Here is a 137,937-nt window from a genome sequence, read left to right as displayed (position 1 = left end):
ATTTTTCACCCCCAAAAACCCCCACATAACAAATTTCTGCGAAATCGTTAGAGCGGTTTCCGAGATCGTCAGTGTAAATAAATATATATATAAATAAATAAATAAATAAATAAATAAATATACAAGAATTGCTCGTTTAAAAGTATAAGATAAAGCGTAGATATTTGTCGTTTTGCGGGCAAATGAAGGATCTGTTACATTAGTAACTTATTAATAATCTGTGACGTTAGCGTCAACGTCAACGATTCTCACTTCGGCTAGGCCTGCAAATGGCAATCGTCGACGCTACACGCCGACAGAAATGCAGTCTGGCTCTGTCGCGCCGATACGCAAGAGCGATAGAGATAGATAGCTACGAAACAGATATCATCGTGAGCGTTTGTGCATTTGGCTACGTACCAATTCCCTACTCACTTACTCGTTGACAGCTCGATATAAAACATTCGCTTGAGTCCCAAGGAAAACCGGCCTTATTTCCACTGAGAGAAGGTATACGGAAGACAGACTTATTGCGTCGATGGGGGTACGTGCAAATTGTCGCATTTATCTTCTAGAAAATGATTATCATTTACTCTCCGGAAGGATTTACAGTTGAGTGGTTCGCTTGATATTCTGAGCACACGATTTTGTAGTAGAATTTGAGCTTCTATATAATAATTGAAGATGTTGTTTAGACATATTTTTTTAGGGTTCCGTAGTCAACTAGGAACCCTTATAGTTTCGCCATGTCTGTCTGTCTGTCCGTCCGTCCGTCCGTCCGCGGATAATCTCAGTAACCGTTAGCACTAGAAAGCTGAAATTTGGTACCAATATGTATATCAATCACGCCAACAAAGTGCAAAAATAAAAAATTGAAAATAATGTTTTATTAGGGTACCCCCCCTACATGTAAAGTGGGGGCTGATATTTTTTTTCATTCCAACCTCAACATGTGATATATTGTTGGATAGGTATGTATTTACAAATGAATAAGGGTTTACTAAGATCGTTTTTTGGTAATATTAATATTTTCGGAAATAATCGCTCCTAAAGGAAAAAAAAGTGCGTCCGGGGCCCCTCTAACTTTTGAACCATATGTTTAAAAAATATGAAAAAATCACAAAAGTAGAATTTTATAAAGACTTTCTAGGAAAATTGTTTTGAACTTGATAGGTTCAGTAGTTTTTGAGAAAAATACGGAAAACCACGGAACCCTACACTGAGCGTGGCCCGACACGCTCTTGACCGGTTTTTAAAAAAATTATAAATGGGCTTACTCTTGACCACAGACTAGCCAAAGGCAAAGACGTGGCCTACGATGGAGTGAGCTTGCCCAGAAGATGCCTGTTCACTCTTCATTAATCAAATAATTTAAATATAATTTCAGATAGGGGTATCTTGGACTCGATCTAGAGGTATATTTACGATATTTTTTTCATTCAGCAATATGAAAAACTAATCCACGAACGTAAACATAATGATTGTTTGTGTAACATAGTGTACCTAAGAAATATTATTACCAATTTTTTGTTTCGATTCGGTCAATTTCACAGAAAGGCAATTTTCTGTTTCTTACCGAGTCCCTGCATTTTAATGGCTGATAATCGAATTTTCAATAACCAAATGAAGAAATTGAGAAATTATTTACCGAAGCAAAATATACAAATTTAATAATCTTCGTAAATAGCCAAGAAAATTAAGACCAACGCAAATCCTTGCGTGTCTTTGAAATGGAAGAAATATTATTATTAATATTCGATAACACGCCTTTTTTATTTGAGTACAAAATAATACTGCCGATATGAAAGAATCTGTGGCTCAAATAGACTATCAAACCTAAGCAACAAAAGGGTTTAAACTGTAAAACTTTTCTTTGGAATGGCTTTGAATTGACACTCAATTACTACAAAACTTTGTAATAAAACCTGGCTAGACGGTATAAATTATGACTTTAAATGCCAATTTATTTCTTATTTCCCATTGTCTGAAACCCGTCTCATACAAGGTTGTTCAGTCGCCATCAGATATCGGAGCCGACGAGATGGTCACAAATATCTGAACGCATATCTTTTGTTGTAACAAAATGCTCAGTGTAGGAATATTCGCGGGAAATGAGGAGGCACACTGACATTTTATGCCGCCAGGCGGCGCCTGTGCAAGTGCCTAGGCATGTCACTGTCATTCATATATGTGAGACAGAGAAAAAAATATCATCTTCTCGCTCTCACGTATGAAATTCTTTATCTGTGCAATGGACTATTGAGGTGGCGCCATCTGTCATTACCTTTGAGTGTGCCTCCTCATCCGGGCGCTTCGATATATTATGTGATGGCGACAGCAAGCTATCATCCAAGTTTTTCTTTAATAAATGAAATGTTAAATAGGTATCTCATTTAAAACACTTTTATCGTTTTGTAGTTATCACTCATGGGCAATAAAATTGGACAAAGAGATCGAGCACAATCTTATTTATAGAGCCATAAGAGTGCGTCAGAAATGAAATGAAATGATTTATTTGCCATTAAATGTGGTGCCAGATATTTATGCAACCTTTTTATACAATGTTATGAATTATGATCGGTCACTACAGTCGCTTACGTTACTTACGTGTACACAACGTACTTATTGAATTAGCAATAGGCTAGTTTCCTACTAGTCAAATCAGCTTCTTTTTAAGAACTGTCAAAACGATTTGTTTATATGGAAATACTATGAAATACTGAGGAGTGACGTCACGGTCAATTCATCGACTTTATATCTTTCTCTTTGACTTATTAAATAGAAATTATGTTTAAACATAACTATTTTCCATGTTTTTCTTCTAATTATGTGGTGCTTTATTTCGTGCACGGCATAAAATATTTTATTTTAAGTATAGGAAACTAGCCTATTATAAGTAAAAGGTTTTAAAAATCTGGCAAAGCCAAAGATTCTTACGAAATATTAAATTAAACAAAATTTTAAAAGACCGCTGTTTAGCAGGCAGGCTTGCCCCAGTGTTTGTATTACTTAACTCATCTTTCTTTGTAGATATTATATATAATATAATTTTTAAGAAAAAAAAAACCGCCGCCTTTGGGGTTCTGGTGAAAGGTACTTGCGAATGTTGGATTATGTAGAAATGTGTAGGTAATTTTTCAAATTGCTTTTAATATAAATCTGTGATTGTTTGATGGAAACCCAAATTTAATGAACATACGTATGCCGTTAAGGTTTGAGGAGTTTCCTCAATTCCTCATGAATCCGATATCTGATTACATATAATAAATCGACCTTGACAGAATTTGACTTGAAAACTCAATAGGTAAGCATAACAAAGAGAACAAATCTCCTAACAATAAATGTCACTGTTCTAGACTGAAATGCATGCTGTTATTATAAAAATACGAAAGTCACTATAAGTGTGCCATTCAGATTTGAGAAGTTCCGTTCTGATCATCATCAGAAGTTCCACTGCACCGAATGTCACTGTTCTGAAAATAAACGCAAGCTGTTCTTATAAAAATACCAAAGTCATTATAAGCGTGCCGTTCAGATTTGAGGAGTTCCGTTCTGATCTTCATCAGCAGTTCCACTGCACCAAATGTCACTGTTTTGGACGTAAGTGCATGCTGTTCTTATAAAAATACCAAAGTCACTATAAGTGTGCCGTTCAAATTTGAGGAGTTCCGTTTTGACCATCATCAGAAGTTCACCTGCACCGAATGTCACTGTTCTCTTATAAAAATACCAAAGTCATTATCAGCGTGCCGTTCAGATTTGAGGATTTCGGTTCGGATCTTCATCAGCAGTTCCACTGCACCAAATGTCACTGTTCCGTACGTAAATGCATGCTATTCTTATAAAAACTTAAAAATCACCATATGTATGCCTTTCAGGTTTGAGGAGTTCCCTGGATTTCTCCAGGATCCCATCATCAGAACAGGGTTCTGATAAAAATGGGACCAATCTGTATGCATATACAGTCGATCAAAAAAAATAATTTCAAAATCGGTCCAGTAACGACGGAGATATCGTGGAAAAAACATTTTTTTTAATACAGACGAATTGAGAACCTTGAGATTTGGGCACCCATACAACCATTTCGGTCGCAAAATCTTCAAATCAGGGTGGCTAGCCGAATGGCACAATCGCTCACGAAACGCTCACGAAACGAAGCGCTAGTAGATATCTATCTCTATCGCGCTTGCGTATTGGCGCGACAGAGCCAGCGGCGTATCGCTTTCGTTTGGCGTCGGAGAAATGCCATTCGGCTACGGGGCCAGTAACTAACTGTCAAATGTGACATAACGCGTGGTAACGTCGTGCAAACAATGCGACCGTATTGATACTATAACAAAATGTAGTTGGCGTGTGCACTTGTTACGGTAACAAAATGTGTACGAATCTGTGGCTGTCAATGTCACTGTCAGAACGATTTTTAACGACACTTTATTAGTCGACGTTTGCACACATAACGGTAACAACATGTCTACGAATTTGTGGAGTGTGTGGCAGAACGGTTTCTGACAGTGACATTGACAGAATTTGTACACACATGTGTAGGTCTGATTACCGAACTGCTCCTAAACCACTGTATCCGCAAATGACAATCTGAAATACGAAGGTTTCTCAAACTGTCTTGTGAAGTTGTGGACTGGTTGCTTTGAATCATTTAAATATGAGCGAATTAAATAATAATAAACAACGACGACCATTTAAGCACTCTTCGACATTTTATAGAAATGTGGGAAAGTTAAGAAAAGTGCAGAATGATTATACAAATAGATAAGCACTTTATAGTTACTTAATGTATTAAAATATAATATTTAATTCTTATTGATAAAAATGATGTGTAGTGTTGTTTACACAATAAAAGTAGCTATCAAATGAAATAAATTATTTACTGTGATATTAATAGAATTTCTGTTGCGCAATGATAGTTTTTTTCAGTACAGATGCTGCTTTTTTTTAACGCAGTAGTGCGAGAAAATCAAACAATGATTCATTTCTTGTCTGGTCGAAACTCTTATCTTAGATTTAGGTACTGAAAATCGTCGTACGATACTCGTGCGAAAAGGACATTCACAACTCGTGTCGATTTAAATCACTCCCTTCGTTCGTGTATTAATTTATCGCTACTCGTATCGATTTTCCTCTTTTCCGCACTCGTATCTACAAGTATTTTGTTTGGGTTACAAAAAAAACACATTATTTACTCTACTACATTTTATTTATGTCTCTTTAACATTACAAATTTGTGGACACTTATCTCTACAAAAATCTTGACAAAAGAATTACAGATCGCTGAAATTAATGTTGATAGTAATATTAATGACGACTACTTCAACAAGTGTCAATTGTGAAATCCCGTAAAATACTAGTTGCTCTATAGAAGACCATAATAATATGATCCCCGATCCTTTACAACCCAGCAGCTCGGTACGCACGTTACAATTTTTTTTTAATCTTCTTTAGTGAGGACAACTGAGTACGACGGCATATTTAATTGTTTATAAAGTTTGAGGATACCTGAAAAAAATTAATACAAGAAGCCATTTTGTAAATCCAATAAATATTCACTGCTTTCGGTCACGCGTGTATGCTGCGACCATTTTGCGATCGTTTGTTGACCGTTTGGTGACCGTTTGGCGACTGTTTTTTACATGGAATATTACCCAGTCTTAATCCATATTTTAAAAACTTTATTGGTTTTCTAGGCATTATTTTTATTATTTCAGTATAGTATATGCACCGGAGCACTAAAACTTCACCAAACTACGCAAACACCGAGTAGTCAATAATATTAGTACTGGTTAAACTGAGGTAAATTGATGGCACGTTGATAAATTTAGACTTATTTTATGAAATCACTCGAGCAATTTAATTGGCCATGGTAATTAGCCCACATTATATTACAAATGCAAACAATAATTATCTTTAACAAATTCTTACGCCATTACATTTTAATGTCAAATGATTTTATTTCTTTTTTACTTTGACAGTCTCTGACAGTCGCCATTTGAAAAGAATGAAATGAACGAATGATTTTGGGAAAGTAGTCGCCAAACGGTAACAATGTGTGCACGCGTAGTGCACGTAAACTTCTGTGACCATTTGTGCCTGTTACCAATCGTCCCCATTTGGGTCGCCTCGACTAAACGTCGACCGTACTGCGACTAAGCATTGAGACCCGAAGACCTGTGTGTACACAAAATAGGACGATTTGCGTAGGAACGGCGACCGATTATGGTTATATGGGCAGTTAATTACAGATAAGTAATTAGTATTAATAGGTAATTATCTTTATGTAAACACGTTCAAAAATAGACATTATTTGCTTTCAGTAGCTGTTGTTGACAAACAAACCAATTCCAAAATTTAACCGTTAAGTGTAAATTAGGGTATGCAAACCGGTTAACCGGTTAACCGAAAAACCGGTTAACCGAGACTTTTTGGCCTCGGTTAAAAACCGGTTTTCAAAGTAGTCTAACTAAACGTGAAGATTAAACAATAGTCCCGAGTCCACTCAAATATACATTTTATACAGTAGAGTCCGGTTTGTATTACGACTCCGCATATATCTAACGTCCAACCGCTTACAATAACCGAATAACGGAAGCACAGGTATTTGTTTGGTTTTCATATATGAAAGTACATCAGTTTATTACGACTCCGGTTTTAACGACCAACCGTTTTTTACGACGTAATTTTACGCAAAATCCGTCCGCGAAGTCCGGTTACAACGACGAGCGACAACGTTTTTACTAGTAAATTGAGGAAACAAAGCTATTTCCGGCAAAGCACGGCCCCCTGTCTTGCCTACAAGTAGCAGGATGAGATTGTGGCCATGTGACTTTTTGGAGCATTGGTTTTAATAATTTTAACAATTGGTTTGCCTCTAATCTTATGAGCTAAATAGAACCCACTTTTTATTTTTCGATTGCGTATAAACTAGTTTTACTTAATAAAAAAATAGATTGTCATATTAATTACGTAAATCGAGGTTCAAGGAATGCGACTATTTATTATTACGAAATACGACAGTAATTTGCCGATGATGAGCAAGCACGCATACTAAAAAATTACATATCTTTAAACCGAAATGAAATTCGTTTTGTACGACGTCCAGTTAGTACGACGTAATATCAGCGGTCCCTTGGGCGTCGTTATAACCGGACTCTACTGTATATTTCAAATTATATTTTTAAAATAAAGGGAAAATGTAGATCTTGGTTTTCTTACGTTAATTCCTTGTATTATTACTAGTGTCTCTGGGAGCTGTAGACCTCCGCGACATGCTTAGAAAACGCACAACTGACAAATATTTAGTTCTTGAAGTGATTATCACAGTAAAGTCACGACAGTTTTAAGCGCCATATACGCTATGGGCACTCAAGTCCTTTATGGCAACTTCTGCATTTTACAAAATTTGCAAAAACTGGATAAAAATGATCTTCATCGTGCAAGTAATACCTGTTACTATATCATAAACAACAGAATTCTTGAAGGTAATGGTAATATTATTGCGTAGTACGGTAATTTACTAAAAATCCGCAAAACCGGTTAAAAACCGGTTAACCGGTTTTGAAGGTATAGGTTCGGTTATTAGCCGGTTTTTAAAGTTAACCGGTTTTTGCAAACCCTAGTGTAAATGGCATATTTGAAAACGTTTTCAACATAAGTCCACCTGTCAAAACAAGTTATTACAAATACATTTCTAAAAGTGTTTTTGAAAGTAAACAGGTATTCAACTATACATTTAGGACAAATTATAAGGATTTCACTAGCAGCATAGTTTTCTTTTTCTTTGTAGAAATCTAATCCCGTGTTGACGTTAAGAATTTCACCACCTCCTTTCTTCCTGTGGTCTAGAAGTCGACTGTGGGATATGGGTTCCACTGTGGTGTGAGCAATGGGCTTTCGACATATCACTGAGATATCATTTTTTTTCCGTCAACCCCTTAATTGCCAAGAGTGGCACTGAACTGGCAGTTTCATGTGGTCTGCCGGTAGGCTCAAAAACGGGGTACCTATACCATTTGGGAATATACAGACGTGAGTGTATATGGTATGTAAGTATAATATATTACGTGGGTAATAAGTATAACAACATCACCCTAGACACTATTAATATAATCAAGGCTACAAGAAGGGTGAAACCGTAGCATTAAATCGACCTTGTTGACAGCAATCTGAGGGACAAGTGTGTCGAGCACCACTTGATGTATTCAATTTACGCAATAATGTGTGATCGAATATAAATTACAATTGGTATTTAACCGCTTTGCTAATATTGGTACCCGAGTAAGCAAAGGATTCCAAATTGAATTTATTCTAAGCTTAATAACATAACAGTTGGTCCATTTTCTTCAAAGTTGTCCACACCACTTTTTTAGGGTTCCGTAGTCAACTAGGAACCCTTATAGTTTCGCCATGTCTGTCTGTCCGTCCGTCCGTCCGTCCGTCCGTCCGTCCGTCCGTCCGCGGATAATCTCAGTAACCGTTAGCACTAGAAAGCTGAAATTTGGTACCAATATGTATATCAATCACGCCAACAAAGTGCAAAAATAAAAAATGGAAAAAAATGTTTTATTAGGGTGCCCCCCCTACATGTAAAGTGGGGGCTGATTTTTTTTTTTCATTCCAACCCCAACGTGTGATATATTGTTGGATAGGTATTTAAAAATGAATGAGGGTTTAATAAAATCATTTTTTGATAATATTTATATTTTCGGAAATAATCGCTCCTAAAGGGGAAAAAAGTGCGTCCCCCCCCTCTAACTTTTGAACCATATGTTTAAAAAATATGAAAAAAATCACAAAAGTAGAACTTTATAAAGACTTTCTAGGAAAATTGTTTTGAACTTGACAGGTTTAGTAGTTTTTGAGAAAAATACGGAAAACTACGGAACCCTACACTGAGCGTGGCCCGACACGCTCTTGGCCGGTTTTTTGTAACATGGGTATTTTTTTACGCGATTCAGAATACTCAGAATCGTGAGATCTTTCGATCATATAGGAGAAAAAAATTGTCCTAATATTTCCATACATTTTTCAAACCTTCCATTCCGTTACCGCCATACAAAATGTATAAAAATATGGTAACGGAATTGGAAAAAAAAACCTTGGGACACTTTTTTTCTCCTATTAGGATTGAAAGAGCTCGCGATTCTGAGTGGAAGCCACATAAAAATTTCCAAAACCAAAAAGAAAAGTGGGGTGGACTTTGAAAAAAATGGCCCAGTTCCCGATGGGTCTAAGTGTGAGGCCTGAGTGGACGCTCGGAGCGGAGCGTTAAGCGGGGCGTGCAGCGGTGCGTTCACCCTATGCCAGGCCAACGTCACTCGCTCGCGGTCGCGCGTTAAGTACCTAACTATACCCACCCGCCGGCATTTGCCACGGGCCAACAAGTGGCCGAAAGGCGCCACGCGCCCGCCTGTGTAGTCGCGTGATCTACACAGGTTAAGTTACTTCGTAAAACTCAGAAGAATAGTAGGAACCTACGTGCCGCGCTACACAGGCCACTTGTTCATTCGACTGAACGGCTAGCGTGTAGGCACTTAACGCGCGACCGCGAGCGAGTGACGTATAATCAAGATTCCTCTTTCGAAATTATCCGAGCATTTCTGTCATTCGCAATTACCCTAATGCACCTTAATTAACAGCCACTATTTTAAAAGTAAAATGATGAATTTTGGTCGCATATAGTTGAAAAAAAGTCGCCAGCATCCTTGGTAGATAGAATGTTTCAAGAGCCTAATTTAGATATTAGCTAGGTAGCTTTTAAAGTGTCTTTTGTGTCAGCGGACACCCTTATTGTTTCAGGGGCGGGCGGATACAGTCTTCGTTTCTTATTAAACTGATACTATTTACTTAGGGCCGGTTGCATCAAACCGACTGTCACCGTTAAAGCGTTCGTTAAATTTTATTGCATGGGAAGTTCTATAGACGTCTGCTGCGTGACAATGATGTGTCTGTCAAATGTGGTTGATGCAACTGGCCCTTAATGGTGATATTTTTCACCAAACGCCCTCTTGATAATCCAAAAATAAATGAGAAAGAATATTTTATGCACATGTGTGGCAAAATAATCAAATGCATATTTTTGAGTTGTTTTATTTTCATTGTGCACCTAACCTATGCTAGTAGAATTGTACCTGTTTTCAATAATAACATTCATTGTCATTTGTTTGATATTCAACAGTAGGTAATTTTTCTGTGTGGTGGACTGTGGAAATTATCAGGACCTATAACGTTTTTATTTTTTTTAACGTAGGAATGATAAGAGACCTAATATTTGACCTAAGAATATTAAAATATTTCTAGAAAGCATTAGAGCAGGGTAGCTGATTGGCACAAACGCTCACGAAACGAAACGCTCGTAGATATCGCACCTTTAGAATGGTACAGACCTAATTCTCATACAAGTAGGTGCGATATCTGTCTCTATCGCTCTTGCGTATTGGCGCGACAGAGCCAGACTACCTTTCGCGGCGTTTCGTTTTCGTTTCGCGTCGCAGACAGACGTACTTTGTCAGCAGTCTATGTATTTTTAACCCTCTAACGCGCAAAACTTAATAAAATCTAGCCTCGTCACCATCCGATAGTCCTAAAAATTCTGTGGAAGAAAAAAATTCAAAAAGATAACCTTACAGGTGGTATTTGAAGCCTGTGGCATGAAGGGTTAAAACACCGGAATGAATAATGTTCTTCTCTGTAACCGACGTTACTGTTAAAAAAAAACCGGCCAAGAGCGTGTCGGGCTACGCTTAGTATAGGGTTCCGTAGTTTCCCGTATTTTTTAACCGTCGCCTCATATCTCAAGAAGGACGGTTATCAAGTCGTCTGTATGTTTTTTTTTTATTTTATTTTTTATGTTTGTTCCTCGATATCTCCGTCGTTCCTGGACCGATTTTGAAAATTTTTTTTTTGATTGAATGTATATACATACAGATTGGTCCCATTTTTCTCAGAACCCAGTTCTGATGATGGGATCCTGGAGAAATCGAGGGAACTCCTCAAATCTGAAAAGCATACATATGGTGATTTTTGTGTTAATAAAGGAACAGCATGCATTTAGGTACGGAACAGTGACATTTGGTGCAGTGGAACTGCTGATGATGGCCAGAACGGAACTCTTCAAATCTGAACGGCACGCTTATAGTGACTTGGGTATTTTTATACGAACAGCATGCACTTTCGTACAGAACAGTGACATTTAGTGCAGTGGAATTTCTGATGATGGTCAGAACCGAACTCCTCAAATCTGAACGGCACGCTTATAGTGACTTTGGTATTTTTATAAGAACAGCATGCACTTTCGTCCAGAACAGTGACATTTGGTGCAGTGGAACTGCTGATGATGGCCAGAACCAAACTCCTCAAATCTGAACGGCACGCTTATAGTGACTTTGCCATTTTTATAAGAACAGCATGCACTTTCGTCCAGAACAGTGACATTTGGTGCAGTGGAATTTCTGATGATGGTCAGAACCGAACTCCTCAAATCTGAACGGCACGCTTATAGTGACTTTGGTATTTTTATAAGAACATCATGCACTTTCGTTCAGAACAGTGACATTTGGTGCAGTGGAACTGCTGGTGATGGCCAGAACCAAACTCCTCAAATCTGAACGGCACGCTTATAGTGACTTTGCCATTTTTATAAGAACAGCATGCACTTTCATCCAGAACAGTGACATTTGGTGCAGTGGAATTTCTGATGATGGTCAGAACCGAACTCCTCAAATCTGAACGGCATACTTATAGTGACTTTGGTATTTTTATAAGAACAGCATGCACTTTCGTCCAGAACAGTGACATTTGGTGCAGTGGAACTGCTGATGATGGCCAGAACCAAACTCCTCAAACCTGAACGGCACACTCATAGTGACTTTGGTATTTTTGTAAGAAAAGCATGCATTTAAGTTCAGAACAGTGACATTTATTTAGTTATGTTTGTTAAGCATATGTTTTGAAGTCAAAGTTTGTCAAGCTTCGATTTCTTATAATATAATCGGATTCATGAGGAATTGAGGAAACTCCTCAAACCTTAACGTTATACGTATATTCATTTGTGTTTCCATCTAATAATTAAAGCATTAAAAGCAGTTTTAAAAAATACTTACACATTTCTACATAATCCAACATTCGCAAGTAGCTTTCACCAGAACCCGAAAGGCGACGGTTTTTTTTTTCTTAAAAATTATTTCAAAAACTGTTCAACCTATCAAGTTAAAAATAATTTTCCTGGAAAGTCTTTATAAAGTTCTACTTGTGTGATTTTTTCATATTTTTTAAACTTATGGTTCTAAAGTTAGAGGGGGAGACGCAATTTTTTTTACTTTTGGAGCGATTATTTCCGAAAATATTTACATTATAAAAAAATGATTTTCGTAAACCCCTATTCATTTTTTAATACCTATCCAACAATATATCACAGTATAGGTTGAAATAAAAAAAATCACTCTCCACTTTACGTGTAGGGGGGGTACCCTAATAAAACATTTTTTTCCACTTTTTATTTTTGCATTTTGTAGGCGTGATTGATATACATATTGGCACCAAATTTGAGCTTTCTAGTGCTAACGATCGCTGAGATTATCCGCGGACGGACGGACGGACAGACAAACACGGCAAAACTATATTTGACTACGGAACCCTAAAAATCTCCTAACCCTATCAAATTACTTAAAAGCCCATTTAATAACCCATTTAAACTTTCAGTATAACCCTTAGCAACAGTAATGATAGTATGAAATGAGGTTATAAAAACTAGGCAACGGAAAACATTTATGTTACTCTCAATACATCCTATCTTTTCTTAAATCTTCACCTCATTTTGCACCATAGTCATTTATGAATAGAATAGAATAAAGAACAAAGGGGGTGAGTGTGTGAGAGATAGTATATTTTACCTGTTAATTGAAGCAGTTTCAGTGTAACATTCTGCGCTGTAATGAACACAAGCCTGGTTCACGCACACTAGCGTACGCAACTTGGCTGCATGGGGATACCGGGTTAGAACGATAACGTGAGTTCACTTTTTTATCTTTGTGAGTGTGTTTCAGCAATAGGCTAGTTTCCTAATACTTAGAATAATAGTTATTTGTTATACAAGGGGGCAAAGTTGTATTTTAACGCCGAGTGTGGAATTGAAAAACGAGCAAGTGAAAGGATTCTATAGTTGAACCACGAGCGAAGCGAGTGGTTCGAGAATAGAATCCTGAACTTGCGAGTTTTTTAACACACGAGAAGTAAAATACATTTGCACCCGAGTGTAACACAAAACTTTTCCCCTCACTATAGCGAGGAAACTACAACGCAAAAAATGCGTTTATCACTGCTTCCAGTAGTTCCACAGGTGATAAATCATCTTTATTACTAGATTCACCTACTTTTATCAATTTTAAAGCAGTTAATTTGACTTTATTCAAGGTCAAATTACTTTACCCACTAGTGAATAAAATGCGTTTTTACCCGCTAGTATTAAAGGACAAAACACGTGTTTCCGAGCTAGTGAGGGGAAAAATATTTTATGCAGTGCACGAAATAAAGCATTACTTAATAAAAAAAAAATATGGACAGTAGTTATGCTTACACTTAATTTCTATTCAATACAGAGAAAGACATAAAGTAAATGAATTGACCGTGACGTCAGTCTTCACTATCCATACTAATCCATACTAATATTATAAATGGGAAAGTGTGTGTGTCTGTTTCTTTGTCCGTCTTTCAATGCAAAACGGAGCGACGGATTGACGTGATTTTTTAAGAGGAGATAGTTGAAGGGATGGAGAGTGACATAGGCTGTCTCATTCTAACGCAAGCGAAGCCGCGGGCAAAAGCTAGTTTCATAATAATTCCATATTAGCAAATCGTTTTGACAGTTCTTAAAAAGAAGCTGTTTTGACTAGTAGAAGCCTATTCTCAGAAAGTTTGTACATTTCGATCACGTCTTCGATTTTGATAAAAATTGGTAGGCTCATAGTCCATGATGCTGAGCAAGATCCACTAGGTTTCCCAAAATGGCCCAGTCCAGTTTGTATAAAACTTTCCTTCTTTGTTACAGAAAATGTATATAAATCTGGTAGTTTATAAACTCCATTAATAAATTACCGAAAATACCTGGTAGCCTAGCGGTAGTACATTCGACTTTCCTTCCGGAGGTCGCGGGTTCGAACCCCGGCTCGTACCAATGAGTTTTTCGGAATTTATGTGCTAAATGTCATTTGATATTTGCCAGTCGCGTTTCGGTGAAGGAAAACATAATGAGGAAACCGGATCTCATAAGGTCTAGTTTACCCTTCGGATTGAAAGGTCCGATGGCAGTTGTTTTCGTCAAAACTAAGGATTAGTTGTCAAAGCGGACCCTAGGCTCCCATGAGCCGTGGCGAATGCCGGAAAAACGCAAGGAGGGTGAGAATAAATTACCGAAAATCGTATGAATGTTTTTTTATCTGGGATTTTTCTTCAGTTTCTGTTGTTTTTGGTAGTTTTTGATGTTCCGTACTTTAAATGAAACAGCGATACGATACTGATAATAACTCCTTCTTCTTTCTATTAAGTTTCTAAAATTAATAAGTAGCTGTATTTGCAACTGATCTCATTTCCACTGTCCCGATTTTTCTTTACCATTACGCTTCAACCCCACCTGCACCAGACAAGCCGGCTCGCCAAACAAAAGAGACAAAGCATACCCCTTTCCTTTAGTTAGAGCAGTCCCACCAGGTGATATTGACCTTGCGCGGTATGACGTCATTCGCGACCTAGCTGCAGCTTCCCTACGCGTCTATGTGTGCGTGATCCAGACCCTGAAAGTTAAATTGTGTGCGTTTGCTTATTGCTGTGTGCTTGCAAAATTTGTAGGTGTGTGCGTGTCGTTTCCTTGCTGCGAGTTCTAATTGCTTAGCAAGAATTCGCCTAACTAATCGGAATAAAATGTACCACATTGTACTGGAGAAATTAGGCGTCAAATATTCCTCTTAAGGTGTTGCTAGCGATGTCGCGTGAAATAGTGCGACGTTACCTGACTTTGCTCGAAATTTCTGACAAGGTGTGTTGCTACCGTATGTACCTTGTTTTTTAATATGACAAAAGGGAGGGTATCTAAAAGATTAGGACATATATGCGGCCACTGTAGCCTCTGGAAGTCCGGAAGAATGGACTTATCATGTTTTGTCAAGTTAAAAAAAAATCGAAAACTATATGTGATTTGACAGTGACAGATATTGCAGAGCCATCTAGTGTCAAATGTCAGTTTTTCTTCTCGTTGCGTCCCTTCGCGTCTGCTCTTTAAGCACTAAGAATACTGACGGCTTTATGTGTGCGCACCTGTTGCGTGTGTTGGTGACATTGATTTTCCACAAGCAACAGGCGATTACTTTGTCACGGTATATTAACTTTTGTTAGTATGAAATATGGATGTTGTTTGTTTTGTTTGGCTTATTTGGCTGGTTGGCAAGTATAACTATTCGGGGTATTAAATATTAAATACCCAAAATCATTTTGGCTCACTATGTATGTTTATGCTTAGTTATTTTTGTGTAGGTTTTCTTTTAATTAACGTCCAATGTACCATGAAAATAATAATAGATATTTAAGTAGTACCTACTATCAAGATGATTTTGATACAGTTTAGTTTTTTGTGTTAATGTTATACAGTCAAATGGGGTGAATAGGGATGCCGGGGTGAATAGGGACGGGGGTTAAAATGTGATTTGCTCTCCAATTTCTTTAAAAAAATATTACAGAAATTTTTTCGTTCATTGTTATGATACACTTCGTGTAAGAGGATATTTAGTAAATGTCTGGTAAATCACATTTTAAGCCTCGCCCCTATTCACCTCGGTATTCCTATTCGCCCCATTTGACGTACACGATGGACCAAAATGTGTTGCTAATTAGGTTATTTTACTACATTATCGGTATATTTTTTTGTAAAATTATTGGCTATAAAACAAATGAAAGTGTGTATTTGAATATCAAAATACGTAAGAAATATTTTTAATTATTGAAAATTATATTATGTTTTATCATAGTTAAGTGATTATGAGAAAAAAAAATACTTTAAAATTAGGAACGTACTTCTTAGAAATTAAACAAAAAAAATATTATCCGCATCATTTATTAAAAAATAAAATTATTTACAAAATGCCCATTATAGCGGACAAACAGACAAACATTCATGCAAAATCATCTTGACTTATACATTTTTAATATTCTTTTAGTAGTTTGTTAATACAATAAAAATATCCTTGACCTGAAACTTTAATAGTTGTACACTATTAGATTTATTAAGTTTCTGTAAATTTATTAAACCGAAAATTAGATAAAATAAAAATAAAATTATTGCTATCAATTGTAATTTTGAATTCCGTAATATTTTTATGATTTTTGAGCTAAATATTTCAAGAGCTTTCTTTTATTATGCTATTATTTTAGATGCAAACATGCTTCGTTAAAGAGTGACGAAGAAAAATAAAAAAATAAATACATGCAAAAATTATATTTACCCTATTTGTTTCATAAGGATTCCTTAAAATACATAACATCCAATCATATAATCATATAAAGTTGTAACTAATTTATGGCATAATTATTAAAATTATTGCTTAAATTATTATTAAGTAAGTAGAGGTATCTATTCAAAAAATACAATTAATTTACAAACTTCTCCTCTTTTGAATTAGTATTAGTATTATTAATTAGTATGAACTTGAACCTTTTTAATTGTTATGTGTAAATGTATAAGTAAGTATACACATGCTTAATGCTTACTGAATTTTTGAAGATACGACGTAAAGGGAATAAAATTGTTTCTAAACAGTAAACACGTTTTTGAAAGAAATCTACGGCTACTAACAATCTTTTAGCAAAATTATCGAAAACCCTATAAAAAATAATAAAACGTGATTTCATCCAGTTTAGGCGCAAAATGAAAAACTAAATTATTTCTTTGAACAGTTTTGAACACATAAGCAGGTAGGTATATACCTAAATTATTGATTTCATAATTTTATTATTGTATTTAAAATATTTTCAATATCATAAAATATAAATATTACCTGTTATCGCTAAGAAAAGTGCAAAAACAGAAGTGAAGATACACAAAATAATAATTTTAGTTTCATTAAAAATTTAATGAAGTAGGTACACTTTTTAAGTCGTACAATTTTAATATTAAAAGAAGGTACTTATATTTCTTCATTTACCATTTAAGAACAAAATATAAATGATAAAAATATTAAAGTTAGTGCTGTACACTCTTGCAATTTATTATCAATTATAATATCATTTTAAAGATTATTATTATCACGAAATATTTACATGATAAATATTTTGTGATAAACTGATAAATGATATTATTAAAATCGTGTATCGAAATATTTGTAGCTCTAGTAAAAAAAAAATAAAGTACTTCCCACAACGTTTTCTCTCACAACGTAGGGAAAAAGGGTACCTATAAGTTTTAAGTAATTTTTACTACTATGTGAGACTTATATTAGCTATGTCCCTTTTCACTAGAGTCACGCCTTTGTCTTTTTACAACAGCTTAAATGATATAGCTTAGTTATAAACTATCACCGTTAATAATATTTATACAGTCAATTTAACACTACACTTACAATTTTAACACAACAATTGAAAACTTTTCCGCATCATACACAAAGCACTTTTCTCCTGACTATAAGTAACACTTGAATTGGCAGTTCCGTAGATAGCTCAATTCTGAATAGCTATGTTCGCGTTAGACGATACGAATTCCAGGTGCCGTAGCCGAATGGCATTTCTGCGACGCAAAACGAAAACGAAACGCCGCGAAAGGTAGTCTGGCTCTGTCGCGCCAATACGCAGTAGCGATAGAGATAGATATCTACGAGCGTTTCGTTTCGTGAGCGTTTGTGCCATTGGGCTAGTCCAAATTATTCAGTCTATGAACTGATTTCAATATATTATTCATGCAAACGTTTCCTGCATTCAATATATTTCAATCGTTTTAAGTCCGTCGATTTTGATTAGGTATACCACATTGTGATTTTGAAAGTGGTTCAAGAGCCCACCACTTGATTTCATTGTCTTATTCGTGCAAATGTTTCCAGAATTTTCGACATATTTCACTGTAAAAGTCCGCATATTCTGCTAACCGCATTGGGATCTTGAAAACTCAAGAGAACACCCCGTATAAGGCCGACTCCATAGCGGTTCATAAACATAAGTTTGTAGACAACGATTTCCAGATTATTCTGTCTCAACTGATTTCAGTGTCTTATTCATGTAGATAATCCTTCCGACACCTCTATATCATTTTCGACATATTTCACTAAAAAGTACGTCTATCCTTCTAACCACAATTTTTGTTTTTGAAAGCCCAAGAGCACACCTCACACCGTACGAAGCCAGTTGATACACATAAGTTCTGTAGATAACGATTTCTAGATTATTCTGTGACTGATTTCTGTCTTACTCATATAATTCTTTTCGATATTTTTCATTAAAAAGTCCGCGTATTTCGATAACCACATTTTGTATTTTTGAAAGCCCAAGAGCACAACTCACACCATACGATGCCAACTTCATCGCAGTTCAAATACTTAAGTTCTGTAGACAACGATTTCCAGATTCTTCTGTCTATACTGATTCCTGTGTCCGTTAAGAAAGAATTATCTGCATGTATACATTTGACTTTCAAAGTTATATTCGATATATTTCACTAAAAAGTCCGTCTATTCCTTTTTGGAAGGTTCAAGAGCACACCTCACACCGTACAAGGCCGACCTCATCGCAGTTCATACACTTGAGGGCGACGAATTCAGCAGTGAAGTGGTTGCGGTGTAAACTCTTCTTGGAGCCGTTGCAGATTCTGCAGGGGAGGAGGCGGAACCCGCCGCACATCTGGCAGGTGTTGCAGGCGTCTGGACTCTGGAAAGTAGAAAAAAAAATTGGTTACATATAGGTAATCTGTATTTGGGTGATGAGCACAAATATTTGTTCAATTTCGACCCCCCTGGGCTTCGCACGGGTATCAGTTATTATACATCTAAGACATTGCTCTTGAATCACTTAATCTATTTAAAAAATAGGACTAGAACTAAAATTAGGAACTAACCACAAAATTAAAAATTTGAAAAAAAACCTAGTAGACCGATTTTCATGAAACATGACTAAGAACACTCCCGATTACGAGTAACTCGGCTACAGACAAAAAAAACTAAATCTAAACCGGTTCATCCGTTCGGGAGCTACGATGCCACAGACAGACAGACAGACAGATAAACAGACAGACAGACAGACAGACACGTCAAACTTATAACACCCCGTCGTTTTTGCGTCGCGGGTTAAAAACCGCATCAACATCTGTTGCGTATTTTTAAAAATCTAAGTATGCATAGGGACAGACCGATAGACGGAGACAGCATGAAGCGATTTTGTTTTATACTATGTAGTTATTTGTTCATGTCATGGATGTTAAAGGTAGACGAAGATTATGTACCTAGTGGTGGTGCCAAATATTTTTAAAACCCCTTTGAAATTAAAACCATTAAAATTGCTACAAGAAAACTTTTCAAAAGCTTCAGAATGTATAGTGAATCTCAAGAAGCAAATCCAGATGGCATACAAAAGAATAAGGAAAAAAATTAAACAAGAAAATAATAATTTTGCTCACAAAAAGGTGTTTCTAACCTCTTTGATGTTATTTCATGAAGAGCGACGCTAATGAAATCAGGAATTTTATTTCGATTAATGAAATATTCTCAAACTTTGAAAAGAAGATATTATCATAAAAATCCCAATGCTTATGAAATAAATTCTACCTTGAGAGGTTAAGTGAAAACATTTTTTTAAAGAAGATTTTTGTCGCTCAGTTAGTAAGATTAGTATAGTACATTACATCAGAGGCCGGGAAAATGAGGATTTCCGGCCAAGTGGGTATATACGGCCGAGCGAGCGTGCGAGCGAGGCCGGATAGGGATACGAGGCCGGGAATCCGTTTTCACGCCGAGGCATGTATAGTGCTTTTCTCAAACATACAATGAAATAAAAAAAAATGATCTGAAGGACAATATTTTATTTATTAAGTGACAAAATACAAATACACTCAAACGTCAAGTGTGACAAGTATCCAGGTCACACAAAAATTTAAAAAAAAGTGACATGACAGTACTGACAGCTTACTTAAAAAAGTTACTTTGCAGGCCTAGGCCTAAAAAATAATATGAAATCCCTTTACAGTCCTCTCGAGTTGTTGCGCCCAAAAAGCGATACTTCCCAGCCCATTTTAAGGAACGTAAAGACAATATTTCATTGCATGTTTGAGAAAAGGTATTTTTCCTATCACGGAAACCTATAAATAAAAGGGTCCTATCCATTTCTCTTATATGTCTTTACTATCACGGAAACCATAGGGTATTCCGGTACTTTGGGAGGCGTGTGAGAAGCGGAAGTCAACACGTAGAGGCCCTTTTGACACTTTAATGAAATGTAAGCTTTGCCGAGCATATGCTGCCCTTTGCCAGGATGTGGACTATTTGAGAGTTAATGGAATCTAAAATGAATTAGGCTATTGAATGAAAGAGATGGACTAAATACTGGGATATGGAATATAAAACCTGGCCTGCCTAATAAAACGGTATTCAATTTAATTTCCGGCAGACGATGACTATTAATTATTATTATGTATTATATCATAATTTTTCAAAACATTGTAGCTACTATAACACTCGTTCGTAATTTGATAACGTAAGCTTCACGGAAAATAATATTAATTGTAAGGAGAAAGAGTTAAACAGCGCCATTAAACGGTTACCTACATACTGGATCAAAAAATATAAAGATACATTTTTTGTGAAATATTTCACAACGAGTGAAGAAAGAAACTTATGGTAGAAGGAGTACCGGATATCGTTATTGCACACCTCGGACATTGGCGATCAAATATATAAAAGAGGCGCGTTCCTAGCACACAGTCTAAGCTCGCGTAGGTGAACGCGTACTAAGCTCGTATGAGTTAAATATGACAGGTCGACTCATGGGTCGACTGTTCGCGTTTTTGACAGGCGGTAACTGTGAGGTAACCGAGGGGGTGGGCGGCACTTTCAGCGGAGAGCGGGAGTGGCCATACTATACGATAGTACTCTTTATTATACTGTGGTTATACACGTTTAGCTATGTCATTAGTGTCATTACAGAATGTAGTGCGAAAAGAGTTTCCGTATTGTTACGGAAACCTACGAACGTGACATGCTATTTCAGTCAGTCTCAGTACAAGATGTTTTGACATTGTTAGAACTAGCATGACAAATACGAACGTTTCCGGAAAAATACGAAGGAAACACTTTTCGCACTATATCTGTACTTCATATAACTTTGACCATCCATAGCCAAAACCAATCAATGTAAATCAAAACCTGCGTAGCAACAAAGAGGGAATCAATCCATTAAATGAGCACCATGTGCCAGTGTACACGTAAACATATCACTTTAAGTGATGGATTGCCAAACTGAACCCCGTACCATGAGTTTTCGACGGCAATAATATTCATTGGTGCCCAAAATTTGTAGAAAGTGAATTTTTGCTACAGTGCATAGAGGAATAAATAAGGGAAGAGTTGCAACTCCATACATCAGTAAATGCTGGCTATTTGTAGTGACATCTAGCGACAATCACGCGTCAGCTAGCGTAAATTATTAGTACTGCTACTTGTCAATAGATGTCGCGACGAACGAAAAGTGTAATGCTCACCAATTGTTAGCTAATATTACAATAGTACCTATTCATCAGTATTCAGTTTTCAATTCCTTCTGCTTGTAATATAAGTTGTAAACTGTTCTAATGTAAAATTTTTAGCATACGAGACACTTGGCACCTAGTATCGAGTAGTGGTACTGATAATTTACGCTATTTGATGCGTGATTGACGCGTGATTGTCGCTAGATGTCACTACAAATAACCCGCATTTACTGATAGACGAAAGAAAAGCGACCAAGTCCACTGGTGGCTGAGCTGGGAATCGAACCCGGGTCTCAGGGTCCTTCTTTAATGTATGGTATGTACGTCAGTATATGTACATATAACGATATTCAATAAAATATTGAATTTGTTCCCTACTTGGTTTAGTTGGTTACTCGATAGCGTAAATTTCACGTAAAAAGTAAGCCAAAAATTGGTTCTAGTACCTAAGTAACAGGGGGCGCTGTCTTGCTGCTTTCCATACAATGAATGTCATTTTCCGTGTCGTTTAACGAATTCTAAAACGACGAAAACTCATGGTATAGGGTCTGTTGCTAGCTGACTAAAGCCAGGAACACACGGTGCCGCTTAATGAGCTGTCGCGTTATTTTGCCGGTAGAGGCGTTAGTGTAGACTGTAGAAAAAGGGTTTTTAAATTGTAAAATGCATATTTTGGGGGGTGGCAAGCTTTTTAATTGCAAATTTTCACTCCTTACTCATAAAGAAAATTGTAGAAAATATACTACTTTTTTTTATATACCACGTCGGTGGCAAACAGGTATACGGCCCGCCTGATGGAAAGCGGTCACCATAACCTATGGACGCCTGCAACTCAAGGGGTGTCACATGCGCGTTGTCGACCCATTAGAAAGTTTCTCGGTAACTGTCGCATCATTGACGTAAAATGTTTAAACATTTTGGTATGAAAGCTGTTCTATTCTGTTTTATTTTTAACCCCCGACGCAAAAACGACGGGGTGTTATACGTTTGACGTGTCTGTCTGTCCGTCTGTTTGTCTGTCTGTCTGTCTGTCTGTATGTGTGTGTGTGTGTGTGTGTCTGTCTATGGCATCGTAGCTCCGGAACGGATGAACCAATTTAGATTTCGTTTTTTTTGTCTAAAAGCTGAGTTAGTCGGGAGTGTTCTTAACCATATTTCATGAAAATCGGTCTACTATGTCGCGGTCGGGGGTTTTTTCAAAATTTTAATTTTGTGGTTAGGTAAGTTACTATGTTATGTTGTAATGTAATTATAGAAAATATTTTCCCAACTTCAATTAATCATGGGCCCTCGTAACCTAACCATTAGATATAGTTACATACATTTTAGTGCTCGTGTAAACATAAACACGTGTTATGTGATAGATTGCCAAACTGTTGCTAGCCGACTTAAGCCGGGGACACACACGGGCCTTTTAATAAAGCTTTCTGATCAGTTTTGGCCGCCAGGGGCGCTAATGTGTACGAAGGGTTTTTTTTTAATGTAGAATGTGACTTGACAACTTGAGAATCAAAATAAATAATGTTTTAAAGAACCTTTTGTTAAACTAGTGGTTCTGTGAGCTGTAGAAAATGTAAAGCTCTTTTAAGAAAGAAGTCTAATAACTCACGTTGGTCTAGGTACATATATGTAATAATGCCTTGGCGCGTAGGTACGACCTTTTTTGGCAGTTTCCCACAAACAGAAACAACTTAGAAATTTGGTTTGATACTTAAAAGATATATTTGGTGTATTATATATTAGGTACCAAGAATTTTTTTTGACAACTGCGACTTGTATAGGAGAACAGCCGGGCCTACAAAAGCAATATCGAGAATTAAACCATAGACTTACGCTGTCGGTCAAAATATCGGTTAATAATTAATTAGTAACTTCTAAAGAAAAAAAACTAGAGTATGATTGACTAATCTTAGCTCTTTTCTGTTATTTTCTGGATTTAATCAATCAAGTTAAGTAAAAACAGGGTTCAAAGAGCTCAGTCTTGTCCTATTTATAAAAACACAAATTCTAGAAGCAAGAACATTAGAGATTTCCACAAAAAGAAACTTTATGTCTTATCAATATTACAGTTACACAACGCTACTAAACTTGATACATTGAACGTTACTCCAAACTTGATACTTTGATTGTAGCTATTGTGTCCCAAGTTTGTACATCTTCGAACTTTATTGATTTACAGGAGCTACAGTTTCGATTTTTCAAAGTAATAAAGAGAATGAAAATATGGAAACAACGTCCGCGAACAGATCAAGAAATTGGATAACTTGCAAAGGAAATTACTGGAAACTTTTGCAACAAAGGGGTTCTGAGCGAGACTGTTGTTGTTATTGAAGGTCATGATACAGTGGATATCTATACCTCCTAAATCCTGTGCTCGGTGTTTTCAGTCAAAGGAAATAGTAAGTTCAATGTACTTAGGATATCTTTAGGAAACTCAACGATAGAGGGCGTGAAAAACAATTATTTGCCGTAGTGCAAGTTGTTCACGTCAATAAAGCGAGTCATATCCATATTAGACGACGGTAGTGACCCTGCCTGCTACGCCGCGGTCCCGGGTTCGAATCCCGGTAAGGGCATTTATTTGTGTGATGAGCACAGATATTTGTTCCTGTGTCAAGGATGTTTTCTATGTATATGTCGCAGTAAGATAAATAAAGCCGTTATATAGTTATAACCCTAGGGATATAATTATATGTCGTAACATATGTAGTTAAACGAAAGCGATTAATTGCTATCTTACTAGGAATATAACTATAATACGTTACTAGTTTAGTCATATAATTATATGACTGGATTCAGTTTAGTAAAATGATTGTAGGCAGGAGTGCGGCGGTGCGGCGGAGGTATAGTTATAACCCTAGGGATATAATTATATGCCGTAACATAGCTAAATGAAAGCGATTCCTTACCATCTTACTAGGAATATAATTATAATACATTACTAGTTTAGTTATATAATTATATCACTGGATTAAACTTGGTCTAAGGATATAATTATAACACGTCTCTAGTTAAGTAATATAGTTATATTACTGGATTAAATTCAGTAGTATAATTGTAGCAGTGTAGTGCGGGGGTGCAGTGGAGACGGGGGCGGGGCATACCCGCTACCACAAGGCAGTCGTTCGGCATCAGTTGTCGTTCACGTCACGGTTGCGTTTTGGACATTATTATTTATTGAATTTTCGCCACTTTTTCTGTGATATCGTTATGTTACGGCATATAATTATATCCCTAGGGTTATAACTATACCTCCGCCGCACCGCGGCACTCCTGCCTACAATCATTTCACTAAACTGAATCCAGTCATATAACTATATGACTAAACTAGTAACGTATTATAGTTATATTCCTAGTAAGATAGCAATTAATCGCTTTCGTTTAACTATGTTACGACGTATAATTATATTCCTAGGGTTATAACTATATAACGGCTTTATCTATCTTACTGCAACATTAATAAGTTTTTATATATTATATATATCGTTATCTGAGTACCCACAAGACAAGCCTTCTTGAGCTTACCGTGGGCCTCAGTCAATCTGTGTAAGAATGTCCTATAATATTTATTTTATTTATTTATTTAATATTTTAATGGCTACCTGAAATCAGCTCTCTACTTATAAGGTGTAGGGAAAAGATTACCTTGTAAGGCTTAAGCATTTTCCTGAGTTCGCCACTCTCGTTAAGCTTCTCCACGGTGTCCGCATCCTGAAACAATAGGCAATCCAATTAAAACTTGCTAATTACCATTCCTCTTAAGAGGAAAAAGGAGATAGACGTCCATAATTGAAAGTAGCGATTTTCCAGCCGCGCTGTCAGGGACGTCCCAATAAAAATAAGTAACTCGGTTTAAAAATCTCTTCCTAAACATTCGGATCTTCGTAATATTCTTTTATCCTCCTAAAATTAACCAATTCTGATGAAATTTGGAAATTTAAATGATAATGAAATTATCTGTTTCTATTTGCTTATTTGCTTATTTGGGGCAGAGGTAGGGCAAAGAAAAGATGGCGGGATGACCTCGACGCATTTTGCAGCGACTGGCCGGAGCAGGTGGCAAATCGTGATGGGTGGCGGAAGAAAGGGGAGGCCTTTGCCCAGCAGTGGGACACAATTATAGGCTAGTAAAAAAAAAATTGCTTTGCCTTTTCGACCGATTGAGGCAGTCTATTAGGCCCGTTTTCGGCCATGTTTGAAGGAGTCAGTATCGTATCGTATATGGTATCGTATGACGATTATGACGAATGATACATTTTAATATATGCTATATATGTAAAAAATTATTAATTGTTCTAACATTCAAAATCACGAAGGAAACTGTCGAGTCCGTTTGTAAAGAGAAATTACCACTCCTGTTGCCGCTTAAGAGATTGAGTAAAGTCAAGAAATTAGAAAGCAGTGGACCGAATTATATGTGATATGACCATCGCTCTAGTTTTTGCCTTTAAATCTCAATTATTTTGAGCTCTTCTGGCAGGCAATTACGGTCGCGCGATAAATGACAAACCATCCAGCCGTCCCTATCGCACTATTTGTAAGCGCGATAGGGACGGCCAGATGTTTTATCATTTATCGCGCGACCGTACTTGCCTGCCTGGTCCCTCGGTTATATCAGGTAAACATGTTTTTCTACTCCCGAAATGTTATTCGTCATTTTATGCACGACCCTGTAAATGATCGTTAAAACCCTACATAAAAGATGCCCGCCCCCGCCCGGCGTCCCGCGCCCCCACGCATACGATATAGCTCTTAAAGTATTGTTAGGTAGCCTTTAAGGGATATAGCGTGGGTGCGCGGGACGCCGGGGGTTGCGGCGTCGCGGGGGAGTGCGAGCGACAGGGTGAGTGCAGGATCATTACAGAGGACAAGTCAAAATACAGGGAACAGTGCGAATTCCACGAAAGTTATTCTAGACAACTATTAAAAAGTAAGTGCATGGTCGTAGAAAAAGTATTGTATGCAACGGTGTTTAACTGAGTCAAAAAATACTCGTGGCGTCTTAATAACAATTACCCACGTCACTCGTCTTTTTTGACCTCCTTTAAACGCCTGTTGCATAAAATACTATTACCATAACTATATACCGGGTCCTTATACTTAAGCAGCGTTTATGGAAAATAAATAATACGGAAATATACAAGACACGTTTTAGAATTGAGGAAAATGAGACATGTTTTCCTGATTTAAATAATTTTATTTAAGACACTAATTAAGGATGAAGGAAAGACATCGTTTCCTACATATTTTTTTTCAAAACAACTTTAAACGTTTTCATGTTTCCATTGAAGTTATTTAATTAAATAGAATTTTATTTGCGTATATTTTTTTCATAGCTGTTTCATAGTTTTTAGCGATATAGGTACAGGCCATAAACTCCTATTGAGATTATATAACAAGTTTTTTCATCTCTCTGTAGGATCTAGATTATGCAGAAAATCGCTCATGATTGGCCACACATATGCCAATTTGTCGAAAGGCGAAGGCGAAATCCCAAGTTGACCTTTCAGCGATGTCTATAGTGTAGGTAGAAGTAACGGATATACTGACTAGATAGATGTATAGACAACGTACCTATCATTAGTCTTTGTTACGTCGATAGATAGATAGATAGATAATTGATAATACCTATATTCTCATCCACAACACAAGTTGGAAGACATACCTACGTAGTTGACAAAAACCGGCCAAGAGCGTGTCGGGCCACGCTCAGTGTAGGGTTCCGTAGTTTTCCGTATTTTTCTCAAAAACTACTGAACCTATCAAGTTCAAAACAATTTTCCTAGAAAGTCTTTATAAAGTTCTACTTTTGTGACTTTTTTCATATTTTTTAAGAGCGTTATAACATTTCGGCGTCGGGCGAAATTAGGTATTTTACCCGCCGCGCGAGCCCAATATGCCGACCCTTTCTAGCACGTCTTATCACTCGCTCGCACTACAATAATGGACAAAACAATCTTGATCCTTTCTATGGAATTTTGATAACAACCACAATCTACTATCTCGATATAAACTTTTGATTTCTAATAAACATTATTTTGTACGAAAATACTAGAATGTAGCGCAAAATAATATCAATTATGTTAAAATTTATTTAAAAAATTAATTATAAAAGTAGATCCCATCCCAAATATTTGCTTTTGTTATATGAAAATTACTGTAATGCTGTATTATGATTACCTCTGTAATCCATTCCTTTGGAATCGGTATAATATAGATTCCTGTAATATGGATTCCTCGGTAATCAAGTACTTAAGTAATCTGAATTCCACTTTACTTCGATTCCAGGCTTATTACTTTACTTCTATATGTCACTCAAATTGTTTTTGGTTTACATGTCATTCTAGCATTTTCACTTTCACATTTCAAGTGCATATACCACGAGTATAGGTTTTCGGGTGTGCTGATTTAAAAATTAATGACCGATTTGGAATCTGACATTGCTGACTGTCACTTTGACACAAAAGTCGTCATGGGTGTCGTAAAATAGGTTTTAGGGGGTGCTGATTCCAAAATTAATGACCAATGTGAAATCTGACATTGCTGACTGTCACTTTGACACAAAAGTCGTCATGGGTGTCGTCAAATAGGTTTGCGGGGGTGCTGATTCCAAAATTAATGAACAATGTGGAATCTGACATTGCTGACTGTCACTTTGACACAAAAGTCGTCATGGGTGTCGTAAAATTGGTTTTAGGGGGTGCTGATTCCAAAATTAATGACCAATATGGAATCTAACATTGCCGTCTGCCACTTTGACACAAAAGTCATCATGGGTGTCGTAAAATAGGTTTTAGGGAGTGCTGATTCCAAAAATAATGACCAATGTGGAATCTAACATTGCTGACTGTCACTTTGACACAAAAGTCGTCATGGGTGTCGTCAAATAGGTTTCCGGAGGTGCTGATTTGAAAATTAATGACCGATTTGGAATCTTGACATTGCTGACTGTCACTTTGACACAAAAGTCGTCATAGGTGTCGTTAATTTATTTTTGTTATTATTGTGACTAATATAGAGTAGGGATAGTTGTTTAAGTTTACTAACAAATTTATGGGATCACGCCTGAAATAAAATTTTTTTTCATTTTTCATTTTCATTTCATAATAAATAAATTGTAATCTGAAAGTAATCAAGTCAATAATTTCAGTTATTTTGAATCGACTATGATTCCGAATTATTGGTAATAGTAATTATTATATAGATGATTAGTGATTCCTTTACATGTAATGGTAATTTACCGTTTCACTTGATTACATTACAAGTAATCTGACACCCAGTAGTGGATTACAAAGTAAAATCAAGTAATCGTGTAATCCGGAATCGATTACGATTTCCCCATCTCTGGGTTTAGTTATATGGTTCATTGGTACTGGTGACCACCATCTGGCTCCATCATCAGACCCTGAGTACCACCTCTTGTCAAAGGTCTTGTTGAGACGAACCCAACGAGCCTAAACACGAAGTCGTTTACTTACATGGTTCACTGGTACTGGTGACCACCTTCTGGCTCCATCATCAGATCCCGAGTACCATCTTGATGTGTCTTATCATCTTGACCGTATTGTAATTTTTATATATTTATCATCATAACGTTGTAATACTTTAACATTCAAACATAACAAAATATTACAAAAGCAAATATTTACGGATCTAGGATCAAATTCGTTGGTCGCTGTTTACACACACACAATGCGAGGATAGCCCGTGTATAAACAAGGCGTCCGACCCACACAACGATAAATATTCTCGACGTTTGCGACCAAAACTCGGAGAGCGAAGTGACATACGTCTCACCTCTACGAGCTCCGGCGCGGCACTGAAATCGCAGGCGTCCGTCGCCGGTCAAATAGCGACAGGAAGGCTAGTTTTCAAAAAATTGGCAAAAAATCATTATATAATATTATAACGACAAATGGATAACAGCAATTTAAGCAGATTGTACAGATTATTTATATACTAAAATAACTTCGATAACATGTAGATTTTCGGAGAAATGATCACTTGTTTCAATGTATTTTCAAGACAAAATTGAGTTCGTTTTACTTTCAATTTCTCAATTTCAAAGGATTAAATGATAAATATTGTTTAATGGGCCTTAAGTACAAGATATTTGGAACTTTAATTTACCTCATTTATGAGAGTGAGCTTATCAAATTGTAGATAATAAGAGCTCCGAATTCTGTGCTTCACGCGGTTTTTCCTAAACGAGCATCAGGAAAACAATCATTACTAATTGAAAAAGCTTTTTTTTCCATATGTTTTTTAATTAACCGACAGTTAATAAGATGTTCTAACTGAAACAAGTACTTTCACTGTCTTTTAGTATGAGTAAAGTGTACAATTTTGTCGATAAATATTGTGCATTTTACAATATATCGCCTTTTTTTGTCATAGCGCTCTTAAACAAATGGTTCAAAAGTTAGAGGGGGGGGACGCACTTTTTTTTCCTTTAGGAGCGATTATTTCCGAAAATATTAATATTATCAAAAAACGATCTTAGTAAACCCTTATTCATTTTTAAATACCTATCCAGAATTATATCACATGTTGGGGTTGGAATGAAAAAAAATATCAGCCCCCACTTTACATGTAGGGGGGGTACCCTAATAAAACATTTTTTTCCATTTTTTATTTTTGCACTTTGTTAGCGTGATTGATATACATATTGGTACCAAATTTCAGCTTTCTAGTGCTAACGGTTACTGAGATTATCCGCGGACGGACGGACAGACAGACATGGCGAAACTATAAGGGTTCCTAGTTGACTACGGAACCCTAAAAAACATATAGGTACACTACTTAAAAATTAATAACTGTTATAAAGCTATGTGTCTAGGCACAGAAAAGGCGCTGGTTCAGCATTGTGATGCGGCAAAGCACATGGTACCTATTTCGTAGCTTAGCGATTGATAGAACCAAATTAGTACTGCCAATATTATTTCACTCGTCAAGAGTCAACCCTCGTGTTTCTCTTATAAATAGGTTAAAAGGTCAAAAGGATGTTTGTATACAAATCAGATCTCACGTTACTACAATGTCAGTGTGGGTGGTATAATCTTGACTCCAACCTTTATTACCTACTTGTTCAAAGAAGATTTCGAACACCTAAGTCGCATTCGCAAAAAGTCCCAACTCACTATATTGGTAGATCTCTGAAAGATAATATTTTCTTATTATGAAGTATCAACCAGTGTAACCCGTTGAGTTGTTTATTATAAACAAACACCGGTTTCGCGGGGGCAAAAATGTACCAGTGCTAGTGATTCATTAAATATCGACTTAGTTTATCGACATCCATAAAAATACATTTTTAACCATCATTATCATAACTTAACTAATGGCTAAGTTTGAATACGTTTAACTATGTGCAAACCTCTTTCATTCAAGTACATATATCAAGATTACGTTTGAATCCTCAAGGCAAAATTATTCACAAAAAACTTCAAACAGTGTTTGAGAAAAACGTCGGCATGTCAACTTTAAAAACATTAAATGATTTGGCACCGGGAAAAGAAATAGAACTGAGTCATAAAACAGAAATTCATCAAAACTATAAATTGTTTGAATTTGCTCCAATTACTACAGTTGACCTAGAAAGGTCATTTAGTTAGCTAAAATGGATATTGTCACCCAGGCGACGAAGATTAAAGTCTGAAAATGTGGAAAAAATTTTGATTGTATATTATGAAAATTATATTAAATATGAAAGAAAGTTAATTCCTCAAAAAGTTTATTTTTGTGTATGTAGTTTTCTTCTTCATTCAAATTCTTGAAATTACACAACGATTGTACGACATTTTTATCGATATCAAATAATTAAATTAGTTTAATGTGTCCTCGCACTATTAAACGTCAGTACAGATTTGCCCCCGCGAAACCGGTGTATGATTATAAAACCTTTTATCGTACCTTTAACCTGAACTTTCTTAGAACAACGTAGCACAGTATAAGGACGACTCAGTAGTTACTCTCCGGCAGCGGCGACGCGAAAGGTACTATCAGCTGCAAAAGTGCACGGAGAAATTATGAATGAATTCATTGAAAAATTCGCTATGCACTTTTGCAGCTGATAGTACCTACTGCGTTCGAAAGCACGTGGTTGAACAAAATGACTATAAGTAAATGTTACTCGACATCGTCCAAAGTAAGATGTTAATGTTATTTAATACTATTAACTATAAGTATTAGTATAATAATACAACATTATATCAGTCAGAAGACATAAAAAATATTGCATGTTATTCTTATCCACGTTTATCCAAATCCGCTTGCATATCGTCACTACTTTTAAAAAAACTTGTATCTTCGTCTGTCGATGAAAAGAAAATTGTAGTAAGTATGTATGGAATGCATATAGACTTACTGCGTTTTAACTTTAAGGAGCAGCGTGAGATACGAGATTTTTTCAAAGTAGTGACGATATGTTGCGTACGTACACGACGCGCTTGTGTGCACCCCGCGCGGCGTACGTTCGTTGGAAGGGTTATTTACTGGGTTTTATACTGTGGCCGTAGTAAACGTCTTTATATATCATAAAAGCGAAAGGCTGGCTTAATTTTTCTCCTGCTGCTGCAAATTATTGTGCAAATACAAAATGTATTATTGAAGAGCAAGGTTTAAATTGGGTTAAACAATTGGATTTGAGAGAATGATGTTGGCGGGTTGAAATGAAATAAATTATATTACATCTGGTTGAAATACTGTGTTGATATTTGAGTTATATCAGAGGCGGCTCACTCCGCAATTCTATCGCCGCGCTATAAGTACATGCTGGCGGCCGCGAGTTCGCGGCCTAATCAGGGGTGGCGCGCGTTCTCACGGAACGCACGTTCGTACTTTCTATTGTTACTTTACGTCGCGAGATTTTTTTAAGGTTCATATGCGATGTCCGCATGTGGAATGACTAATAATGCTTAGTTAAATAGACATCATGAATAAAATATTAAAATTTTACACATATCTACTATTAATTATGTCCCACGGAAAAGTTCAATAAGGCTTGTGATGTGGAGACTTACAAAAATATATAAATACTGTATATATCAGTCAGTATGCGCGATGCTGACACGCTGAAAAGTTCAGCACGTGCCGCCGCTCCGCGCGCGCCCCCCCTGCGCGCGCGGCTGCCCCCTGTGACCTCGAAACCACGTCAGCGTGATTATGCTGGCGTTGCAGCCGGTCAGCTCGTCGCAGCCAGCCGGGTCAATGCACCTAGTAAGGGGTGTGAAGAACCACTGGAAGAAATTTCCTCCCGCGCTAAAGTAGATAAGGAGGGATTCACACTGGTGGAACGGAAGAAGAAGACGCGCAGGGCACCTCGTAAAACTCTGTGTGGCACCGCAGAGCCGGTTAATTCTGGTCTACGAGTTGCAACTCCGAGTAAGGCGCTCTACGTGTCCCGTCTTCATTACTCCGCCGTGGCTGACGAGGTGGTGGAGTACGTTCGCCGGAAGACTGGCTACACGCTGAGGGTGCACCAGCTACAGTCGCGTCACTATGTGCACTTCAGCTCGTTCGTAGTGCGCGTGCCGCGGCCGCTGCAGGACACCATCGCGAGCGCAGACTTCTGGCCGAAAGGTGTAGTTTTTCGGCGGTTCCGGGGCAACCTGCCGAATCCTACACCGGGGCTAACGACGCAACGGAGCCACGCTGTTCCGTCATCGCCCAAATCAATTGTTTAGTCATAATATTTTTTTCTTTGTAATGTTTTTTTTTTTTTACTGTTCTTATTTACTGTTTTTTTTTTTTTAATTTAATTTCATGACGCATTGGATTATCTGTAATGTCATTGAAATATGTTTTCAAATAAATAAATAAATAAATAAATATATACCTAGAGAGTATACCCGAAACTTGACTATAATACCTATAACATTTTATCTGATATTCACAGTCCACAGGCAACCCTATCGTCCGACGCTGCGCACGTGCGGCTCCTTTCTTTGTTAGAATTTTGTAGGCATTTAAAAAGGTGGCATTTCGGGAACATCAAAGCTCAGGAAAATGCCTTCTGTACTTGTACTATTATATATTCTGTGGTTATATTTACAGAATATTCAATTTGTTGCTTCTTAGGGCCACTTATAACTGTAACGTGATTTTGCTACTTTATGATAGGCAACTACTAAATTTTTGCGTGCGTACAGTCACCGAAATAAGTGACGAATTCTGTACCTTGTCGCTTTTAATCGTTTGATAATTTCGTGTGACATTTCAAACACGACATTAAAGTGACAAGGCACATAAATCATTACTTATTTATACCGGTGACTGTACTATATGTTCACGTCGAATATACAAATGAGACATGTTGCGAAGAATTTCTCGAATTTCATTTACATGCATGCAAATCGCGCACCTACGAACTCAAAATATTTTTTTTGTATTATTTTAGAGATAGGATAATTCCACTACTGATATTTTTTTAAATTTAACCTAAAAGTATAACAACGTACAAAACTAAAACTAAGTGCGTTTTCCCATTATCTGATACGATATCGAATGTCGGAAGGATTTCAAAGGCAAAAATCAAAGATGGCTTCAATGTATCCGATATCGGATCAGAAAATGTGTTATAAAAATAAGGTCAAAATTAAAATACTTATTAACTAGGCATGTTAAGCTAAGCTAGTTCATTTATACATAAAGAGCAACAAGTAAAGTTGTCATTCTTCCACAAATGCATATACATTTCCTCTTTCCCCGATCATTATAGGAGAAAGTGCTATTGTTACTAGTTTTCCATTCTGTCCGTCTGTCACAGGGTTCTGCGGAAGCTGTCTCGATAACTTTGCATGTATATTATGAGAAAGACCTCTTTTTATAGACATTGTACTATCAGCAGCAAAAGTGCATGAAAAAATTATGAGTGAATTAATTATAAATTCGCCATGCACTGTTGCATCTGATAGTACCTACATTACTACAATTGAACTTAAAATATCAAGTACCGGGGCCTATTGCATAACAATTTACAACTTGTATTACAAGCGGAACTCTCTTTCTTATAAAATGAATTGGAGGGGGACTACCGCTTGTAATATGAGTTGTAAATTGTTATGCAATAGGCCCCAGATGTAGTCCGAAAAGATTTGCCTTCGTATTGTTACGGAAACGTACGAACGTGTCATGCTATTTCAGTCAGTCTCAGTACAAGATGTACTGACATTGAATGAACTAGCATGACAAATACGAACGTTTCCGGAAAAATACGAAAGAAACTCTTTTCGCACTATATCTGTACTTGGTATTTTAAGTTCGATTGTAGTCATGTAGGTACTCAAGTTTTAGTGCCACTCTTGGGAAAAAGGGGTTGAAAGAAAGCGAAATTGTGACATTCATAATTCATAATTCATAATCTTTATATGCTTTTTAAAAAGTGTTAACATAATAGGTGTTACATAATTTTTGTGTCCCAACTTTTTAGCCGGTTTTGACAGCATACAAAATATACTACCTACTAACTAAAATTACATTAAATTTCCTTAATTACTTACAAATTAAACTATTCTATTATAATACATATGTACAATATTTACAGCGTAAGGTTCTCTGTATTACTGTCAACAAATTCCTTTACCGAGTAGTACATTTTTGCCATCAGCCATTTGAATAACACTTTTTTAAATTTAATATATGGTAGGTCTGTTATATCCTGTGGTAGCTTATTGTAAATAGTGACACACATAGAGTAGCAGTTACTTTTGAAAGCAGCAGTTCTTTGCTGTTTAGTGACAGGTTGCCAGCCTCTCGCCTACGCCAGATATAGATATTTTTGACTACGTTAAAATAACGTTGCATACAATACTATTTCTATACCCCCATGCATTATCTACTTTTTAAATAGTTATCTAGAGTAACTTTCTTAAAATATGAACTGTCTACTGGATTTTTACTCAAAGTTTGACAGTTTGAAAAAAATTGGGTGAATTGTTTGAATTTAAGTTTGTAACAATGTAATATGTTAAATATATAATTATGTCACTGGTCTTTACACTTAATTAGTATCTAAAGTTTAGATATAGTTCAGATTCTGAACAATGTCATCCAAAACGAAACGTAATATTTTAGATTAAAGTTAGTTGAAATTACTCTGGAGATACGACGTGAACTGAATGCACTGTATTTATATATAACTCCTATTGCTGTTTTCACTCAACAAGACGAGGCTTCGACAGTGCAAAAACTAGCTGACGGATTGACTTTCGCAGGAGAAATGGTGGAAAGTCTTGTCATCTTTGTATGTCAAGGTGTATGATGATGGTCACTAAGATTTAATCATTGTTTATAACTGCTCGTCTTGAAGGAAGTGTAATACATGTTTTTGTAAGATGATTATAGTAACACATACGGTTTATACAGGCTGGGCCAGAAATAGGTTGAAATGTTTCTACTGCCACATCTTACTAATAATTTGCAAACTTTTGCGTTTGTTTATCAAGAGCAGTAAAAGAGTATTTTGAAAATTAGGGTTTGTATTAATAGCTTCAATTTTTGACATAGGAAAAGTATTCCCGAAAATGCTTCATTATTTTTTTAAAGGTTAATCTAATAGACATAAGAAACGGTCGCTGTTATAAGCACAAAGTTTAATACAAACAAACAAAATAATAACTTTTTTTCAATTACAAGAGTAAAAGCGTTTTATTTCAATTATTATCCTTTTCCCCTCGCTAGCTCGGAAACACGTGTTTTGTCCTTTAATACCAGCGGGTAAAAACGCATTTTATCCACTAGTGGGTAAAGTAATTTGACCTTGAATAAAGTCAAATTAACTGCTTTAAAACTGATAAAAGTAGGTGAATCTAGTAATAAAGATGATTTACCACCTGTGGAACTACTGGAAGCAGTGATAAACGCATTTTTTGCGTTATGGTTTCCTCGCTACAGTGAGGGGAAAAGTTTTGTGTTACACTCGGGTGCAAATGTATTTTACTTCTCGTGTGTTAAAAAACTCGCAAGTTCAGGATTCTATTCTCGAACCACTCGCTTCGCTCGTGGTTCAACTATAGAATCCTTTCACTTGCTCGTTTTTCAATTCCACACTCGGCGTTAAAATACAACTTTGCCCCCTTGTATAACAAATAACTATTATATCATCAACATTCAACAATATAAAGCAAAACATAGTTATGCCGTTTTTATTTTCCAATCGTCTTTTCATACAGCCTTTAGTTTATGACACATGTACAGTCACCGGCATAAATAAGTGATGATTTCTAAACCTTGTCACATTAACGTCTTGTTTGAAATGTCATACGAAATTGTCAAACGATTAAAAGCGACAAAGTACAGAAATCATTACTTATTTATACCGGTGACTGTACATCATAATAAGAAAGTCCATCTTCACCTGAGTTTCACAAATTAACTGTTGAACAAATTGCTACATTGTGTAGTAAGAATTATACGAAGAAAAGCTACGTTAATGTAGATTTCTAACTACTTATATACCTGGTGGGATGAAATTTTTAACATTGTTTGGCGTTTTAATATACGTCACTCGATAACGTCACGGAAAATGACATTCATTGTAATAATAATAAATAATAAGGACTAAGCGACTATTTGGCCAATGTCACAGAGCGCATCGACTTCCTGAAGCAGAAAGTCTATGCATGGGCAAGCCGTATTCGCCGCTACAGAAAGCGTGTGGACCGATTCCAGCAGAATCGTCTTTTTCAAAGCGACCAAAGGAAAGTATACCGAAGGTGGGAGGAAACCGACCCTCGTGTGTCTGACGTGCGGCTGCCGGATGCTACTGCCATGTCTGATTTCTGGCGTAGCATCTGGTCAGTGCCCGTCGAACACACGGAGGGTGAGTGGATGACCGTTGTCGAACGCGAGTGCGAGAACATCGAACCTATGGGGGCTATCACCATCAGCCCCGACGACGTAAGTTGTGCTGCCCGTACGGCCCAGAACTGGAAAAGTCCTGGGCCGGACGGATTGCACAACTTCTGGCTAAAATGGTTTCGATGCTCGCACTCGCGTTTGGCAACGCAATTTCAACAAGCCCTCGATCTTGGTTCTCTCCCACCTTCCCTAACAACTGGTGTTACTTTCCTGCTCTATAAGTCCGGTAGTACCACGGAAGCAAAAAACTACAGACCCATTACGTGCTTGCCTACACTCTACAAGCTCCTTACATCCATTTTGAGAGCAAAAATTAACGCGCATATTGTCGCTAACAACATTCTGGCTCCCGCTCAAAATGGATGTAGGGTTGGGTCCCGTGGTACTAAAGAGCTCCTCCTCATAGACATGACCATCTGCCAACAAGTTCGGCGGAACAAGGGGGCCGTCTCTGCCGCTTGGATTGACTATAAGAAGGCCTATGATTCGGTGCCTCATTCATGGCTGGGAAGGGTATTGGAGCTGTATAAACTTGATGCAGCTTTAATATCCTTCCTGGCTGCATGTATGAGGCAGTGGACCACAGTCCTTCGTCAACCAGGAGGCAGGGATGACCCCCCTGGCCCGCAGGACTTCATAAGGATTGAGCGAGGAATATTCCAGGGTGACAGTTTGAGTCCATTATGGTTCTGCCTAGCTCTGAATCCCCTCAGCACGCTGCTGAAGGATTCTGGGTTAGGTTGCCGGCTTCGGAGAGAGGGTGAAGTCATCTCTCACCTTCTGTACATGGACGATCTCAAACTATTTGCACCGAACACCCAAGACCTGATGGTGCTATTGAAAACCACAGAAGTTTTCAGTACCGCCATCAGAATGGAGTTTGGTGTCGATAAGTGTGCGGTTATGCATGTACAGCGGGGAGAGGTTGTAAATTCAGAAAATTTACAACTTTCTGAGACGATGTCGTTCAGATCTATCTCTGAATCAGAAACCTATAAGTACCTTGGTATGTCACAGTCGTTGGGTATTGAGGATGTTGGCATTAGACGTTCGGTGAAGGAGCGCTTTTTCAGTCGGCTCACAAAAGTCCTTAACAGTCTTTTGTCAGGAGGCAACAAAGTGCGCGCCTTTAACGCCTGGGTAATGCCTCTACTCACATACTCCTTTGGCATACTACGGTGGACCCAGACTGAGCTGGACGCCCTGGATCGGAGGGTCCGCTCACTGCTTACCACACACCGTATGTTACACCCACGCTCGTCTGTTATGAGATTGTACATCCCACGGAAGTGCGGAGGTCGAGGCTTCCTAAACGCCAAAGATCTCCACAACCGTGAGGTGTACAATCTCAGGAATTACTTCCTTAACAACGAGTGCGGGATGCATCGTGATGTGGTGGCAGTGGACGGAAACCTCACGCCGCTCTCCTTGGCGAAACAGAACTGGCGCAAACCTGTGGTACTAAGTACTGCGGACCGCAAGGCGGTATGGGAGAGCAAGCAGCTACACGGGCGGTTCTACAAGGCCCTCACGGGACCCGATGTAGATCTGCTCGCATCGGTGAACTGGTTACGATTCGGGGACCTCTTCGGAGAAACCGAGGGTTTTGCCTGTGCAATTGCGGACGAAGTTATGATGACGAACAACTACCGGAAATATATCCTGAAGGACGGTACGGTCGACATTTGTCGGGCATGCCGCCGTCCCGGAGAGTCACTCAGGCATATTATTTCCGGTTGTTCTCATCTTGCTAACGGCGAGTACTTGCACAGACATAATCTCGTAGCCAGGATTATTCACCAGCAACTTGCTCTTCAATACGGCCTTGTGGACCGCGAAGTACCGTACTACAAGTACTTACCTGCGCCGGTTCTCGAAAATGGTCGTGCCACGCTCTATTGGGATCGATCTATTATCACTGACAGGACTATTGTAGCCAATAAGCCTGACATTGTCATAATAGATCGATCGCAACGCCGGGCCGTGCTCGTCGACATCACCATTCCCCATGATGAGAATCTCGTGAAAGCCGAGAAGGACAAATCCAGTAAGTACCTAGACTTGGCTTACGAGATAACCGCCATGTGGGATGTTGATTCGACGATTATTGTCCCGATAGTCGTTTCAGCGAACGGTCTCATAGCGAAGAGTCTCGACCAACATCTCGAGAGACTCTCGCTAGGTGGTTGGATCAAGGGTCAGATGCAGAAGGCGGTGATCTTGGACACGGCGCGGATAGTCCGACGGTTCCTCTCTCTGCAGCCCTAACCACCGGCAGCTTGGGCCCTGCCCCGCTGCTGGCGGCACCCTAGGTTAGGTTTTTTATAATATGTTTATATTTTTTTATTGTTTTGTAAGTGGTTTTGTATTTTACTTTTATATTCGTATTATAAATAGCCTAGCCTAAGATTTGAAAGAAATAAAGAGAAAAATAAATAATAAATATTGGGGACAACCCAGGACCGCGGCTCAGCAGGCAGGGTCACTACCGACTGAGCCAGACCGGTCGTCAATTGTAATCAGTAAACAGTAAGTAAATTATCTAATGCTTGACCAGAAATATATGGCTACGCTAAGCCCTATGTTGCCATTAGATTTCGCCACTACTTTGAAAAAAATCACGTATCTCACGCTGCTCTTCAAAGTTAAAACGCAGTAAGTCTATATGCATTCCATACATACTTAATACAATTTTATTTTTATTGACAGACGAAGATACAAGTTTTTTTAAAAGTAGTGACGGTTTTCTTCATACTACTGAACTACCTACCGTCACCGCATACATCAGCGCCCTCTTGACAACAGTCGGATATTTCTGGCCAGGCTTTAACCGGTTACTTACTAGATTAAAAAATTAGGTAGTTTTATGTGAGGTTTACGGTATAGAGTGACGTATTCTGAAACGTTACAAAGTCACGTCATGGTAGAGGCTGAAAACAATATTTAAAAAAAAAAACAGTATTTTTTCAGGCTTGATTAATAAAGCACGTCAATTGTGCTTATATTTTTAACCGTTTGATGAAAATATTCATACTATTTTTTATTGAAATAGGCTTACAATAATCACTTTCGAAAAAGCACCCAAAAGTATCAATGTTCTTAATTTCTATAGTAAAAATTGCATAAAGGTAATCCGAATAATCTCCAGCAAAGCTGAGTAAAATCAATCTAAAAATGGTTTCATATCGAAATGGGTACACGTGCAAGTCGACCTTGGCTCGTGCTAGGCTCGTGCGTACAAGCCTTAATAGAAAATTGCCAATAGTGTATAATACTCTATAAGTTTTACACCCCTTTAGAATTGAACCACGTCTATCCAGGAACTTATGACCCCTCGTGTAAGCAATTTGGGGAGGCAAGTAAGGGTCAAAAGTAAATGGACAACTACGTTGAAATGTTTTGTTTGTTGAACGGCTGTTGTTTCAGTTATAATGGGTGTGGGATTTTAGGAAATACCGTGATTCGGTTAACAAAACATTAGCGAGATTGGATATATATGGTTGTTATTGTTTATAAATATAGTAGATATTATTACGTTCAAAGTTAATCACGCTTACCGAAGAAATACACCCTACACATAATACACCACTATGAATCATTGGCAGCTTCATTATGTAGGTACCTATTTATTTATATTATAAACACCTGTAACCGGCGCAGGGTTAGCACATGATTGCCGTGAGAGTATATCGCCGCGAGATAGATGACACGTGTTCTTCGAATTATATTAATGACTAGGATGGGTAGTCTATCTCGCGGCGACATACTCTCGCGCCAATCATCTACTAACCCTGCAACTGTTACAGTTATTATAGTTACATAAAACCCTTCAATTTCATCCCCTAAAGAAAATTCATATATCATTCTGATCCTATTGTTAACCTGTGCAATATGCCATTTGGAGCAAAATCGATGTTATTATATGCACCTCGCCCGTATGGCGATTCTCTGCGAGCCTCCATGCCGGTCGATACCGCCTGTTGGGCCACGTGCTGCCCGTTAATGTTACAGCGAAGGAATATGGGAGCCGTGGAGACACTAGTCAACATTACCCAGTCACCACGTATTAAAGAGCAAGCAAGGCAAAACTCCAAAATTTTCCATTGCCATTGCCTCCTGGTAGTCTTTAAAGCAACAGTCCAGAACCGCCAGACCTTCCTAATTTTCGCCGAGCATAAATGGGATAATTAATTATGATAGGATAGCTTTTAACATTTAAAAAACTCCCTACTTTTAATGGAAGTAAACAAGTAAACAGAAAAAAAATATTTTAATTAAAATTATCAATCAAAACAAAAGTGGAACTCCGGAAGAAGCCCTTAACCTTTCAATTACCCTTTAACCTTTTGTATTTGATTTCCAGACATTTCTTCTGGAGGAGTTTCTAATTTATTTTCTTTAGGTTTTGATAACAGATTGAAAATTCGAAATGATTGTCAGTCCAGGCAAAATAAATACCCAATAAAATGTAGTCATTTTGTATCGATATAGAATCTTTTAATAGGTTTTTTCGTCATTTTTATAATTCTTATAACTTTTGAATGTGTAGATGTTCTCAAAAAGTTTGTACATAGCCACGTCAGCAAATTTTAACTGATCCTATTTTGTTACCAACATTTAGTAACCTAAGTCGACTTTCGTGAGTTATAAATATACAGGATAATTGTTATAATTAAGAAAATATAGATACTAGCGAACCTTAATGACGAAATAAAACTCACTAAAATCTTAATTCATCAAAATATCTTGGTAACAAAGTAGGAATAATAACAACAAATTTAACTTTTTCCTTAATTTATGTACAAACTTTCTGAAAACTGCTGATTTATTACTCCCGAAAGCGGGTATTTAGAGTTCTCGAGAGCCGAATGGCACAAACGCTCACGAAACGAAACGCTCGTAGATATCTATCTCTATCGCTTTTGCATATTGGCGCGACAGAGTCAGACCACCTTTCGCGGCGTTTCGTTTTCGTTTCGCGTCGTAGAAATGCCATTCGGCTACGGCACCTGGTAGGTAACGAAAGTGGTTTCTACACTTTCTACGATGTAGCTAACAGAAGGTGCGAAGCTCTTCCTTGTTGACGGTGAGCGAAGCATGATACAATAAAACCGGCCAAGAGCGTGTCGGGCCACGCTCAGTGTAGGGTTCCGTAGTTTTTCCTATTTTTCTCAAAAACTACTGAACCTATCAAGTTCAAAACAATTTTCCTAGAAAGTCTTTATAAAGTTCTACTTTTGTGATTTTTTTCATATTTTTTAAACATATGGTTCAAAAGTTAGAGGGGGGGACACACTTTTTTTCCTTTAGGAGCGATTATTTCCGAAAATATTATTATTATCAAAAAACGATTTTAGTAAACCCTTATTAATTTTTAATTTTTAAAAACCTATCCAAAATATATATCACACGTGGGGGTTGGAATGAAAAAATAAAAACAGTCCCCATTTTACATGTAGGTTGGTACCCTAACAAAACATTTTTTTCCACTTTTTATTTTACTACTTGATTGGCGGCGTGATTGATATACATATTGATACCAAATTTCAGCTTTCTAGTGCTAACGGTCACTGAGATTATCCGCGGACGGACGGACGGACGGACGGACAGACAGACATGGCGAAACTATAAGGGTTCCTAGTTGACTACGGAACCCTAAAAACGAGATGCTTGTCCTATGACAGTTTTTCAACCAACTATTTTTTTATTTAATGTCATTAAAACTTGTATACTCAACTAGCTTTTGCCCGCGGCTTCGCTCGCGGTAGAAAGAGACAAAAAGTAGCACATGTCATTCTCCATTCCTTCAACTATCTCCACGTAAAAAATCACGTCAATTCGTAGCTCCGTTTTGCCGTGAAAGACGGACAAACAGACACACACTTTCTCATTTATAATATTAGTATGGATTTTTGTTTTAATACTATAAACTTTTTTAAGTAATATAATTATTAAGAAGTATACTCTATTTCTTTCACTAGCTCAGAATCGAGACATCTACAATGCTACGCACACATGCAATGGGTGGCCATTACAGATGGCTTAAGCGGTTAGGACTTGGCTCTGACCTGGGAATTAATACTTTGTTAATTAGTTTATTCTGTATTCAATTATGCACTCAATACAAGTATTATGTCAATATTAATGGAGTAAGAGCCAACAGCCGCCAGACCTTCCTCAAATTCTCAAGGATGAAACTTTGGGATAATGTACAGTTCGTATCGACGTTTAAGACGATACTGTAGGGGTCAATTCTCCATACAAACGCTCTCGACTATTTCCTCCCTGGTTTTTGAAGGTAGAGCAATGATTTTTTCAACACAGATTGTTATTATTTTTATCTGTGTCGAACCGTTTTGATTTTTTTGATAGAGCCAATCAAAAATTTCCAAAAACGGCCTTTTTCATTGTGGCGCAAAAAAAGGTGGGATACTCAAGATTAGTAACAATTAACCAAAAAACCGGCCAAGAGCGTGTCGGGCCACGCTCAGTGTAGGGTTCCGTAGTTTTCCGTATTTTTCTCAAAAACTACTAAACCTATCAAGTTCAAAATAATTTTCCTAGAAAGTCTTTAAAAAGTTCTACTTTTGTGTTTTTTTTTCATATTTTTTAAACATATGGTTCAAAAGTTAGAGGGGGGGAACGCACTTTTTTTTCCTTTAGGAGCGATTATTTCCGAAAATATTAATATTATCAAAAAACGATCTTAGTAAACCCTTATTTATTTTTAAATACCTATCCAACAATATATCACACGTTGGGGTTGGAATGAAAAAAAATATCAGCCCCCAATTTACATGTAGGGGGGGTACCCTAAAAAAAATATTTTTTTCCATTTTTTATTTTTGCACTTTGTTGGCGTGATTGATATACATATTGGTACCAAATTTCAGCTTTCTAGTGCTAACGGTTACTGAGATAATCCGCGGACGGACGGACGGACGGACGGACAGACAGACATGGCGAAACTATAAGGCTTCCTAGTTGACTACGGAACCCTAAAAAGCTAAACGGTCCGACATAGATTATTTCATTGTTATTCAGATTCTCAAATTTCGTTCCGATTGATTAAGTTTTGAAGGAGGAAAGAGTCGAGAGCGGAACCTCGATTTTAAAGATTTTTTTGAAATATCTTTTGACTGAGTTGTTCTTAATGGACAATTTTTTTCGATAAATCTGGTTAATAATTAATTCCCAAGTTGAAAGGGGGGCTCCTTTCCATTTTAGCATTTTCGCTACCGTATCCTCTTAATGTCTGCATATTACCAAATAGTTCTGATCAATAAGTATATAAACATAAACATTAGTATAAAACGTATTTATGATGAATGTCATTATGAACATAAGTCATTCGAAGTTACGATAGTTATTAACATAAAATTGTTATAAATAATGATCATTATAATGTAAAATTGTATGAGAAACATTTTCGGACTACTAAATAATCTATATAACAATTTTATATGAACTTTGGCGCACCCTAAAAAAGAAATGGACACATACTGCTTTTCACATGTTTTAGACATAGACAAAGAATGGCTTTATTTAATATCACAATGTTTACAATGTTAAAATTAAAATAATTAGGTCAAACATGGATATTAAAAAGGGCCGCGACTCAGCATAATGTTGCAGTAATTTTTACTGCAACGCTGGTTTTCAGTCTGACCCTAGTAGTTCACTAAACCTAAACTAATTAACCTAAACTAGTTTGTGTGTGTGTGTGTGTGTGTGTGTGTGTGTGTGTGTGTGTGTGTGTGTGTGTGTGTGTGTGTGTGTGTGTGTGTGTGTGTGTGCGTGTGCGTGTGCGTGTGCGTGTGCGTGTGCGTGTGCGTGTGCGTGTGCGTGTATGTGTGTGTGTGTGTGTGTGTGTGTGTGTGTGTGTGGGCGCGTAGGCCCTGCCTGCTAAGCCGCGGTCCCGGGTTCAAATCTCGGTAAGGCCATTTGTTTGTATGATGAGCACAGTTCCTGAGTCATGCATGTTTTTTTTTTAAATCATGGCCTTGATTATGAATAAGTATATCAATTACATACTAATTAATATTTTTTGCTGTTAATAAAGTTTTTTACAAGTTAGAACGAAATTTAGGTTCCTACATGTATTTATGAAAGCTGTTCAAGTATCTGACTGTCATTGTCGGCAAAGGCAAAGTCGAGGTCATCAAACATGTGATCTGAGATTTCCTTATTTCAGCAGTTCTCAAAATGTTTGTACTTAGCCACGTCAGCAAATTTTAGTTGATCGTATTTTGTTACCAAAATGTAGTAATCTAACTAATATAATAAGTCGACTTTCGTAAGATATATACAGGATAATTGTTATTAATTAAGAAAATATAGATACTAGAAAATCTTATTGACGAAATAAAACTTACTAAAATCTCAATTCACCAAAAAAATCTTGGTACAACAAAATAGGAATAAAAAAAAACAAGTTTAACTTTTTGAGAATTGCTGATTTTACTAGCCAAGGTGTGTAGGTACACTATTTTTTGTAGCCGGGAAGTGCAGTAACTTTGTTTGCGCAGCAGTCTGATGACATTTTCCAGCCAGAGGGCAGAATATACTTATAATAATACAATAATTCGATAACAAAGTTACGTATCCATGTTTCTACTTTATAATAAATATAGCGTGTGTATTCCATACGGGCGAATATTTGAATAACGATTAGTATTGGACCTAAGGAGCCTAACTACATAGTTTTTTATTGAATAGATGAGATATTACTTTTTCATACATAATAATTCAGCACGCAATGTATTACGTCCACATCAATTAGCGTACCTTACCTAAACGTCATTACGACATGACGTTTGTGTCATGTCAAGTTAATATGGACGGCGTACATTGCTGCTTGGTCAGATTTAAAAAAATAATTACTCTTAATTAATAACACTTTTTAATAAAATGATTATACTATATGATTTGTATGGTTAGATACTATAACTGGATACATTATTCGCCCGTATGGAATCCACACGCTGTATACAAATAATGGGATTAACCTAAACGTGTTTCGAATATACCCACAGGCACGTTTATCTCTTTTATCCTACGAACTTGGCAACACCGTATCTCTCGTGAATTGATATTCCGAAACCAATTTTGCGTATCGATAATAAAGCTTGAAATTGCTGAATATATTAAATAAGATTTGCGATCAAGTTTGCACTAGGGGATGAGGCACTGATCCTACCTTGTGAGCAAGCGATGAGCTATGAGCGTTAGAAAGGAACAAAAGATAGTCGCTCCTGTGTAAATAAAAGAGAGTGAGCGATTTATATGTTCATCGCTCACGCTATCATCGCGTCTCTTTAATTTAGTGCGATTATTTTTTTTTCGTTTCTATTGCCGATGCCGATAGCTCATTGCTAGGCTTAGGACTTTTTATGGCATACCGTGGTTCTAAAATCCGTGGAGTCGCTATGTGAAAAATTTTCAAAGTCAAAGTCAAAGTCCAACGGTATGATGTCACATTAAATATAAATATTTATACATACTGTCACATCGTCACTGAGTTAATTTTAATCGAACGTAGTTGATTTCATCTTAATAGTATTTTTTTGGTATTAAATATAGGATTATGATAAAATTTACTAATAAATAATATTATTAGTTAAAATTAACTACGTTCGATTAAAATTAACTAGGTAACGTTGTGACAGTATGTATAAAAACATTTTTATTTAATATGACATCATACTGCAGTGCTGGACTTTGACTTTGACTTCGAAAATTTTTCATATGTCGACTCCACGGATTTTAGAACCACGGTATGCCATAAAAAGTCCTAAGGCTACTCATCGCTTACTCGCCTGGTGTAACCAGTGCCTTAAGCCGAAAAGGGCAACACACGCGTTAATAATGATTTAGTCACTGTGTTTTAATTATGGTTAGATTATTAGGTTAATTTGCGTGATCGTGGCTGGCGTATTCAAGAAATCTTTTGTTTTATAAAATAAGACTTAATTATAGGCCTACAGCTTTCATAAATACATTTATTTATTTATTCGTATGGCGCATTTACATAAACTTTCAAACAATATGTAGCTAGAATTATAAGTCCACATTCAGGGTCCCAAGCCACGAGATTGCGTCAGGTGTTAATTTAAACAGGTCTTCCGGAGGGCCTGGGAAAGCATGCAGAGGGCAGCGCTGTATAATGTGCTCAATGGTTTGAGCCTCTTCACCACACTCGCAGAGCGCAGAGTCCCGCCAACCCCATTTATGGCGGAAGTAATTACAGCGCCCGTGACCAGTCCTCAGTCTGTTCACTCGACACCAAAGTTTTCATGGCAAGTCAAAACCACCTGGCCCCGTAGCCGAATGGCATTTCTCCGACGCCAAACGAAAACGAAACGTAGTCTGGCTCTGTCTCGCCAATAACGCAAGAGCGATTTCGTTTCGTGAGCGTTTGTGCCATTCGGCTACGCACCCTGGTTTCGCTATGGGATCCATGGTTGGAAGTACAGTTCCAGCAGTAGTTTTACTCCACTCGTATTACATGTAGGTACCTAAATTTCGTTCTAACTTGTAATATAAAACTTAATTACAACAAAAAATGTTAATTAGTATGTAGTAATATTTACTTGATATATTCATAATCAAGGACATGATTTTCTAAAAAAACATCCATGACTCAGGAACTGTGCTCATCATACAAACAGATGCCCGTACCGAAATTTTCTTCTTCTATCTTTCTTCTTATTTAGCCAGTATTTGCCTCCTTTTCTTTCAACATTCCATAGTCCGTCCATATGTATAATCCAGTCGGTTTAGCACAATTGAACTTGCGCTCTCGCGCGCGTGTTCATACTAGAAGTCGCGTTAGATGTGTATGGACTCGCGCGCGACAACTACGCTATGCTAGATCGCCAGATCATCATTATCTTTGGTAGCTACAATTTATATCCAAACTATGCCAAACGGCAATTTCACCTAAGGCACCTACAGCGGGGCATATATCGACTGCGGGAGGGGGCCAAATGTAACTGGTCCATTTTTTCCATGTTTTACAATGTTTGCATTATTAAATAGAGTCCACCGGATATATATAGTAGGCGTGTTCAGTGGGTACGTGTAGAAGTCAACATCATAATGGAAAAAATGAATTAGTTACATTTGTCCCCCAGTCGAGATTTGCCCCGCTTTACCTTAAATCTTTCTACATAATTATATATTTACAGTCATAATTAGTTATACGCCTAATTGTATTATGAAACAAACTTATATTACTTTCAGAGTTAATTATTACATATAAATAAATATCGTTAATACAACAACAGAAAACTAACTAGAAAAACTTTATTAATCTAATAGCAAACATACTTCTCTCTTTCTCAACTCTTACCAAATACCAAAGAGGATCGAGTTATAGAGAGTTACTGTCAAAGTAAAATGTGTAATCACAGTGCATAGACTGCCATCTCTCGACACAAGCTTAAAACTTTTGAACCTCAGTTTTCACAATTTGGCCCATATTGTTAGCTTGATATGTGTTAAAATGTCAAATATTAATATTAGCGCCATCTAGCCGAGCGTTCCCCAAAGCACAGTATAATAAAGAATATACTATCGTACAGTATGGCCACTCCCGCTCCCCGCTGAGAGTGCCGCCCACCCCTCTCGGTTACCTCACAGTTACCGCCTGTCAAAAACGAGAACAGTTGACTTGACATATTTCACTCATACTAAGCATAGTACGCGTTCACCTACACAAGCTTAGACTGTGTGCTAGGAACGCGCCTCTTTTATATATTTGATCGCCAGTGTCCGAGGTGTGCCCAAAGGTGTAACACCATCTAGGCCACCGTACCTTTTTCTCTAGGGCTTTGAGATACCTACGTTGTTTTCTTAGACTTTATCCGTCTATACGGAGTTACATATGTCTTTGCTTAATAGGTACTAAGTTACATATTTCTAGATGTTTTTCTATAGTGAAAATCTGAACTAAAATATTGTATGGTTTTAAAGCCTTCACCGCCCGAAGTGACAATCGTTGACTTAGGCTCTCCCCATAAACTTTCTCTCCCCATAAAATTACAAACGGGCCTTAATCGCGTAGGTACAACTATGTTTTTAAAAACTAACCTTCTACGTTTCAAGGACGGCATTGTCCCCGTGGTCTCGGAGCATACTGGCAAGTTGACATCAACATCTTCTAGCTGTACGAGTTTTTCGAACTACCCGCATTCTGGACCTGACTACCTACTTGAACGTTTTGTGCACTAAGGATGTCACCTTGTCGACACACAACACTCGCGACTCACTCACTCACTGTTTCTCAGTATGACTTTTACCTACGGGGGTTTTTTTAGGGTTCCGTAGTCAACATTCAACAAAGTTAGGGTCCCTTATACTTTTTTTTAATATGTGACTTCTGAGTCCAGTCCCCGCGAATGATACGGGCGGCTGAATTCAATTAATCAGTTTTTACAGTTGCATAGATAATAAATCTGTTTGTATTAGTGAAATTTGTGAAATAACGTAATGATGAAAATGATGAATAAATAAATGATAATGAGTTATGTAACGTTGAATTTTTTGAGTTTGTTAACTATATAAGTGATAAATTTACAGGTACTAGGTAGGTTTACTATATAAGTGATTCTAAAGTAAATACCTACGGGGTGTCTCAAGTTTTCGGTGACTAGTGTAACACGTTGTATATGTACCTACAAGACAGCTGAAACTAGGTCAAAGTAAGTCTAGTTACGAGTAGTTTACGAACTTAGGTACTTACCCGTACCTGTATCCTACTCTCGGATTTTATTTCACAAGTTTATTGAGTAACGTTGGCGTTTGGTGTAAGCACACCTCGGACACTGGCGATCAAATATATGAAAGAGGCGCGTTCCTAGCACACAGTCTAAGCTTGTGTAAGTGAACGCGTACTATGCTTGTATGAGTGAACAATGTCAAAACTGTTCGCATTTTTGACAGGCGGTAACTGTGAGGTAACCGAGAGGGGGTGGGCGGCACTTTCAGCGGGGAGCGGGAGTGGCCATACTGTACGATAGTACTCTTTATTATACTGTGGTGTAAGTAATACATATTAATAAAGAGGTAAGTATTAATTTGTAAGTAAGTAAGGGTTCTAAAGATCCGAGATGAAGCAGCTAGGATTTTACTCGTAAATTCACTTCATAGGTAGATAGGTATATACAGTTTTGTGCTACCAACATGAAACTTGGTACCAACTTTTGAATCACCTTACTCCTATATTAAGTTAAAATATTTTCTTGTGACTCTAAACGACCAATTCGGTATAATATAACATACTTGTTTTTATGTTTTCAAACACTGCTCGGCCTTTGATATATTTTAGTTCAACAATTGATATATTTAAGTATACATACAGTTCGAACGCGATTAATTAACATTATTTTACCTTTTTCCCAACGTTTCGGCCAGGTTGCACTGGCCGTGGTTGCGGAAGACTGACGTCCCAGCAAAGTGTCACCGGAGATGTAAACACCATAAAACTACCCGATATACATTTAAATAAATATTCGGGGTAGACAAATAAATATAATCTACCCGCTTTTAGTTAATAGCCTGGCCGAAACGTTGGGAAAAAAGGTAAAATAATATTAATTAATCGCGTTTGACCTGTATGTGACTGTAAATATGACTGTGTACAAAGCGCGAGAACTTAAAGTGCTATAACAATTGATATTACAGTGAAAATTAGCTTATTATCTAATATAATACAATGTAATGTAATAATAAAGAGTGGAAAAGGATAAACCAGGATGCAACCTATACAGAACATGCAGCAGGCAAATAGCAGTTGCGAGCGGCCGGCAATGCGCTGGAAAATGCTACCTGCCATTACTGTCCCAGTTCTATCCTAAGGACTATAAGGAGCTAGGGTTGTCACTATTAATACTTGTACATAGCCTATTCTCTGCCAGAATTTTGACGACTAGTCTGGCTCAGTCGGTAGTGACTCTGACTGCTAAGCCGCGGCCCTGGGTTCGAATCCCGGTAAGGGCATTTATTTGTGTGATGAGCACAGATGTTCCTGAGTTATGGATGTTTTCTATGTATATAAGTATGTATTTTTATCTATTTAAGTATGTATATCGTCGCTTAGCACTCATAGTACAAGCTTTGCTTAGTTTGGGGCTAGGTTGATCTGTGTAAGGTGTCCCCAATATTTATTTATTTTCTCTGCCAGAAATGTGGCAGGTCGTGCCTCTCGCGAATCGGCCTCCACAGTCACCAAGAAACAGCAATGTGTAAATCGTCTGCAATAGACGCAAAGGCCTGTGATGATGATGACGATGACCTATTCACTCTTAAATATATAACGAGACGCATTCCATTCCTTAGCAGTTTGAATTTATAAGTTTTGTAGTTTTTGAAACATTTCTTTGTTTCCTGAATAAAAAAGTAAGTACTTTAAACTAAATGAACGATCTTTATTTATAAATGATAAAAAAAATAGTAAAGAAATCCATATAGGTACTAAAGCCCACCCAAAACAAAGACTAAGAATTGCCTTAAAATTGCGCTGTATATAAATAAAGAAAGAAATAAATACTGTAAAGGTCTATTAAAAAAAGCCGCGAACTCGCCAAAAATTTTGAATAATAAAAGCTCGTACGTAACGTACCTATTTAGTATGTTGTCCGACTACTAATATGTAGTATATATATATATATATATATATATATATATATATATATATATATATATATATATATATATATATATATATATACATGTAAGTTTATGTAATTTTATAGATATATATGTGTGTGTAGTTTATTATTGACAATATGTATTATTTGCTACATTTATGTTTCATTTTCAGTTACCTTTTTTTTTTAAAGCCTGCACCCACTACTCTTTCTGTTTAGCCTGTTGGTTGACTGGTAGAGAATGTCTTTTGGCATTAAGTCCGCCATTTGTACTTTATTTGTTATATTGTGCAATAAAGTTTAAATAAATAAATAATAAACCAAAAAAAAAACAAAAAATAATGCTAAAATACCGATATTTTTACGTAAAAACCGGTTACGCATGTGTAAATAAAGGCGGAGGCCTCCAAAATACAAGCTCCGAATAATAAACACCTTATTTCTTCTGAACTTTATTATTTCGAAAGAAAAATAGCTGTGGCAGCCCTAACGGGCTATTAAGATGATGTGCCATTGCCTGCCGGCCTAGCCAGGGTGGCAACCGCTGACGCTACGCGGCGATCGAATCAGTATGGCTCTGTCGCGCCACTACAAAAGCATAAAGAGTACTATCGTACAGTATGGCCACTCCCGCTCCCCCACTGAAAGTGCCGCCCACCCGCTCTTGGTTACTTCACAGTTATCGCGTGTCTAAGACGAGACCAATCGACCTGTCATATCTCACTCAAGAAGCATGGTACGCGTTCACCTATACGAGCTTAGACTGTACTGTGTCGCCTCATTCATACATTTGACGTTATATGGGTAAAGGAACCTTATTTTCGATGGTGCTTACGTCCCGTGGCGTCGTATTTGTACACGAACATCGCTCATAACGCCGTAAGTGCCATCGACAATAGGGTCCCTTTATCCTGATAATGTCACATATTTGATCGCCAGCGTCCGAGGTGTGACAGAAGTGCGATAGGGAGAGCTCTCCCTACGATGCGTAAGCGATTGTGGGGTTGGCTAGGTAGGGCTTTAGGGGACTGTAAGGCGACCTCATAATATTGCCTTAATTAAAACCTCAAACGGATGGGAGGTACGTAATAAGGGTAATTAGGAAGTGCAGTGTAATGTGAGTAACATTATAATTATTCGACACTAAAGGTAACTTATATACGTAAGTAGGTACAATACTACAATATCCTCGATTACGGTTGGTTTTTCATCATCATTATCAGCATCATGCATAAGGCCTGCCTTCGTGTACGCCACTTATCCCGGTTGGCTTTTAGGTGTCTCGATGTGTAAGGCCGTTTTCACATTATCCGATCCGATATCGGATGTCGGAAAGATTTCAATGGAAAAAATCCAATGGCGCTTGTAATGTAGGTATGGGATATCGGTCCTACATCCGATATTGGATCGGTTAATGTGAAAACACACTGAAATTGGGCGTAATGTCGTGTAATATAACGTATTTTTTTTAAACCCCAGAAGCAAAAACGAAGAGGTGTTATAAGTTTGACGTGTCTGTCTGTGTGTCTGTGTATGTGTCTCTCCGTGGCATCGTAGCTTCCGAACGGATGAACCGATTTAGATTTAGTTTTTTTTTTGTTTGAAAGCTGAGTTAGTCGGGAGTGTTCTTAGCCATGTTTCATGAAAATCGGTCCACTATGTCGGGATTTTTTTCAAAATTTTAATTTTGTGGTTAGGTTATATAATTTGTTGTTGGAAACAAACTCAGTATTGTCTTATATTTTGTTCGCTATACTGTTTGCATTTACCTGACATCTTATTAGGCAAAATGACGTGAGATACGATCAGAATTATAAACAGATCCGCAAAGTAGGCTACGTTGAGTGAATACAAATACAGATCAGCTGTTTTTCCCAGCTAAGTTGACACTTGGCAGTGATTTTGATAGATACCTGTGCACATTTTATAATATCTATTTATTTATTTAAACTTTATTGCACAAATTTACAAAAAAAGAAGTAGGTAATATGAAAACACAGGTCAAAATTGCAATCGCAATGTACATACTTATATATAATAAATATAAATATACATTTATATGGTCAGATTAAAATATATATTATATACTATATAAATAAAACATCCGGTGCCTGTGTGGTGACGGGTAAAGAATTTCACCACCCCCTTTCTTCCCGTGGGTGTCGTAGAAGGCGACTATGGGATATGGGTTAAATTGTGGCGTAGGCGAGAGGCTGGCAACCTGTCACTGCAATGTCACAGTTTCGTTTTCAACCCCTTATTTGCCAAGAGTGGCACTGAAGCTTTAGTAGTTTCATGTGTTCTGCCTACCCCTTTATGGGATACAGGCGTGATTGTATGTATGTATGTATGTACAAATAAAACATACATATATCTGATAATTTTGTACCTAGTGTGAGACACAACATAAATACTTAGTCACGAATGTTTTCAAATAAATGCTTACGCAACTTGGTTTTAAAAATAAATTTGTTCTGAGACTGTCTGATAGTGATAGGCAAGGGGAGCGCATTCCACAGACGAATCGCTTGACAACCTGAATGAGCTTGACAAGAAGCCAATCCGATGTGGGAGTACAGCTAGCTTCAGTGTACGCACTGAGAGAAAATACAACAAGTTTTCATGTTCGTTCAACAAGTTTTTTGGTTAAAATAGCGCCTACGTGCTCTTTGGTTCGAACAACAAGCCACTTGTCATTTGAATCGGCAATATATTTGAATCAACAAGTCGATTTTATAAAAACAACCTGACACATATTGTTTTAAACATACGTTTGGCTGATTCAAACGGATAAACCGCAACAAGTCGAACTTGTTAAATTCACAATGCAAATTTCTCTCAGTGCGAGAATCACGAAGTACACAACCGGGGCGGGCTCTTACAAACTCAAATTTGGACCTGATAAATGGGTGCAGCTGGATCAAATATAATTGAATACAGGGTACATAAGATTCGCAATGACCTGCGGTCACGAATTGGGAGCCATTGGAGTTTTCGGCGAAAGGGAGAGACGTGGTCATATTTGCGGAGGTTAAACACGAATCTGATGCAGTTGTTAAGAAGACGATCATGTTTAGGCAGTGAGACTTGTGTAATGTTAGTGCAACACACATCAGCGTAATCAATTATAGGTAGTATTAAGGACTGAACAAGTAATGTTTTGGTGCTAGCCGGCAAAAAGTTTTTATGTCTGTAAAGCGTCCGTAATGTGTTAGTCACCTTGCGACTGACATCGGCCACATGTGGCTCCCATGTCAACCCATTGTCCAAGATTAAGCCAAGATCCTTAACTTGCGCTGACAAGGGAATCACGGTTTTCTCGTATATAATTGGTGCAACAAGAAATAGATCATACGGGAATCATACGGGGGCTTCCTAAAACAATAGCTTGACATTTGTCCGGATTAACAGCGATTCCAAATACGATACGATATTAAACGTCGAACTTCTATTAAATTATGGCGTTTACGAATTCCCGCCATCCTGCCCTAGATATATCTCATGTCATTGATTATGTAAACTTTAATTACACGTAATTTTATAATAAGAACGAAACTCCCTTATGGGAATGTGGAATTCAATCGAGCTTGCTGTGGACTCTGAATCTTTGCATTGCTGGTCTAAGAACATACACGAATACCGCTACCTGTAGCTTAGCCACTTGACTGTTATCAAAAAAAAATATGCTGCAAGTCGTCCGCGGATACCTTACTATCCCAAGGCAGGTATGGAGAAGCTTGGGGTTTTAAAAATACCTGCCTACAAATAAAATTGCATACCTAGGTCGCCAAGCAGGAGGACGACCTGTCGGACGCCCTAGGTATCGCTGGAGCGACATGGTGGAGGCGGATCTGTGCGAACTCCAAGTCAAGAGTTGGCGAGAGGTAGCGCAGGACCGAGAAAAGTGGCGCTGTCTTGTATCGGAGGCCAAGTCTCATTTTGGGGCACTGAGCCAACAGAGTAAGTAAGTAGTACAAATAAAATTAGAATCATAAACTTACCCCAACATGCTGGCCATCCACAAACAGCTGCGGGATTCGAATCTGGTCGCTCTTCATCCTATCTCTGATCTCGTCTTGATACTCCGTGCTCATAAACACATCTCGCTCCTCGTATTTCACGAGAAGGTTCCTCAGGATCTTCTTCACTAGATTACAGCGTTGGTATGTGCTGCGTACGATGCCCATGGTTGTTGTGTAGACGACGACCTTACCGGCGTCTTTTTCTTTGTAGCTCTGTGGAAGAAAGGAATGAATAAGTTTTTGGAGAAAGTTGTGTTGCTGTCCGTACTCGTTTTTCAGTAAATCACTGTCATATTCGATAACTTCTTCGTAATTTTAACTATAAAACTCCCGTGAGACTCATACATATTTAAAAATATTTTAAGCGGGTTACTCACGTATTAAGTCGATATAGCGTTCGACATGTTTCGGTTCAATTTCGAGAACCTTTCTCAAGAGTACCCCCTGCGCCTGTCCTCAGCAGCCGCGCGCACCGAGCAAGCGCCCGCAGTATGCGTCGCGCTCTCGACATGTAAAGGCGGGGTGTCGAGAAAGGTTCTCGAAATTGAACCGAAACATGTCGAACGCTATATCGACTTAATACGTGAGTAACCCGCTTAAAATATTTTTAAACTTCTTCGTAATTTTTTATAGGTTTTGCTTGCGCTAATATTTCAATTACGAATGCGATAAGTACAGTGAGCTTATCAATAAAAGTGCATGGCGAGTTTATCAATAAATTCATTCATAATTTCTCAATGCACGGAATCCGTTCCAAAAGAGAAGAGTCGTGGAATGTATATGCGGACATTTTTTGAATTTCGAACGCACGAATTCGCCGTTCGAAAGTCTGTGGAAAACGACGTAATGCTATTTTTGAAAAAGAACGTCTAGTACCTAATTTTAAAACTAGTGGTAAACCACTCGTTTTCGATTCTGTTAGTAGAATTTAAATCGCTAGAAGTGGAGATATTATTGAACGAATTTCACGAAATCGAAAGGCCGAGATTCAAAAATCGCCCCCCTGACTCCAAAAAGTATGTATGTGTGTGTACTCACACGAATATAATATTATGACAGTGTCATGTTAGGTCAAGTTATGTTAAGACGGTTAGGTCTTCATAAAGATAGTTCTAACAAAATGAGATTGCGTTTTTTATCAGTGTCACAGAGTTCTTATAGCCGCCTTTCATTATCAAAACAGCTCGACTGTAGTTATCTACAATAGTGTAACTATAAAAAAAATTAAAAATGTCTGCTATGGCCACCAACAACCAAACCATGACAAATACCTCTAAACTCTTTCTTTAGGCGCACTTGTAACTTTTATAACAATTCCATTAATAATATTGGTATTTTTGCTCACAATTTGTCCAGTTTCAAGAACAAGATTCGGCAATTACTGTTTTCTTGTTAACTGTATTATTATTTCATTAAGTAGATTTTATAATGCATCCTTGCGTGTGTACCCACTCAACTACTGTGTGTGTAATTTTGTTTACTATTTTTACTTAAATTTAATCTTCCAGTAATGTAGGAAATTCTAGGCCTAGATTTATATATCTTTTTGTAAACCGTACTTGTAAAAGGCTGTTTGCTTTCTAAATTAGAAAAAAAAAACTGTGTCAACACGCTTTTTCCATTACAAAGATCAATATTGGCATTGCTTCTATTACAGTTTTATTTGACTTCCGACCGTATTTTCCATGTGTTCTACTAACTCCAGAACTTAACATAAGAGTCCGTTAAACTAGAACTAAGGCTAGAAATCATGATTTTTGAACTCCGACCGTTCCATTTCGTGTATTTCAATTATATCTCCACAACCAGCCATTTAAATTCTACTAAAATTGAAAACGAGTGGCCAAAATTCCATTCCCCATTCTCAATCATTTCAAAAACATAATTTCGGAAACATAAATAGACATCAAGTGGCGAAATTGTAAGAGAAAAACAAAAAATCGGTTACCAGTTGAATGGTATATTAAACTAAATAACTACTTACTGCTAATAAACTCTAACAATAAAACTTGTGTTAATAAAATATTTGTTAAATTATTATCAGACACAATTCTCTTTAAGTATAATAATAAAATAAGTATATTAACTTTCAGTCAACGAGATACTTCACTTCATAAAGCAATATCATCATTTATCATTATTGACGTGCTAACAAAACCCCAAAACTTACTTTAATTGGAACATTCTATCCCAAAACTAATTTCGCTCCATTAAAATAACTTTGATAGACAAAACATTACCCACCTAAAATAATGGAACTAGAGAAGTTATTTGTTTAAAAGCCCATTTATATTTTTTTTTTATACTACGTCGGTGGCAAACAAGTATACGGTCCGCCTGATGTAAAGCGGTCACCGTAACCTATGGACGCCTGCAACTCAAACAGTGTCACATGCGCGTTGCCACCCCATTAGAAACTTGTACACTCCCTTTTGCTGTGTTAAGTACACAGCAAAAAGGAGTGTACAAGTTCCAAGGAGGGTTCGGGTTGCCGACGACTCAAAGGACAATAGACGGAACAAGTTAGTTCCGTAAGTCCTCCCGTCATCAGCACACCGCACCCTCGTTGAGCTCTGGCAGCCTTACTCACCGGCAGGAACACAACACTATGAGTAGGGTCTAGTGCTATTTGGCTGCGGTCTTCTGTAAGGCGGAGGTACTTCCCCAGTTGGGCTCTGCTCTAGATTCGTGCGAGACGATATCCGCTGTGCTGTGCCCTACCACACAAAGCGGAATATCATTCGCTATGCCCTACCTCCTACTAATATAATAAAAAAATACTTATACCTAATTGGCCAGTTTTGCTCCTCCGGAATTATGGAATACACAAATAAGATTATTTCTGTCGTTTATTTAATTATCTCTGCGCCTCCAAGGACGCGATTAAGCAAAAGCTGACATACACTGTCAGCACTGTCAGCAGGTTTTATCCTGGGAATTGTGTTTAATCTCTTTGTACAGGGGATGAAATTCGCATCTTTTACGTCTCCGTTTGGTGATTAAGAAGTTACATACATAAGGTGTAATTTACAAGTATAATCTTATACAAAATAAGTTTTTTTTCAAGAACTTTTATGAAGCAGTATTAAAAGTTATTAAATTTTAAGAACAGCTACATCTATCGGCGAGTAGACTAAACGCGTTCGTGCGAAGCAAGTGCGAAGGCAACTTCCTAGCGAAGATACATAGTGGCCACTCGGTGTCTATTCAGTTATTAACACCGTTGTATAGATGGCGCTGTAAAAAGTATTTACAATATTTTTCTCAAACATGGTATGAAATATTGATGTTATGTGCCTTATAATTGGCAGCGAAGTATGACGTTGCAGGTGCGGCTAGGACGATTGATAGATAATGGAATTTCATACAAACCTTGCAGGCCAAGGCTGGCAAAGTCTTCTTTTTTAATTTCCAAACACAGATAATTGTGACATAACATCCAGGTATTTAGCCAATTAAAAAAAAACTATAAGGGGCTTTATAGACGTGCCGACTGCAACTGGTACGGGCCCTAGACAATATTTGATTTTGGGTGCGTTTTCATACAAAAAAAATTTTTTTCGTTTTTTTATATTTTTTGTTTTTTTTTATAGGCGTATACGGGGTATTAAAGAGGAACGAAAATTCGATTATTTTTGCGCTACGACGCACCGTTTTTTATTTATTTCATACCATGTTTGAGAAAAGCACTATACATACCTCGGCGGGAAATGGGGTTGCCCCGGCCTCTGTAGTAATGTACTATTATTTTGTTATTGTCAGGCTTCAAAATTTTAGATTAAGTATAAGAATTACTTACAATACAACAAAGTATTGGTTAAGTTAATTCGCCGAAGAAAATAGATAAAAGGGAAACAAGTCTGTTTTTACAGTCAACATTAATTTCTACAAAAATCTGGTCAAAACATTTTAAATATGAGCCAGATAACTTTCTTCGAGAAGTCCAGTCCATCTGGTTAGTAGTTTACGATATAAATGCAGTTGTAAGTGTACGTACTACAATGTAGATAACCACTTTTTGTTGCAATCCAATCGAAAAAAAAGTAAGGTACAACGGGGCAAACCTCGACTGGGAGCAAATGTAACTGGTCCATTTTTTCCATGTTTTACAATGTTTGCATTATTAAATAGAGTGTCCACCGGTTATATATGGTAGGCGTGTTCAGTGGATACATCTAGAACTCAACATCATAGTGTAATAATGAAAAAAAAAATGGATTAGTTACAATTGCCACCCAGTCGAGATTTGCCCCGCTGTGCCTTACCTATAGTCGCTGCTCCCAAAACACTTATTGTTAGACAAAGTCCATGCCATTATCATTTTTCCTATTACTTGGTATTACATAATGTAAGCCATAGTTGACAGATCCAAAGTAGGTATGTAGGTAGACTGACAGGTGTGAAAAAGATTGCACGAAGTCTCAGCAGGTTGAGAAATGCAGGATGCTCAAATATTTGCTCGAGGTTTGACATCTTTTTGTGATTTTCTATGGACAGTCAGAATCGAAGCTGTTCAATAAGAAGACATGTCCTACAATTTTAATTACTCGACATTGGCCATGTAATTGAGCATTTCTTTTTTTTTCGCCACTTTTATGAAATGTGATATTTTTGAAAAAAAAATGCTATTTTTACTTACAATTACTAGCTTTTCCAATCCTAGTAGTCAAAAAAATGGTCCCTCTTATTTTGTTACCATTTTCCGTACATGTTGTGTGGGGTAACAAAAGAGGAAAGTAACAAAAATGTATGGAAATTCTGGGACACTTTTTGTCTCCGAGTGAGATTGAAAGTACTCGTGATTCTGAGTACAAGTGACCTAAAATTCCCTAAATTAATCAAAATAAAAAAAATGGGAAAAAAATAAAGAAATGCTCAATCACGAAAAAATACGATATGACATCAATGACAATTTTTTGCGGTGCGAAAACTTGTATGCTATTGCATTGTGAGCTGCTTGAATTGAGGTTTCATATGTACAAGTGAGCATAATAATCAAATACTGCAATGTAATGGAACAGGTTCAAGTGGAGAAAACAAGGAGAGGCCTTTGCCCACTTGGCACTAAAATAGACTGAATATTTTTTTTTACAAAAAATGTAAATTGAGACTCTGTGCCTAAAGATTCATTCTTAATATAGGTAGATGTTGCTAATATGCCACCCAGTGTGTTTTCACATTATCCGATCCGATATCAGATGTAGGAAGGTTTTCAAAGGAAAAAATCAAAGATGGCGGCTTAAATATATGGAATATCGATCCTACATCCGATATCTGATCGGATAATGTAGAAACGCACTAAGGCGTTTGAGAGTTGAGGGAAGGTATGGAAAAAATCGCACGCAATCAGCAGGCCTCCGTGGCTGAGTTGGTCATAGCGACGGCTCCGGCAAAGCAGTCCTGCCGGAGGTGTGATTTTTCCATTTTTCCTTTAATTTAGAAATATGTTGTATAGTTCGCAGGCGACTGCATGATAAAAAATAAATAATATTTTTTTTTTTATCATGCAGAAACGTCTGCATGATAAAAAACAAAAAAAGAGAATGGAAAAATTAACACCGGCAGGACTCGAACCTGCGACCTTTGGCCTTGCCGGGGCCATCGCGCTTCCAACTGCGCCACGGAGGCCTGCTGGATGTGTGCGAATTTATCCATGCCTACCCTCAATTCTCAACCGCCTTAGGGTGGCGTTATAGCAAACATCTACCCGTAAGAATAGATCTTAACAGGCAAACATATTTTTTTTTATATTGTATTGAAAACGGCCGACTGTATAGCACATCTTCATTACATAACGTAATGTATCCGTCGTTATATCACAGTTTGTCGAAATGCACCGTACTCTATTGATTGGTTTATTGCTACTCGCGATATGACAGCTGATTGTAAAACAATTAGGGTTCCTTAATTTATTGTATTGTTTCGGAACTAATGGGTTTTATTCAGTTTGTTAAAGACGCCTATGAAATAGCCGTAATAGGTAATTAAATATCTAAGAAACTATGTATGTCTAAATTCAGTGAAAAACTGGAAGATGCTAGCATTTGGTCGTAAGAAGTATCATTTTCCTTGGCTAAAGAGATTCAGGGTAACTCTGCAACGATTTGGACAGCACATCAATCCACATTGTGTTACTATAAAACAAAGTTCTGTGTTATCAAAATCGTTGCACCTGTTACCTTGGTCGACTCTAGGTTTTAGCTTAGGTACACGAAGGTTTCGAGAAATCGTAATTTCAAACATCGGCTACTAATAAAACTTTATAGAACTTGTGTACGAAATGCTAACAGATATTTTTGCTTATACAGGGTGAAATAAAAAACTCATTCAAACTTTGCATAGTGACATTAAGTGACTTGAGCATAACATAATGAACAAATGTTTCCCTTGCGCTATGATATAGGGTTCTTCAAGAAACAGGTATTTAGGGCTCTCAAAGGTCGGCAACGCATAAGGGGCTCCCCTGATGTTGCTTATGTTTTTTTTTTTATACTACGTCGGTGGCAAACAGGCATACGGCCCGCCTGATGTAAATTGGTCACCGTAACCTATGGACTCCTGCAACTCAAACAGTGTCACATGCGCGTTGCCACCCCATTAGAAACTTGTACATTCCCTTTTGCTGTGTCCATGGGAGGCGATGACTGCTTCCCATCAGGCGCCTTGTCTGCTCGTTTGCTGCATATTTCATTAAAACAAAAATTTTAACGGTCTTTTTTATTTCACCTATGTATCATAGTCAAAATAATCAGTTGTACAATCAGGTAATTTAAAAAAATTGCTATATAAATATTTTAAAAGAACTGTATATTTTATATTAATAGACAGCCTTTTCCTATTAAACTGTATCTCTTAAATTGTTTCCTATATAATAATTCAGTTGCCAAATAAATAGTTGGTACTCGTGTCTGAATAAACCGTAGCCGTAATGGCATTAAAATGCTACCTCATATTGAAATATTTTGAGGCCCCATTTTAGTCGCCAAACTATTATTTTTGATACCCATTTCTATGGTTATTTAGTCGCCCGGTTAAATACGTGCCATTTAAAAACAGTGTCCGAGAGCTCTTATGTTACGCTCATAATCAAATTATGAAATCCCATAGGGCTTGGTTTTTTACGGTTATAAAAACCACCATTATGTGTTCTGTACCATAAAAACGGAGCCTCATTTCAGCGAATAATGCAATAATTTGATAAAAAGCTTGTCGAGGTGTGGTCGCAAAAGGTCAATGGGAACTGATTTCGCGCGTTGCATCATCGACAAATACTGACCACACACCTGCTGGGCGATGCAGAGTCGAGTTCTTAAATATGAGGATATTTTTTTACCTTGACTCGTTTAAAAAATGTACACATATTTATGAACTCGATTGTAATAAATTTAGGTATTGGGTTGGGTTCTTGGGTTTTACATTCCATATGGATGAAGCGCTGGTAGCCTAGCGGTAAGTACGTTCGACTTTCGTTCCGGAGGTAGCGGGTTCGAACCTCGGCTCGCACCAATGAGTTTTTCGGAATTTATGTGCGAAATGTCATTTGATATTTGCCAGTCGCTTTTCGGTGAAGGAAAACATCGTGAGGAAACCGGACTAATTCCAATAAGGTCTAGTTTACCCTTAGGGTTAGAAGGTCAGAATGGCAGTCGCTTTCGTAAAAACTAGGGCTCCCGGTCGCATCCGTGTTTCGTGTACCTACCCGTTGCCGGGTATCCGTTCCCGTGATACACGAATCCGGATTTCTGGCCCGTTTGGAACGGGTAATTAGGGACCGTGTAATTAAGGTCCGGGTACCCGTGTAGTCCGTGTGTCCGGATCGACGGACTCTAAAAACCCGCGGGTCCGATCCGTTCTCGACGTAAAGTGATACTTGATGATTGTTCGCGTTCTTGGTTCAAGCGAATATGAAAATCAGTTTAAAGAACCAAAAATGATAAAACCTTAATAACTAAAACGAGAAAGGGACAGCGGAGCAATTGTGACTGGGGGACAAATTTTAACTACTCGATTTTTTTCCATGTTTTACATTTTAGGTATTATTATATAGGGCACGCGTTTTCAGTGGCCTAAATTATTATGATGTCAGGAAGCATGAAACTTGGTATGCACATAGCTTTGATGTTCATAAGAATAAATAGAAGTAGAAACACGCCGAGGAGTCAATCTTTTCCCCCCACTATTATATCCCATTTTTAGCGTTTTAAAATTTTCACGAAAACTATTAAAGGTTTTGATAAGTTGATAAGTAAATATTACGAGTAGGTACTTTTCCTAAATATCGCGATTATAGCTTTCACGGTTTTCATGACAATATAAAAAAACTGATGATAATGATATAAAAATGAGGGAAAAGAGGGGAAACATTGACACTTCGGCGTCTGCGTACTTTTATTTTTTTCTGTTAAGTGTTTGTAAGTTATCTATATACATGTCAAGTCTCATGCTTTTTGTCACACCCTATCCGACTAGCTCAAGTTAAGAACCAGGACTATGGATACATATTCACTTCAAAGTGGTTCCCTCCAAAATAATGAAAAAAATACCATTCTTAACTAGGTATTTGTAAAACAGCGCGGCTACATCTAGAACTTTTCAAACAAAAGGTTTGTCCATGTCAAAGGGAAGCCGAGTGTGAGGTTTGAGTGTCATTATTATCAGTAAAAATCACCACGGTTATTGGTTATTGTGCCGCCCACAAGTCATTATTATTACCTTTGTCTTCTCATGCGACGTTAATTCTACTAACTTCTTAGATAAAAACTAATAACTCGATAGTTCAAATACATTTCCTTAATTTGAAAGATATTTATGAAAGAAAACTGTGGAAACTGAGTGTCACCCATTGACCAAGGACGCTGTAAAGTGTTCGAAACGTCGGGATGAATAGTAAATTCAGGATACGCGATATAATCCGTTTCCATAGTTATGTATTTATCTATTTAAGTAATACTTAAATAGATAAATAAAAATAAAAATACCACCTATAGTATATACATACTATGTATATACTATAGGTGGTATACCCTATAGTAAGGCACCATGAACATTATAAAACAATCAAGTAATACATACATACATACATACAATCACGCCTGTATCCCACAAAAGGGGTAGGCAGAACACATGAAACTACTAAAGCTTCAGTACCAATCAAGTAATATAACTAATATAGTATTTTTCACACAAACCAATACCCTGTTTAGACTTCTATTAGTTAACCTAGAGACAAATAAAGTCCATTAAACTCTACTTTTCGCAATTGTCTTAAGCAACTTTATTGAAAAAAAAAAAACCAGTAGACTAGTGTGCGGAGTGTGCCTGGCGAATTATGGACCTACATATAGGAATAGGAATACATTTGTAATATTTGTATTGAATATCACCATATTATCTAATCTATACGAGTAGCCTACAACGTAACGGGAACAAGTACATAAAATATAGTTAACACGTTATTGATCAAAATAAAACGAGTATGTATAAAACCAATTCGTATTCGTTCGCTAAATTAATATAAATTTTAGATTTCACCTATTTTTTAAATACAAACCGGCACGGCAATAAGTCGATCGGTCCGCCGGCCGCCTCGTGTGTTCAATACCCGAACGGAGCCGAAGTCCGTGCCTCCGGCCGTCCGGCCCCGAACGCCGATTCGGCACTACACGCGCGAACGGCACTACACGGGAACGGACTTCGGCGGGTTCGGGTAGTTCGGACGCTTAGCACCGCCGGGGCTAAGGGGCCGGGCGCACGGATCGGCGGGTAGTAACGAATATCCAGAGCCCTAGTAAAAACTAGTACCTACGGCAAATCTTTGGATTAGTTGTCAAAAGCGGACCCCAGGTTAACGCAAGGAGGATGATGATGAGATTCCGTATGGATGGTCTCGTACGTATATTTTAAAGTATTGTTTCGTAGTCTATGTGGTAATCGTAATAATTACCTAGAGTCAGTCCAAGCTTGTTGATGTTGACTGAGCCAAAGTTGGCATCGACTTTTTTAGCCGCGCTTGAGGTTTTAGATATTTAATAGTTATTTGTTATACAAGGGGGCAAAGTTTTATTTTAACACACGAGAAGTAAAATACATTTGCACCCGAGTGTAACACAAAACTTTTCCCCTCACTATAGCGAGGAAACTACAACGCAAAAAATGCGTTTATCACTGCTTCCAGTAGTTCCACAGGTGGTAAATCATTTTTAGTACTAGATTCATTTACTTTTATCAATTTTAAAGCAGTTAATTTGACTTTATTCAAGGTCAAATTACTTTACCCACTAGTGGATAAAATGCGTTTTTACCCGCTGGTATTAAAGGGCAAAACACGTGTTTCCGAGCTAGTGAGGGGAAATATAATATTTGTACTAGCGGCAATATCGCTGCCTACTTAGGTTGGTGGTATAATTCTCACAGACCTTTAGTGCGTTTTCATATTAGCCGATCCGACATCGGATGTCGGACCGATGTCCCATACATTACAGGCGCCATATTTTTTTCCATTGAAATCCTTCCGACATCCGATATCGGATCGGATCGGATCGCGTTTTTGACAGGCGGTAACTGTGAGGTAAACGAGGGTGGGCGGTACTTTCAGCGGGGAGCGGGAGTGGCCATACTGTACGATAGTACTCTTTGTTATTATTATACTGTGGTTTAGTAATGTGTTACATCGCATCATTATGCTACCTATGTAGTTTGTTTATAAAGAACTATGAAAATAGCAACAGCTTGAAAACAGTAAGGCGCATTAGGGTGATTCCGAAAGTCGTATAAAACCACCATTATTTCCATCATATCAAGATTCCCATTTCGAAATTACCCGAGCATTTCTGTGATTAGGAATTACCCTAATGCACCTACTACGAAAACAACTTACTACAAGAACATTCAAGAAGCACCTTCTTGCATAACCACGCAAATTAAAATAAAAGGTCCTATGCATCAAAGATTGTTTACAATAAACAATGAACTTTATCGACGACTTATAAGACTCAAACTGCACTCTGTGAAAGTTGTTATTGCAATTTTCTGACCTTCCTGGGTCACGGATCATTTCGTTACTTTCATTCATACGTACTATTGTATACGCTTCCTTTCTTTTGTATGATTTAATTATTGTCAACTTAGATTAGGTTTGAACTCGTTATATTACTCGTTATATCATTATATTTTATGGTACGAGTACATTCTCTGGCAGAGGTAAGTGATCCCTGGATATAAACCTAGCGTTGTTGACGGAATGCAAAATATCATTTATCAGCGTCATCGTCATATCAAATTATATTAGAATAGAATATCTGGGCAACCGAGCTTCGCTCGGTTCTGTTTCGTATCCTTGACATGTGTCGCCATCTAGTTCAAAAATGAATAGTACCTACATCGAGCGAAAGAATTCTCAGCCTTAACAACACAACTACTCCACACGAGATGGCGCGCATTTCGCCACAAAAACTCAAATAGTGTATTTTCTATTCGTTTTAGCCTTGACCTGTGTCGCCATCTAGTGTTTGCAATAAATAGTACTTACATCGACCGAAAGAATTCTGTCTTAACAGTACAACACACGAGATGGCGCGCGAAGAAAAACGCATGAAAACTCGAAAATTCGCGTTTTCCGGGACCTAAGGATAAGTTAGACCGATTTTTCACCCCAAAAAACCCCCACATAACAAATTTCTGCGAAATCGTTAGAGCGGTTTCCGAGATCGTCAGTGTAAATAAATATATATATAAATAAATAAATAAATAAATAAATATACAAGAATTGCTCGTTTAAAAGTATAAGATACATCTCTCTTTCGGGACTTGTTCCAGTGTGCAAAATCGTTTAGAAAAATCAGTCGCAACATTTACTTTTTATTGTGTCTAAGGTGGGTATAGCGGGGCAAATCTTGACTAGAGGGCAAATGTAACTGGTCCATTTTCTCCATGTTTTACAATGTTTGCATTATTAAATAGAGTGTCCACCGGTTATAATGGTGGGCGTGTTCAGTGGACACATGTAGAATATTAACATCATAGTTTAATAATGGAAAAAATGGATCAGTTACAATTGCCCTGCAGTCGAGATTTGTCCCGCTGCACCTACTTAAAAACTAACGGCGGGCAATTCTTGGTGTGGATACCTTACTTTACATAAAGTAACCTGAGCCCTTATACTGTGAAATTAGGTCTCACACCTGGCCCCGTAGCCGAATGGCATTTCTCCGACGCCAAACGAAAGCGATACGCCGCTGGCTCTGTCGCGCCAATACGCAAGCGCGATAGAGATAGATATCTACTAGCGCTTCGTTTCGTGAGCGTTTCGTGAGCGATTGTGCCATTCGGCTAGCCACTCTGACCGGTCCCGATCAAGACCTCACCGTTACTTTACGTCAGCGTGTGGTCACTAATGTACGTGCATTGCCGAATTCACAAACGCTCACGAAACGAAACGCTCGTAAATATCTATCTCTATCGCTCTTGCGTATTGGCGCGACAGAGCCAGACTACCTTTCGCGGCGTTTCGTTTTCGTTTCGCGTCGCAGAAATGCCAGGCGGCTACGGGGCCAGTACAGTCAGCATCGGCAGCCAAAACGCGAAATATACCGGAAAACATCATTCAAAGGTAATACGCGATATACATATTTGGCGCTTGGATTGTCACGATATAAATATTTGATGATGACTCAAATTCCTACCCATTTCATTGAAATGTTGTTTTTTTATTATTTCCGTATTGAAATGTTAATAAGTCGTATAAAACCACCATTATTTCCATCATATCAAGATTCCCCTTTCGAAATTACCCGAGCATTTCTGTTATTAGGAATTATCCTAACTCACCTACTACAAAAACAACTTACTACAACTGCCGTCCTATCACTAAAACCCATCTAACCCACAAATGATAGTTTTGAGATATGGGCAAAAAACATAAAAACCCATATCTCTAGGAAATGTGTCGATTTAGTCCAGATTTCTTTTATTCTTAAATTAAAACTAAATTCACGCTAACATTATTTAAAATCAATTTAATTAAATATTGTTTAATTTATTAGAAATTCGCCATTTTGTGTTTAAGTTATGCAAATAATTCCTAAAATATGTATGATTTTACTGTTAAAACACGGTTAAGTATACTTTAGCCGTTTTTTAGGATTGAATAATACATAAAACATGGCTTAATAACGGCAAAGTAAATTTACGTGTTTATAGTAATCGTAACTGAGCAATGCATAATAATCTAAAAACATAGCTTAATAACCGCAAAGACACTAAACAATTTTATACTATCGTATATGCTCTAAAAAAATGCTGTAACCGTTTTTAAGCTATGCAATGACTACTAACATCGAAATAATTTGTATACATTCCTAATCTAAAAGCCCGCTATATGACAAACCAGCGACGATTACTAGGTTTTAGCATTGTCATTCTTTTTAAAAGGAGTTTATCATTTTAGCAATGTCCCGTTTACCTGCAGTACCTGCACTAAGTTTCAAGAGCAATTCAATTTGTTAAATGAATAAAAGACAACTGTATGATATTGTAACCATTTATTTGCATGCATAAAAAACCTCGTTATAAGTTATGTTACAAATTAACATATTTAAACTTAATATAATATTCTAACATTAGTGAAAACTAACATAACATTAATATGAAACAATAAAATTCGCTTTTTACATTGCAACAAATCAATTTGCTATACCGACACGGCGAAAGGTGTCGCTCTTGGATATCCAAAGTTATTCGTATTATTACTATAATACACTATTAAAATAATGTTTTTATTACCGAGTTATATAAGGTTAAAAACGGTTGACATTGGCAGTTCTTACAAAAAGAAACACGGATTTCATTTATTATTCGCCAAGCAAGTGAAAATAGCAATCTTTATTTATTTAATACTTCAAAAATTCAAAATACATTTAGGATTGTTTGACATAATAATTTTCTCTCTTTCCGCTTGATTCCGTTCTTCTTAAAATTTATTTTTCTTTTTTTGTGCGTTTGGTTTTCGACAGTTGTATTATTAATATTAATATTACGAGTGTAGTGCTCTATATCGACGGTGGTTCTACATCGATAAATGGTTATATGTACTTATGTGTAGGTCGGTCCTCCTTTTCTGTATGTAAAACTTCTGGATTTGAAGGGTCTGAATGAATTGGTACAGCAGAATACTTATATATCATACTTTTTTTTTCTTCTTTAAACTAGAATCAATATAGAGATCTTTGTTAACAATTTCTGGTAAAATCAGGTGCATCATTGCTTAAAATTGTATTAACTAGGTTAAATTTAAGTCTGTTTCTCTGTTGTTTGTATGAATTGGAGCGGATAAATCAAGATAAAGCTTCATTTTGGATGATACATATGTTGTCATTTTACAATTTTTACATGCTAGGTATAGAGTTCTTCTTCTTTCGAGTCATCACTTGTAGTTTCAATGCGTCTGCGACGGAATAGTCAAAAACCTTCTTTCCTTATATCAAGATGAGAAGCATTTTACGAATGATTAAAGAAGTAAACGTTGTTCGATTTTGTTACAACGAAGGATAAACCCAAATTCGATGATCGTCAGCAACGGTTTTAGCTTGGACCAGTAAAAGGGAGTTTTAAAATTGATGTATTTTCGTCAGCATTGAAAGTTAAAGCAGAAACGTTCGACATGGCTAAGTTAGGCAAAGAATTCTGAGGTATCAATCTCAAAAATTCTTGAAACAATACACAACGATAGAATGTTCCTTGGTAAAGATCGAGTTGAGCAATCCCCTTCTGTTCTACATTTACTAAACTTACTGCTGGTGTGATGACTTGTGGTCGGTTTTTCGGTATTCATTTTATTCGCAGATCTCTGTTATCATTTGTATCCTGAAGTTCGTAACAAGCCTAAAAGAAATAACATTAATTAATTTGATTTTTGACTGCATTATTAAATCAGCTTGACGGTAATATAATGTTGCGCAAGTAATCCATACCTACATAGGTACTAAAACATTGTAAGGTAAATAAATGCTTACAAAATGTATGTGGCTATGGCAATGCCTACATAGCAATAGGATGGTACAATGTAATTTCTTGACTTTTTTGTTTACGCTTTATTTGTACACAATAGTTTTAACTGGGCTCTTGATCGAATAACTTATGAGTTAGGTATTTACTTGTCGCGGCAAACGTGTGATAATACGTTAGCAAAACGCAAGTTGTGCTTGAAAAAACCTTAAAAAAAAGATATTTAACACTTACCTGGTCTTCGGTTTCTTAACATTTTAAGGAGAAAATGTTCATTCACCGGTCACTACAGCCTTCGCACAACCTTCTGCGCGCGAGCTGCTCGGCCGACTGTCGGACTGGCGCAATAACTTTGGAAGGTATACTTTTACAACTAGCGGGGTTTTAGCGTAGCTTTGCTGGTTTGTCCTGTTTCAGTGTGGCATTATGAATATTTTTTAGTAATAAATTCACCGTAAAGCGCAGTAACTAAGTTTTAGTGATGTATTTGTAACCGAAATTACAATGAAAGTCTTTAAATACACGGTTAAAGGACTTTAGCCGTGTTTAAGCGTAGTATTTTATTTAGAAAAGTGAATGTTATAAAATGTAATAACGCAATTAAACGGCTTTAATGGGAATTTATGAAGCTTATGTCAAGTAACGTTGTTATAGTTATGTATCGTGTGATAAAACTATGAAGATAAACAACTGCTAAGCGCTTTAATATAAGTTATAGAAGACAAATGTGGGTTTGCGCTTTTATACTATTGAAAAGGGTTAAAAATAGTGCACTTAGCGAGGTATGTCGACTCTGTATCTCGGTAACTAAAAATGATAAAAATATGATTCCAAGACCAGTCGATGGGGAATTCTTTCCTATTTAAGAATATTTATCCAAACGAAAACTGGTAATATGCAGCTTAGAGGGGTTTTAGTGATCGGACGGCAGACAAGAACATTCAAGAAGCACCTTCTTGCATAACCACGCAAATTAAAATAAAAGGTCCTATGCATCAAAGATTGTTTACAATAAACAATGAACTTTATCGACGACTTATAAGACTCAAACTGCACTCTGTGAAAGTTGTTATTGCAATTTTCTGACCTTCCTGGGTCACGGATCATTTCGTTACTTTCATTCATACGTACTATTGTATACGCTTCCTTTCTTTTGTATGATTTAATTATTGTCAACTTAGATTAGGTTTGAACTCGTTATATTACTCGTTATATCATTATATTTTATGGTACGAGTACATTCTCTGGCAGAGGTAAGTGATCCCTGGATATAAACCTAGCGTTGTTGACGGAATGCAAAATATCATTTATCAGCGTCATCGTCATATCAAATTATATTAGAATAGAATATCTGGGCAACCGAGCTTCGCTCGGTTCTGTTTCGTATCCTTGACATGTGTCGCCATCTAGTTCAAAAATGAATAGTACCTACATCGAGCGAAAGAATTCTCAGCCTTAACAACACAACTACTCCACACGAGATGGCGCGCATTTCGCCACAAAAACTCAAATAGTGTATTTTCTATTCGTTTTAGCCTTGACCTGTGTCGCCATCTAGTGTTTGCAATAAATAGTACTTACATCGACCGAAAGAATTCTGTCTTAACAGTACAACACACGAGATGGCGCGCGAAGAAAAACGCATGAAAACTCGAAAATTCGCGTTTTCCGGGACCTAAGGATAAGTTAGACCGATTTTTCACCCCAAAAAACCCCCACATAACAAATTTCTGCGAAATCGTTAGAGCGGTTTCCGAGATCGTCAGTGTAAATAAATATATATATAAATAAATAAATAAATATACAAGAATTGCTCGTTTAAAAGTATAAGATACATCTCTCTTTCGGGACTTGTTCCAGTGTGCAAAATCGTTTAGAAAAATCAGTCGCAACATTTACTTTTTATTGTGTCTAAGGTGGGTATAGCGGGGCAAATCTTGACTAGAGGGCAAATGTAACTGGTCCATTTTCTCCATGTTTTACAATGTTTGCATTATTAAATAGAGTGTCCACCGGTTATAATGGTGGGCGTGTTCAGTGGACACATGTAGAATATTAACATCATAGTTTAATAATGGAAAAAATGGATCAGTTACAATTGCCCTGCAGTCGAGATTTGTCCCGCTGCACCTTACTTAAAAACTAACGGCGGGCAATTCTTGGTGTGGATACCTTACTTTACATAAAGTAACCTGAGCCCTTATACTGTGAAATTAGGTCTCACACCTGGCCCCGTAGCCGAATGGCATTTCTCCGACGCCAAACGAAAGCGATACGCCGCTGGCTCTGTCGCGCCAATACGCAAGCGCGATAGAGATAGATATCTACTAGCGCTTCGTTTCGTGAGCGTTTCGTGAGCGATTGTGCCATTCGGCTAGCCACTCTGACCGGTCCCGATCAAGACCTCACCGTTACTTTACGTCAGCGTGTGGTCACTAATGTACGTGCGTTGCCGAATTCACAAACGCTCACGAAACGAAACGCTCGTAAATATCTATCTCTATCGCTCTTGCGTATTGGCGCGACAGAGCCAGACTACCTTTCGCGGCGTTTCGTTTTCGTTTCGCGTCGCAGAAATGCCAGGCGGCTACGGGGCCAGTACAGTCAGCATCGGCAGCCAAAACGCGAAATATACCGGAAAACATCATTCAAAGGTAATACGCGATATACATATTTGGCGCTTGGATTGTCACGATATAAATATTTGATGATGACTCAAATTCCTACCCATTTCATTGAAATGTTGTTTTTTTATTATTTCCGTATTGAAATGTTAATAAGTATTTAATATTGTCTTCGTTTACCGAGTTTTATTTCATTGATAAGTATTAGTTGTTATTTCAAATTAAATAATTACCTTATTACCTATAACCTTTTTGATAGAATCATGCCAAGATGGCAGCGAACCAGCGAATGCAGCCATTTTGACGCTCTCGCCGAGGAAGCGTCAGCGACGGCGCAATGTTTTAAACCATTGACGTTTACTTAGGATGTCAAAACTTTGACAATTTTCAAACCTGACAAAGACAGTACCCAGTACCTAGACAGTACTCGACCTTTTGCCCAATTATGAGTTAACCCTTGTATTGTTATCAAAATCATTGAGCTTGCTGCTTAAGCACAGTTGTCTGACTCTGAGAGTTATCTCCTGCTTTTCCTATTATGTCATTGTCTAGCGGTCACTAATGTACTTACAAGTGTAGAGTTAAAAGTGCTTTTAGAGGTAATGCGTTGGTCAATCGGGAGTGATATAACGGAGTGTCACAAACAGGTGACGCGCTGTTGTATTGTTATCAAAATCGTTGAGCTTGCTGCTTAAGCACAGTTGTCTGACTCTGAGAGTTATCTCCTGCTTTTCCTATTATGTCATTGTCTAGCGGTCACTAATGTACTTACAAGTGTAGAGTTAAAAGTGCTTTTAGAGGTAATGCGTTGGTCAATCGGGAGTGATATAACGGAGTGTCACAAACAGGTGACGCTCTGTTGTATTGTTATCAAAATCGTTGAGCTTGCTGCTTAAGCACAGTTGTCTGACTCTGAGAGTTATCTCCTGCTTTTCCTATTATGTCATTGTCTAGCGGTCACTAATGTACTTACAAGTGTAGAGTTAAAAGCGCTTTTAGAGGTAATGCGTTGGTCAATCGGGAGTGATATAACGGAGTGTTACAAACAGGTGACGCTCTGTCTATTATGTTAGCAAGAGGTGTGTGGGCATTTAACCATAGCTCAAGAAATGAATGGTCTAAGTAAAAAGGTGTAGAGGGAACACATTTGGTTGGAACACATTTTTTTACTTCGAAACTTTACTTAGGTAAAGGCTTGTTAAGAGGTTAACATGTCAAAAGTTACCGGCCGTAGTATACCCCATGTTAATACACCGTGTTTTTTTTGTTTTCCGTTAAATTCGACACGTCATTAGGTTTGTTATCAGGAACCACCCTGTATATCACTTTTAGTTAAATTCTCAAAAAAAAATATTCATTTTTTTCATACATAATAAATGAATTAATTAGTGTGAGAGACCCTTAAGAATGATATTCAAGTTAATACAAGAACTCCGCTAACCTAACCTAACCTAACCTAACCTAACCTAACCTAACATTAAGAAGTGGTAAAGGCTGTCACACACGTGTTCAGTAATTATTTTTATTTTCTTAATAACTCAATAACCGTAAGAGTTAAGACGCTAGTTTCATAGAGAAATTAATTGTATTTGATCTAAAGAACCTTCCCGTAAACAGGCTTTATGTCATACATACGTATTCTGCTTTTTGTAGTATACTTCTTTCAGATTTCGTTAGGTTCTCATTTCACCACAGATAATATTATCAATATCTGTGTTTTGTTTTGCTTCTTATATTTTTTTAAGCGCCAGCTAATGCAGCATTACTTAATATGCTGATGCAAATTCGAGTAACAATGTAAATTTATATTATGTAAAGTCACCGCAAAAATATGTGACATGTTCTTATAGTCTATAAATACCGTGCCAGATATTTTTGCGATCTTTTTGTGTAATATAATTATTATCTCAGGCAAATCCATTCATCTACCTTAATGTGGGTGTAAAGAAATGTATCTAAATGTATACAGATCGTAAAATTCTTGCATCTGTCTTAATTAACTACCTTGTGTAGGCAGAGTAGTCATTACATTAGCATGCAATTACTGAATGCACGATTAAACTGGACAGTTATTGAGTGTTTTAAACGTGGCGATGTCGTGACGGTGTCGTCTCGTTCACGTGACGTGTGATTTATGCTGTTTGTTCAGAGCAAAAAATATGTCGAAAAATTACGCTTTCGCAAAAAATGTCAACGCAAGACCGTTAGAATGTATTCAAATGCCAAATATTGCGCGATCTCGGGTAACTTTTGCAGTAAGAGATTTGAGTTTAATTAAAAACTAATCTAAATTAAACTCAATCTTAAAACTAACAGAATAAATAGGTAACTAAAATAATTAATAAGATTTGAATAAAATTTAGTAACAAAATAACTACGACTTATATTGACCGGGATATAGACCGTGATTACCTTTTTGATTTCCGTGATCATGATGCATGCAACTGCGTCGAAATATCGGGAGCTCGACAAAAATCAAAAAGGTAATCACGGTCTATATCCCGGTCAATATAAGTCTAATGAAAATAACCGTGAATCATTCAAAACTCTTAAAATAACTACGTTTGTAATGTATTCTATCTTCAGCGTATAAACAGTCAAACATACCTACTCCCCCCACTTTTCACCCATCATTGCGAGAGACGATAGGGCGGTGAAATTGAAAAAGGTTTATGGCATTAAGTCCGTATTTTTTACTCGTACCTACTTTAAGGTTTTATTTTGTGCAATGCAATTTAATTACCAAGATTACCAAGAAGCATGGTCGCGCGATAAATGATAAAACATCTGGCCGTCGGGATATCGCACTTACTAATAGTGCGATAGGGACGGCCTGATATTTTATCGTCTATCGCGCGACCATGCTTCTCGTGCTGGTTAAATAAATAAATTCGACACGCCGAGCGATCATTATTTAGGTATGTGTTCATTGATATGACTATTTATTACGACGAAAGTGCCCACACTTAGCAAGGTGGAAAGCCTTGGAAGAAAAGCCTAAATTACAAGTCTAGTAAAATGGTTCGTATAATCTAAAGGTCTTTTCAATGCCACAAACAACAGTTAGATAAATTGCACAGTACGCGACACGACATGCGACTTTGAACGCTTACTTGTTCTTGAGTAGTAAAATCAATTCACGATACTTTTATTGCGTTTTGAAATAAATTATGAGCTATAAATATAAAAATAATTGTAATAAACATCACCAGTAACTTGTAAATGTAATTTTCATTCAAAGTTTAGAATTTAAATTCCGTTTGTACAAAACGTCTTTGGATTATGTGACAGGTTTACTTTAAAAAAAAATTTCGTTAATAAATAAGTGTTCTTGTAGAGGAAATAAATTTAAGTATGGTCAGCAGAAGATACCAGTGATGAGGTGTTCAAATTTATAAAATGTAGGTAAGTATGAATTTATGAAATAAAACTATGGAAACGGATTAAATTGCGTATAATGAATTTAAAATACATCCCGGCGTATGATTGTATTGGGATGTATCTTAAATTCATTATACGCGATTTAATCCGTTTCCATAGTTTTATTTCATGAGTAACTATCGCGGTAACCGAAGACAATTTAAGTATTTATTTATTTTTATATTTCTTGTGTTTGAAACTGAATAATAATTAAGTAATTGTAGTTTTTTTCTTCGACTTTATCTATCTATACGACGAAGTAATAATAATTATATGTATATTTCTCTGTTCCTCAGTAAGGAAAACGTGCACCTGATGTTATGCTAATATTATTTAGCTAAATTAAACATTCAAACACATTAGTTAGACACGTGTTTTTCAAATTAATATCCACTTTTACACATGCCGATCTAAAAGTAATTGCAGTAAAGTAAAATCATTTTAATTACCGACAAAATGACCACAGACTATATAAAACCTCAGAAGCAACCGCGAACACTTATCATTGCATTCCGTTTCTTATCCTTAAGATCGTAAAGTTCAAGTTCATGCCAATATCAACAGACACTTGCTACAAAATGGCGTAAGTGAGTGATTACAAAATGGCGGTTATGCCCTTTTGTACAGCAATTATTACACCTGAAGATGAGTTTTTAATAGCTTGAATGAATATTTCATTTCTTAATTGCAAGGTTAACGACGTTTTAAGTTTATGTGAAATAGTTTTGCAACTGACGAGGCCGTTATGTTAAGGTTTTATTGTAATCTTGTAGTAAGTACCTAGCTGTAATTATGGCGACCCGAAGATCCTTGCGAAACAAATCATTGTAGAATGAGAGCTTTTATCATTAGGTTTTTATTATATTTGAGGCAGACGAATCACCTGGCAAACAATAAGTTGGTGACTATTATAGTCACCAACTTTGGTATTCACATTGGCTTATGCCATGGCATACGGGTACCAAAAATGATATGAGCACAGCAGTGTTACTGACACGGGGTGAACTGGAAGAGATAGCTCCCGTACATGGTAGTACAATTACTCAAAGAGTATAAGGGACAATGTACCACTGTACGGAACTTATGTGCGAAAATGTTTGCCAGTCGTTGAAGTAAAACATCGGGAGGAAACCGGACCAATCCCAGTAGGCCTAATTACCCTTTGGGTTGGAAGATCATATGGCAGTCGCTTTCGTAAAAAAAATTGTGTCTATGCCAAATCTTGGGATTAGATCAGTTGTCAAAGCGGACCCCAGGCTCCCATGAGCCGTAGCAAAATAGCCGGGATAACTCAAAGGGACAATGGACGTATTGCAAGAGTATGTAGTTACATTGTCCCTTACGCTCTTTGTGCCTACAATAATCGAAGTCTTAAAGCTCGGCCACACATGCGCGTTTTGATAGCGTAGGCGGAGCGGTAGCGGAGCGTTAGCGGAGCGCAACGATAGCGGTGTGCCGGACGAACGCTGGCGTTGCGCCCAGCGGACGCCGGCGGGACCTAACGAGCGCGGATTGCGAGCGGAATGCGCGCGGATTGCGAGCGAAACGCCAGCGTTCCGCCGGCGCACCGCTATCATTGCGCTCCGCTGACGCTCCGCTAACGCTACTCTATCAAAACGCTTTATGTGTGGCGGAGGCTTTAGAATACAGACGGACGTCAGGACGGCATAGGCAACAGCGTTAGGAACCGGCCCGCCGACCTTGTGAGGCGAGCGGGTTACATAGCGGTGCATACCGGTTGTCCGGACATTCCTGTCGTAATGAGAACGCTACTCATTAGGTGAAGTTATACGTAACAGTGTTTAGGTTAAGATACTGGAGGTACAGATGTAGTGCAAAAAGATATTCCTTCGTATTCTCACGGAAACGTACGAACGTGTCATGCTATTTCAGTCAGTCTCACTACGACGGCTGCCTTTTATATTTAGGGATTTGAATAAACTAGTACACAATACGTACTGACACTGAACTAGTATGACAAATACGAACGTTTCCGGTAAAATACGAAAGAAAAGTTTTTCGCAACTACATCTGCGGGCCGATTTTTGAGTCTGAAAATATTAGGCAAGTCACCGTTTTCAACCGGTATTTTAGTGACAAAATGCCGCATGCGAGATTCAAAATCAATCGCCCTCCTGTACACGAACTTATTAATTACTATATAATATATAGACTTCGTTCTCTGTATCCTCGTTAATAAGGTGAATTAGTACGGTGTGATCTCGTGTTTAGCGGACCCAGGCTCCCATGAGCCGTGGCAAATGCCGGGATAACGCAAGGAGGATGATGATGATCTCGTGTTTAGCTATGTGCTGAACAATTTGGAAGATAGCTGATTAGTTTATACATTTTATAAGACATTCTTACACACATTGACAACCAAGAAGGCTTAATTGTGATGTAACTTCTACTAGTATAATTTAAACGCATAGAAAACACCTGTGACACAGGAATTAATATTCTGCGGTCAAAAAATACATGCCTTACAATTACTCGAACCAATGATATCCATCTAATATGCTTCTCTTCACACAAAGGTATCAAGATTTTTTGTTCAAGAATTATGCAGGAATCTATTTAAAAGTATAATTATGTTTTCTTACTTTCGTTCGCCCTATTTTTTACTACCAACAAGTGAATCCTTAATCGGAATACCGTCAAGGGTTAAATTACCGTAATAACCATCCCACATGAGATCGAGAGAGACAATAGATCCTCCCACGCTTTCTTGCGCATACCGTAAATTGAAGTATCGCATGCGATAATCCGATATATTTTCAATTAAAGCATATTTTACGGGTAGATCTCTACTGTAATAGTACCTACCATTGATTCAATTACAATACAATGGGTCGCACCGTCATTATGTATCTACCTGTTTTATACTAGAGTACGTTATTTTGAACTAACAATGCATCACAACATTCACAACACATATTATGTTGGCAGTCGATCGTAAGACGGCGGATAGTACATTCGACACATAGCGAATATTAGGTATTGTGATGGCCAAATGCAATAGTATTTTATACAATCGTGATATAATACATAGCTTTTCAGTCGAGTACCTACCATGTTTAGGCCTAATAGAACGGTACGAGAGTGAAATGCTTAATTATATCACTATTGTATACAATACTTTTTCTAAAAGTCATCATCTTCGTCATCAATGGACGAAAATATCATCATTCATGCAAGTAGAAAAAAAACGTTATGTTTAAACAGACAGTCTGTTTTAGTTAAGTATCTTCCACTTCACGATTTCAAAAGTTTGAGGAAAAGTGAATAGCAAAAGGAAGTTCTTGACAAAAATCACTAATCATGGAGACAAATCCATTTTATTATAAATATCAAAAAATCGTCACCCGTGTGGTCACGGGTTAAGAATTTCACCACCCCCTTTCTTCCCGTGGGTGTCGTAGAAATCGACTGAGGGATATGGGTTAAATTGTGGCGTAGGCGAGAGGCTGGCACCCTGTCACTGCAATGTCAGCATTTGGATTTATTTCAACCCCTTTTTGCCAAGAGTGGCACTGAAACTTAGTAGTTCATGTGCTCTGCCTACCCCTTTATGGGATACAAGCGTGATTATATGTATGTATAAAAAAATATCGACCTAAAACTACAGGATCTAAAAGCAATTTGTCGATCGAATCAGGAAATATTACTAGTAAACACGCTTTATTTACCTCGCCTTATTGAACTCTTCAAATATACGCTGTAAACATTACATGTCTCGAACGGTACCCAATATTACTGTATGTATAACGGGTACCGAATCATAGCAAATAAGATGCGACAAAAAATGGACAGCTCCGATTATTCATCGAAACAAATGGCCAAGTCATATTGCAGAAACAAAAAGACGTATCTCCGTGAAGACTTAATAATAAGATGTTTCGTTTTGATAAGAACATAACTGGTAGCATCAGAAAAATAAATCGTGTAAGATCTCTAGTAATGAGTTTGCTTCTTTTGAAGCATTCGCATATTGACAATAGCTTTGAGAAACATTGTTATGTTCATGAACTTAATAATACAAATCAAATAGAAAAAAACCGGCCAAGAGCGTGTCGGGCCACGCTCAGTGTAGGGTTCCGTAGTTTTCCGTATTTTTCTCAAAAACTACTGAACCTATCAAGTTCAAAACAATTTTCCTAGAAAGTCTTTATAAAGTTATACTTTTGTGATTTTTTTCATATTTTTTAAACATATGGTTCAAAAGTTAGAGGGGGGGGGACGCACTTTTTTTTCCTTTAGGAGCGATTATTTCCGAAAATATTAATATTATCAAAAAATGATCTTAGTAAACCCTTATTCATTTTTAAATACCTATCCAACAATATATCACACGTTGGGGTTGGAATGAAAAAAAATATCAGCCCCCACTTTACATGTAGGGGGGTACCCTAATAAAACATTTTTTTCCATTTTTTATTTTTGCACTTTGTTAGCGTGATTGATATACATATTGGTACCAAATTTCAGCTTTCTAGTGCTTACGGTTACTGAGATTATCCGCGGACGGACGGACGGACGGACGGACAGACAGACATGGCGAAACTATAAGGGTTCCTAGTTGACTACGGAACCCTAAAAATGAATATAGGTAAGTAATTAACTAGAAAAGATATTAAGTCTTTTTAGGCCGGCATTATATGTATTAAGTAATAATACCTAGGTAAAAATAGTTTTGAAATGTACAGTTTGAGCTCTTTCTAACGATGCCCCACTTGACCTAGTTGATTGAAATATACAGTTTGCCCCCTTTCATTTTGGCCATTTTCTGTAATTAATATTAATTAATTAATTTAAAATAATAATACTTTCAATTTTTAGAGGTTAATGATGTTCATAAATATTCCAAATTTCAAAGCGATATCATAAGTAGTTCTCGAGATATTTAATAATGTGACAGACAGACAGACGAACAGAGCGGCGCCATAATGGTTCCTTTTGTACCTTTTTGGTACGAAACCCTAAAAATTTAATATTAGTACCGTCAACTGGAGAGTTACTTTGCTTCGTGGGGTAAAAATGGTAAAATTGATCGTTGAATTTTGAACTAAAATGAATTCGGTTCGGCTTTCATAATCTATTCCTGACATGTCAACCACATCATAAATTGTTTGAATTCGCGTTCAAAACTCATCTCCCTATTCTTCAAAAATGTTGATGATAAATGTTACCCCACGAATTATAAATAATAATGCTACAGGCTACCAATAACAAAAACTACATGTGTTTGGCTTCAGGCATGATCTTGACTGAATCCAAACATGCTACATTCAAGCACATGTCAATGTCAAGAAATCTTGAAATGTTTTAATTGCCTGCACGTTCGACCAATTATCGTCTATTATGTTGTCATACGTTTATAATTAGTTTGCTGGCGGTACTTTTGATATTCTGATATAATTTGTTGATGTATGCTGTGCAGTGAACTAGGGGTTTAGCTGAGTACCTAACAGTTCTATACTGCCTCATTTCCTAAACAAAATAAGGGGCAACAAATTGGGGACGAACTAATTAGTTTTCACTTCATTTATATTTACCGGAAATCTGGATATTAACTTTATCGAATTCCCGATATTTTTATGCAGATGTCTGTCACCAACATCACGGTCATGAATAGGTAAAGGTAATCACGGTGTATACTCTATATCCCGGTGAATTGAATCTAATGACCGGTCAAGTGAAACCAACCGTGAACCAAAAATCTAATTAGGTATTTTATCAAATATTCTGATCTGTCGCGCTTCAAATAGGTATACTTTTCCAGACATAATTCATCACGAATCCAATGAGGTATCGTATCTATAGGAGTTCTAAGGGTTTCCTTCACATTTTTCCGGAAACGTTTGTATTTGTCATGCTAGTTCAGTCAATGTCAGTACATCTTGTACTGAGACTTACTGAAATAGCATGACACGTTCGTAAGTTTCCGTAACAATACGAAGGCAAATCTTTTCGCGCTACATCTCTAGTATATTTGACTGTTTTAAACTTTCAGATTAAACCTAATAAGTAAGTACTACATTCCTTACGAGGATAATGTCTTCGTGTTAAATAGTTGGTTTATAATTATGTTGTACAACGTTATAACCATTAAGCATGCAACCGCTTTTGCAATCGCCCTTTTACCTCAAAACCGCCGTCATCGGATCATTACCAGATTTTTACCAAGAAAACCCGCTAAGTGGGAACAGGTTTTTTAAAAAGCCGTGAAAGTTCACTCCGGACAGGTATAAGGGCACTACAACAAATTATTGAGACATTTAGAAGTCGACGAGACGGGTACTAGTTTTCTAGAGTCCATTACATAAAATAAATAAATAAATAAATATTGGGGACACCTTACACAGATCAACTTAGCCCCAAACTAAGCAAAGCTTGTCCTATGGGTGCTAAGCGACGATATTTATACTTAAATAGATAAACACATACTTATAAGTATGTATATACATAGAAAACATCCATGACTCAGGAGCAAATAACTGTGCTCATCACACAAATTAATGACCTTACCGGGATTCGAACCCAGGACCGCGACTGGGTACATAGCAAAACTAGTAGGATAATAGGTTCATCGGTCATCATAGCATACTAGGGTTTATCAGAATATAATATAAATGGTAAGTTTAAGGAACGAATAATGTTTAAAAGATTACATTGATTTCAAAGTGATACGTTGAGTCTGGTCTAACCTACTAATTATTGAGAAATGTAATGTATGTAAAACTCTATGTAAGTATAATATATGTAAGTCAAAACAAGGCTTAAAGTATCTTTTGTTTGGTAAAATAGTGTTAGCCATTTTACCAAACAAACTAGACAAAAACTTAGCCCGCGAAGCGTGATCACTTAAGTCTTACAAATCGGTCAAATGCGTTACAATATTTCAGTTTCTTTACATTTACAACACTTTGAATATGTCAATAACCGCATATTATAGTTCCTGATAGCCTAAGATGTTATGTAAGGATTTAATTGGCATACATTGCACCACTGTCAAGATGTTGAAGCTTGAAGTATGCAAGTTATGTTTATATAAATACAAATAGTTTACATTGAAATGCCGCTTACATTCTAGATTTAATAACGTAAATGCATCACTTGGAATGAGTGTTGCAACAAGTAACATAATCTACGTTAATTACAGTATTTAGAGTAAACATTAATGGATAGCTATAATTATAATATATACTTACTCGTAATATGCAATAGATTCATTACAAGTAATCGCTGGGGTAACTTTGTTTTTAAACCTCTTTTCTAACTTTTGGGGGCCGATGTTTGAATCTCGGCCATTCGATTTCGTGAAATTTGTTCAATAATATCTCCACTACTAGTGACATCCACACGATGATGAGTAGATTTGTCAAAGACAACAATGAATAGTATTTTTCATCACATTTGCTGTTTAAAGGTAACATTGCGTCTACGTGGATACTCGTAATAATGGATTTAGTTTTAACAATTAATACAATCCGTACAATACTTCAGGCAAAGGATGTTTCAATCTGCCAAGGATTTTTATTGCGCAAACAAAATTTGACTATTAAGCTATAAAATATATTATACGGTATGAAAAATGCATTTTATTTATGTTTTACAATTATTTCAGTGTGTTTTGCATTTATTTCGTAAATTTAATTCAGATAAATTGTTATAATTTACAATCTGACAATATGCTCTCTACTCGCGCTTGACCGCGTGCGTATGCGAGGCACCCACCGTTGCCTAGCAACGGAGAGTACAAGAGAGGAGAATTATATGATTTATATGCTTTTTTGAACGTTGCATTTAATTTATGTGCAGTATTTTCGTGTTTGTTTTCGTTCAAAAAGTGTTTCTTATCAAAAACAATGGATTTAATATGAATAATCTGATGTAGATCAAGATACACTACTGGTCACAACGCCGCCGGTTGAATTATTTTTCTCTCAAATGTGATGAAAAACATTTTGTGTAACTCAGGAGGTAAGGACATTAAAGACGTGTCTATTATTCACTTCTTCCTGCGGCAGTCGAGAATAATAACACGCGTCTTTAATGTCCCCCTTACCTCCCTTGTTACACAATGTACTATTATAAAGAACTAAAACACGCGTCATCATTAATGTGTACTTATTAAACTATCATGTTTATGTAGAAAATTTTACACAGACCTAGTTCAGGAAAAAAAACATGTAATACCGTATTTTAACACGACTACCATTTTACGCAGAACAACTTTTATTACTCCTTGATCAGAAAAAGCAGTAAGATTGTAATTTAATGCGGCTATAAACCGCAAACAGCGGAAAACATGCTAGGAAAGAAAAATAAACCATGTCGTGTCGTGTCCGTCTCGCGTCGTGTAAGCCGCGTACCATAATATTATCGTTATGCAGATGGACTTGCGCCGGTGAACTAAATAACTTTGAACACCTGTGACTTGGAGTTTTACTATAACAGTTGCAGTGATAGTCTAATGGCGTATTCAAAAACGCTTTATAACTCAGAATGATTTTTTTATAAATTAATTAAAGAGAAGAATCGAAAAACTCACACCTTCGACAGCACTCGAACCTGCAAATATTTAAAACACCGATACAATCACTCTGACCAACCGATGTGCTCGCATTTTTCCATGCCTTCCTTCAATGCTTAGTTGCGTACAACTACAATCATCTATCCACATCATCATCATTTCAGCCATTAATCGCCCACTGCTGGTCATAGGCCTCCCTTCGTGTACGCCACTTATCCCGGTCCTGGGCTAATCCCATCCAGAAGTGCCCCACAGTTTTTCGAATGTCGTCCATCTAACGAGCCAACGGATGCCAGGCGCTTCTTACATCCGATAGCGGCCACCATTCGGTCAACATTTTGGTCCACCTGCCGTCACTCTGCCTGGCAACATCCATTGACATACAGGGGGGTTACCATGACGTGCTAAAGCCGTTCAGTTTAGGTTGAGAGAGAGCGACGGAGCTACGTAACTGCTATAGCTCAGTGTCCCTTTCTCTCAACCTAAACTGAACGTCTTTAGTACGTCATGGTAACCCCCCTGGACATTTATTAACTGTGAGTTCATCATACGACTATTATACCCAAAGGTGTACAAAATATGTAAAGTTGCGTCTCTCAAATTCAACGTGAACTTATAATAAACATATATGTATAACCATGTATCTGCATAATTTGTAGGTAGGTACATGAGCAATAAATTAATACGTAATGTAATTAATTACATGCAATTGTAACTGTTGCGATTATTAATGAAGAACAAAGTTTAATTGACAACTAATTTAATTTGAATTACAATTTTGTTTGCGTGTATAACTTAGGAAGAATGTATAAACTGGATAGATTCAATCAGCGCAAATAAATTAAATAAATGAAAACCTACGTTTGTAAACGCGATTTGAAATTCTATTAAAATTATTGAACTTAACCTACGATGATAAAAGTAAAGTGCATCTCATACAAAATAGGTACGTTTTATTCTAATTTACTATAACCACAAAATTAAAATTTTGAAAAACCCCCGACCGCGACATAGTGGACCGATTTTCATGAAACATAGCTAAGAACACTCTCGGCTAACTCAGTTTTCAAACAAAAAAAAACTAAATATAAATCGGTTCATCCGTTCGGGAGTTATGATGCCACAGATAGACACACACACACAGATAGAGAGACAGACCGACATACAGACAGACAGACAAATAAACAGCCAGACACTTCAAACACATAACATCCCGTAGTTTATGCGGTTAAAAATAAATACTTAAATACTCTTCCAGTTAATACAAAATAAGTTGCTGTGATACTGATGATACTCACATACCTACATGTAAAAAATATTGCTTTCTACTGTCTTTGTAATCACAACACAACGTTAAATCATTCTTAAAGACCTCCTAAACACCTCAGTATCTCATTTCATAACAGAATTCCTTACATATTCCACAAATTACATCATTTATACTGCTCCAATTAAAATTCCCCACGCCGTAGTAAACTTGCCCGTCTACCCTAGATCCGATCTTTGCCGTGGGCTGTATAATCTCTCAAAACAGTGTATTTATTCACCATCAGGCAGGCCAGCATGGTCGCGCGATAAATGATATAACATCAGGCCGTCCCTATCGAACTTACTAATAGTACGGATAGGGACGGCCTGATGTTTTATAATTTATCGCCCGACCATGCTTACTTACCTGCCAGATATTCTAAACGGCCGGGGCAAGCAGAAATATCTCACGCCGAACAATATATGCGTGTTCAGATATTTCTGAGCAGGTACTCCGCTCCGATATATCTGAAGCGACTAAATGCGACTCATAGGGACTTACTCGTAATACCCGTGGTCAGAGGGCGTAGCCGAATAGCATTTCTGCGACGCGAAACGCCACCGAAACGCCGCAGAAAGGTAGTCAGGCTCTGTCGCACCAATACGCAAGAGCGATAGAGATAGGTAGCTACGAAAGATATATTTTCGTGAGCGTTTCGTGATCGTTTGTGCATTCGGCTAGCCGTGTAGGCCGACCAAGGCGGACAGCGTTTGAACTAAGTTATGACGATCTTGCCCCAATAGGACGTAAGCGACATGCTTTCTTTAGTGAAATTAGCCCTTTTGAGTAGAAGAGGGTTATCGTTTCGTCATAACTCACTCTTAATTGGATGGAATGTAGATTCCATACCTTATGGTGCCTTTCTTTGTGTAACCTTTATTAGTGCAGGTAATATTAAAATTTCTGAAGAAATGTGATAAGTATTATCGGGCATTTTAAGAAATTGGGACCCAAAATGAACGGCAGTTGTTAACAAAAATTAACTCGATGTCAGCTTTGTGACGACAATTGAAATGAAATTCTTTATTCTTCAATTTAGGCATTAACATAATGCTCTTATGAATTAATTTAAAAACCAACATTTTTTCATGTTCTAAATGTAGACTATTGCTTATGGTTTATGTAATTAACACGAAAGCAATATTTTTATTGAAATTTCATGCTTAATTGTCGTCCGACTTGATTTTTGTTAACAACTTTCACTAATTTTGGGTCCCAATTTTAGAAAATGCCCAACCACGTAAATAATGAATAGAAATAAAAAAAAATACTAAATATACGTGCCACTTATTAATGTGTAATGATATTTTACTAAAAAAACCTGCCTAGCTACCATAAAACATGCCCATGTCTTAAATCATTTCTCATACTGCATTTCCAATGAACGCTGTAATCTTAGATTATCAGTAGATCAGTCCGTTTGTAGATAAGAATTCCAGCACGCCATTTTGAATCAAACTTTTCAGAAATGTTTTCTGAGCGGTCTAGTATACCTTGATCTTTAAATCTGTGATTTTTATATTGAATGGAAGCTAGACTTATACTGGACAATATTTGTGTTGTTTGTATGGTTTATGAATGATATTAAAGGTGCTAATTGTTGCAAATTGGCCTGTTGGATGTTTCTGTTTAATGATCTGTAAGCTTTTGATGAATTACTTCGTTTGAAGTATTTTATTTCAACAATCATTTCGCAGAAACCAGGATTTTAGTGGTATTTCTCGAGAATTACTTTCTTACTTTTCAGGTATGTGAAATGAAGCTAATTGAGGATTTTTTGACAGTTTTATTAGTGTAATAAATAAATACTTTCCCAGGCAATTAGAACTGGTGCTACAATTATTTCTATGAACTGTATGGATTTGCGATTTGTTTGTTGCGTTGTTGTGGAACTAGCACATATCAGAGTTCTTGGTGCGGAAATTAAAAAAAAAAACCGTAAAACCATACCTTATTTTATCATAGTTGAAGACTACATAATAGATTTTTAATGGTACCGTTCGGCACTTAAGTTACCATAAAGCGAGTTATAAATACACAAAGTCATTTTTATGTGTGGCTGTGGGTGCGATGTCCACTTCCAGACATGAAAATCGTGTAAATATTATCAATTTATCATCTCACACATCGTAAAAACTAAAATAAATTCAGTTAACATTCGTAAACTAGAGATACATAGTCAAATGGACAATCGCTTACGATAATGTCGTTATTAGTACGTTGCTCCTGGAAAGTGATGTATGAAAATCTTGGCATAATCAATGGAAGATTTTTTTTTGATGAAAAATATCTTCGGTCTATAACGTACATTTAACAATTTTAAAAAATCTTCCATTAATTATGCCGTAATTTTAGCTAATTTCCCCGTATTACATCGTATCTAACCTATATTATCGGTCTTCCCATACAACCATTTCAGTCGCAAAATCTTCAAATCAGTAACTAACTGTCAAATGTGACATAACGCGTGGTAACGTCGTGCAAACAATGCGACCGTATTGATACAATAACAAAATGTAGTCGTCGTGTGCACTCGTTACGGTAACAAAATGTGTACGAATTTGTGGCTGTCAATGTCACTGTCAGAATGACTTAACGACACTTTATTAGTCGACGTTTGCACACATAACGGTAACAACATGTGGACGAATTTGTGGCTGTCATTGTCACTGTCAGAACGGTTTCTGACAGTGACATTGACAGAATTTGTACACACATGTGTAGGTCTGATTACCGAACTGCTCCTAAACCACTGTATCCGCAAATGACAATCTAAAATACGAAGGTTTCTCAAACTGTCTTGTGAAGTTGTGGACTGGTTGCTTTGAATCATTTAAATATGAGCGAATTAAATAATAATAAACGACGACGACCATTTAAGCACTCTTCGACATTTTATAGAAATGTGGGAAAGTTAAGAAAAGTGCAGAATGATAATACAAATAGATAAGCACTTTATAGTTACTTAATGTATTAAATATATAATTTTTAATTCTTATTGATAAAAATGAAGTGTAGTGTTGTTTACACAATAAAAGTAGGAATCAAATGAAATAGAGTATTTACTGTGATATTAATAGAATTTCTGTTGCGCAATGATAGTTTTTTTCAGTACAGATGCTGCTTTTTTTAACGCAGTAGTGCGAGCAAATCAAGCAATGATTCATTTCTTGTCTGGTCGAAACTCTTAGCTTAGATTTAGGTACTGAAAATCGTCGTACGATACACGTGCGAAAAGGACATTCACAACTCGTGTCGATTTAAAATACTCCCTTCGTTCGTGTATTAATTTATCGCTACTCGTATCGATTTTCCTCTTTTCCGCACTCGTATCTACAAGTATTTTGTTTGGGTTACAAAAAAAACACATTATTTACTCTACTACGTTTTATTTATGTCTCTTTAACATTACAAATTTGTAGACACTTATCTATACAAAAATCTTGACAAAAGAAGTACAGATCGCTGAAATGAATGTTGATAGTAATATTAATGAAGACTACTTCAACAAGTGTCAATTGTGAAATGCCGCACAATACTAGTTGCTCTATAGAAGACCATAATAATATGATCCCCGATCCTTTACAACCCAGCAGCTCGGTACGCACGTTACAATTTTTTTTAATCTTCTTTAGTGAGGGCAACTGAGTACGACGGCATATTTAATTGTTTATAAAGTTTGAGGATACCTGGAAAAAATTAATACAAGAAGCCATTTTGAAAATATAATAAATATTCACTGCTTTCGGTCACGCGTGTACGCTGCGACCATTTTGCGACCGTTTGTCGACCGTTTGGTGACCGTTTGGCGACTGTTTTTTACATGGAATATTACCGTCTTAATCCATATTTTAACAACTTTGGTTTTCTAGGCATTATTTTTATTATTTCAGTATAGTATATGCACCGGAGCACTAAAACTTCACCAATCAATATACATAACACGCAAACACCGAGTAGTCAATAATATTATTACTGGTTAAACTGAGGTAAATTGATGGCGCGTTGATAAATTTAGACTTATTTTATGAAATCACTCGAGCAATTTAATTGGCCATGGTAATTAGCCCACATTATATTACAAATGCAAACAATATTTATCTTTAACAAATTCTTACGCCATTACATTTTAATCTCAAATGATTTTATTTCTTTTTTACTTTGAAGTCTCTGACAGTCGCCATTTGAAAAGAATGAAATGAACGAATGATTTTGGGAAAGTAGTCGCCAAACGGTAACAATGTGTGCACGCGTAGTGCACACTTCTGTCACTTCTGTGACCATTTGTGCCTGTTACTAATCGTCCCCATTTGGGTCGCCGCGACTAAACGTCGACCGTACTGCGACTAAGCATTGAGACCCGAAGACCTGTGTGTACACAAAATAGGAGGATTTGCGTAGGAACGGCGACCGATTATGGTTATATGGGTTCCGTTTTGACCGAACAGAGTCACTGCGTCTACGATTGTCATTCAGATATATACTAGGCCGGCAGACACCAATAAAAATACAGTGCATGTTTTACGTTCGAAAATTAAAACGTTCACGTTTAAACCTTGACTTTTCGCGCACGCCTCAACACTTTCATTTTACGACGAATTGTGAATCGTAACTTATTCAGCGGAGGTATTGGAAAAGAAATCATCGATGATATAAATAAAGATCAAATCACAAACATTATTGGCGCGAGATACAAGCTTTTATATTGTATACGTGATTTGAATACATGCCTTGTTGACTTCATATTGAAACGGAAAAGAAAAGGACAAGTGCATTCCTTTTAATAGATAATGTAATTTTGTTGGCGAGGCTGCTGCTTATATTTGCATTATTATTGGATGGCAATGACACTAAACTGTTGGGTTAGGGTTATAACAAAGGCTTGTCAACTCCTACAAACCTTGTGTAGGTATAATTTATCGTGTTGAACTAAATGCATGGATAAAATCAGTTATTGTAAAATCTGTTACCAGTCTGTCAAACAACGATTCCTAATAATATATGAGTCTTTCTTTTGTTGTAATTTATAAATATGTTTTGGTCACTTTTTGTATGGGATTCCGAATATGAAGCAGAAAGTATGGAAACGAATCCCGGTCAGGGCATGGGTGTAGTTTTAGAATAAACAAAGACTAGAACACAAAATGTTATTGCCAGAAATCGCTAACGTTTAGAATAGGTACTCAGTGTTAATAAGAGCTGCATCGAAATTGTAAGAAAATGTACGAATTGAGTCATTGTAAAGAATTATTAATAATTCTGGAGGTTCTGTCATAAAGAGGCGTTAGAAACTTTAACCAAGGTACGTATTCCGACAGAACTTCATCTAATAGTGCCAAGAGGACTATACATAGATATAACAGTGAGCCGTAGGTGACATAATTAACTGTAGATTAATCAACATTGTTCCGAACCACTTGAGCGATCGATAAATCAATTCAAATTGACATCGCATTCTCGGAAGCGTGCGAACGCGGCGGTTTCCTACTCATGATGTTTCTAAAGCGTTGAATATACTGAGTAACGCGCCATCAGCTCCTTAAATACCTTACTTACTTAAATATAAAAGTGATACATCGATGTGCTTATAAATTACGACTTGTAGGGTGAACTCGCATCATTCGGTGACACGCCTAATTCGGTGATACAAGCTTTGAAGCACTATTCCGAAAGACGATTTTTGGTTGTTTCACCGAATTAGGCGTGTCACCGAATGAGGCGAGTTTACCATAATGAATAATTTGGTCTATTTTGAAAATTCTGCCCTATTACGTCAAGCCCTATATTTTCAAAACTAATGACAACAAATGATAAGTACCTATGTTCTTTCATTTTGGCTTATAGGGAAGAAATATATCAGAGAAGGTACAAGCGCGGTGCAATTATACAGTGTTGTCAAATTGCTTCGATCAGCCTGCAGATGTCCACTTTAGCGTGTTTTAATTCGATCAATTTTATTAAAAAAAATATGCCTATAAATATGTCTACATATGTCGTTAAGTAATTAAGTAAAATAATTTGCCAGTCTTAAATTTAGATAAGGCACACCGCAATCTCCGTGTATTATCTGCCTGAAATCAACTACATTCCACACACACACGTGTATTATCTGCCTGAAATCAACTACATTTTATAACTTATTTAAATCGAATCCTATAGAAATGCGATAAGGCACACAATGAAAAATGAAAAATATTTATTACCACTAGGTATTTATTTCTACATGATTAACTTTAGTACCCGCACTAGGCAAGCCTGTATCGCGGGGACCAAAAAACAAAAGTTGTAACAAGTTGAGTTGTAACCGGTTGACAATTTTACTTAATGTTAGGTTAGTTACGACAAGTAAGTATTCTAAACTATACAGTGTATACAATAAAATCATACTACTTTTCAAATATATTCAATATTAATGCTATTTACAAGAGAAAAAAAGCAACATCCCTCTGTAATTAGATTATACAGTCTAGTGAATAGTGGCGATGATTACACGCACGCTACTGTCCCCGATGCGGTTGTTATCCGTGTTTAAATCGAGTAAGTTATGGAAATGTTTTGGATATGGAAATGTCAATTTATGTAAACATTCTAATTTTTGATAAAATGATGAACTGTGTTTCCCAACCACCCCGCTAGGCGTGCTTTTAAAATCCCGTAGAAATTAGGATTACCGAAATTTTTACGTATTTTTATATAACCTAATTTTGTTGGGGATTTTGAACAGCATGCCAAGCGCGGGACGTCGCATCGGTCATTTTGGAAAGTTTAAATAAACAATCATATTATTCAAAAATGACACGTTCCCATTGAAATTACACAAGGGGCTCTTATGGACCTGTAAGGGCCACTTGCACCAACGAAAATGGAAGGTTAACCCGAGGGTTGACCCGCCGTTTTATATGGAATTTGACAGATGACAGCCCACTAACCCTGAGATACGTGTTCAAAATTCCAAACGGGACTTAATCGCCTATTTATTATGTTTTAAACACTAACCTCCGACGTTTAAAGGACGGCATTGTCCCCGTGGTCTCGGAGCATTTTGAATATGTGTAAAAATCGTGAAAGTTTAAACCTGAGTTACGTGGTTGGCGCAAGTGGGCCTAACATGAATAAGTCATTACATTTTCCATTTGATATTTTAATCAATCGCTTTTAAGTGAATGCAACCGTATCTAAGAAACCGGACTAGTCCCAGTAAGGCCTAATTTTCTCTTTTGGTTGATAATAGCAATCGTTTACGTAAAAGCTAGAATCCCAAACAAACTGATATGCCATATGATTTTAATGATCATTAAGAAATTCACAATAACACTAGTATAATTTAGTAGGTACAGTCACCGGCATTAAATAACTGATGATTACTAAACCTTGTCACATTAACGTCTTGTTTGAAATGCCCTTGCAACGAGTTATAGTGAATTTATTTATTTATTTTAGTTACAAGAACGGTTTACCAATGAAGAAAATGTACACATATTTATGAACTCGACTGTACACAAATCATTACTTATTTATGCAGGTGACTGTACCTATGATTGAAGTAATTTTACCAAAAATGGGTCATAATACTCATAATAAAATTATTTAGAAATGCTGTAAATGTAACCACTATTTGATTTGTCTCCGCAAACTTCCCATGTTCCACTTCACACTTAAATATAATGCATTTCTAACCATAGATTCGCAGATTGTTAATATTGGAAAGTAAAACAAAAAACTCTAAGTTATTGTCAATTTATATTTGCGGTATTTATGAGGTTATCCCACACGATACGCATTTACGACAACTTTTCCTATAAAAACACGTGAAAATACACTTTAAACTTATAAGAATAAGGTTTTAAATGCGAAGATTATTGGTTCACATCGGATATTAACCGTTTGTAGTAATGGTAGATTTTCTTGCCAAAAGAAAGACGTCGTAACTGTATTTACTTGAAGTATTTTTTACTGCATTATTCTATCAGTTTAAACTTGTTTCGATTACTGACATTGCGATCTAGTGAGATTTTCTACTGTTAGTTTGATTATGTGGTGGAATGGCATAGTTTTCCACCGCAGTATTATGTACTGGAATTTGCCGTGAGGGATAAGCTGTCTTGTCGATCAATTAAGTCATGTAGACGCGTTTTGGTACAGTCAGCAACAAAAATATACGAATGTATAGGTAATTACAATACATTATTATTATATTTATGTATAATATATATTTGTGTTTAATATATATTTTATTTTATTCGGAATATGTATTTATTATATGTATATAACTAGGTTTATTGCGATAAGTATGAATACTGACTTGTGTTTTCTTATTTAATTTTTAAAATCCTGCACCAAACTAAGCTTTCTGTTTAGCCCAATGGTTGACTGGTAGAGAATGCCTCAAGGCCATTCCGCCATTTGTACTCTTTTTTTGTAAATTTGTGCAATAAAGTTTAAATAAATAAATAAATAAATTATTATGGCACTTCAAACGTATGTCCTTATATTTTTATTGCTGACTGTACTTCATATCTTTTGTTTGTTTTTAATAATTAGAATATTTTAACGCTAGGAAACACATAAACACAGTATTTTTATATCTGTAGCATAATAACATAGCTGACAGTCATTTGTTCAAATATAATCTTGGGCCTCTAATTTTTGGTTCTTATAAGAAGTGTTTGGGGGCGCTTTTCATTTTCCCCATACAATGAATGTCATGTTCCGTGAGAATAGAGGTTTTATAAATCCAGAGCTATGTATTCAAAATCGCTGCAGACTTAGCGTAGTCCAGAGCTTTCATATCCCATTATTTATCATTACAACATTCCCCAGCGTGGAATGCGACACATCCCCATCCATTCTCCTTGAAATTGTTACGTCAACTCGCGTTAGCGGACTGTAATGTTGATAAAAACTAATACTAGACCCCCTACTATGGGTCTTCTTCTTCCTCCTACCCTTGTCCCACTTTATAAGGTCCGTACAACACGTCTTTCTCTTCCATTCTCCTCTATCTTTCGTCATCTCAACACACATCTTTCTTTCTCATATCCTCTTTCACACAATCCATCTATCGTTGTTTGGGTTTACCCCCTTCTATGGGTATTTGACTATAATATATAGAAGACGTTACTCAATAGTGTAAAATATAGATTGTAGCAAGAATGATTTCTATAGGATTGACAATATTCATACTAAGAATCGTATCATATTTTTTTTAGCGCCACCTATTAAATACTATCATAACTACACTGATGACGCTTTTAAATTTATTTTTTCAAAATGTGTATTGACGTGATATCATGATATTAAAATAAAGAAGCATGTTATTTGTTCTTATAAAAAATAAAAATACGCAATTTGGGGACCGCTGTTCACTTTCTCTATTACAATAATGTCATTTTCCGTAAAGTTCGCAATCGAGTAACGTGTTAAAAGCTCATAGTAGTGCTGGACTGCAATAAGTGGATAAAAACGAATACCAGGACACGGCTGTGGAGTAACGTTACCGCGAGTCTTCCGCATTCCGCTTGCGAGAGAAATATAACAGCTTGTTCTGGCATTTTGAAACCTTTGACTATTTGCTACACAAAATACAGAGAATTAATTGATAACTAAATTAAGCATGTAAAGGTTCTGATCAAACAAAAGTAATTACGTTTGTTTGATCCGTTAATCAATAAACATGGCGGTTTAGGTGAGTTCCGCGCGGACATGCTAATGATGAAAAAATACAAGACACAATCATGTTGGAACAGAAAATAAATTATGCTGAGGAAATATTGTTGACAATTTTGTTACATATTTCAATTACCTACCTGTGTGCATAGTCGAATGCACAAACGCTCACGAAACGTTCACGATAATATCTATTTCGGTCTTGTGTATTGGCGCGACAGAGCCAGACTAGATTTCTGCGGCGTTTCGGTAGCATTTCGCGTCACAGAAATGCCATTCGGCTACGTGGCCCGGCAGTCAGCGTTTAAATTAGTAGATACTTAAGCTTGTCAAACGAACTCAGTCAAATCCACTGAGTTGTCCGTCTTTACTCACAGCATGCAGCTTTCGGGCGTCAATTTTTGTTAGTTAAAGAAAACATAAGCATTTAAAAAATGCCTCGTTACGTGATAAGAAGAGAGAACACGAAAATTATGAACACTTAAGGGCCTGAGACATATTTCTAATCACAGGTAAGGAACAACTTCACTACAAAATCTGACACGCTCGGTCCCTATAAATACAAATGGAGAAACTAGAGTGGTTGATGTAAATGAGAATTCACTCGAGCTTTAGACCTGATTTAGACGGCGTGCGAACTCGCATGCGATTTTAGTTACATAGCGGGCTGTTGAGGGTACTATCAAGTTCAAAAGTGCATGGCGAATTTATTAATGAATTCATTCATAATTTCTCCATGCAATTTTGCAGCTCACTGTACATACAATTTTGCGCAGCCATCAAATACAGCAATGTAATAAAACTCGTATGCGAGTTCTCGTACCGTCTAAATGGGCCCTTAAGCACATTCGGCGAATTGACGAACGCTAGTAAATTCTTGTTTACGCTATTACTTACTGTAAGTGCTCAAGTTTGTCAGTACCTTTATATTGCAATGTTTGCGTTGACAAATTATGATACAGATATAAATCTGAGATAGGGCTGGGACAAGCCTACAACTATTGTTTCGTCAAGGTCAAACACAATAGTTATCCTATTACTTACATAAACTTGACATAGTTAAAATAATTACCTACCTCAAAAAAGTGTAAGGGGTTACATTCAAGTATATATCGAAAATGAATGGTACATATTTTATATTGGTGCCGATCGATTATAGGTACCATTATTAACTTCTATGATTAATAAGAGATAGCGTAATATTTGTACTAACCGAAACATTCTTAATTATCCCCGTCGAATTTCGTAAATGAATGTGTATATATATAACCTAACCACAAAATTAAAATTTTGAAAAAAACCTCGACATAGTAGACCGATTTTCATGAAACATGGCTAAGAACACTCCCGACTAACAGCTTTCAGACAAAAAAAAACTAAATCTAAATCGGTTTATGCGTTCGGGAGCTACGATGCCACAGACAGACACACACACAGACAGACAGACAGACAGACACGTCAAACTTATAACACCCAGTCGTTTTTGCGTCGGGGGTTAAAAAAATATATACATAAATTATCCTTTATCCCAACCCCGGCTAAAAACTATAAAGGTATCCATACCTTAACTCCCTTTAATGCTTTAATGTTGCGAAGAGATAAACTACAAACAGATCCCTTTACTTCCGGACATATAATACCTAATAGGTGGGAATAATTTGGGATGAATTACCATAGTTATAATTAACCATATCAATAGAAAAGGTCGTTGAACAATGTCAACAGAACCATATAGTTAACCAAGGTACATACAAGGTCTATTTAACGCGGAACAAACTGTTCTAGGAAGTAAACGTAATTAATCTGCACTACGAACATTACTACGAATATCTCGATAAGTCCATTACAATCATATAAGACGATTCGAAAAATGTGATATCACAAATAAATATAATTGACGTCATTAAGATGATCCGTTCGGGCGATTCCGGCAACTAAGACTAACTTAAAAGGTAAGCTGTGGGTGTACATAAAGGTGTTCAATGTTTAAAAAAAATGTATCAACAGTCGCATTGCTACGGAGCATTTTGGTACAACTTCATGTCCCTTCTGTGTGCGCTACCACATATTAAATAATAAGCTAAGGTGAATCTTGGCAAAACTAAATACTCAAAAAGGATAGTGCAATCCATTAGAAAGGAACAACACGATTCGACCTTGAACTGATGTCAAACTTTAGTTTTGTAGGAAGTGTCCTATCTGTAGGTACGTAAGTACTATTCTTTACTAATACTAAACCATTTGCATGATTAAAATATCATTCTAAAATGAATATGAGTTCGAATTGGCCGGAAAGGTAAAGAAATGAGATCTTGTTCACGCATCGGGTATTAGTGTAATTAGAGTATAATGTGTATTAGTGTCACATTAGCAAGTCACATTAGATAACTAATAGATACGATAAGGAAGTAGCTTACATCGTGTCCAATTGTCCATGGTTCGGAGTTTCATTCTTCCTATAGTTTTCAAAAGACAATGTTGTACTGAAAAATCCCTTAGTATTAAAAAAAATACATATTACAATCCCGAAACAACACCTAATTCCTTGTTTTATTTGTCACACAAAAGATCAAGCCTTTCTCAAAAACACAACAGAGTCAAAAAAAGCAAAAAAAAAAATTTGCTCAATCAAATGTCAAATCATGATTACAATCTGGGAATCAACTTCAAAACTTGTTAAAGATGTATTGCACAGTAAAAATGTACAGTTACAAATGGCGCCATTAATACTACATGGGCATTCTTTACCTGTCAACCTTTAGGCCAAACAGAGAAGAACAAAAATGTCAATACTAATACAAAATAAACCTAATAGAATAGGTGTGACACTTCAGTCCAAAAATTATGTCCCGTTGCGTAAGAAAAGAAGCGTCAGAACGAAATTTGAAGATATTTCTGAGTCTGGGGTTCTACCAAAAGAACAAAAACGATGAAGGGGTGACATTTTACAGTACTGATTAGAAATCGCACATTAGCGTCACGCTCGGCTAGTCTTCTTAGAACATGAACATGATGCACCAATATGGTCAGACAGTTTCACCTAGACGAATAGGAATTCATGATTTTTTTATGAAGTGCAAAATGGCGTGTTTGACAAATTGGTTCCGTTAATCAATAAACATGGCAGTTTAGGTGAGTTCCGCGCGGACATGCTAATGATGACAAAAAAATACAAGACACAATTATGTTGGGGCAGAAAATAAATTATGCTGAGGAAATATTGTTGACAATGTTGTTACATATTTCACTCACCAGGTGGTAGTGTAATTCAGTGTATTAATTACACTCACATGCATATAATATTACAAAATAACTAATACGGTATTTTTTTATTATTATTATTTCTGGAGACCAAACCAACCTAAGTTTATAGCAATTATGACAGATCCGCCGGAGCAAGTGTTATTCAAAAATGTCTAACGTATATGAAAGAATGTTTAGTTAATAAAAAACTACTCAAATCTGAGCTAGGTATTCCGTAGCTCAAAAATATTTTTGTTGCAACAGTTACCGTAGTGTACTTTATGCTATAATCTGAGTCCAATTGATATTAATTAAGTACTCTCTATTATTTTTAGGGTTCCGTACCAAAAAGGTACAAACAGGAACCCTTATGGTGCGACTCTGTCCGTCTGTCTGTCCGTCTGTCACATTCCTAAATATCTCGAGAACTACTAATGCTATCAACTTGAAATTTGGAATAGTTATGAACATTGTAAACCTCTACAAATAGAAAGTATATCTTTTTTTAATTTATGAATTTTAATTGTAGAAAATGGCCAAAATGAATGGGGGGCAAACTGTAAATTTCAAGTTACTAGGTCAAGTGGGATATCGTTAGAAAGAGCTCAAATTGAACGTAAATAAACTATTTTTTATAATTTTTTGTTGTGGAAAAAAAAAAGAATTTTGAAGGAAAATGTAAAAAAAATACCGTCCCCCCCCCTTATCTCCGAAGTTTACCAACTAAAAATTATGAAAATTTTAGGAAATATTGGTTTTATGCTAAATATTACAGGAAAAATATAATCGTGTTTGTATCTTGGAAACTTTTTTTTTAATTCACAAAAAACTTTTCATATTTTTACTTTCAAGTTACCCACCCTTGCGAATGTATATCGTCCTTCAAATTAATACGAGATGTTACGTAAACCGTCTTCTTTCCAATAAAGTAAAAATTTAACATTATAAAGAACTAGCTTTTACCCGCGGCTTCGCCCGCGTAATAAAAGTATTCATTAAGATTTTCATTTGGATCCGTAGGGACCGTAGGTTTCTCTGTAGGTATATTTATCTGCGATTATTTCGATTGCACATAATACTTTTGCTTGCAATGATTGTAGAAATATTACACATCGACCACAGCGTAGGTAATTCTATATACGCTGGGGAAACCTTTATAAACATCCCACATAGCCCGTATTTCGACACTATGATCGGTGGGTAAAAAGTACTTTTTTCTATTATCCCTTACAATTTTTTACATTTTGCTTATACTTATCGCAAACGTAATCTTCAAGCAAGCAAACAACGATCGCCTTAGAGCACATTGATTGTAAGAGACCGCCGACCGATTATCCGTATCCCGCTAACGATACCCATATTATCCGTATCCGTATCCGTATCCGTATCCGTATCGCTATCGCTAACGCTATCGCTATCGCTGTCGCTATCGCTGTCGCTATCGCTGTCGCTATCGCTGTCGCTATCGCTGTCGCTATCGCTATCGCTATCGCTATCGCTATCGCTATCGCTATCGCTATCGCTATCCCTATCCCTATCGCTATCCCTGTCGCTATCCCTATTGCTATCCCTATCGCTTTCCCTATCGCTATCCCTATCGCTATCCCTATCCCTATCCCTATCCCTATCCCTTATCAAGATGTTTAATGATATAACACTTTAAGTTCTCGCGCTTTGTACACATATTTAAAGTCACATACAGGTCGAACGCGATTAATTAACATTATTTTTACCTTTTTTCCCAACGTTTCGGCCAGGTTGCACTGGCCGTGGTCGCGGAAGACTGACGTCCCAGAAAAATGTCACCGGAGATGTAAACAACACAAAACTACCCGATATTAATTTATATAAATGTTCGGGGTAGACAAATAAATATAATCTACCCGCTTTTAGTTAATGTTTATTTCCCACCATGTTTATTTTAAAGGTAAAAATTATGTTAATTAATCGCGTTCGACCTGTATGTGACTTTAAATATATGTTTAATGATTTCTTATCAAGTGCTAAAATATAAAGTTTCATGGTTTTATCATTTAAAATTAAGAAATCCCATTCAAACTTTCAACCTCTTTTTCAACCCCTTCATCCCTTTTTTTCGAAATAAAAAGTAGCCTATGTTCTGTCTCAGGGTCTAAAGATTGTCTGTTCCAAATTTCATCAAAATCGGTTGCGTGGTTTAAGCGGGAAAGCGTAACAGACAGACAGACAGACAGACAGACAGACAGACAGACAGACAGACAGACAGACAGACAGAGTTACTTTCGCATTTATAATATTAAGTATGGAATTAGTATGGATTATCCCTGAAAAACCAACATAGTATACAGGTCGCGCAAATTAGTTAGCGAATTCACCAAGAGATGGCGCTATACACAATAATGCTCATTAGTCTATACTTTTGTCTTCTAGTCAAGTCATTAGAGTTATATGAAAACATGAGATTATTTTAACTAGGTAGTTTGAAAGAAAGTTTGTACGGGACCCTCGGTGGGCGAGTCCGACTCGCACTTGGCCGGTTTTTTAAATATAAACGAACAAAAAAACAAAAAGTCATATGATATAAATTAAACCAATGTAAATAAATAAATAAATAAATATTATAGGACATTCTTACACAGATGTTTGAGTTTGACCTATTGATTGACATTAATTTCGCCATTTGTACATTGTGCAATAACGTTTAAATAAACAAATAAAGTTATTTCTGACTCGGTCATGCGGCCAATGATATAATAACAGGTCCGAATCAGCGAATTTGTCAATCATAACAACTTCGCCTTTTCATAATCAGCGAAACGATTTTAATGTTGTGTTTGTTAAATAATGTTGTCTAAAACAAGACTAACTACAAAAAACCGGCCAAGAGCGTGTCGGGCCACGCTCAGTGTAGGGTTCCGTAGTTTTCTGTATTTTCCTTAAAAACTATTGAACCTATCAAGTTCAAAACAATTTTCCTAGAAAGTCTTTATAAAGTTCTACTTTTGTGATTTTTTTCATATTTTTTAAACATATGGTTCAAAAGTTAGAGGGCCCACACACTTTTTTTTCCTTTAGCAGCGATTATTTCCGAAAATATTAATATTATCAAAAACGATTTTAGTAAACCCTTATTCATTTTTAAATACCTATCCAACAATATATCACACGTTGGGGTTGGAATGTAAAAAAATATCAGTCCCCACTTTACATGTAGTGGGGAGTGGGGAGGTACCCTAATAAAACATTTTTTTCTATTTTTATTTTTGCACTTTGTCGGCGTGATTGATATACATATTTATATCAAATTTCAGTTTTCTAGTCCTAACGGTTACTGAGATTATCCGCGGACGGACGGACGGACGGACAGACAGACATGGCGAAACTATAAGGGTTCCTAGTTGACTACGGAACCCTAAAAAGGAGTATCAATATTCACTCTGGATTGCTACCAATCAGAACATAAGGGTTCCCCCAAAGCCGATAAGGATCGCTCGTTAATATGAAAACGCTTACGGCCCAGCCACGACATTGATCTAAGCGCGACAGCGGTGAGCGGCAGCCATACGTGCGAATGAAAAGTCTCATCGCTGTGTCTCGCTCCAATGTATGGCCGCCGCTTACCGCTGTCGCGCTTGGACCAATATCGTGGTTGAGCCGTTACGCTGCACGCATGCGTACGCATGATTATACTAACGAGCGATTTTTGGTTGGCGAAAACCGATTTCGCGTCGATTGCTTTCGGGAGACCCTAATAGGCTTGTGTCGTTCACGAACTATGAACTGTTAGGAATAAAATCCCATCAATGACCGAAATGAACTGAATCTTTCCGTGGTCTGAGAATCGGTCTTTGCTCATTTAGTTCAGTATAGGATCGGCGAGCGCGAGCGGTTTGGATCGAGAACGAATGTGTGACTGCGCCGACCGAGAGCGAGAGCTACTTAGCAGAGCAACAAAAAAAAGTCAAGTTTTCATATTAAACTTCGGTTACTACCTTTCGGCCCGGAATGTTACTATCTGTGGACTATTCGTATCATTTTGACACTATTCGGTCCATTCGTTCTGATCTTTCGGACCGCAGTGGTCGCTGGTCTGGCTGAACTAAATGAGCAAAAGACCTAAAAGAGCGAACTAGTTCGTGGGAGCGATTGAACGAGATCGGAGCGCTCTGATCAACGAACGAAACGGCACAAGCCTAGACCCTAACGGCCCAGCCACGACATTGGTCTAAGCGCGACAGCGGTGTGCGGCAGCCATACGTGCGAATGAAAAGTCTCATCGCTGTCTCGCTCCAATGTATGGCCGCCGCTCACCGCTGTCACGCTTAGACCAACGTCGTGGCTGAGTCGTTAGTGCGTTTTCACATTATCCGATCCGATATCGGATGTCGGACCGATATCCCATACATTACAGGGGCCATCTTGGTTTTTTTTTATTGAAATCCTTCCGACATCCGATATCGGATCGGATAATGTGAAAACGGTCTTACGCTGCACGCATGCGTACGCATGATTATACTAACGAGCGATTTTTGGTTGGCGAATACCGATTTCGCGTCGATTGCTTTCAGGAGACCCTAAAACAGACTGGATTATTCGGCCTAATTTAAATTTCACACAAAGAAATAAGTACTAACGTCAAAAAACTTGTAAATATGAAATGGATGATAGACATATCCGGACCTTGTATTCAGAGCTAAGTTTCAACGCAAATTATAGTTCGAATCGGGCTGTATGTCGTTGATTAATCCACGCAAAGCACCTAACCTGATTGTTATGAATGATTGAGTTATGTTTATGTCAATGTTACCAGCGGGTAACATTGACATAAACACCTACTAAGACGGTTTACTTATAACCTTCATCAAATACCTTCACAATAATTGTATAGGCACAGCTAAATAATAACATAGCATAAGGCACAATTAGTAGACTTTTAGGAAACCAGAATATTATTTCGGTACACGGTAAGTTGGTACTATTTACTCTTAGAAAACGAAATAGTTTAATACTTAGAACAAATTATTTAACCTCTTTATGAAGATGAATTTAATATTACAAATATCAAGCATTTGAGTACTCACGAATATATACTAGGTACCTACTACAGATTTGTAAGAATCTTTCTACAAAATGTGCCTAGGGAAACCCTAGTGATATCTATCGTGCGGCCGTTTAAGAAAGATGGTATTTGTTTAATTTAACCCCCGACGAAGGGGTGTTATAAGTTTGACGTGTCTGTCTGTGTGTTTGTATGTCTGTCTGTCTGTCCGTCTGTCTGTCTGTTTGTCTGTGTATGTGTCTGTCTGTGGCATCGTAGCTCCCGAACGGATGAACCGATTTAGATTTATTTTTTTTCTCCTGAAAGCTGAGTTAGTCGGGAGTGTTTTTAGCCATGTTTCATGAAAATCGGTCTACTATGTCGCGGTCGGGGGTTTTTTCAAAATTTTAATCACACAGATTGACCGAGTCCCACTCAGACAACAGAGTGGTACTCAGACAACGATATATTTAATGAGAAAACATCCATGACTCAGAAACAAATATCTGTGCTCATCACACAAACAAATGCACTTACCGGGATACGAACCCGGGACCGCGGCATGGCAGGCAGGGTCACTACGCGCTAGGCCAAACCGGTCGTCAAATTTTTCGCAATTTTAAATCTTGTTCTAAGCTTATAAGCATCGTTTGCAGATGTTTCGGGTTGAAAAAATCTTTCGAAAATAGTTCAATAGTAATTTTATTTAGTTCGTTTACTGATACGGTACCCTACGCCTACTTTGTCTCTATAAATATGCATAATGTTATTGAATTAATGAATATTACTTATTCACTGGTATGTCACGCCACGGAATGGTTAAAACTGAATCAAGTATTAGCAAGACAAGTTTACATTGAACGGGGAATAGTCACGCATCTATCACAATAAGATATGCATTTTCACACATAATCAGCCTTAACCTAGCTAGAAATGAGCGTAAAAACCTACATACAGGGTGTTTATTTAGTAACTAACAATAACTTACAAGATGTGAAGTTATTTTGAAGAATTTTTGTAAATAAAGAACCCCAACAATTGCTAAAAAAATATCTGTTTGATTTGTTTTTGGTGTTTGTTATTTTATATGGGATGTTTTTTGCGAGTCGACTGTGGGATATGGGTTAAATTGTGGCGTAGGCGAGAGGCTGGCAATCTGTCACTGCATTGTCACATTTTGGATTTCTTTCAACCCCTTTTTGCCAAGAGTGGCACTGAAACTTAGTAGTTCATGTGCTCTGCCTACCCCTTTATGGGATACAGGCGTGATTATATGTATGTATGTATGTATGTTTTTTGCGATAGAGGGCTTATTGTCACTATGAGCTACCATATCTAAACCATAATAAAATTTATTGCATGTGTACATTTGTACAATATACATACATCTTGTAAAGGTAGTAGCAATCATATTACTGTAGCATCATCAAGTTTTGAAGAATATGCAATATACTCAGGAAGTAAGTACCATTTTTAAGTCGTTTTCATGTACGATGTCCCATGTTTTTAACCCCCGACGCAAAAACGAAGGGGTGTTATAAGTTTGACGTGTCTGTCTGTCTGTTTGTCTGTCTGTCTGTGTGTGTGTCTGTCTGTGGCATCGTAGCTCTCGAACGGATGAACCGATTTTGATTTAGTTTTTTTTGTCTGAAAGCTGAGTTAGTCGGGAGTGTTCTTAGCCATGTTTCATAAAAATCGGTCCACTATGTCACGGTCGGGGGTTTTTTCAAAATTTTAATTTTGTGGTTAGGTTATAGTTACTAAGCTATAAAAAGAGTACGGTATTCGCCTACGTATCATGTTGTATTTACAAAGTAACACACAAAAACTCGCCAAACAACTTGTCTATTCAACAAAAACCATTAATGGCCTGGAAATATTTTTACACCGCTTTTCACCAAGTTTTCTAACAATCGTAGAGGCATGCCTTTTTTCCACACTTTCCCATCGAGTAGCTTAGAAAACTGGATGATTCTAGCTTCCGACACACTTAGAGACAGCTAAACGTAAAGAAAGGCCGACTGCTGGTTAGAAAAGCGGAAGATGTGCTTAAGGAACTTATTAAGAAGTGTAATTAAGATAGCTTTGAAGCGATATACCTAGCAATGATTATCAGGTTTGAAATGAAGGCTAGAAATGAGACTTAGGCGTGTATGAGTCACACGTGTTGTGTAGGCGGATTTTCATTTTAAAACTCATTTAACTTTCATTTGTAGGTATTAGTGAAGAAGATATTATAATATTTATAATAGTATGTATAATGTACCTAAGGTTTTTGTGCAGTCTTATTGACAAACGCTAGCTTAACCTCACTCAAGCTATAACTAACCTAACCACAAAATTAAAATTTTGAAAAAACCCCCGACCGCGACATAGTGGACCGATTTTCATGAAACATGGCTAAGAACACTCCCGACTAACTCAGCTTTCAGACAAAAAAAAAACTAAATCAAAATCGGTTCATCCGTTCGGGAGCTACGATGCCACAGACAGACACACACACAGACAGACAGACAAACAGACAGACAGACAGACACGTCAAACTTATAACACCCCTTCGTTTTTGCGTCGGGGGTTAAAAAGAGGCTGTTTGAAATATGTTTCCGTGTTGGTAATTAACCTACTTTTTTTTTTACTACGTCGGTGGCAAACAAGCACACTCTCCGCCTGATGGAAACCGGTCTCCAACACATATGACGCCTGCAACTCAAGGACTATTGCTTTAGGAGCAAGATTCTCGTTTTTTTACAGTCCAAAATACTCATTTTACAGTTCATTGTAACATGATAACCCTTCTTTAATGGAAACACGCATAAACACACATGACGTATTATTAAACACAACATAATAACACCTGTCAAAACACTAAGCAACGATGATAAAGCAAGTGTTATCAGTACGCCAACAATCGGCATTGTTGACCTCAAGTCCAACACAAGCTACCACGTCCGTTCATAATTCTGAATGTTAATCAAAAACCTGTGTCAATTGTCTTACACCACCTTCCGAGACCATTCTTCTGAACAACGTACCGTGAAGGCCCAATATTCAATACCGAGACATTTTATCTCAGGCGCCAAAAAGAATTTTTAATAAACGCCCGCTACGTGTCCGCATACTTTCGAATACTCTGCGACCTCTAAAATCAAGTACGTGTATAACGAGCGGCAGTTGACACAAAAACAGCTAGGAAATTAAAAAGTGAAACAAAACTGAAATTACCTTTGTCGTGTTCTGGATTTGGAGGAATGTTGCTATGCCAGCTCGCACGCGGTTCTTCACGCCGCGGATCGTGCCTTTCGAACTCCTTATCGTCGAAGGAGCATCTTCACTCTTGTAATCCTTTATCCCCGCAAAATATTCCAATTCCGATAACTCATCACTTTTCACACTCACACCACTAACACTTTTCAAGGACTGAACATCATCGAACTGTTTTTCATTCAGGTGGAAGTCATAATATTTGTCCGCGTCAAAATAATTGCTACTGTAACACATTTTATCTTGCTTAATTTTATCCTTCTTGCGTTCCTCGTACGTGCTTTCGCTAATTAGAGGGGTTTTAGAGACGTTCAGTAATGACTCTCTGCCTGAATTAGACGTCACTTCACTATTACACTGAGAAACTAGACGGAACGACGTTAGTTGCGCGCTTTCTTTCGATAAATTAGCATTTTCATTAATATTCTGGTTCGCGTCCAGAGGCTTGGCCGGTTCGCTTTCAGTTTCGACCGTATTCAGTTTGGTAGAACGGTCTCTAATGTCTTGGAGCAGACCTTGTGGTAGAAAGCTGCTGTCTTTGTTGTCCGTGCTGGCTTCAAAGGCTGGCATCACCGGCGCGGCAGGCGGACTTTGTTTCTTTTCATTTTTGCCATCTTCGCTATGGTTCTCTTCGGCGTGCACGCTTCCGTTAAGCTCACTACTATTAAGCGAATCGCACGATATATTAGAATCATTGTCTTCATATTCATCATGACTGCCATTCGTGGAACTAATTAACGTCACGGAGACTTTCTTTGTTGACTTCGTGAGCTTCTTTTTAGGTAACGGAGGCGGTGTGCCGTCAAGGTCGCTGCAAGTTCCGGAGTCTAGAGTATCGCTCGGCGAGCACTGCCCACTTGACATGACCATATTGGAGTTCATATAGGAGCTGCAATAGATAAACGGTGGTTTATCAGTTTTCAATTCCTCATCTAAAATCTTGGGTCGATCTTCGACATTGAGCCTGACCAGGCTGTTGTTTTTCTTGTAAATGTCGTTGAGTTTGAAGGCGTCGAAGTCGGCGTCGCTCTTGAGGTGAACGCTTGAGATTTTGGGTGCCTTCGGTTTGTCGGAGTCTGTGTTTATTCTGATAGTGACCACGTGTGGGCCGTTTAGAGCGTCCGAGCTAGACGTGCTTGCAGGCCGTTCTGGCTGGGTCGCCGCTATGAATACCGTTGCAGAAGGCTTAGAATTAAGGACGAGTGAGTGCATCGAACTGAGTGAATCCATGTTACCGTTTAGCTTAGTATCGTCGCTAGTTATTTGTGTAAACGTAGTGGCTTTTTGCTTGACTTTAGGTGGCAGTGGCGGGATGTACTCGACACTGGGGCGGGGCGCGACGTCTTCCATCATGGTGCAGCTATTAGACTGGCATAATGAAGTAACGGTGTTTGTCAGTTGCAATGCGAGTCAGGTCCGCGTTAGATAGTGATGGATATGTAAGGCATAATGGTTCCGGTGACCGATCGAGACTGGGTCAATAATCCGCTGACCGGTTTTTCTAGCGCGCTGTTTATTCAGACCTGTAAAGAAGAAATTCCACTTTAGAATATTGTTTGTGGTTCATATGTAGGTTTAGTTAAAATACAAGTAATTAATCAAGCATTCATAGAATATAAATAAAATAAATGTTCTTTGTTGTAAATGTTGACAGTTTAATTGCCAGTGCATCCTTTCCAGATTTTTTTGACGGAAATTATTTAGGCACTAACAAAACCAAGAAGTTTCATATGTCGTAAACTGTAAGTACATACATCTAAAGTTGAAATGATAATTATTATTATAATGATGTATGTGATGTATTTCTTATCTTAATTTAAAAAAAAATAAGTATAGGTACACTTTTATCAATTATGGCCATTAATTTATTTAAATCGGAATTTCAAGGCCAGATTTTTAATTGCTAAGATTATTATTAATTGTAAACCACAATATTGTGATGTTAAATCATTTTATTAAATGCCTGAAATAGGCTTTGTAAAACTGAACTATCTAATTATTGTTTAAAAAAGTAGTTCAATTGTTTTCAGCGACAATATTTAGTTAAAGTTTTTGAATTATTTGCAGTACCTACCTACTTATACGAGTAATACACAGGCGACTATAACGCTATAATAAAAAATTTTAATGTCTTATTTTACCAAATATATGATGACATTTCAATTACAATGTCACTAAGTCAATAGACAATTTCTAAACATCAATACCTACTTACATAACATGTAAATCGAATATGGAGCAATTCGTATAAACGTCTTGTCATTATTTTTGTACGTGTCGCCACCCACGATAAGTAACCACGTCAAAAAATAGTCTACAGCCTCTATGTTTTATGTAGTTGGTGTCAAGTTACGGTGATTTTTGTTTTTTATTTGTGCATGTAAGTTGGTAATGGTTTGTAATACAATTTTCAAGACCCACCCACTCTATGAACAAATTGTCGCTGTTGTAACTTAGTTGTGGCAATTTGTACGGTTTTTCATGGGTGAAATGATGGACTATTTTGCAATATCAGTATTTTTTGAACCGAGAAAATCGTTAGGTAAGTGGAAAATTTTTGAAAACGTCTAAAAGAGACAATAAATGTACGTTTTGAATTTATTAAACATTACAAAAGAGTCTAATTTTTTAGCTTGTTCAGATAATGTAAATAACTATAATAAACACGGTACCTAGTAATGTAAAAATTAATTATACAATATCTGGGCGACCAAGGTTTGCTCGTTAAATATCTATATATATATAAAAACACAAAAATGCGCAATGTTCCAGATATATGATCTATCTATTTTTCACCGCTATACAGCAAACTTCATGGAATTTGTTACCTACATCAGTTTAAAAGAGCTTTTTTCCCCCAACGATTGCCTCAAATTAAGTATTGATCAAACACATAATTAGGCAAATATGTATTTTGTCATTAAAGATAACTAAATGACATGAGAAAACCATAAAAATGCAGAATAATCTAATAATAAAAACAAATAATAAAAACACTTTCACTTGCTAAGTGTCGAATCGAATCGAATTTTCTAACGAATTCTATCCAACCAACTTCATTTTCCATATAGATTTGACATGGTTACGTATTAATACGTATCGCTTCGCTTTGAAAATTTAATCTTTTTTAAACATTATATACCTTTTTTGATACATTTCATGGTAATCATGATTTAAGGGAAATTAATGCACAAGTCATGCATGTGCATTAATTTAATTATAAACTCGATCAAAGACGACAGTTTAACTACATACTATGACTATCGATCACTTTTTTTACTACATAAATAAAATATCAGAACAGATGCACTGTTTCTTGTATCAATAATAAATTGGCATGTTACGTATTGTGTTGAAAATCAGAACTTAACAAAAACAATTTTTAACAATGCGAGTTTACAGAGAGTGAAGTTGATACTAAGTATTCAAATACATTATTATCTCTAAAGTCTATTTTAAAATACATAATGACATCAATGACACATTTCCGATAAAAATACCAAGTTCCTTTAAATAAAACAAATGGCTATTTGAAATAGAAAGTGGATAGCAAGTATTAACATCGCGATACATAATTGGTCAGAATCTGTTCCGGTGGCTAGGCACCGTCACAGTATACAGACTCTAATAGTACGTTTATGCAGATTTGTCTGTGATAAAGCAATTCTGAATCATTTAGCAGACATCGTCATGAATAGTCATTGAATGATGGGTTGGCATGCTGCTTTGGATCCTAGAAAGGTATGTGAATTAGATGTAGTTTGTAGTTTCATTTATTTGCTTTTATTTCAGACTTTGTAGTGGCAACAATAACACGATAGCATATTCGTATCTGTGACATGATCTTATGTGGCTAATTTACGATATAATTACCCATAAAATTAAAGTTCTGTATTGCAGAAGAGACCACCAAACACTTTATTCTGGAGTGCAAACAGGTAGAAGTATACAGGAAAAAGTACCTAGGTACGCCGAACACACTAAAAGAGGTATTTAGCAACCTGAAAACACTGCTAGGATTTGTAGAGGAGCCGGGGTGGCTAGAGCAGTGCTACCTCGTCAAATTCACGCAAAATAGGCACAAGTTGTCGACTTGCGGAAAATGCCCAATAAAACTAACTAACTAAAGTTCTGTATTGTAGGTATGTAAATAATGTTTGATATTTGAACTGAAATTATTGCGAAATCAAAGACCACTAAAAAGAGTTACGATTAGCCGTATTGCTGTAGAGGGGTACTGTGCTATCTTATCATCGTAGTAGTCAATAAATCATCGTTCAAACAGCTTTTTGTACTGTCAGTAAAATTGAAATATTTATGTGGCAGTGCGAACGATTTTAATTATGTCTGTAACATGTCAAATCAACATAAATTAATCACAAAACTGTTAAGTGATAAGTAATAAACATTTTAGGAGTTAAATGTGTTAATCATTGAACTTTATTGCCTAGAGAAAGGGTGTTATGTATTCGATTGCAAATGTGTAATCTACATTCAAATCACGGCCCTTAAAATCAAATAAATGTATATAATTATCATAAACACGAGTTTGTTTCGCAAACGAACCGGAAATTATGTAAAACTCGGCTGTTTACTTTTTATTAATGAGTTACATACTTAATGCTTATTTATAACTAGACATTTTATCAGCATCATAATGTATCAGCCCTTATTGCCCACTTTTGAGCAATGCTCAATGAACATACCTATGCCCCTTTCTAGTCAGGACGTCACTTATAACCTACTTAGTGAATTACAACCGACGAGTACCTATTTAGTGATGTGCTGTTACTTTTTCTGAAGGGAATTTTGGCTGCGAAAGGAACATTCCCACCCTATTTCCACAATTTTACGAAAACGAGCACTTCACTAGTTATGTGCTCTCATCCAGAAGTGATTAACAGTCTTCCCAATATTTTTAACCCAATGAGACAACGGACGTATGGCCCTTTGAATCCCAGAGCGTATATATGGAAAATAAATATTATTTAATGTATATCTATCTCTTTACATTCAGGGTACATGTCAATTTCTTTGCGTCTGTACTTGTACGTGTAATAGAATTAGTAATTTAATGTAATAGAAGATCAGCGATTTGCGTTATTATTTATTTTTAAGTCCACATTATCGTAATACGACAGGCATAACTTTCGACTAATCGCACATAACTACCGTCTCGTTACCAATCATATGAGTGACGCAACCACTTAGTTCAGCCGAGATACACGTTGCCAAACAAAGAAACTTATTATTGTGATTGGACAAGTTAGTTATAGTGACACTGTCACGCTCTGTAAGGAACGGGAGAATATCAGAAGTGGCGCTCTTACAGTGCGTAAAGATTTTTCCGACCGTTTCTTAGCACATCATCATTCATCATTCATAGCATCATTATTCGCTCAAAGGTTGACTGGAAGAGATCCCGTATAGGGATAAGTTCGCCTTGTACACCATAACTATACTGTATTTATATGTCCTAACTTGTCTTATGTACAATAAAGTGTTTACATACATATATACATACACATTCACCGCCGGACAAAAAATGGCACTCTACTCCACAAACCGATTGCTATCTTGTAAAGTGACGAACAGCCTAGCGGGTTGTCCGGTATCTGAACAAAATTTCTCAGGGTGGTTCCCGGCAGTGAATCTGTTAAAGAAGCTGTTCATGTCATACTATAATTTCCCACCCATAATCTATAGGTTCCCTTTGGTTCTAAAATGAAATTGGTATCTCAAATTGTATTTTGGTTCATTACTTTAACCTCTTGTTTATGTATGATGAGGATGCTGATTGCTCTTGCATTTATTATTTTATTTAAAGAATGAAACTTGATATCCTCATAATAATTTACTAAAGAATTATGTCTACGTAGATAGCGAAATTTATAGCGAAAGTTTCTGTACTTAAATGATCGCTAATGAATAGTTCTGATGCAATAAATTATTATAATCACAGTAGAATAACTTTAAAGCGCAGAAAACATTGATAGCCACCTAATGATCTTAACAACAATATCACTAAGTGAATTTATTGAAATGTCGATGATTTAAACGACTGTCAAATCGGCTTTCCAAATTTAAATTTGAGATAAAAAGCACCGCTAATGGAACCAAATTGTCAACCAAAGAATATTCCCGCATTGCATAACCCGAATGTCATTCAACCTACCTCAAATCAGACAGCAGTTGCTGACTGTCGTAACACTTTCACTGCGCCAGGTGTTTTTATGGCTTTGAGGCTTAATGTGGTAATAGCCGAGCAATTGTGATGAAAGTCAAGGCTAGCAAAAGGTATTCTACATGTAATTGCGATACACCGGATGTGGTAATTGATAGTTCTGTTCGATTTTAACACTTGGTTAGCGCTTTGGGATTGATTTTCATCACCGGATGCTGCTAGCAAAATGATTGTATCTGTATAACTCGATATAGAATCAACTTAAATTAGATTATCTTAATTCCTACTTTTAATACTTCTATTACTAATGGTAAGGGCGTACATAATTATAAGCATAAAGTACAGATATAGGTTTATTCGTATATAACATTAAGATATCCTAACGCCTCTTCAAAAAGAACAGGACTCGGACCAAGCTAAGTTAACAGGTTTTTATAAACGCCATAATTTCAAAAGTTTGACATTTAAAATACCTAACACATGCTCAACCTGCGCTATCAAATCTTTGTCAACGTAGCTTGATTTACTTTGGCCGGTTTAATCTTCAATCTTGTAGAAAGCATAATTTATTGCAAAATTCCGGATTCGAAATTATATTTGCCAAGATTATATAAGAGTACGCGCCAGTAATCACAATCAAAACTAACAATTTTTTGCTCTAATAATGTCACCGATTTGACAATTTTATACAGTCGCGGTTATTAAGTATTTGACCCGTGTCCGAAATCACGACAACTACGACCTATCGAGCCGTACTATTACTTCACAGATATTTACAGGAAATGATGTAAAAAAACGTAATAAGTACTTACGATTCGATAACAACTTGGTAATGTTTTTAATTACTAGAGTAATGGTTTCCTGTGCCTACATTATTTTGCGAGAATCTTCACAAACGCTTTATGAGCCAGAATTAACTATTAACTGGTTGTCTTTAAAAAGAGATAAAACACCTAACCACAAAATTAAAATTTTGAAAAAACCCCCGACCGCGACCTAGTGGATAGATTTTCATGAAACATGGCTAAGAACACTCCCGAATAACACAGCTTTCAAATAAAAAAAAACTAAATCGAAATCGGTTCATCTGTTCGGGAGCTACGATGCCACAGACAGACACACACACAGACAGACAGACAGACAGACAGACAGACAGACAGACAGACAGACAGACAGACAGACAGGCAGACACACACACACACACAGACAGACACGTCAAACTTATAACACCCCGTCGTTTTTGCGTCGGGGGTTAATAAATCAGGACTCCACGATTAGGGAGATAATATGTAGGTACTTAAGTGTTTAAGGATTATAAATTACTTAAAATATGTTTGTAGGTACTAACTCACTGTGTAGCTTGTTAGATCAGCGAGAAGTTAGCTTGAACCTGTTCTAAAAAAAATATGTAATACTATAGACTGTCATGAAAGCGAAACGGCTTATATCTTAGTTAATTGCTAATTTTGAGAGAATGTGTGTTTATTCTATCTACATAATTAGTATCTAAAATTAGTAGACTGAAAGGCAAGTTATAGCTACGCCTAACCAGGATGTACTCGTTGTTAGTTGATCTGTTTTAATAACTAAAGTTTCGCGGTGAAGACCACTGGATTTAGATGTTGGTGAGACACGGTACTTGGGGATTTTGGGAGTCGATTCCAAGATAGGTGCCATTCTTGGGGGCCTACCGCAGATCACGTTCGACTTGCTACTTCCGTACGAATTCACAAAACTACAAGAAGGCTACACGTCAAAACTTAGGTTGCGGTAGGCCCTTTGGTGTAAAGGTAGCGAGAGTATGTACTACTTGCTAAAGTAAATCGCTACTCAATTCTAGCGATACAATTTAACAATTCAAAGAAACGCAACGAGTCTATTAGGGCCACTTGGACCAACGAAAATGGGTTAACACGAGGGTTAACCCACCATTTTCTATGGAATTTGACAGATGACAGCCCACTAACCCCGAGTTAAGTGATTGGTGCAAGTGGGTCTTATAGGTATACGCACCTGAATCAGATCAAGTTATACTCATTAAAATTTTAGAATGCGACTCTCAAATTGAGTGAATAAATCTCCTTATACGTGAGACTTTAGAATGCAAGCTCGTACTAAAACAGAATAATTTAATGTAATTAGATAATTTGCAGTCCACACTGATAGTGATTACAAAACAAGACGTAACTAGGAATTGGACGGACAAGTTATTTTTAGAAGTGAAACATGTTAAGGTGACATTTGAATGTGCTTCGAACGTTGATACTTTGAGTCCTTCTGAAGCTGCATTTGAATAAAATTATGGTTTGTTATGCAATAATAGACTAACCTAAGTATGTGAGGACATTGGGATGACGTCGAATTTAAGATAATTTTGAGAGGCAATTTGCAAGTTTCTAAACTAGACTAGATACCTACACAATATTATACATATATGAAACGCAAGAAAGATGTCTGGTAAACGCTTTTATTGAAGAAACGTCGTTTTTGACACTGATTTACATGTCCAATCTATCGTATCTAGAAGTTCTAGAATGAATATTCGACATACATACATACCATCACGCCTGCATCCCATAATGGGATAGGCAGGCTTCATGAAACTACTCAAGTTTCAGTGCCTCTCTTGGCAAATAAGAGGTTGAATGAAAACGAAATTGTGACATTGCAGTAACAGGTTGCCATCAGCCTACGCCACAATTTATCCCATATCCCACAGTCATCATAATTATCTTAAAATTATCATCAAAAGTAACTAGATCATATTTAGCCACGATTTAGCTACATCTCATTGGGGATATATTGGTGGCATGTTACGCTAAAGCGTGACTTAACCAGCTACTTAGTACTAAAGTGTCTTAAAACATAAGGTTAAATTATTACAAAGACATATGTAACTCCGTATAGACGGATAAGGTCTAAGAAAAAAACGTACCTCAAAGCCATAGAAAAAAAGGTACGGTGGCCTAGATGGCGTTACACCTTTGGGGAACGCTCGGCTAGATGACGCTAGTATTAATACATACAACATAGAATCACGCCTGCATCCCATAAAGGGGTAGGCAGAGCACATGAAACTACTAAAGTCTCAGTGCCACTCTTGGCAATTAAGGGGTTGAAAGAAAACGAAAATTGTGACATTAATATTTGACATTTTAACATATATCAAGCTAACAATGTGGGCCAAATTGTCAAAACTGGGGTTCAAAGTTTTAAGCTTATGTCGAGAGATGGCAGTTTATGCACTGTGATTACACATTTCACTTTGACCGTCTCTCTATAATACTCGATCCTCTTTGATTATTATAAGCGCGCGTAAATGTCATTAGGCCGCAAAAAATTAAGCGAATATTTACTCAGCTCATTAGTAGCCTACCTTGAAATAAGGCATCGAGGCGGCAATTTACTGATTATTACTCATGATTAGAACGCATTCGCATATTAGGTATAATGGTGTACTTAATTGGTAAGGTGCAGTCAACATTCATAGTTAACATAATTATTGAATAACGCGCTACGCACCAATATTGTGAGTGTGTAAAACGTTCCACTTTGTCGGTTACCATACCAGCCATGCGAGATTTACTTGTTTCTTTACACACCCCGTTTTTATTGAATTCCGTTAACTTTAAGGGAAGGTTCTTTAGATCAAATACAACTAATTTCTCTAAGAAACTAGCGTCTTAACTGTTACGGTTATCGAGTTATTAAAAAATAGAGATAATTACTGAAAACGTTTGTGACAGCCTTTACCAATTCCTAATGTTATTTGTTTTGACATGTGCTGTCAATCACTTGACTAACTTGAATGTTATTCTAAAGGGTCTCTCACACCAATAAATTCATTTATTATGTATGAAAATGACGAAATGTTTTTTTTTGCGAATTTAACTAAAAGTGATATAAAGGCTGGTTCCGGATAATGAACAGCTACGTGTCGAATTTAACGGAAAACAAAACAAACACGGTGTATGAATAAACTGACAAAGCGGCTTTATAACAATCGACAAAGTGGGACGTTTTTCCATGCACACTCACACTTATACTTTAGTTTTTAGGGTTCCGCACTTCAAAACAAACTATTGCTTATAATGATCAATTGCATGACGTGCTAGATGTACCTAATATATTTACACATGGTCAAGAAAAGAACTTATTATCTTATATCAGTACTCTTAGGAGAATTTTCTTAGTCACTTTTAGCTCCTACGTCATCAACATTTCAGTATCAACTGTTGTTGATACTAAAATGCTGATGTACCTTATCTGACAAACTCCTCGAAAATAAATATACAGGTGTTAATGATAAATAACTTTAATAACTATTATAAGGGCATAGTTACACAATATTAGTCTAGTCCTACAGTAAGATCAAGAAAGTATATGTTGTCAGTAGGTACTTACTATAAAATAAATATACAAAAAATACATCGAAAGCTCCATGACAGTACTCCAGAGTAATAAAATTTGTGCTCAATGCTCATCACATAAATGCATGCTCTTACCAGGATTCGGAACTAAGATCTTCCATTTGATGAATAATTGGTTCCATAACGTGTGTACATATAATCTCCAAACAATACAGCAGGCATGTTAATTTTCCGGAATGCACATGGACTGTTATGAGACTATAATGGCGGCCTTTGCGTCCCGACATTTACAAAAGTCACGCTGTCAAGGCCGAGATGTGCGCGTTCCGAAGCCACTATGTTATAGCTTATAGCAAAGACATATATAAATCCATATAGACAGAAGACTAAGAAAAAAACGTACCTCAGTACCATACAGAAAAAGGTACGGTTTCCTAGATGACCTTTGGGGTACGCTCATCAAGATGGTGCTAATATTAATATTAAACATTTTAAAACATATCAAGCTATGAATATGGGCCAAATTGTCAAAACTGAGGTTCATAAGTTTCAAGCCTGTGTCAAGAGATGGCAGTCTATGCACTGTGATTACATATTTTACTTCGACAGTAACTCTCTATAATACTTGATCCTATTTGGTTATAGTCAGTACATTCAGCAACCAAGCTTTGAATACAGTGTCATAAATATGTATACACACCGTAATGTACAGGCAATAAAGTTCTATATACATAATTTTGACACTTTGGCTGTATTAATAGCTTTGTTACTGACTTTCTATAGTTCCGTTGAGCTAGGTTGAGGTATTTATAACTTAACCACAAAATTAAAATTTTGAAAAACCCCGACCGCGACATAGTAGACCGATTTTCATGAAACATGGCTAAGAACACTCCCGAGTCGACCAACTCAGCTTACAAACAAAAACAAACTAAATCTAAATCGGTTCATCCGTTTGGGAGCTACGATGCCACAGACATACACACACAGACAGACAGACAAATAGACAGACAAACACGTCAAACTTATAACACATTAAAAAGGATAAGGGACGATTCTCCATCTCCATAGAAAAATTATACTCGCGATTATCCCTTAAAGGGGTGGGCAGAGCACATGAGTTACGATATTGTTATGGGAATAATGTTTTGAAACATTTTTAAAGGCTTCTAATTCTACCCTAATCTTATATATAATATTTACTTTTTTGCTTTATTTTATTTTATTTTATTTTTATAATATTTGTTTTTAACGCCCGACGCAAAAACGATGGAGTGCTATAATTTTGACGTGTCTGTCTGTTTGTCTGTCAGTCTGTCTGTTTGTCTGTCTGTCTGTGTGAGTGTCTGTCTGTGGCATTGTAGCTCCTGAACGGATGAACCAATTTCGACTTAGTTTTTTTTGTTTGAAAGCTGAGTTAGACGGGAGTGTTCTTAGACATGTTTCATGAAAATCGGTCCACTATGTCGCGGTTGGGGTTTTTTTCAAAATTTTAATTTTGTGGTTAGGTTATTGTATTTACAATAGTTTAAATAAAAAAAATGCATAACATATCTAGTAAGTACCTATCCTAATGTTAGTACTCTTTATTATACTGTGTACTAACAAAAACATACCTTATTGAGTTTACGTGGTATTAAGATCGACTTCTGTGTTATGCGTAAAAACATTAGGTATTTGTGTAACTAATGCAAAAAGTGAAACGGACAAAATAAACACGCCTTAAAAATGCCAGCAGGTTATGCTCATTCTTGGTACTTGTTGGTACTGAATGAACAAATCAACACACAAGGGCGTTTGTGCAACGCGTGTTCACACGCTTGTCAGTCGTTCATTATCGTTGAGGACGAGCTTGTAGCTTCGATGTTTACATGGATTCTTTACATATTAAATAAGTTTTATTTTTTCATCACACTCATTTTTTTAATATATAAATGGGCTTACTCTTGGCCACAGACTAGCCGAAGGCAAAGACGTGGCCTACGATGGAGTGAGCTTGCCCAGAAGATGCCTGTTCACTCTTGATTTGAAGGTTGCCGGGTTATATGAGCTCGGAAATATAGTCAGAAATATATTCGATGTTTATGGGCATTTTCAGAATTTTGAGACCCCCCAATTAGCGTAAGTTGTCAACAAACATTAACTCACTGTCAGTTTTGTGACGATAATTAAGCATGAGATTTCAATAAAAACATTGTTTTTGTGTTCATTACATAAACTTTAAGCGATAATCTGCAATCAGAATGTGAACTGACAGCGAGTTAATTTTTAGGGTTCCGTCGTCAACTAGGAACCCTTATAGTTTCGCCATGTCTGTCTGTCCGTCCGTCCGTCCGTCCGTCCGTCCGCGGATAATCTCAGCAACCGTTAGCACTAGAAAGCTAAAATTTGGTACGAATAAGTATGTACTATTGTATATCAATCACGCAAACAAAGTGCTAAAATAAAAAATGAGAAAAGATGTTTTATTAGGGTACCCCCCCTACATGTAAAGTGGGGGCTGATATTTTTTTTTTTCCAACCCCAACGTGTGATATATTGTTGGATAGGTATTTAAAAATGAATAAGGGTTTACTAAGATCGTTTTTTGATAATATTAACAGTTTCGGAAATAATCGCTCCTAAAGGAAAAAAAAGTGCGTCCCCCCCTCTAACTTTTGAACCATATGTTTAAAAAATATAAAAAAAATCACAAAAGTAGAACTTTATAAAGACTTTCTAGGAAAATTGTTTTGAACTTGATAGGTTTAGTAGTTTTTGAGAAAAATATGGAAAACTACGGAACCCTACACTGAGCGTGGCCCGACACGCTCTTGGCCGGTTTTTTTGTTAACAACTTACGCTAATTGGGGGGACCCAAATTCTGAAAATGCCCTTATGTACAGTCAACCAATTGGAACATTTGGAACCCTAGTGGCCTAACAGAACTATGTCATAGTGACGTAATAAATCAGATTGTGAGAAATCTCTTACTGCTTGTCATTTTGACATGGTTGTAGTGGCCTAGGGTTCCAATTGGTTGACTGTACATGAATTCTTTATAAATAAGTATGTTTCATCATACTCCCACAATAAAATGTGCAATTGTACGGAGGCAGAGCGGGAGTTATAGAAAAATCGTCCCCCAAGGGAGTTATGAAATTTGTAGTATTTAACTTTTTCATCTTTTACATATTTTTTTATATTGCAAGTGTCATGAAAAACATTGTGTGTAACTCGGGCGTAAGAATATTGCAAATTCGAGTCTTTAGCTTACTCTCCTTTGCAATATTTAACCTCCGCGAGTTTTAGTTGAAATTTTAACGGAAAAAATTTATCGATATCTGTCACTTAGGCAAAGCCTAGATATTAGGTGACATTGTCAAGAAAAATAAAACGTAGTTGTTTTTAGAGTGTTTATAAAGTTTATGGCTCTGCATGGCGACATATAAAGGTAATAAGGTGTTTCTTATAAAATTAATTATTGTTAATATAATGAATGATTTAAAAATGACCTTGTTAATGTCAAATTATGAGATATGCAGTTATGTGCATTTGTGTTGTTTTAAAGTTAGTTTTATATTATTTTTCACTGTCACCGCCATTGTGTAACTTTTAATATATTCATAGATATAACAATTCGGTGATATATTTGATACAAAACAATAGATGCCTCTCACTTCCGGATGGTTTCTAATAAAGTATGACTGATATAATATAAAACTATAAAAGTTATCTATAAAACTTGCTAAGTAAGTGACAGTTCTATAGAAATGGCAATAAACATGTTAACAGATTTGAGAAGTTTTGTTAGCATTTGACCACTGGCTTTTGTAACGAAACATTAGTTTAAAAGGTATTTTCAATAAAAAAAGTTATGTAATAAATAGCAGATTATTTATAGGTACATTACCTACCGATGGACACTCTATTTAATAAGGCAAACATTGTAAAACATGGAAAAAATGGACCAGTTACATTTGTCCCGCTGTACCTTACGTCTTTTTGTAAATTATAGCCGACCTCACGTTCGCACGTCTTCTTAATAAACCTAATAAGTCGTGACAAGTTATCTAAGAGCGGTTTATCTCAATAAAACCGTCCAGTTAGCCAGTTTACCTTCAGCTTTCCACTGATCCACTTAGCTTTAGAGCGACGGATGAATTTGCCATACTTGGTGGCCATTTGCAAACTTCTAGCGGCATTACAGGATGTTCTTTTAGTAACTTGACGAGTAGGGCTAGCTGATGATTGGCCCGACTGGGCCTGAGATGAGTACAGATATTTGGGCCATTGTTTCAAAGTTCTCCACCCCACTTTTTTTGTAACATGGGTATTTTTTACGCGATTCATACTCAGAATCGCGAGGGTTTCGATCCTGATAGGAGAAAAAAATTATCCCAAGATTTCCATACATTTTTCAAACCCTCCATTCCGTTACCGCCATACAAGATGTATGAAAAAGTGGTAACGGAATGGGAAAAAACCTTGGGACACTTTTTTTTCTCCTATAAGGATTGAAAGAGCTCGCGATTTTGAGTGGAAACCACATCAAAATTTCCAAATAAAATAAAAAACTGGGACAACTCAGGAACAAATAGGGTAATTTATACAAGTAACTTTTTTCCTGTTGACAGTATTTTTAATGACTTAATGAATAAGTACATAATGGGAACAAGATCAAGAATTTTAATCGCATAGGTTTTTGAGACAAGGCATCATTTTATAATTAAACACAATAACCACAGAATTACTACATAAGCACAAAAGTAATATACAAATCAAATAACATTTTGTTCATCTTCACCGGATAAAATTATTTGTCATCTAACAGGTATAATCGACTTAAATGATTTATTTTCCAAAAAAAAAAAATACTTAACAAAATGTCAGTTTGTTACATCATTAGATGAGATATTTTTAAAGTCGTAACGAAATATGATCACTCCGTATCTCAGAAACTGGAATCAGACCATTTATACATATTTATAAACCTTTTTTCCAACGACCTTTGGATTTAGTTTTTTACTTATGTGACTAAAGCCTGTTTAGTATACGATTGATTTAGTTGATTCTTGCATAACATTTAGAAAGTCGAGAATTTTCGGAGAAAATTATTTTAGAGTTCCGTTTTTGTGGAATTTTTTAATACGTACGTTAAAATTACCCTATACTGACTAATAAGTATATATATAGTAATAAGTTGTTTAGTCTAAAAATAAAGCGAGGAAATTCTGCTTCATTGGAAGAAAAATATTTTTTTTTTCTAATTGTTACCTCATTAATTCAGAAGACTTTTACACGCCCCAATATAAAAACACGGGTATTACCTGTAAACAATAAAATACAATTGTTAATATATTTTTCTACTCGTCGTCTGTAATCTGTCAATTAGGACACCACAGACTAAACTATAAGTGCTAACTTTTCCGTGTTGGATACTCTATGGCAGTTCCGACTCAATTATAATATCTCATTATAGTTGACTTTAGTTAATTGTAATAATTTCAAAAAAATAGAACTTCATACAATTTCTATACTAATTTGCGATACCTGGCCAATTTTTCTGCATCTGAAACACATTTTTTTTATCTGTTGCGTTATCGGCCAATCAGAGACGACTATTACAAACAATTGGTTGCTAGGTAATTCGATGTTGATACAACGGTGAACGGTGGGTGAACGACGCTATTGACATTAATTTTAACTTGAATGATGATATTTCCGTCCATTGATGATGAAGATATGACTCGTAGAAAAAGTATTATATACAATAGTGATATAATTAAGCTTTTCACTCTCGTACCGTACTATTAGGCCACTCAGCAAGTTTCGTGGCCTAAACATGGTAATTGTATAAAATACTATTAGATGAGCAAGAAGCAAATCACAGTCATAAATATCATTTATTTATAGAAATAAAATAGTAGTTATGTAGTTAATTATAGGTATAGACTAATAGATGTTAGTCCATAACATAGGTACAGTTGAGTTCATAAATATGTGTACATTTCTTCACCTTAACTACTTGCGATAAGATGAAAAAATATACACATATTTCTGAACTCGACTGTACAGTCAACCAATTGGAGCCCTATTAGGCCACTGTAGAACGTAGAACACACTGTAGAACTGTCATAGTGACGTTATAAGTCAGATTGTTAGAAATCTCTTACTGCTTGTCATTTTTACATGGTTGTAGAGTGGCCTAGGGTTCCAATTGGTTGACTGTACCTAAAATTACGAGGAATAACAGGTTTGATGACTTTCACGTATTTAGCTTTAAATCAATGTAATACTACTTACTACTGTATTCATTGATATTTACATTTATTGGTATTTACATTCTTAAGTTCCAATACTAAGGTAAGGTATGAGATCTGTATATAGTTATGAGGTATATAACCATTTACGTCATAGATATGTTGTAAGAAATCGACCATCAGAAGGGCTAACCAAGTCGGCCATGATTTTACTTACTGCCTAATGACTTCGTTAGGTACTGTATAGAAAGAGATAAGAGGATCTAACAAGAAACTTATAAGCATAAATTAAAGCACTGTCTAAAATTTGCGACCTCACCTTTAAACAATCTTGAGAAGTTGAGATCAAGTATAAATTAATTAGGTTAACATTAAAACATGAATGTCAGTACAACGAGTTAGATTTGGCTGTATAGGAAAAACCCAGACGATACATATTGCGATATCTATGTTTAGGTAACATACAGAATGTCACGATTTGTAGATAACAAAAGTCATAGGAATTTATTTTTTTAAACAAGTTAATACTTTTGTTTAAAAATGCAAATGTATATATTAAATAATTATTCTAAATACAAAAAATCCTATATATAGAAAGAATAAAAACTAAATCTAAAAGGAAATAATAATAATAATCTATAGGAATTTTTAGTTGTTCGAGCGACAGAAAGTGCCCGCTATCGTTCAACGGACAACATTTGGATGGTTGACAAGTTGGACAAGGTTAATTGTCAAGATAATGCCTAATATTTTGTCTATAAATGTAACACCCTTTTGCCTTATCTGCCTGCCTGTGTGGGAATATTGCTGTATGTAATGTACTATGTTTATGTTAAATGAGGTCAAGTAGTTTTATATTGCTGGAATTATTAGTCGTAAATACTTTCTTTGATTTCTAATTTCTAAGCGATAATGACAACATAAACTCTTTGGATAAGCAATATCTTGGGCTATTAACTGGGATTCATAAACGTTGGTATATTAGCTTCAGAGAACGGGTACTTAATGGAGTTTTATTTTGTAATTTTTCAAGCTAAAACACTAATATGTATTTACAATAGAACATAATTATTGGTTCTCTTATATTCTATCGGACGATATTAATAAGTGTCAAAAAATAGATTTCGATACGATACGCAGTCTGTCAGTGTCAAAGCGACAGATTTGATGCATATCGTATCCTAAAAAAGTTTTGACATACATAATTTCGCCTATTTATAAGGTATCATTTTATAAAATGTCTACGGAACCTCCATTTCTACTCGCAGGTCATTCTGCTTATTTTCTTATGCGTAGGCAGACGTATTAAATGGTTGCCGTACCTCGTTGTCACAATCAAAAAATTACCGATATGTTTTAGTAGCTTATCCGAGTAGGGCAAGACCGTGGTGGAAACGAAACCACCGTTTAAGTGGATAATTGCCGTAAGAAGAAAAGTGCCATCTCAAGTGGACAGTTAATGAAACGCAAGCTGAGCTGACAATGTAAGGTTTAATCCTTAGTAAGGTACTGGAATAATACTTTAACTGCAATTTCTGAGGTAACAATATTTTAGGCTGTGTGTCGATCAAGAATGCCAAGCCACCCGTAGAAATGGTAACGTCAATTTTAAGGAAATTCATTTCACCACTGGTAGCTATAGTATCTCATTGGCTACTGGCCTGCAGTAAAAAGTATATGTCAAACTTTCAAATAAAATCAGCTTCATCTCAAAATGTGTTTAAGCAACAGCCAAATCTTGTGAAGAATTTATTAACAACGTAAGTCAAAAATAATGTCCACATCAGCAGAAAAACTACCGACGCAAAGGCCTCTGCCAGCAGCTCAACTCGCAGAAACTGGTAAGCCAACGTAGAGGGTCTGATGTAATATAGCAGCTTCATACTTATTTAGTACCTATATTCATACAGTCCGCTCTTTCTGGCTTTATGCCACAATAAATACCTAGACTGCAGCTCCAAAAGTCCGGTGTCTTTGACTTTATTTTTGTACCACCCGCATTGTATTGTATCTCACTCAGCAATTATGAGTAAAGTGCATCAGTTGCATTTTTACTCACTTCTGTATCGGTTTTTGTTTCAACAAGTACAATCAACAACACAGCTGTGAATGCAAAAAATAAAATATATGTATACGCACCCACAGAATACCATAATAGTACAAGTACAGAAGGCTCACTCCTTTGATGTTCACAAAATGCCGCCATTCTAAATTCTTACCTACATTAACAAACGGACCGCACGCGAGCAGCCGACATTGAATTTTATTGCGCCGCGCGAAGGCCGTCGCCACTGAATGGGCCGCGAACTCGCGGCCGCCGACATGTACTTGTAGCGCGGCGATAGAATCGCGGAGTGAGCCGCCCCTGACACACCTCACACAGTACAGGCAATCAAGTTCTGTATATATATTTTGACACTCTGTATTCACAGCAGTGTGCTTGACTGTACGAGACCTCAAATTACGCGCCGTCGTGGCGTGCGTGCGCCTCGTTTTGGGTCTCCAATTTGACAAATTGATTGGCAATTAACCGTATATGAGAGCTGATTTCGACCGACGAGAAGTCACGACTTTTACGTGTCGGAGGATGGACAGGTTTACATGTACAACTTCATTTTAGTACGAGCATAGCTCGTTTTTGAACTTTCTTGGGAAGAAATAAGCACTAATAAAAATCTGTAATATTAGGCTCGTTGGTGGTGAAGTGGAAATTATTATGTCTGAGTAGGTAGTTTAAAAAGAGGTTGCAAAATTTTATTTTTATTTTTTTTAACATCTCAAGGATGAGGTGGTAAGTAGGTAAAGTGGCAGTGGCACCCTTTTGTTATGCTTACTTAAATAGACATTTGCAATTTTATAAAGGCTTTAAATCGCATACTTAAAGTTAAAAAGTAACATCCATTTCATAGGATTAGTTACCTACATTGAAACAACCATAATATTTATTTAAGAAAATTGAAACAACCATAATATTTATTTAAGAAAATTAATTTTTCTTTTATTTACAAGATATAATATATAGATTTGTAAAAATATTTATGTTATTTAAGAATTAAAAAAGATTAGGTAATATCTATAATGCACTAGCTTGTAAAGTCCACATTTTTCCGCTGACTAAGCGTCGAGACATTGGACTACTGTACTCCTAACATAGATATAATTATGTAGGTACCTTTAAAATGCAAAGTCATGTCATGTCATGTGTAATATTTGCAATCGTTTACTAACATAACATAGCCTGATATTTTGATGATGGTTCTGTTGCTAAGTGTTTATTTTTATATATAGTCCAAAGATCTTTACTTTACTATGAAATATTATACACAGATAGGTATCAATAGAAAAATATCTTGGAGCTATGATCTAGGGAGTATAGGGTGCCCTGCCCAACATGAATAAATAAAACAACACAATCCGCGGCAAAAAGTGTAAAAGATTGATTATTTCGCATAAAAAATAAAGTGTTATGTACAATTAACTCATTCAGAGGATTAAGTATTATTAGCCATTTTTTTCCCATTAACATGCATTCTTATAGGTAGATATTGTCCACCCTAAGGCGTTAAGGAATTAAGGGAAGGCATGCAAAAATTCGCACGCAACCAGCAAGCCTCCGTGTCTAAGTTAGTTATAGCGACTGCTCAGGCAAATCAGGAGGTGGCATCGCAGGTTCGAGTCCTGCCGGAGGTGTGAATTTTTACATTTTTCCTAGAGGGTGCTATAAGTCCTTGTATAGTACATTATTACTCATATGAGAGATAATTTCGACCTCAGTAACTGGGTGGCCGAAAAGATACAGGCATCTGCCGCGATTGCAGAGTACGCTGGTTCGATTCCAGCCTCAGGCACTGGAGGCTTTGGTCACTTTTTCAGTGTAATTTATTTAGGTTTTAATTTTTCCTTTACTTCAAGGGGGCAAAGTTGTATTTTAACACACGAGAAGTAAAATACATTTGCACCCGAGTGTAACACAAAACTTTTCCCCTCACCATAGCGAGGAAACTACAACACAAAAAATGCGTTTAATCACTGCGTCCAGAGTAGTTCCACAGGTGGTAAATCATCTTTATTACTAGATTCACCTACCTTTATCAATTTTAAAGCAGTTAATTTGACTTTATTCAAGGTGAAATTACTTTACTCACTAGTGGATAAAATGAGTTTTTACCCGCTGGTATTAAAGGACAAAACACGTGTTTCCGAGGGTTCACCCTGTTGTGGCATAATTTTTTTATGAATAATTCTATTGTGCATAATCGATTTAGTCATAATTGGCTTTGTGCATAAACTGCTATGGCATAGTCAAGTTTAGCATAATCTGTTTAGGCAGATTGTGACTTGTCCGAATATTCTTTGTACATAAATTTGGTGCTCCGAATCAATTTTACGCATAAATTTTATGTGCATAAACTTAGTGTTCCGATTTAATGTTTTGTCGAATTTATTTTGGCATAAACCAGAACCAGGTTAAAATTATAAACGTTATTGTTTTATTTTTGTTTCACTTTTACCTAGCAGTGCGTTTTTGTTGTGGTCGCAGTTGTAACCTAACCTAACCCACTTTTTCCTAGCGGTAATTTTCTGTTGTGGTCGCAGTTCTAACCTAACCTAACCCACTTTTTCCTAGTGGTGCTTTTCTTTTGTGGTCGCAGTTCTAACTTAACCTAACCCATTTTTCCCTAGCCGTGCGTATTTGTTGTGGTCGCAGTTCTAACTTAACCTAACCCATTTTTCCCTAGCCGTGCGTGTTTGTTGTGGTCGCAGTTCTAACCTAACCTAACCCACTTTTTCCTAGTGGTGCTTTTCTGTTGTGGTCGCAGTTCTAACCTAACCTAACCCATTTTTCCCTAGCCGTGCGTGTTTCTTGTGGTCGCAGTTCTAACCTAACCTAACCCATTTTTCCCTAGCCGTGCGTGTTTGTTGTTGTCGCAGTTCTAACCTTAACCTAACCCACTTTTACCTAGCGGTGCTTTTCTGTAATAGTCGTAGCTCTAACCTAAGTAACCTAACCCACTTTTCTGGAGCAAAGAGTATCTGTAGAGTTGGCAATTCTAACCTAGTGTAACCATTTTTCCCTAAAAGCCATTTCTGCTTAACGAAAAATGTATGCGAAATAAGTTTCGGATAATGGGATGTATGCCAAAAATATTTATGCTCATCCAATTTCTTCTTAATGACACTCGGCCTCAATAATAGTCATCATCAATGGCCTACAACATCAATAATATGATGGGTTAAGCAGCGTCCATTAGATTGCGGCACTTCCGCAAGTGGCTAGTGAGCCCAATGCGAGAGCGGCAGCCGCGACCGCAAAGCTGACAGGAGAATGTGGCCGTGTCCAGTGACATAGGTTGGTTAGCGCGCTGGGTGGCTAGCCGAATGGCACAATCGCTCACGAAACGCTCACGAAACGAAGCGCTAGTAGATATCTATCTCTATCGCGCTTGCGTATTGGCGCGACAGAGCCAGCGGCGTATCGCTTTCGTTTGGCGTCGGAGAAATGCCATTCGGCTACGGGGCCTGGTGTCTTAATTCTCGCCTAGAGTGAAGAAGGTCAAACCATGCTTGGTCGTTATTACAATAATAGTAGGCCAATATATTTTCGGACAAAATAATATTCGAAATATCGTGAATTATACCAAACAATATTTATGCTACATTAACATTCGGCAAAAATCGATTATGCCAAATCTGTTATGACAAAAGCTTTTCGGACAAATAAAGTTATGCCACATAGAGGGAACCCGTTTCCGAGCTAGTGAGGGGAAAATATGTTTTATAGTTTCGTCACATGTAAACCAAGCACGTACATATTCTAGGGAACAAAGCCGCTCATAGACCTTGACATGAAGATGTTACTGACATTAGGCAATTGTTAACATTCCATTGAAAGCGAAAACAAACTAAAATATTCCTTACGACAATGGAATAAGCGGCATGTAAATAAGATGTCATTCTTAATTTGACATCTTCATCTGTTAGGTTGTTGACAGTGAATAAATATTTAGTTAGAAATTGCTTATGTAAAATGAACAGCCTGTGTTTAAAAGTAAATTTCAGTGTATGAGGTAATATCTAAAGTCGTCTAATTTCGAAAGACATAAAAATTAACAATATTTCCATCGCATTGATTTAAACTAACGCGACCTTCACTCATATTTTACGCGATTAAGTACCGTTTTAATTTAGTAATATAATATTTCCATCATATCAAGATTCCCCTTTCGAAATTACCCGAGCATTTCTGTGCTTCGAAATTACCCCAACGTATTAAATAGTCCATTAGGTATAAGTAGAGTGTCTACTGACTACCGTCGTTGGTTAATTTAACAAAAACATTGTAGATTATCTTATTCGCTTTCGTTAATACATAAATTACTGGTAACATTGGAAATTGAGTGGTAATCTATCAAAATGACAAAAAAAATCGCTCATTTAAAGGCGCGTATTTACCTATTTAAAATAAAAAAACCGGCCAAGAGCGTGTTGGGCTACGCTCAGTGTAAGGTTCCATAGTTTTCCGTATTTTTCTCAAAAACTACTAAACCTATCAAGATCAAATTAATTTTCCTAGAAAGTCTTTATAAAGTTTTCCTTTAGGAGCGATTATTTCCGAAAATATTAATATTATCAAAAAACGATTTTAATAAACCCTTATTTATTTTTAAATACCTATCCAACAATATATCACACGTTGGGGTGGGAATGAAAAAAAAATATCAGCCCCCACTTTACATGTAGAGGGGGTACCCTAATAAAACATTTTTTTCCATTTTTTATTTTTGCACTTTGTTGGCGTGATTTATATACATGTTGGTACCAAATTTCAGCTTTCTAGTGCTAACAGTTACTGAGATTATCCGCGGACGGACGGACGGACGGACAGACAGACATGGCGAAACTATAAGGGTTCCTAGTTGACTACGGAACCCTAAAAAGAGTAAAAGAAATGTGTATAAGTTCGGACTTCAAAACATCTGTCTATGTATGTATGATGGTATGTAATTTTTAAACAGTATGTTATTTTAGACTTCGAGAGTTTTGTTTAATGTTTTGATAGTATGTATATGAGTATAAATGTTATTCAAACACTTATGTAAAATCTCATCGACATCTTCATGATATTTGATTGCTTCAATTACATTACAAAGTGGTAAGATTATGTCTCACACTAAATATAAGCAAATAAAAGTTACAAATCTTCAAGAAAAGAGCGTACACCCATCTTAAAGGCCGGCAACGCACCTCCAACACCTCTGGTGTTTCGGATGTCCATGGGCGGCGGTGATCGCTTACCATCAGGCGACCTGTCTGCTCGTTTGCCTCCTATCATATAAAAAAAAAGTTAAACGATTATTTAATTGATAAGGCATATTATACGGTTCGAGAATTCTTCAGTAAATTTAACATGAAATATTGTAAGTATGTAAAATTATAAAAAATACCAAACAAAGGTCAATATAATATATTGACCATCAAAGGTCAATTTATTACATACAACATACATACATACAATCACGCCTGTATCCCATAAAGGGGTAGGCAGAGCACATGAAACTACTAAAGCTTCAGGGCCACTCTTGGCAAATAAGGGGTTAAAAGAAAACGAAACTGTGGCATTGCAGTGACAGGTTGCCAGCCTCTCGCCTACACCACAATTTAACCTATATTCCACAGTCGCCTTCTACGACACCCACGGGAAGAAAGGGGGAGGTGAAATTCTTAACCCGTCACCACACAGGTTTAATTTATTATGATTATTTTTGACATGTTCAATTAAATTTTCTGTAATTTAGATGTTTAAAATTTGTTGTAAGTAATTAAGACTTGTATAATATATTTTTGAGATGTGTTATTTGCAGTGATCGGAACTATGGGAGCAAAACTTTAACAAAACTTGCTAAGTTGACATTTTAGAGTAGGTACTTACAGCCATGAAAATATTAATATCCTTGTATTAATGTATTAGAAATCTTGGATTCAGGTATAGAATCAAATTTAACACTGATCTGAAAATAATAATCTTGTTTTTATTTTAAATTTATGTCAGCTCTAAGGTTTTGTTAAAGTTCTGCTCCCATAGTTCCGATCACTGGTTATTTGACAATTAAGAAATTGAATTTGTAAAATTACGGCGAACACCGATTTGAAATACTAAAATCAGTGTGTGAACTCAGTGTTCAAGGAAATCTAAGAATTTAGTATTTTATCTCGTAATAGGCACGTACAATTTCTGAAGATCAGAATCTGATCTTCAGAAATTGTACGTGCCTATTAAGAATAAGAATAAGAATTTCACCACCCCCTTTCTTCCCGTGGGTGTCGTAGAAGGCGGCTGTGGGATTGGGTTAAATTGTGGCGTAGGCATCTGATAGCCTTATCATCTTCATACTGCAAGTTGCTTAACATACATATGTATTGTACTAAGTATCATTACACATACATACACATACATACAATCACGCCTGTATCCCATGAAGGGGTAGGCAGAGCACAGGAAACTACTCAAGTTTCAGTGCCACTCTTGGCAAATAAGGGGTCAATAGAAAACGAAACGGTGACATTGCAGTGACAGGTTGCCAGCCTCTCGCCTACGCCACAATTTAACCCAATCCCACAGCCGCCTTCTACGACACCCACGGGAAGAAAGGGGGTGGTGAAATTCTTAACCCGTCACCACACGGGATCATTCTAGTATCATTATAGTTTAAAATATGTAATATCTTCACCGGTCATTGGTCGCCTTTACACCGTCCTCTTTACACTCCTCTCATAGCTCAAAAAAGGATTAAGCGCCTTACCTTCTCAAGCACTCACTGCCCTTTTTTTCTAATAATTCTACCTGACAATAACTATTATTCAATGCATCCAAGCTCGACTGTATTTTCTATAGGATTCTTAAGGATATATGACGTTTCGTTATAAGTATAGTTACTTGTCATGCGTACGCGCAGGTAGCGGTTTCCGGTCCGCCGGTCCGATGGGGCTAGCATGGTATGTGCGTAATTATAGGATCTATAAAGGATAGCTCAAGTGAGTGAGAGTGGGCGGTGTAGAAAGTTTACGAACAGTCGAGGACTTTATAAGTACTCGTTGACAGAAATGTATTGTTTACTATACAGAAAGGCACATAAGTGGAATAGCATAGGAATATACAAGTTATGCTGTCACTTGGAGGAATTTCTGTATTTATATTCTTTCTTATTATATAATACATATGTCAATTCGATAGTGACACTCATAAGTATATATTCTATAAACACACCTACAACTATACATGTATAAAGATGTATAAATAAAAGTGCAAAATAAACACGTCAGTGATATACACGAATCAGCTCGAGGAGCTGCTAGTGTATCAAAATAAATAAAAATTATAAATAACACAAAGAAAAATAAAAGTTGCCTTCGCTCCTATTTGAATTACATTTCTCGACTTCTGCATGGCAGTTTTTACAGCAAAAATAGCACAAAACATTGAAGCAAAAGTGTAAAAATGTAGCTTATAAATAGGCATGCAATACATGCATCGCAACATAGTCGGCTTGTAAATGACGTTATTAAAGAAGAAACGATAAAATAATTCCATATTTAAAATTCAACCCCGCGTTGTCATGCAAAATCGTGCTAGCCCCATAGGAAATAAAAATGGAAGTATAAAAAATGTAGAAGACCACAGTGGTCTTTGATGCTTTTTTGCAGAGTTCCTGTAAGGTATTGCTCCCACCAAAAGCGAGAAAGTGATGAGTTATCAGCGATACAGACGAACAAAAGATAGTCGCTCCCGTGTAAATAAAAAAACCGACCAAGAGCGTGTCGGGCCACGCTCAGTGTAGGGTTCCGTAGTTTTCCGTATTTTTCTCGAAAACTACTAAACCTATCAAGTTCAAAACAATTTTCCTAGAAAGTGTTTATAAAGTTCTACTTTTGTGATTTTTTTCATATTTTTTAAACATACGGTTCAAAAGTTAGAGGGGGAGGACACACTTTTTTTTCCTTTAGCAACGATTATTTCCGAAAATATTAATATTATCAAAAAACGATTTTAGTAAACCCTTATTCATTTTTAAATACCTATCCAACAATATATCACATGTTGGGGTTGGAATGAAAAAAAAAGAACTCAGTCCCCCACTTTACATGTAGGGGGGGTACCCTAACAAAGCATTTTACTCCACTTTTTATTTTACCACTTTGTCGGCGTGATTGATATACATATTGGTACCAAATTTCAGCTTTCTAGTGCTAACGGTCACTGAGATTATCCGCGGACGGACGGACAGACAGACATGGCGAAACTATAAGGGTTCCTAGTTGACTACGGAACCCTAAAAAGAGAGAGAGTGATTTATAGTTCATCGCTCGTCGACGAACTATAACTCGCTCGCGCTATCATCGTGTCTCTTTTTAACCCCCGACGCAAAAACGACGGGGTGTTATAAGTTTAACGTGTCTGTCTGTGTGTGTGTCTGTCTGTCTGTCTATCTTTTTGTGTGTCTGTTTGTGTGTGTGTCTGTCTGTGGCATCGTAGCTCCCGAACAGATGAACCGATTTAGATTTAGTTTTTTTGAAAGCTGAGTTAGTCGGGAGTGTTCTTAGCCATGTTTCATGAAAATCGGTCAACTATGTTGCGGTCGGGGGTTTTTTCAAAATTTTAATTTTGTGGTTATATATTTATACGGGAGCGACAATATTTTGTTCGGTTCTATTGCTCATAGCTTACCGCTCTTGGTGGGAACATGGCCTTTGATGCTTTTTTCCAGAGTTCCTGTAATGGTATGATAATGGTATTCCTTATTATGAACACCTTGCGTAGAAAAAACTCCTCGACTATGATGTAGCAGAGGTTAGACCCTATTTTTAACGGATTTTAACGCTCGTGGAGAGTGGGTACACATTGTAAATATACAAAATAATACTTTAATAATGTATTATTTAGTTGTAACTTGAATTTGTATTTATTTATATCCTTACGTTGGTCATGTACACGATTTTCCATCAATGTAACATAAACTGTGTGAGATTTGTGAGACACGCAAGTTAAACTTTTTTTTCATAGCCTATTGGAGTGTCACATTGTTGGGCAAAGGCCTCTCTCCTAGCTATCCATAATTCCCGATTCTCCGTTACTTCCGGCCAGTTCTTTAGGAAGTCGTCAAGGTCGTCCTGCCACCTTTGCCTGGGCCTACCCCGCCCACGGTTCTTCGTCGGCATCCACTTGGTGGCTGAATTAGCCCACCTATCCGGATGCATGCGATAGACGTGGCCAGCCCAGTCCCATGTTGAAATATACTTCAACAAGTTAAACTATAATAGGTAAATAGTCCTAAGTAAATTGTATAACCTATGATAATTAATTCAAGTCATGGATAATCACAAGAAACATTAAGTAAAACCAATCAATCCACATTTGGGTAAAAAACTAACAAAGCCGAAACTAAGGTCGCAAAAACCTTTGAATAGATGTCCCGTGGGAAAAGATCGAAGCAAGGTTTTTACCGATTGGCCCAGGAAGTGAGATCATTGTGAGAAGGTTGTCTTTAATAAATGCACGGTATCATTCAGTTTCGTATTTATTGTGGGATCATCATCATCATCCTCCTTGCGCTATCCCGGCATTGCCACGACTCATAGGAACCTGGGGTCCGCTTTGACAAGAACTTATTTATTTACTTTTTCTACTCCCGAACTGTTATTCGTCATTAACAGGGTCGTGCATACATTTTTAAAACCCTACATAAAAGTCTATTCCCCAAAGCCAACGTCCGCCGGCTTTCCGCGCGTGCGCGCAGTATCGAAAAAACTGAAAACGCATTGTTTGGCTCTGTAACCATGGCAACGCATTGTTATAACGATACTGCGCGCGTGCGCGGGAAGGCTTTGGGCAACTGAGCTGACAGTGCAAACCTTTGCGTCAAAATACAGGAAACATTGTGAATTTCACGAAAGTTATTCAAGAAAACTATTAAAAACTAAGTGCATTCTCGTAGAAAAAGTATTGTATGCAACGGTGCTTAACTGAGTCAAAAAATACTCATGGTGTCTTATAACAATTTTCGGCTTCGCCTCAAATAACAATTTAACAACAACCCCCGCCACTCGTACCTATTTTTTGACCTCCTTTAAACGCCTGCTGCATAAAGTACTATTTCGTATTTATTGTTGGGTTGGGGTTTATTATACTCGTACGTAGCCAAATATACAAACTCTTACGATACGTTATCGTTGCAGCCATCTTGCTCTTCCGTATTGGCGCGACAGAGCCAGACTGCGTTTCGATCGGCGTCTAGCGTCAAAATGATGTCATTTCCGCTAGGCCGGCCGACAGTTGTAATTTATAATTCATAATTTATAATAATTTATTGATTAATTCTTGCCTGTGTGGTGACAGGTTAAGAATTTCACCACCCCTTTTCTTCCCGTGGGTGTCGTAGAAGGCGACTATGGAATATAGGTTAAATTGTGGTGTAGGCGAGAGGCTGGCAACCTGTCACTGCAATGCCACAGTTTCGTTTTCTTTTAACCCCTTATTTGCCAAGAGTGGCCCTGAAGCTTTAGTAGTTTCATGTGCTCTGCCTACCCCTTTATGGGATACAGGCGTGATTGTAAGTATGTATATATTATTGAATAATTTGTATTGTGGGCGACGATGACCACAATACCTATCACGATTTCGATTTCTGTCAACCCCTTATTGCTAAAAGCGGCACAGGGTACGTAGCCGAATGGCTCAAACGCTCACGAAACGAAACGCTGGTAGATATCTATCTCTATCGCTCTTGCGCATTGGCGCGACAAAGCCAGACTACCTTGCGCAGCGTTTCGTTTTCGTTTCGCGTCGCA

At 36.8% G+C, this 137,937-nt stretch overlaps 1 protein-coding gene across 1 annotated transcript; it reads right to left on the bottom strand.

The window, feature by feature from the left end:
• Positions 1 to 16,453: 16,453 nt before the first annotated feature.
• On the bottom strand, positions 16,454 to 109,839 carry LOC125235730 (glutaredoxin domain-containing cysteine-rich protein CG31559-like). The gene is made up of 4 exons (XM_048142304.1): positions 108,260 to 109,839; positions 56,202 to 56,435; positions 25,337 to 25,402; positions 16,454 to 18,882 (listed from the first exon to the last, which is right to left on the bottom strand). Exons 1-4 carry the CDS (start codon positions 109,649 to 109,651, stop codon positions 18,706 to 18,708), a joined length of 1,869 nt encoding a protein of 622 aa, XP_047998261.1. The 5' UTR covers positions 109,652 to 109,839; the 3' UTR covers positions 16,454 to 18,705.
• Positions 109,840 to 137,937: the final 28,098 nt, after the last annotated feature.

This window comes from Leguminivora glycinivorella, chromosome 18, assembly GCF_023078275.1.
Source record: "Leguminivora glycinivorella isolate SPB_JAAS2020 chromosome 18, LegGlyc_1.1, whole genome shotgun sequence".
NCBI lineage: Eukaryota > Metazoa > Arthropoda > Insecta > Lepidoptera > Tortricidae > Leguminivora > Leguminivora glycinivorella.
Note: the sequence above shows the minus strand (reverse complement) of the source record. Positions and strands in the feature narration are given on the sequence as shown.

What these genes read in the sequence shown, in the direction of transcription:
- LOC125235730 (XM_048142304.1), bottom strand. Translation starts at nt 109,651, where the DNA reads ATGATGGAAGACGTCGCGCCCCGCCCCAGTGTCGAGTACATCCCGCCA. An exon ending in AAATCCAGAACACGACAAAG is followed by an intron (nt 56,436 to 108,259) that starts GTAATTTCAGTT and finishes TTTCTTCCACAG; the next exon opens with AGCTACAAAGAAAAAGACGC. An exon ending in TGGATGGCCAGCATGTTGGG is followed by an intron (nt 25,403 to 56,201) that starts GTAAGTTTATGA and finishes CTATTGTTTCAG; the next exon opens with GATGCGGACACCGTGGAGAA.